This window comes from Sinohyriopsis cumingii, chromosome 5, assembly GCF_028554795.1.
Source record: "Sinohyriopsis cumingii isolate HCF-2022 chromosome 5, ASM2855479v2, whole genome shotgun sequence".
NCBI classification, from domain to species: Eukaryota; Metazoa; Mollusca; class Bivalvia; order Unionida; family Unionidae; genus Sinohyriopsis; species Sinohyriopsis cumingii.
In genome coordinates this window covers 97319524-97436013 of record NC_142965.1, presented here as the reverse complement: position 1 = coordinate 97436013, position 116490 = coordinate 97319524, and the positions used below count along the sequence as shown (strand labels likewise).

Sequence of the window (116490 nt, the reverse complement as noted above, 5' to 3'; positions counted from 1 at the left end):
ATGAGGATTCAGTTATTAAACAGCCCAGTTTCCTACCTCCACCCCCCCCCCCCCCCGGTGGTTTTCTCAATGTCTAAGAGGATTTTTTTCAATTTTTAGAGGTCCCTAGGTAACTCGCACCCTTGCTTAAAGTGCAGTCCATTTGTGGACCACAATGTGCATGAGTTATCGAGGAGTTTTATAAAACATACAGGGATAGATACATTTTTTGAGTACAGATAAGGAAATAATTCAAGAGTGAAGTGAGAAACATCATAGTGTCAGGAATGTTTACCACTCATGACAATATTAGTTGTTTCCACTTCACGAGTGAAATATAGAAATAGAAGTTCCAAAATTTACAATAATTTTAAGAAAGTGAATGATAGATATTTAACTTGTTCAAATAATGCCTCATATTCTCCATTTTGTCAAATTAATGACTTATTAACACATTTCTTGCACGGACTGACAGTGAACATTGTTGATGTGATGGTATTGTAGAAATGTTATATTTCAGTGTGTATCATCTTTAAATAGAAGATTATAATGCTCCCAGGATTTTATCTGAAGCAGGATTTTCCTTCTTGTCACAAAAGTAAGGTTGAGTAAAACAAAAATTAAGGAGAGGACAAAACGGCCATAGTTCAACATTTACTTAACACTCCAATATCCATCTCTCTTTGTTCCTGCTCCACTCTGTAAGACCCCATTTGAAATAAATATCTTCAAAAAGCTTGCCTCTGGTTGTACAAGCATTAATCTATTGTTTCTTGTCTTAAACTGTTCCTTATCTGTGTATTAATATTGTTTTGTACTGAGAACCCCCTCTAACTGTGCTGTCAGAAGGGCATATTCATAGCTATAAGGTTAGTCAGCTGGAACGAGTTTGAAAACTGTTCTTTATGCTTGTTATGTACAATTTTTCACAGCTCACAGATTGTCTTTTTGATACTTTGCTCCAAAATTGTTTACTAGCATAAGCACTGCCAAGTTTAACTTTCTTGAACTAGCACTCCACTGACTATAATGCCAGACTTACTATTCCATAATGCTGTGTTAGGATTTTAAGTCCATTAATGTCGTAGTCTACTTGTTCAAACAGGTATTTTCATCAAAAAAATATCTGTACTTTTTAATTTCATTTTTAGATTTTTATTTTATTAAATTTATCTTAATCCATATTCTAGGGTTACTTAGTTTTGCAGCACAAGATCACACGGGGATAAATTCTTTGAAAAAAGAAACGAAAATTGCACTTTACTCTTAAATAGTCTGTATTTTGATTTGGCTTGTTATTCTGCCTTTTCTACATTTAATTTCGAAATACTGGTGAAATGGTGCATTGACACACGTCGTCTTTTTTTGTTCACCCAGATGTAAATAAGGCACATATTTAACAGTTTTCAGGTTCAAAATCACTTGCTGGCATTTCAATTAACACTTTCCCAGCTCCAATAATTCAATACACCTCCTAACTTTAAAAATATATTGCCTTCATGACTAAGATCAGCCAATATTTGCTGAACGAAACCATCATCTAAAGATGAAGCATGCTGGGAATCAGCCATTTTGGGTCTTCCAGATAGCCCATAATATAAATACACATTTGTAAAACTTCCCAATGTGCAAATCAGATCTAGTTTAACAACCATTTATGTCAAGCCCAGGAAACCAAATGTGTAAAAAGTTATGAAAAAAGGCAAGTTGCGACACTATTTCTACCGGCGTGACTTATGTTGCGACTAGCTCTTTAAGGGTGAATGGATGATAACTGTATACTGTGCAAAGTAAATTTTCATATGCTTGATTTGAAACTAATTTGTGAGTTCTCATGCATCGCTGCTTTTCAAATTTGAAAATTCATGTAACTTTTGCATCAACCATACAACTGTTTGCCCTGGGGCATCTCTGTACTTGTAGGAATTTTGATTCTTTATTTTGTTCATTTCTGCATTCCAACATGAATTTTTGCAATGCTGAACTTGCAGTCTAAATCTGTAACAGACACTGCACTTAAATTCTTACTGTCTGTTAATTTTTGTTTGCAATCAACACTAATTAATGTACGATTGCTCCATTGTTTTCACACAGACTTCTCCATTGTTTTCACACTTAAGTAAGGCTGTTCAGTGTTGGAATTGCTACTAGAACAGTTTTATTGCTACACCACTCCCTCGATAACTCGCGCCCGGATAACTGGTGATCCCACTTATAATCCGGTGTCCGGCGTGGCTCCTGATTTTTTCCAAAGAAAATATATTTTTAATATCTGTAAAATATGCTGAATGTGAAAAAAATTACGATAAGAATTGGTAAATTAAACCTTGATACATCGCTCATTTTATCATCGAAAATGGTGATTAATGCCCGTAAAGATAGAATCCATATTGTGAAATTTGCAAGTTCTAAATAAGATATCATATATTATGTAAGTTTTTATTTAATGATAAATAGCTGTCAATACACTGTAAAGTCTGGTGAAACAGTGATCAATGAAAACTTCTGGTAAATGCTAATAGGTGACAACAGAGAATGAAATAAACACCAATTAAATGTCTTGCTATGTGAAAGTCATGTTCTAATCCTTTAATTCCATTTCAGTGTAAACATTATAATCGCAACATATTCTGTTCTATTAAAACATGAAAAGAGTCAATCAACCGTCACATGAAACCCGTGAGTACTTATGTGAGAACCTAATTACATGCCAGCTTTGTTTTGATCAACAACATGGGGAAGTGTTTTTTGCATTAAAAGATGAATTAAAAGAGACCTCTGTTATTTTATCACTCTAAATATTCTTTTGTATCAAATCAAGTATGGGAGGTACAAAGAAAAAATTCAGAGGCATGAAAATCTGAGCATAAGTTATTGTGGTCACTACCGTTATCAAAATTCATTTTATTTGACCAATCGAAAATGGTTTCACATTTTTATACAGTGGCTGGAGATACAAAAAGTTGACTATGTAAAGATCATACAGTTGAAAAATCTACAGAATTTTGCTCGGCGGCAGGTTTAACAAAAATATTAACTGATTTTTTTCAAAATGTGAAGTTACCACCATGTCAGCTAATTCTGCACATCTAGTAATTCTGCGCAATGATACGTCATTTCTGTAAACAATGAATCACGTTATTTCTGTTCAAAAATCCAGGAGTACAAAAATATCCGGCATTTCGACTCAAAATGAAAATGTGATTTCTAAATGTCGGCATGAAGACCCACTCCATGATCTTCTTGAACTGGCAACCCAGAAAATCCGATTTACAATGTATCTTTTAGAATCATACAAATAAATACATTATATACAAGAGGGAAATGTATACCTTAAAACAATACTGCATTTTAATCCAAGTTTCCGATTTTGTAAGAAGTTGTCCCACACGTACAAAATCGTCTGCTACCCAACGTATCAACTTGCCGCTAGAACATAAATTCTCAAGAAATGTATAGTCTGCCTGTAAATTCTTTGTAATTTTTTTCACCATCATTTAGATGTTGTAAACACACTACATAATATTCATTGTTGTTTCTCTTCCACACACAAGCTTATGTTTTTTTTATAAAACGTTTAACATTACTAACTTCTTTTACAAGACTGGTTTAGTTTGCTTAATATCTCATCATTTATTGGCATTTTTACCTTGAATTTTGTAAAACTAGCTATAAACCTGACCTAATTAGTCAACTGAACTGCTGACAAAAACAGTCAAAAGTAATGCATTTCATTTCTATAGCCCGATGGATAAACATTACATCTTTTCAAAGCTGTGCGCAGAATAGGACGACAGGAAAACTGGGGGGGGGGGGGGTATGACTCGGCCATGGATCGAACCCACGACCACCCACATCCGATGCAGACACTCTAACAACTAGGCCATTGGAGCGGTCTCTTATTGATTAAATAAATGTATTCTAGAGGGTTTACCGTCCAGACATTTTCAGATCTGTTCATCCTGACTGGGAGAGAGAGAGAGATAAGGAGCAGAAGCAAAATAATGAATTAGACCTAAATATGGAAATTCAGATTTGAATAACATACATAAAGGAGGACACATTTCCTAAATGGTGAAAAAAAGTAGTTCCAAAGTTGATATTGCCAAGGTGGTGAAAAAAGTCGTATTTCCACTGTGGTGATATAATTATGCTCTTACTTATATATTTCAATATCTCATTAGGAAATATATAATAAAGATATATTAAATACATTTTTGTATGTTGCTTGTTGGTAAATGTGTATTTATTTTCATTCCCTGAGACTTTTTATCACCTGTCCTGTGCATAGCACTTCTTGATAAAACTAAAAAATTAGTGTCCCACACTAAATTCTTTGAGACTTAATCTACAATTGCCAAGTCCAGTACATATGGCACTCTAAATCAAGTTCCCATTTGAAATATCCAACATAATTTTTAAAAATCTTGATAATAAGAGAAAGAACCATTTTAATTACAGAAAAATCAGTTTTTTAATGTACTTAATTGTAATAGTCCTCTGCAAAGTAGATGAATAAAATAAAATTACTTGAATTTGTCCATAGGATGTAGATGCTCCACTAGTAGCACACAATACCGAAAAACTGCTAAGGCCATAACTGAACAATTCACACATCTTTGCTTCATGATCATTTTATCATTCAAATTTGAGATGAATCCCTTTATAGCTATGTGTTTATAGTCGCTTTCTAAAGATTTCATGCTAAAAGGATGAATCAACAAATGAGCCTCAAACATGTTTTATTTAACCATGCCACATTCTTGGTATCAACAGAAAATTGAGAAATTGCAATCAAACAGCTGGAAAACAGAATACTAAACTGACTTCTGTCATCTTTTCAAAAATAACAAAAAGATAAAACAAGGATTTCACGTAACTGATAGTCTCATCTGCAAGTGAACTATTATGTATGACCAGTGTATTTAACCTGTAATATAAAATGACAAAACCTTAATGTTAACATAACGGTAATTGAGTTAATATTGACATAGCCTTGAGAAAGGGTATATATGTTTTGCCATTACTACAGTTGCTACAGGCTTGAAAAAAATTGAAACATAGTCTGTCCATGGCTCTAGTGCTGGGTTTTAAAAATAGCCAATTGAAAAATGAGGTTATCAGTTGGTATCCATATAATCAGTAAGCAAATCAATGGAAAGAGTTTGTTCATTATAGCACTAAGCAATAAGGAACAGGTGCTCCAAATAAGGCATGTAAATTAAAAGGCACAACAACTCAGAACATGATAAACCCAATAAAAGGGTTTCTCTGTGATAGAAGTAAAACTAAAATTAAAACAAGGCCTCACACGTTTTCTAGGACTTGTGCCTTTGAAAATAAAACACCAGGTTAAAAGTTAGGCTGTCAAGGGTCAAAGTCAACAGGTTAGCCCTGAAAATGGCCATTAATCACTGCATCTGGAGATACAGTGCTCACTTTCTTTCATAGAAATGTGTATTGGCTGAGCACAGTCTGATCGGTTAGGGAAGATATTAAAGATCAAATCTACCACCAGTAACAGTCCCTGCTGAACAATTTGACACACGATTTTACTACAGGAATCCTCAGCTGAGCATTGGATCTAGCAGGTTAAGGCAGATGTTCAAAATTTAATCTGGCCACCATCAGTCTCTGCTGAACAGGTCAACATGTTTTTACTACAGAAATCAGCTGAGCACTAGGTCTTCAAGCTCCTTCATTAAGGCTGCTTCCCCTTGTATCTTCTCCAACTGCAAGTACAGTACCCAATGAAAAGTAAGACTACTAGTCAGACATGATAGGCCTTAGATTGTTTTTCCTCCCATGCAGGCCTTTGATTTTTTTTGACAGTTTACTAACCCATGTGCAAGTGAATTTCATATTTTAACTTGCCCCATTTATTTTTAACTTACCCCATTTTTTCCCACTGCCCCTGCCCAAACATGTTACAGAACGTATCTGATTTAATTTTTCCTAAAGGGTTGTTTGTATCTGCATCTCTGCAAAAATCAACTTGCACCGGGGAATGGGCACTGTGAATTTCAAAGGCCTGCCTATAAAAGGCATCTGTCATTATTTAGACTGAATTTCAATGGTACCCTTTTTTAAAGGTATAGTAATTTGTCAGACACGAAAAAAAATGGGCAACAGAAAAATAGTCCAGTTTGAAGAGTTTTTTTTTGTTGTTGAGAGGGGTCATTTTTGTGGAAATAAATATTCTATACATTTATCATTGGTAGATTAATATTATTATGGCTGTCTGTTACTTTCAGGGATGTAATTATTAAAATACAAGACAAAGAAGGAAAAGTTTCTTCACAAGATATACAATGACATAAAGGAACTTACTATAAGTCTTCACAGCATATGAAACTTAGCAAATTTCTTGTTCATAAAAAATTTAATTTACTGAACTTCTTGCTAAAGAATATTAAATTTATGAAACATGTTGCATGTCAATCATTAGCTTGTTATGGATTATAGATAGAAATTATTCAACCTGCTTTTAAATTTTGGTATAAATGACTACTCTTTCATAGTGCTGCTATGAGGCTCTGTCAGAGTTAAATGAATTTTCTTACTTTATGTTGTTAGTGTACTAAAATATATTTCAGATGAACAAGTTGTTCTGGCAAGTGCTGACGAGGTTGTGAGTCAAAAACAAGTCCACATAATTTGCCAGACAAGAAGTTCAACTGAGACATCAAACAGTAAACGTTCAATAACCTGACTTTTTACAAAAATACCATAAAGGTCTTACCTTTAAGTCAGATCTATCTATGAACAAAGATACTAATCAAACTGTGAAGTATACATGTGCTGTAATAAGAAAAGAAACTGTAAAATATTTACTTGCTGCCCTATCCTTCATTTTAAGACCTCAAATTTGCAATGCAGCAAAATGAATCATGATACCAAGCTGCACCCAAAAATCTAAGAATAGTTGTCAAGTTAGAAGCAGAAAGTGACCCAAATTATTGATTTTGACCTTGACCTTGAAAATAGGTCCCCCAGATGTGTCATGTTCCTTTCCATCGTATCAAAATATATTTAAAATTCAGAGTAGAAGGGAAAGTGAAACAGAAAAATTCAACATATAACACCATAACATTGAGATTGACCTTAAAGATAAATTCAACATATAACACCATAACATTGAGATTGGCCTTAAAGTAAAATTCAACATATAACACCATAACACTGAGATTGGCCTTAAAGATAAATTCAACATATAACACCATAACACTGAGATTGGCCTTAAAGATAAATTCAACATATAACACCATAACATTGAGATTGACCTTAAAGATAAAACTCTCAATGTAGTACACAACACACATGCCAGTAACAAAAGTATACCAAGTTGCATCCCTTAATCTTGAATGGCATCCCTTAATCTTGAATGGCTTTAACATTATAGAGTAGAAGGGAAAGTGTGATGGAAAACAAAAAGTAGTGAGCCAAGACAAAGACCTCGAATGCAACATACTTTTAAAGAACTGGCAGGGGACAAGAAAAATATATATCAAGTATACCTCATCTTATTTTGCATATATGATTACCATTCTTGTCATTGCATGATTTTTTTTATCTCTACCCATGTACAAAGTTATTTTTAATATTCATCTGACTGTGTACTGCATTTGTCTGATTATTAATCTCTTCACATGCACATTTTTCATACCTACCTGTGTGCATTGTACTTTGAACCCACCTTATTAGGCATTTCATACACCTGACTGGCTTATAATCCACACCAAAGTGAGTTAGTATCTCTATATTGTACCTGTCTGAACTAAATTACCTGTGTTGCCATGCAGTAACATACCAAACATACCATCTTTTACCTGCTTGTTTATTGTGCATACATGCCTGTTTTGTATTCTCTTTGTGTAATGAATTTACCTGATTTTTCTCAAGCTGTTTTCCTGCCTGTTGCAGCTCTTTTATTTTCTCTATCTGCTGTAATTTCTGAAGAAGAAAAGATTGTGCAAACGAGACATGTTACATCTGGGCCCAATCAATAGTGTAACATGGCTTATAATCTGGGCAAAGATAACACTGGTTTGGGTAAAGGAAATCTTTTTTTTTTGACTGCATAGATCATACATGAACACCTGCTTCTTGGTCAGGCAACATATTTACAAGCTAATACAGCCAATTTTTTAAAACTGATTTCATTCATGTAGTTTAATGAGATGAGACAGGCTTAAAGGGTGACTTCATCTGAAACTCATTGTCCTGCTGGTGTGACAAGCATCAACTGAAGAGTCCGTGTCATTGATATATCTTGGTAAATAAAAGTCCTGGATTAAACCTAGCTGCCAATTTCTGGCTGCCATTACCAACATTTCATTTGGTTGACTCAGGGGGAAAACAATAGAACAACTTCTTCAAGCAAAAGCAGCATTCCAACCGAACTCATCCAGACACACTTGAAATTTTCTTGGATCAATCAACAAAAGAAACTGCACAGTTGTGGGGGGGGGGGGGGGTTAGTTTTCTCAAACTTGCAGATTAGTAGGCCTGAGACTGCTCACCAGGCTGTCACCTACTTCAAAGATGAATGCCAGTACAGTTGGCCAAGAAATTGGGGTTAGAATGATGCTTTCTGATATTGAAAGCTGTTACTGCAGCATAGCTGCCAACCTTCCAGGCTCGCAATTAGTAAAAACAGGGATACAAATTAGTGAATTTGGACATGAATTAGTGAAAAATACCATAACAATAACCATCAATACCACACTATATCAAGATCGCAAAATAAAATAAAAATAACTACATATATGCAGAAATATATCTGCATTTCTATTTATTATGGTATTCATAAACTTCACTTGTTCTTGTGGTTATTTACTAAGACATGATACTGTGGCAGACTTGAACTTCCTCAATTGCTTGATTGTAAATTTGCTTTCAAAACAGTTCAGGATTCTGGCCTGCTGGTTGATCTTGGTGACCAAGTTTTCTGTGGCGTTCTCCGATATTGTTTTAACTAATGCAGCACTTTTGGTTCTTCCACAGGAAAATTTGGAAGTGATCTTAGAGTCCAGGCACATTTGTTGGAAGAAATATTTAGCATGGTCTCCAGCTGATAAAGGTAGATTGTGTTCGACAAGAAAACTCACAAATAATGCTTCAGTGTTGGTAGCTTGCTGTCTTCAGTTGATGGCTTAAAATATTCCAGAGCTCAAATCTGCGAATTCTTAATTTTTCCAACCTCTATGTGTTTTTTTTGCGACCGATGTGTTTTGTCACATCATCTCTGCCACCATGTCCATTACTAAAATTTGTGGCACACTGTGTGCAAAAAGCATGATGTATATCAATGTTTGATGTCTGAATGCACTGCCAATTTTCGGTATATTCCAAATTAAACTTCACTTTTTGAGCAATATATTTCTTTTTCTTTGGTGGCAAAGCCATTTTTAAGATCTTACATGCAATTCAGAATGGTAATTCAAATCAGTGTTGGTGACACATGCGCGAAGCAAAATTCCGGTTTGGCCCCAGCTTCTCTCAGAAGCATTTGTAAAACTACTCTTATACATATAGATTAAAATAGGCTAAAATGCTTGCTACCAGGCCAACTGTACCAACTGGCTGTAGTTCTAGTAATATCGAGACCAGCAGTACCGTACCATTTTGGAAACTGCCATTATTACGACTAGCGCTTAAGGGTAAATTGGTTATTTTATTAAAGATTTAAAATAATTAAGAATAATCTGTGAATTGCTGAAAAAGTCTTGAAATTCATGCCAAAATCGTGAGGGTTGGCAGCTATGCTGCAGATCAGCAGCACTTGTGTAAATTTTAAAGCCCTTGTCTAAGTGATTTCTGCGAAATCTGGTCAGCTTTTGACTGGTCATCAAAAAGTAATTTATAGATTTATCTATTTAAATAACAATGGGCATACTGGATGGCAAACTGAAATCATTGGTTCAAATTTTAAGTATTCTTACCTGAATAGTCATATTACTTATTTCAAGGGTTTTCTATTAGCCATGTTGCCCAAATTAGCATCATTTTTATCAAATTTGGTAAAATTCTGTTTTCATCTTTTAGAAGTCATTATTAGGTTTTTGTATTTTTATAAATGGCAGATCAATCTGATTTTCACAAATTTTACAATCTTCTACGCCAAGAAGCTTTCCATTAAATTAGGTTAGCTTCTCTTGTGTTTTTGAAACGTTTAATTTTTTCTCTCTTTTTAGTAAAGGTGGCCATATTTAATGGGGGATGCATTATTTATAAAAATTTGGAAGTCCAACATGTCAAAATCTGCCAAATTTCATAAAATTTTGCTGTTTAGGAAAAGTTAATTGAGGGTTATTCTGTTTTTAGTAAGGCAGTCATATTTATAATAAAACAAGCCCTTAATTCTAAGATTGAATCTATCTAGAGCAGTTCTGTTGAGCAGATTTTAAAGAAGGTAAATCAAAGTGTTTCTTCGTTGGTTATGGTGGCCAAATAAGCATCATTTATGTTAAATTTAGTCAAATTTTTGTGAGTCGTTTTAAAAAAATTGTTATAAGGTCTTTTATTTTTAGATTGTGGATAAATGTAATTTGCACAAACTTTAAAGTCCTCTATGCCAGAATGCTTTGTGTCATATTCTGTTTAGCAGGTATTTTTTTTGTTCTTTTTCTTCTTTTTAGTAACAGTGGATATATATATATATATATATATATATATATATATATATATATATATATATATATATATATAATGTTATGGATAAGCATCATATGTAAAATTTTGAAAGCCCTTTATGCCTGGATCTTTTCTGTCAAATATCCTCAAATTATGTTTGATAAAAATAAAAATCTGTTCAGCAGTTCTGAAAATCAAGTCTAAGGTTCCTTTTTTTATTATAGTAATGGTGGTCACAACTGATGGATCAGAATCATTTATAAACATTAAAAGCCCTTCATGCCAGGATGCATTGTAATTTTGTGAAATTCAACTGAGCAGTTTGAAGAAGTATTCATTAAGTTATATATAATTTTAGTAGGACATTTTTGATGTTGGATATACATTATTTACAAATGCCAGGATGCTTTCTGTCAAATTTTGGTCATGTTCTGTCGAGCAGTTTTCGTGAAGAAGTGACTCCCAGATTTTTTTCCCTTATTTTTTAGCAATGGCAACCATTTCTGAATTTTTGAATGTGGATCAACGTTATTTGTACAAACCTGAAAAGCCTTTAAGCAGGATGCCATCTACAAAATTTGGTTGAAATTGGTTCTATGGCTTTTGTGAAGATGTTTAACAGAAATTATTAAAGAACACATCATGAATAATGCACAACAGGATGGGCCATACCAGAAGCTCACATGACCTTTATGGTCAAGTGAGCTAAAAACACCGAATTTGGATCTTCTATGTATTTTACACAACTTGCCTGACATGGCTACCAAATTGGTTGAAATACATTTAATAATTTGCAATGTATCATCTGGAAATGAAAATGGTTATGAATAGATACAAAGACTGAACAGGCAGACAGACATTTCAATAGCTATATTGGCACATATTACATATACATGCAGATATAACAACCAATTCTTACAAAGAGGTGTCTTGAGAAATAATGCACATGGTGGGCTTATAAAGATAAAATACCTACTTTACCAGTAATGTATGTGGACAGGACAGCTAATTCTTACATTCTCTAAGGTCATATTTCCAAGTTTAGAATACTTATGCAAGATCTTGTTTTCGTAATGCAGGCCACTTTTCTTTCTACTTCACATTCCATCAAAGTTGCATTCTAGCTGGTGCACAGCCTGCCTATTTTCGATGCTAAATTTAAACATTTACATTATATTTTTATCTTTTAACCACAATTCACAATTCAAAGATGCACCAATCAAATACTTTATGCTCTTTCTAAATATCCAAATATTTTCGATGGGTATACTCTCTTTGAATGTTTTATTTGTGCCACTAGGCACCATCTGGTTTACATCCCATGTTTGTCACCTTGTAAAGTGAGAACAATAATTAAGCATAAAAACTGGAGTGGGGTAAGGTAAAACCATTATCATGGAAATAATTTGTACACAGGAACTCTGCAACGCCTCATTCCAGTCCATGTTTAGTAATCCCATAACAATATTTATCACCAATTATATTGTTCTTATATCCCTGGGGAAAAGATATGTGGTATGATCTTAGCAACCTTTGTTTATGACAACAATCATATTTCATCTGTCCCAATTTCAGCATCACAAGTTTTAAAGTTTAAATGTAATACATTTTATAGATTAGTTTTAGCCAGTCAAACCAATGGAGTCTAGAGCCCAGTCTTAAGTTCTGTTAGTGAAAACCAGGCACTGTTCCAATTTCACCAACACAAATATCAAGACTTTAGATGTTTGATTGTTAAATTTTAAGTGAGACTTAACTTTCAACTAATCATTTTTCTGAATTCTAAACTTCAATTTAAGCTGACTTATCTTCTATTTCTGAAATTCACATTTTCTTGTTAGATTTTCTTATCCTATCCATATGCATGGAGAAGTTTATATTACCATGACTTTGTGACAGACCTTTCGAATATTCCTAATCTTCTTATCTGTCTCAGCATTTCCTATGGATGGGAAGTCCATTAACACTGATGCTGGCTGATCGCTGTTCTCTGTGGAAGCCTGTGATGGAGTAAGCAAAAAATTAATTACATACCATCAATGATATGATGATTCACAACCCCATTTCATATTTTCAATATTACACATTTATTATCATAGCATAATAACAAATAATGCAAGCATCCAAAGTATTGCAATCTTAATCTGCACCACTGACTGTGTTAAGAAACCAATGTTTGAAGAAACAGTTATTCAAAGGTCATTAATTCCTCTAAATGCTGCCATGAAATGTTATAACTCACTCAATCAATGTCTCATCGATAAGAAGATGTACAATACTGGCTGAAAGCCAACATTCCTGAAAAAAGATTCGATGCAGAAACCCCAATTTATAAGAAGGGGGCCCGAAGTGGCTGAGTGGTCTAAAGTGCTCTCCGTTACAGATCACTGCCATCTCACCTCTGTCTGCGTAGGTTCGAGTCTCGGATTCAGCCAATGTGGGTAAGTGAGAAAGCTTGCCAGTAGCTTCTCGTGGGTCGGTGGTTCTTTCCGGGGTTTTCCTGGGTTCTTCCTCCACCATTAATACTGGCTGCCATGTATAGCCTATCCTGTGCTGAAAAATGGCGTTAAACCCTACAACAACAACAACAACCAAGTTATGAGGATGGGGAGTCAGGGGGCATAACTTCTGTAAATGGCATTACTGACTGATGAAAGTCAAACTCATTTGAGGTCTCATCAGTATAAAGCCTCGTGTCAAATTTGTTCAAATAGAACAATCCTTGGTAAAGTAATGCTGCAGAAGTCAGAATGATGGACAATTAGGGGTCATAACCCTTGTAAATGACGTCATGGAAAGCTGGGATATAAACTCGATAAAAGGTTCCACAAAGGTGTTTTGCACTTTTGCACAGGGATAAATATTTCAAGGGTAAATATTTCAAGCAAATGTATTCCCAGTTATTACTTACTTGGTATCTCTTACATTCAAAAGGCCCAAGTGGGCCCAAGATAGCTTAATTGACTTACATCTGCCTAAAAGCCAATGCAAAAGGAGTTGGCCTAGCAAATAGGGTTAGAAGCACTGTTTTCTGACATATCAAAGGATTATATTGTTTTTAGTAATAGTAGCTACATTGGATAGCAGATCAGTAACATCTACAAGAAGTTGAAAAGCCTTATGCCAGGATACTTTCTATGAAATTTGGTTGTTGTGAAGGCATCCTTCAATGGTTTTCCCATTTTCAGTTACAATGGTTATATTGAACAGAAGATCTGCATCACTCATGCAAAAGAATTTCATGTCAGAATGCTTCATGTTAAATTTGGTCTTTTCTCTGAGCAGTTGAACAGAGGAAAACTTAATTTTTTAAAATTATTTGTAGTAACGTAGCCAAATCTGATGCCAGTTAGTCATCTTTTAAACAAACTTGCAAATGCTTTTAGCAAAAAACTTTTTCCAAAATTAGGTCAAATCTTTAGTAACATCCATATCTGACAGTAAATCAGTATCAATGATAATATTAAAAATGCTATCATGCCAGAAAACTTTCTATCAATTAGGTCAAACTCTAATAGTGGTTTGTATAAAGAAGCTGTCTGAAAAATTATCTGTTTTAATAATGCTCATCTATTTTAATCATCTTGGTAGCTTCTGATATGTCATATGATGGTTTTTCTAATTTTAGCAATGGCTGTCACATTTGATAGTGGATAATCTGTATTAATCTGAAAGGCCTTCATGCTCAAATGCTTTCTGTCGAATTTGGCCCAAATTCTTTTGAGCAGTTTTGGAGATGTTATATAAAGGTTTTTCTATTTTAGTACCAATGGCCAATATAATTGGCTGCTTGACATCAGTTGTACAAATTCAGAAGACCTTTATGTCAGCGTACTTATTGTAAAGTTTGGCCTAATTCTGTAAATTGTCTTTGAAAAGAAGTCATTTAAATGTCTTTTCTATGTTTAGTAGTAACAGGTCTCATATTAGGTGGCTCATTGGGATCTGTATAAATTTAAAAGGCTTTTATTTAAAAATGCTTTCAATTCAATTGGATCAAATTCTGTTCTGTAGTTTTTAAGAAAAAGTAACTGAAAAGTTTTTCTCCATTTAAGAATACTGGTTGGTTGATTGGCATCAATGGTGTAAAATTTAAAGAAATTAATGTCATGTTTTTTACAGTGAAATTTTCAAGAAAATAAGTTAACTGGGTTTTGAAGGACTGCACATTCAACTTGCTGCTCAACCCACACAGGTACTTCGAAACAATCAGCCCACGCTACTGCAGACAAGTTATCCTAACCTCTCTCCTTTCCTCCATCCCCTTTCCACAGATGTACCATCTGATTGGGAGAAGGATGCCTTTCTACAACTGGAGATATGATCACTCACTGAAGAACAGGCAGTGGAGATTGTGTAAATTCCACAATCTCTTGGGATTTACTGAAGGCACTTCTTATTTGGAAGGTAAACAGCAAGTTGAAGCCGACCATCAACCTGAATTGTCTCAACCAAGTCGTTTCACTGCTGAAATATACTGATATCAATCCATCTCTCCATTCGACGGGATGAGTATGCCCTCAGTCTCAATATGACCAACGCATATTTTCAAGTCCCTATCAACCTCACATCATGGAATTTCTTCATTTTGCTTATGGCGACATGGTTTATCAGATCAAAGTCTCCTATTGCCTCAACATCAGCCCTTGGGTTTTAACCAAGGTTATGGATTGCATTGTCATGTAGTTTCAGTTGACTTCATCTACAATGACAGCAGCATACCTGGATGACATCCTCTAGAAATGTATGGTAAGTTCTATTCTACTCTCAGGCAGAAACAATTGTTTCTCACTTTTAGATAATGTAGGCTTTCACGTGATCTGGGAAAAGTCCAGCCTCCATCCATCCCAACCTTTTGCTGATTTGAGTATGAAGTTGATCACCAACCTGAATCTGGTATGACCACCTCGTGTTCATGTAATCATGGTTGTCAAACTTATCAAGTCCATTTCCAACAGGGACTCCAGTGAGAGAGTTCTTGCAACTCCTTGGATTATTCAACGTGACAGTGGACTTGATCCTACTCGGCCATCTTTTTATGCACCCCTTTCAAATAGTATTGCTAGTACAAGGGTGCCCCTTTTCAAGTCCCCTCTATCAAACTGTCATGATCATGCCTGGATATGATCATTCCTGCATCAATGGTGCATCCATGGTTGGCTGACCATGGAGATCTCAATGGAGAAACAACCGAGTGCAAATTACAGTAGGTACTTATGTCAGTATGTACGGTTGGGCTACCACCTGTTGATGAACTTCACTACTGTCTGCGGCAAATGGGAATCAGGGGAGTTGCCTCTACAAATCAACCTTTTAAGAATAAAGGCTATCATCAATACCTTCACTTCTGGAAGGATCAACTCTCAGGCAAACAGTCCTCATTATGTCTGAAAACTCTGTGATGGTGTCCTACCTCCTCAAATGGGTGCACCAGATCAACTGATCTGTTTTCTGATTTGGCAGTTTCTACATTGGTACAAAAGTCTAATTATCAATGTACAGAAAAGGCACATTCCCAGCAGTCTCATTGTTTTGGCCGCCATTCTATCCAGGATAGGTCAAGTCCTTTACATAAAATGGTCTCTCCATCAATCAGTCTTTACTTGGATCTACACATTTTGGGGGTACTCTGTCTTACTGTGACAAGGTGGAATCACAAGTTGCCAACCTTTGTCTCTCCAGATTCAAACCCACAAGCTTGGGTCATGGATGCTCCTTCAGTCAGCATTTGCCTACCCCCCCGACCCTACAGTCCTGGTACCAGAAATGATCCAGAATTTAGGATGTCCATCTAGTAATAGATCTGTGCAGGAAGATTCCAGCTAAAAAAGATTGTGTCATATACTGCTATAAGACAAAAAAAGCCAATAGCTCTAACAAAAATTGTGAGCAAAATATTTTGCCAATATGCAATTACCAAAATACTGACCAATCTTCAGTGCAATCCATAAAAAACTGGCGGACTAGTTGTGCTAATAAGTGACAGATGAAAGGATAGATGGACAAACATGAGGATTACTGTAAACCCTTGACTCAGGTGATATAAAAGAATGTGTTTATCTTAGGAAGAGTGTAAAGAACATACAATTTTCTTTTTCTTGCTATTTCAGAAGCATTTTTCATTATGTGCATTTTCAGAAAGAGCATAATTTTAAGCAAACTGCAGTTCTCAAAGAATACTTACCTAATCACCTTACCTAAATTTCTCATAAAAATATGTTCACCAATCACGTTAACATTAGGGGATATAAGCCTGCTACCTTACGATTCCAGTTCTACAAAGTGTAAGATGTGTATGACATCTGTATCTGCAATGTGAGATGTGTATGATACTTGTCTCCACATTCTGAGATGTGTATGATACAGGTTTTTATTGTCAGATGTTTATAACACCTGTCTCTTCTTTGAGATGAGTATTATACTTGTCTCTACATTATGAGATGTTTTATGATACCTGACTCTACATTTGTGAGATGTGTATGATACCCATCTCTACACTGTGAGATGTGTATGATACTTGTTTCAACATTCAGATGTGTATGATATCTGTCTCTACAATGTGAGATGTGTATGATACTTGTCTCAATATTGAGATGTGTATGATATCTGTCTCTACAGTGTGAGATGTGTCTCACACCAGTCCCTACATTGTAAGATATTTATGGTACCTGTCTCTACATCGTGAAATGTGTATGCTACATGTTTCTACATTGTGTGATATGTATGATACCTGTCACTACATTGTGAGAGTTAGTTGTTTAGCAGGCTCAAGATCAAACTCTTTATAAGTCCCATCACAATAACAATGCATACAAAATCTGGTTAAAATCCAACAATTTCAGGTAAAGTTGTGGAAACCAAACTGCTGACAGATGGACAGAATGATGGAAACAACATTATTACCATGTCGCTTAATGACATCCTGATCTGTTGGTTATAAAAACAAGTTACAATTTTGTTCAGCATAAATCATCCAAGTTGTGCAATCAAACTGTTAATATTGTACTGATGAACATACAAATTGACTGACACAGTAAACTGAAATGCCCTCTGGTGACAGTGAGGGCAAAGGTAGAAGTGTAGCAATGACACTTCACTTTCTTTTCACTCCTGTCTGCTGCTGGATGGTGCAAATGCATGAGCTTTCCAGACTGATTCCCTGTTTCTCACGCATTTCTTACAAGCAAAACTTTCTTAAACTAGAACCATAAAAGCCATAATACACATCATCATTTGCAGTGTTAACAAGGCCCTGACAAGCAATTCTTGTGAATGCAAGGATAGAGGTGCTCTGACAACTGTAGGAAACAACAACAACAAAGCTTTTAATCTTGACCCACTGGAACCAACATTTTAATCCAAATTCCAGACACAAATACTTGAAATGTTGAGTTAATAATGATCCATTAAATGTACATATAGTTTAAAGTAGTAAATACTATGGCCAGCACGTGACAGATTGAGTTGCAGCAGGAATGAAAATCCCTAAGATAATGATGCTCTTTTAACTGCATTGTGTTGAAACCATCTCTGATATTTTCAGTGATAACAAGATTTTAAAACTAGCATGGTGTTAAGCTTACTAAATGTCAGACTGTCACCATTTTCATTTTGGCCTTAGTGCACTTCATCATAAGTCTTTTGGTGAAAACCCCCAAGTTAATATGTCCATCCATTTAAGGGGAGTGGTGATGAGATTTTCAAGATGGCCATCACAGCAGTCATATTCATTCATGACCAGCTAGGTATCATAACAAGTCTTTTGGTGAAAACCTCTTGTTATTATAGCCATCCATTTAGGTGGAGAAGAGATAATATTTTCAGGATAGCCATATTTGGGCAAGTTTGCATGATTTTCATTTTGGACCAACCAGACCGTAAGAACTCGTCTGGTGAAAACCCCATGCTGATATCACTTTATGTTTTGAAGGAGTAATATCAACATGATTTTTAAGACTGCTGCCATGCTGGCCATATTGGGTATCAGATTAGCCCCATTTCCATTTAGGACCAAACAGACATGTCAAGAGGTCTATTGGTAAAAGTTTCAATAGGGTCAGTCAGCTAGCAGAAGCAGTGGTAACAGGATTTTCATGATGGCTATTGTATTGGCCATATTCAAGGTCAGATCAGCGCAATTAGGACCAACTAGACATAAGTGTTTCAGTGAAAGCCTATGTTTATATGACCAATCATTCAAGAGAAGTAGTGATAACAAAATTTTCAAGATGGCCGTTGTGGTGGTCATATTAGATATGTGTGGCACCATTTTCACCTAGGACCAGCTAGCCATCATTTGAAATCTTTCAGTAAAAATCCCTTGTTAATATGACAATATTGGAGGAGTAGCAAATAACAAAATTTTCATAGTGGTCAAATTAGTTGTGCCAGCTGCACCATTTTCACAGTCAAATATAACTTAATTTCATCGGGAGTAGCAATAATAATTTCAGGATGGCTGCTGTGGCAGACATACTGGATGTCTGTGTGGCACCATTTTCTTTCAAGATCAACTAGATTTCATAAAAAGTCTTCAAGTGAAAACCCCTGTTTATATGACCATCCATTCAGGAGGAGTAGCACTAAGATTTTCAAGATGGCCATTGTGACAGCTACATTGGACATAATATTGGCAAAATATTCATTTAGGACCAACTGTAGCAGCCATACTGGATGTCTGAGTGGGCACCAATTTTATTTTGAACCAACTATACCATGGGATGAGCAATGTGTTAAGTTTCAAGGCAATCCTCCAAGCAGTTATGGAATAAAGACAACAAACCTATGCTAATGGCCAGATGGATGATGGACAACAGACCATCTCATAAGCTCTGAAGGAAATAACTTCCAAGATATAGTAGTACAGGTAGATGTACAAGGTGTGTTCAATTAGAGTCATTATTACCTCCTGTGAGGCCTTTGCCTTCCTGGCTTCCCTCTTCTTCTGATTCTTTGTCAAAGGTTTGTTTGCTGCTAGAATAAAAGTTAAAAAAAACATAAGCAATGATTTTTAAAATGTCACGAGTCACCTTCAAATGAAGTCAAAGAAAAGCAGTAAATAAAGCAATTAATGTAAAGTCAGTACAAAATATATTGTAATGTTTACAGTATTGTCAATGATACCAATGTGATTTCTATGTCCTTCATTATCAGCAGAGACAAAAATTAAAATCCCTTAAAACCATAAACTGAATGCAAAAATGGTTAATAGATCCCAATATTCTATATGTGCTTTAAACATTACAATTTACCATATCTCTGACTAGTTCTTTGCATTTTCAGTGGTTAAAATGAGTCATGTAAAGACTTGGTATCAGATTGTATCTACCAGCTCAGTAAGATATACCAGTCGGTGTGATGAGACAGAGATTCTTGCCCATGATTTCAAGTAAAAATGATAGGACACAATGTACAAAGATATCATTTGTCTTAATTGGAATATATTGTTGCATGGTATGTAAGTAATGTAGCATGGAAAGATCTCAGGTGAAAATCTTACATAGGCTCGGTGCATGTCACTCTGTATTCTCATGACTCAGTATCATTCCATACTGGATAGCTAACAAACCATGTAACTAATAATATTAGGTCTAACATCATTTTGTCATGAGGTTGCCAAATGTTTTTTCTGGATATGCCTCCAGATGAAAATTTCTTGCATGGTTCATTAATGACCTGATATGATCCCTTGTCAATAGAAAACTTACCACAGCTCAAGTGCCTTCACCAATGGCATACATGCCAACCCCTGATGAGGAAAAAGTGTAATCCAAATGGACAAAAAGAGGAATCCAAGCCGAAAAAGAGAAATCCACAAATAACATGCTAAAAATTCAATAAACAATGATTTATTTGCCCCTCTCGTCTTTTAACATCCTTTACTGCTTTAAGTTTTCATATGTAGCACTTTTAGCATTCGAAAGCAACAGATTTTCATGTTGCATTTTAAAACACTTTGTACCAGCTGAGACCATGAATGTTTTGCACACCAGCAGAGTACAAAGTACTGGGTATCTGAGCCTGGATCTGAATTCACTTTTATTTTTGTTAACAATACTGAACAATCTCTCACAGTCAACATTAGAATGGTAAAGAACCAATATTCCTTTCATAACCTGACAAAGAAGAGGAAATTTATATCTTCAGTGATTGTGTCTTTTAGCTGGGAAATAAGGTGCCACTGCACATCAACTCTATCTGCGTTAAGTATATAGTAGAATCCCAACTTTATACTGCAGGAATTCTCCCTCCAGATGACCCAAGGTAGGCAAGGATGGTAATAGAAAGGGATATCTCTTGACAAAGAATCTAACACTTTTGAAGCTTTTTGACTGTCTCTCATTTACATCAGTAAATGAAGCAATTAAAAGCACTTCATCTCCATAGGGGAATTTCTGAAGAATGTAATCACAGGCTGTAGCATAATAATCTCTAACATTATCATAAAACACCTTCACAGCTAGAGTAGAATTGTGTTCTATGAATTCTCTTGCTTCTGCACCAATAGCAAGATCTTCATTATCTTTCTATTAAGAACTTGGTAAATAACACCTCTGCATTTATAACATTCATGTCCGCAATTTAGTTCTGCTGTAGATAAGAAGTTACCTTAGTATTGGAGTTCGTAAGATGTGCTAATTCGATGTGTTTCTTTGTTTTCAAGTGTTTCTCCACATAAAATTTACCAACATGCGCAATATTAAGATCGTTTCCACACAGACTGCAATGAGCATGATGCTGCCCTAGAACACTTGTATCATTGCTTAAAACTGACATGTCATTTTAGCTGCCATGTTGAAATTATCCATGATATTCTGTCTGCAATAGGGGCATGTATGACAGGTCAATTTTAAGCAATGATACGAGCCCCTGTGCCCGAGAATGGAACGCTGTATTATGCCATTTATGTATTCATCTTTATAAGGATTCGTTTTTTGGTGGGTCTTTTTCTGATCCACCTGTGAAATTCTTTGAAAAAATATATGTGCTCTAACACAAACATCGACTAGAATACATCTGATGACTTTAAGCCCCAAATAGTAAAATTATTTCCACACGGCCTGTAATAGATGTCACATGATGCTGCCCTCGTGTCCTCATCTTTGGAGGATTCTGTTATTTTATGTTTCATTTATTTTTGGCCTTTTTCTAATCCATCTATGAAATTATTTGAAAGGAGATATTTTTGCTCTCATACATGTATCGACTAAAATAAATTATACCTTTTAGCGCCAAATACCTATAGACTGGTTCTGTAATATATATAAATTAGAAAAAAGAATCTGCTAGTAAAGATTAAAAATTAGAAAACCAGTCCATTCTCTCCTCACTAAGCCATACAGCTGCTATAGAATTACAAGGTCGAAAGTCTGAAAGTAGAACCAGCATGTTTCTGGGTAATAGGATAGTTGCTATAAATAGAACATAATACTGTTAGGAAAGTGCATGGACAAGCGTACTGTTATATTGTAGTTACGTAGAAGCCGTCTTTTCTAAAATACGGTCTGTGGGATTAATGGGATGTTAATAAAAATGAGAAAACAAACAACTGATTTTTTTTGGAAGGTGGATATAATGAAAAAGCGTAATCCATACATGTTTACGCATAAGGCGTAATGTAGTGAAAAAAGCGTAATGATTATGCCAAAAGTATAATGGTTGGCATGTATGCAATGGGTTTTTTACTGACTGAGTGCTTCTATACCAGGTCACATGCAAACCATGTAATTAATGATACAAGATGTTCTATTTCTATGCTACTAACTTATAAAATAGTCGATCTGTACGACTCAAAAGAAAATTAATTAAAGACTTTATTGATCGTGTTGCATGTAACATGGTCTGCTCACCGATTTTGCAGTAATAGCTAGAAATACAGATTCTAGACTGATTATGATAAATCTAAAGTAAAAAAATCAGAAATCAACTGAAAATTGTGAATGCAATTTTGAAGTTTTTATTTTGCAAATCTCCTAGACGATCGTATTTTTAGTTAGATTGCCTGACACAAATTTCATAATTTAAAATAATGAGCCAAAATCCATTTGAAAAGTATCATTATACAATGAAATCTGTTTTTAACAAAACATGGGACACCCTCATGAAAATATTCATTAGAACATAATTTCATTAGAGGGACAGATGCTCTATGGCTGAAAAGAAATTCCATTAATTCCAGATAAGGCAAGTTCATCATTTTAGCTGCCATGTTGAAATTATCCATGATATTCTGCCTGTAATAGGGGCCCCAAGTGGCCGAGTGGTCTAAAGCGCTCACCGTTCCGGATCACTGCCATCTCACCTCTGTCTGCATGGGTTTGAGTCCAAGGCTTGGCTAGCGTGGGTACGTGGGAAAGCGTGCCAGTAGCTTCTCGTGGGTCGGTGGTTTTTCCCTGGGTTTTCCAGGGTTCTTCCTCCACCAGTTATACTGGCCGCCATGTATAGCCTATCTTGTGCTGAAAAATGGCGTTAAACCCTAACAACTGTCTGTGATAAAAAGATTTTCAAATTACCTCATGTGGTGGGCATATTTTTGTCAGATTGGCATCAATTTCATTTAGGGCCAACAAAATATCATAAGTCTCCTGAAAGAAATAACATCTAATTTGGACTATTAAAGATAACATGATTTTCAAGCTATCATAAGAAGTCTGTTGGTAAAAACTCCTTGTTGATACGACCAGCCATTCAGAAGTAGTGATAAAATTTTCAAGATGGCCACTTTGGCAGTCATTTTAGAATCCGATAAGCATAATTTTCACTAAGGACCAACTAGACATTATAAAAAGTCTTTTAGCAAAAACCCATGTTGATATAACCATCTCATTCAGATGGAATAGCAATAACAAGATTTTCATGATGGCCACTGTTGTGGCTACACTGGACATCAGACAGCATAACTTCATTTTGGACCAACAGGACATCAAATGAAGTCTCTGGTGAAAGCCCCATGGCAGTATGAGACTCTGTTCAGGAGAGTAGTGATAGGAAGATTTTCAAGATAGCTGATCTGGCACTGGACATCAGTTGTTGCTGTTGTATGTCTTGCTATATATTTTGCAGACCTAAATGTTGTCAGCAAAACAATGAATTGGCACCATATGATACAAGGTGGCCAGTATATTTAGTGAAGGTAGAACCTAGGAAAACCTGGGAAGAACTGCCAACCCAATGGAATCTACACTGAGACTTGAAACCAAATGAACAGAGGTGAGATGTCCGTTATTGGTAAAGGTGAGCATCTTATTTTTTTAAATTTTTTATTGATGTTTTTCTAATTTCATGGTGTTTGTTTCTGTAAAAATATTATTATATGTTTTTTATCTTACAGGTGTTGTCTAATGTTGTAAAGCGCTTAGAGCTTCTAAAGATTAGGCGCTATACAAAGTCCTCATTATTATTATTATTTGACAACTCAGCCTAGTGGGGCCTCTGGACACCAGATCAGCACTATTTTCATTTAGGTCTAAGTAGACAAAGGGATGAATGCATGCATAAAGTTTTATTGCAATCCTCAAAGTGGTTTAGGATGTGAAGTGAAAACAAACTTATGCTAACAGATGGACAGATGAGAAACAACAGACACCCCCCCCCATAAGCTCTTCTGGTAAGGACCAGTATAGTTAAACATGTTTAAATCTGATTTTTAATGAATAGATTCAAATATATATTCCTGAAGTTTAAACCAATTACTAACCTTTGGCTGTTTCATTCACAATGGATGGAGCCTCGTAGTCATGCAACCTGACAGAAGCTGGCTGCCCTCCAGCCCCAGGTGGGCGATAGGCTGCAACTTTGGCTGTAAATGGAAAATAAGGCATGAGAATTCAATGAAAAATAAATAAATCCAAAATTTTATATACATAAAAATCAATGAATGTTCTAAATCCCATACTCTTGTGAATCTGTGGTATAAATTACTGCTGTTGTAAAAAAAAAATGTCTACTTATCCAAAAGAGATACGAGAAAAATGAAGTAAAAACTTGTTATGTATGATACAGAAATCTGACATCTTATTCAGAAATTCTGAATTACTCCAAAAACAATGCCTGAAGAAATATCTCAGTTTGTTTATTCTTTTACAGATCAATAGCTAGATATTCATCTATTTCCTCGCAGAATGTGATTAGAAGTAGTAAATAAGTGATTCTGATTTCTCAATTAAAAGGAAAATCATCTTCTTAATGACAGGAAGCACTAGCCTGGACTATAATTGGAATTTAATCATATATTTCACTTTTACACAAGACTGAAAGTTCTGATCATTTTAAATCACTCTAAACTTGATGACAGTGCATCTATAGATTAGTTGTTGTTGTTGTAGGGTTTAACGCCATTTTTCAGCAAAAGATAGGCTATACATGGCAGCCAGTATCAATGGTGGAGGAAAAACCCAGGAAAGAACCACCAACCCAAGAGAAGCTACTGGCAAGCTTTCTCACGTACCCACATTGGCCGAGCCCGAGACTCGAACCCATGCTGACAGAGACGGCAGTGATCCGTAACGGTGAGCGCTTTAGACCACTCTGCTACTCGGGGCCCCCTATAGATTAGTAATGAGGATTCACAGGTATATTTATGAAAGGTAGCTATGACATCCTTGTGTTAAGTGTTTATATTTTCTTATCCAGTAAATGAATGATAACAATATGAACTAAAATAATACAATAGGAAGCAAAGTAATATATCTTTATTTCCTTTTAAAACACATTATCTGACAAGACAAAATGCACAAATACCAGGAAGTAAAAAAATATACTGAACTTGCATAAACTTCTACTATTGCTGTATATTGGACTGGCATTGTTTTTTATCATGTAATTTTTTTTATTGTTCTAGCTATGAGGTGGTTTGCTAAGCTACAGTTGGGGAGAGCTATACAAGAAACAGTACAAGACTAAGATACAGGGCCAGAATTTTATGAATAATATCAAACATAGGGGTCATCTCACACATACGTTTTACAAAGCATGTATTATCATGCCTGTTATTACCCTTACCACAACACCAGACATGTTTGGCAAATGATTCTCTTTTTTACATATTCATGAGAGTCTAGTTTTGTTTCCAACTTGTGTCATAATGTATAAGGCAGATCATTATTTGAGTAAATGTGTTTATTTGTTATTGCATATTTTTATCCATTTCATTGTTACATTATTATTCATGGCAATAGTTCTGAGACTCATATACTTCATTTCATAAATTGTTTTCATTTACATACATTGTGTTCTGCGTTTTTTCTTTTGATCCAAAATCCATTTAGTTTCAATCCTGTTATGCTGAAGAAAGAAGTGTGAATAGCAAAAGGCATATCTATTTCAACAGTTTAATGTGTACAAAATTTCAGACTATCTTAAATGGCAATGGAGTTTTGCCCAGGAAATGAAAGTGTGAATAAACTGAAGGACAGAGTGACAGACTACAAATACATAACAAATATTGAAACAATTTTTTTGATCACCTGTCTACTATGTGCACATACTGAATTTTGCCCTGGAAATGAAAGTGTAGGGTTGTACAAGGCTTTTAGAATTTTTGTCCATGTGCTCTTTAACTCCAGAAAATGGATGAAAACCAAGAGAGATACAGGGACTCACTCTTCATCATGAACAAAGTATTGGAATTAAAATACTGTTCTGAGCAAGAGAAATCATCAGGCTGCCAGAGACAAGGCTTGTGCAGTATGTTTATCAGCCTAACTACCATGTATACTTACTTTTAACTTTAGTCACACTCCAACTGACTTTAATTTGTGGGAGGGAATAAGACACCCCACCCCCCCAACTAACCTTAATTTATTTTGAGACCTACTAAATGTGGAACAAGTTTTAAAGATATATTGTCCAACAGTTTCAGAGAATGACCATGCAAGCAAATATGGTTATGGACAAGCAGACAGACAGATGGATTTAAGGCTGACATAGTGATAGCTATTTTCCCTGTCCCACCATATTATCACATACTGGGGGTGGGGTGGGGATAAAAAAAATAAGTAGATTGACCCAAATATATACTGAATCCTATTATTGGTTCAGTGGATCTGTAGTCATATTTTACAACAAGCAAATAATCAAATGAATAAATGCTTATTTTCATACATGTGTTTAAATTTTATAAAAAAATAAATCTAATACCAGTGACTTGCACAAAGCAGTGTTAAGAATGAAAATTATCTTACGCTCTGGTTGGGGCAAACTTGGTACACCCTCTACTGGTTTGTTTTTTATTTGGAAATCCTTAATAGTGTCCTCAGGTTGATTTTGCCACTTTACTTCCCACAATTCTTTGTTTGCTTCCAGATTCACCTGTTCCAAAAGGGCACCAGTGTAGTGCCAAATCCTGTACCTGAGCAAAAAGTTTGAGAAATTTTTTAAAAAAGTTGCCTGTCTCTAATTTCAAGTTCAGACTTCACTTTGCATCAGTAAAATCTACAAACATATCTGTGATAATACCATTCTGTGAGATCTGACAAAACAATATGAGATTTTAGTCAACTCGGTGATATCTAATTTTCTCTGTGGCCATCGAAGTGAAATAATGTGAAATACAAACAAAAATTTCCTTTGAATCATACTGTTAAAATCTGTCAAATATTTCTAACTGTATGGAATTTGCACATACTAATGACTTGAAAGGTTCTTATCAGACCCCATTCATAGCTTTACTCAATCGAACTGCATCATGCAAACATTGTAAAGTCATTGTCCTTTGGATTTTAGCTTTATGAATCAAGCGTCAATCAATGTTTAAAAATAATCAAATGAAGAAAATTGTGCACAGGTGTATTACTATGTAAGAAACTACAAAATATGCATGCACCTATTTCTAGATTTGTTAATCAGCAGTTCCCTCCTCTCATGGTCTGCATAAATTGGCTGATGCAAGGACACAATTCTGAGTGATTCATTTTGACTAAGACTATCTCATTATGTGATTCAAAGCAATCACAAATCCCACTTTTTAAAAAATATCTCAGTGGTTATCAACATCAAACTTGTGGACTTCACATGCATCCTGTAACACTCATGTCATTCAGACACCTTAATGAAGAAAGACTCAGTGATAATAATGATACCTTGAACTAAATCCAGTATTTTGCAAGAAATTTTCCCCTGTAACTATGGTTAGATTATATTAGCAAACTGCAAACACTTATCCTTGCATGCATTGTGTCCAGCAATTGAACCTAGAACTGAAGAATAAAATGAGTCACTGCACTATCTAGGCCCATCTTTGCTAGCCAAGGTTCCGATATGATAACCCAATCAACATCTTGGCACATCAAGCAGAATTTTTGATCAGGCCTGTGAATTTCATTAGATGCTTCAGCAAGCCACCACAACCAAACAAAATTAAGCTGCTCAAATATGAACACTGTTCCTTCATGAATGTGGTCTAAAGCGCTCACCGTTACGGATCACTGCCATCTCACCTCTGTCTGCGTGGCTTCGAGTCTCGGATTCGGCCAATGTGGATATGTGAGAAAGCTTGCCAGTAGCTTCTCGAGGGTCGGTGGTTCTTTCCGGGGATTTCCCGGTTTCTTCCTCCACCATTAATACTGGCCGCCATGTATAGCCTATTGCGTGCTGAAAAATGGCGTTAAACCCTACAACAACAACAACAACAACCTTCATGAATGAGACAAGGGGAACACACAACTTGAATAGATTGACATAGAATCAATTTTCCACTGCCGGTCTGTGTTTGTACAAATACCTTTCATTCAAATACACCTGTAATGGCTTCCCTCTGGTACGCAGTCTAACTTTTGATGTTAAACATACAAAGCATCTTCTCAAGTAGATTGCCTCCACCATTTTCAGCTGATGTTAAATGCACCGCAGTTACATGCCATTGGTTAGTTCACATTACATACTAAAGGAGGCAACTCATTAAATCCAACAGATATCACTAGGACAAAGCACTACAATATCTGTTCGATCTGCCAAGGTGTAGATATGGTTATTATATCGGAACCTTGGCTAGTGAAGATGTATCTAGGTCCAGTCTTTAAAATGTACGAGTTTAGAGGCAAATTCAAACTTATGTATACCATTAAGATTTAAAAAATCCGCCTTATAATTCTTGAATGGACGAGAGAAGGATTGTTTACACAAAAATAAAAAATAGATTTATATATATAGAAATGGAAAAACAGTAATATATTCTTTAAAGTAGCTCATGTGTACAATGTTTATTCTGTATTCTACCTGTAGTGGTCACAAATAGGTAGTTATTAAATAGGGGTGTGCAGTTTTACCAGTATATCACTATATTGCAGTATGGATCCTGCTGCTAAGAGTACAATGGTATATGGCCAATTAACCAACATTTTTGTGATACAATGTATGTCTATAAACAGTACAAAGCAACTTTTCTTTTACTTCTGCCTCCACTGGTTTCATTTGAATATGTGTCTCTTTCAGTGTCTGTTCTTCTAAAAGCCAACACTTATTTCTAAAAGCTTTGTCAGCAAAGAAGATAGTTGAGCTGCACAATATATCCTGGCAATAGTAACAAGCCAAAATGGCAGAGATGGAACCTCCTGGGAACAGTGAGAAACCAAAATGGCAGAGATGGAACCTTCTGGCAACAGTGAGAAGCCAAAATGGCAGAGATGGAACCTCCTGGCAACAGTGAGAAACCAAAATGGCAGAGATGGAACCTTCTTGCAACAGTGAGAAGCCAAAATGGCAGAGATGGAACCTCCTGGCAACAGTGAGAAGCCAAGATGGAAGACGTGGAACCTTGCATGAACTGCAGACCAATAAAGGCAAAAATCATCTGTCTGGCAGAATTTTTGACTGAAATTCTCCAAGAAAGATAACAGATTCATTAACAACATTACAGTTACAGGAATTGTAAAATGGAGGTGAAGTTTGTGGGTGTGATGACAAACACATCTCTGACATACTAGCTGGCAATATGGCAAGAGTTCAGAAGATGCAGTATGAACAGCAACCCATCCCATGTTGCTCAGGCTCACTCACATGCAAGGATGTTTCTTAATCATTGTTCACCTGTACAGAGATTGAAAGGAACTTAAAGTTACATGAAACTTTCATTTCACGTACACTCCTTAATTATACTTTGCAGTTTCAATGGACTTTTCCAATATATTGCATTTCATATATATATATATATATATATATATATATATATATATATATACACACACACACACACACACACACACACACACATATACATACATACACATATATATATATGATAGTTAACTCAGCTGTTTGTATACTGACAGCTGTCTCAAAAGTAAGTCTTAGGTCAAATACAGAAAATGCCAACCCAATGACTGATAGATACCATTGTTAAAAGAACTGTGATGCCTTTTAGGATAAAACAATGATCTTACCATGTAATTAAAAACAAATGGACACTACTTTTCTTTCTCAATTCTGTCATTTGCAAAATCTGGCATAGCATTCCTTGAAAATTTGGAACCAGAAGAATATCTTACATGAATCAGTGATGTAGTGTTGGTCTCTTTTTGAATTAAAAATGTAATTTAATGTAACCTATTAATATTTTCATCTTAAACTTGAACAGATATTTATTATATTATTGTACTGTTCATTTTCCTTGGACCACAATGCATTTTGTAGAATTTTACACACTATTGTAATAATGTTATTGTTTTGTTTGATTTACTTTTTACTTACAAGAATTACACTCCACTTGACAGAAAAAAGTAATATTTGAAAAAAGATTTTGATCTTTTGCATTATAAACAATACACTCTCTTCATCCTCAAACATTATTTAGTGTATTCATTAATTATTCAGGTACAAGGGTTTCCACAAAAACAGGAGACTTTTTGTATATTTTTGTCTTCAAAAACATCTGTCAAGTTACTGACTATAGGCAGTTGCTAGCAGCAAAGTTGCTGGGGTAAATCTCCAGACCCCAGAACCTAATGACACCACTGTTATTAACTAGTGAATACTGCAATGAACTACTGAATTGGTCAAATATGGTTCCAGAGAGTTTTTCATAGATTTCCAAGTTTTTAAGCCCTTTCAAATATTTTATAGGAGTAATTTTCATATAGGATTAGAATATTCTCCACATGTTACTTTGTTTATCACTGAATAAATAAGTAAAAAGTAGAAGAAAACCACAAATAATAAGCCAACCAACAGAATCAATGGATGCTACTCCTACAACTGTCCAATTTTATTCCAATTTATGTATTTATCTAGTCACTGCTTAAAGGAGACTAGAAATCAAAATTTTCCTTTTACGTATGTAATTCTCTACAGATTTTAATTCGACTGCAATGTTTATAAATGAAATATCGTAAGCGGGTAGTGATTATATTGCGTGGAAGATACCACGATTCCGTAAATTGCCGAGTTTTTCCGAGTTTTAATGAGATGACAGATCATGTGGTACCGTGACGCTATACTAGCGAGTCCTTGAATACAAACATTGGCGAGCGAGGCAGACAGGAGACCACATTTGGGTTGCACATTCAAAAGTTGAATCTGCAGTCTGATATAATAGTTTATGTACTGTACTGATAAGTACTAAAAGAAATTTGTTAGGCACAGGCCCCGGGCTGGTGACTTAAATAAACTAAAGTCCTGAATGAAATTCCACAAGCCCGGACAGTTCATACCTGTCAACTCTCAAGCCGGGAGAAAAACCTCCCGATTTTGGGGGTATTTCCTCATCTACATCCCGATCTCGTAATATCTCTCAATTTTGCGCAGCGAAGTCCCGATTATTACATTATGTCTGTTAATTTTCATTTGTCAGAAGAAAAAACCCAACCCCAAACCATTTTTAAATATAACGTATGCAATCCAGTCTAAACTGCCACACTGCTGACATCGTAGCGATATGACTGAAAAATTGTTAAAGCTACGTTAAAAATTCAAATCACACGCACACACGTCTAAACCCGGCACTGGACGAAATAATGAATATCATACAACAGTTTTTTTCTTCTTTTTTTTCTTCTTCAGTAAATAGGATGTGAAGATTAAACATTATTCAAGTAAATTTCAGATTTTTTAAACAACTACAACAGTACTATAGTAAAAAAAATAATTAAAAGAATAAAATTGTCACCAATTAGCTTAAATGAATGATCACGTTGAAATTTTCTCTGCAAACAAAATCGCATCTCCATTTCCGCCAAAGAAACTCGGCCAGTTAACACCTGACATTCCTCTACCGTATATGAAAAGTTTAATTACCATGATTAAATTACAAGGAATAAAACAAAATATACCATGCAGTATATGTGGCCCTAAAGAACTAATTCTGAATAAATATTTTAATCAGCAAACAGTGTTACATGCATTAAGACTTAAACCTAAGAAAATAAGGTGGGGCATAAAACTTGAGAAAAACAGTTGCCAGATGTACGGTAACTTGTGACTGCAGATTTGAACTGTTAAAATGAAGTCCATGGCATCGTAAGTAACAACAAAATAGGCATCGTTTATTTGGTAATCAATTGCTGGTGCTTATACATACACACACTGTCGAACATGGTTTCTTGGAAGTATGTCCGAAGGGCAGTCCTTTTCACAAGATCAATGTAAGGATAAGGATTCTGTTCATTAGTCACACAGGCTTTATTGTTTGCGTACTTAAATCAAAACTTTAGCTATTTTGCAATTTAGCCAGAACTGACCAGAGTATGCAAAAGGGGCTTGTCATGGGGGAATAATAAGGCGTATCACAGCGAGAAAAGGCACGTCAAATGGGCGGTCGCACATTGGGGCAAGGGGGGGGGGGGGTCAATAGTCCCTCCCCCGTTCTATTGTCAGACAGTTAATGTGAAACTTTGACCTTTTTTTTAATCGCTCCTTTTTAAACTGCCCAAGGAATAGTTTTATATCAGTTCCAATTAATACAGATTACCGTTTATGCATACTACATGTATACAATGCATTTTTTTTTTAAATTTAATTTTTATAAGATTACTGAAAATTGTGTTTTCTTGAAACACGACAGGTTTAGAATCTTATTTTTAGCAAAGCTTCGATTTGATTAAAATCAAATCTAAATTTTCACCTACGACAGTGGTGATTTGATTTAGATTGCGCCGTGTTAACACATTAACCCCTGGCGACGAGTATACTCGTCGTACTTTACACCCCTGATCTCCCGCGAGCCTCGCTAAAGTGGCTGAGTTTGCATAGCTTGTCTCCCGAGCGCCGAGTTTAAGAGGCAGTATTTAGCAAGGCCTTTCTCCCGCACGACGAGTTAACTCGGCGCAAACCATTGGTTGATTTAAAGCCAATTCCCACTAATGCAGGCAGTTTAACCAATCAAATTTTAGCTTACATAGATAGAGCGCACATTGCTGAACAGCGGGAAATTTTTTTCACTTTGATATCAGTTGATTTAGTGAAAATATTTCGATTTTAAATTGATGCAAATTGATGAGAATCAGCCTCTAGGAGCAGACTTTTACTTGACGGATTCTGATGGAGAATTTTCTGGATTTTAATCAGACGAGATTGATAGTGACATCGAAAAAGCTGCTGAAAATAACAGCGGTAGTGACGAAAATGAGAATGTTGAAGAAGAAGAAGAAAATGAAAGTAGAGCTGATCGATGATCGTAAATGATGAAACACACATTGACAAGAGGCTATACCAAGGACCAGCAACGGATTTAGACCCTGATGCTAATGCATTTGATTTCGTGGAGCTTCTTTTTCCTTTGAATAATCGTTAAATAAATGTTTGGGAAATATATGTTGTTAACATGAGTGTTCATAGTTCAAGGTTTGTTAAGTGTTTTATTAGTTTTAAAAATTTCCAGTGAGAGTTCTTAGGAAGAAAGGTAAGTAAAGAGCAAGTAAAATATGCCCATTTGTGTACAGTATTCACAGGATGTTTAGTTTACAAGAGACGACAAGTGGAATTTTTGTGTACATAAAATATAATTATTTCATGTGTTGATGGTGTTAATAATTCTTTGTGAATTCATAATGGATTTTATGGATTATTTACTGCAAGAGAAGCAAATTGGCAAGTACATCATTTGTTTTCACCATCATGCATTAGTTATATTTCTGCATGTAGCATGAAATTTATACCATTATGTAAGTTTATTGAGAACTGCCGTGCCAAATTTCAGCTGAATTAAATGAATACAAATAAAATAATAAAAATTTTATTGCAAGTAGCCCCCTCTATAAAAATCTGCAATCCAATTGCTGTCAGCTAGTCTCAGGGATACAGGCACTGGAAAGGCTAACACTGCTCTAGGTGATCTCTGCAAGTATGCTTCAGGGGACTGCCTAGCTGTTTGGCTCTGGGGTTAATGTGTTAAGGCATGTATGTCAACATCTTGAAAATACATTTACTCATTTCACCAGCGCGATCAAAGTTTCCTCAGGCAAACACTTTTTGTTTCGACAAGCCTGACGGGCACCTCACTTTGAATACAGGATGGGCCGGAACTAAAACCAGAAGGGGCCCAGGGTGTCGGGCTATCAGATTTGTTTTTAGCACTGCTGTTTTAGATAAAAGATATGTGGATTGATTGTTGCATTTTGTGGTCACTTACTCGTCCTTCTGCCCATTTTCGTAACTCACACGTTTAACGCTTTTCCCAGGATTTAAAATGTTCAAAGGTATGTCTGGAACAGCGCCAACTTTTAGTCTAGGCCTAGCATTTGCGTATCTTTGAGCTGCTATTTTTTCATGATCCCTCTCGTAACATTCTTTTGAGAAATGTAACGTGCACATAGTGCTGTATGGTGTTGCTTTGAAATTGACTCGTTTGTAATAATGTACCCATTCTTTCATGATGCCTTTATCAGTCGGAAAAGAAAAAAAAAATATATTCACAGGCTTTTCTTAATGTTCTATTACACCCGTAAGCAACGCAAAACGGTATTGTCTTTTACTCTGGCAACTCCCACTTGGGTTGCTGGAGTCGCTACTATGACGTCACATCCCGAAAGTAACCGAATAGGCGCGGAAATTTTGCATACGAGGTCACGGAAATTCAGCTCCTAGAAGATAGGCCAATATTTAAATATTGGCATTACAGTTGCAGATGATACTTCAGAATAAGGTTTTCTGCTATAGTGCTTTTATTATTATTCTATATTTCCACTGGTTTCCGGTCTCCTTTAAGGCAATTATGTAAATAACTAGAATCTGAATTTAAAACCAGATACATTTTATTAATTTTCAATGTGTTCTGTATTCCATAAGATGAATTCAAAAAGTTTGAGAAAAAATAGATTTTCAAGAAATTCAAGGACTTTTCAAGGATACAAACAACCTTTCCACAATACCAGTAGTTTAGCAACCTCTAAAATTCTTAACTTGTCAAAGGTTATTTGGTGCTTTAACGCTCAGGAACCAAGAAATTTATTTAGTAACGAGGCAATTGGAGTAAAGTGCCTTGTCCAAGGACACACCATGGTAGCTGAACCAGGCTGATCTGATCGTAGGATTTTAACCTGCACCCTTCTGGCCACAAGTCCAGAACACTAACCACCGAGCCACTTCAGCTTCTTCAAAGGTTTACAAACCATGTGAAATATGATAAGGGCTGTTCCATTTAAACGTATATGGTACCCAGGGAAGGCATGTTTTTAAATCTATATGTCAGGGTACTTTAGATTCAAATAGTTCACACTAAAATGATAAGAAAATTCTAAATTGCATCCATAGGTAAGTACCCCACATTAAAAGTGTCTTCCCTGGGTCACAGATATGTTTAATTGGAACAGTCCTCAGCTATTAAAAGCAAATTCAGGGTAAAACAGTTTTCATTTTTTTTCTCTGGTAATAACATTTAGGTTGGTCATCAGCACATCCACCAACACCCTCAATTGGTCAGTTGATTGGTACAGTACTATTCAACCCATTACTGATTACATAATGGTGAGGAAATGAGAGATAAGAGCCTTTTTCAAAGACACACCAAAGACAACCCTAACTGACCTGGGCAGGTATTGAATAATTACAAGAGACCCCAGAGTGTAATTACATTGATCTCTTCTTCTTTCACTGGTCTCCAACAGCCATCATAAATGATATAATGCTGCAAATATATTCTGAGCAAAGAGACCATGGTTCCCTTTACAACAAAAGATGTTTTTTTTGCAATCTTTTGTCTTTACATTTGAACATTTGCTCATTTTACAATTTGAAGTTTAACTTTTAAGCAGCACTATATCATTCGTATTGTACTGACATACTGTCAAACTATCTACCTACGTAAATATGGTACCCAGCCCACCTGCCTACCTAACTAACTACAGTACAAAAATGCCCACCTACTGACCTATGGTACCCAAATGCCCACCAACCAACCTACCTAACTATGGCATGCAAATGCCCACCTACCTACCTAGTAGTAGAAACTATGGTACCCAAATGCCCACCAACCTACTGACCTAACTATGGTACCCAAATGCCCACCTATCTACCAAACTATGGTACCCAAATGCCCACCAACCTACTGACCTAACTATGGTACCCAAATGCCCACCTATCTACCAAACTATGGTACCCAAATGCCCACCTATCTACCAAACTATGGTACCCAAATGCCCACCTACCTACCTACTGTGAATGGGTGTACAAGACATAAAGGTAGTTTAAAAAATAACAGAAAGCAGGATCGTCTTGGGAATCTATGCTGCAAGGTGCAAGAGGTTACTGACTGAGGATTTTTTGTCATTTGAGGGGAACAATCAGGATTAGATAGCACTTACATCCCCTTTCTGCAAACTTGGAAACTAAATAAGTTCAAAGAAATGCACACTGAAATTCAATAACTCTTGGCAGCTATTTCGACAGGGTAGGCATGACTGTCCAAGGAAAAAACTCTACTGTTAGACAGAGGAGGTTGTGGAAACATTCTTTTTCCCACATGAGGTGAGTAATCAAGCTCAGTCAACACCTGTATTATCTCACTTTCTCCAAGAATCTGGGAATCAGTTGGGTAAGGAAAAAGGCAAGTTTAGAATGACCATTCCAATCTAGGAAAGGGATGTTGGATGCCCAGGCTTAAGGACCTGTGGCTGGCAAGATGATGGTCATGAGCCTGGAATTCCACTCAGTCACAAGCACATAATCAATGGATCAACCCAGTAGCTACAGACTTGCAGATTCTTCCTCATCAAGATACCCTCCTGTAACTAGGGGAGGTCCTCCTATGTCTTGTGAAAATGCAGTGGAGGGCAAGAGAGTTTGCAGCTGCAATGAGACACGAGCTGAGATTCAACTCTACAAGTGGAAGAGGTGGTGGATTTCAGTACACCACCAAGGATGGTACCAAGGGATATTCTAGCATGAGAAAAGCTCAGAATAAGAGACTTTTGAACCCCATGCCCAGATAAATGAAGAGATGGAACAGAATGAGATAGGATTTGTTCATGTTAGTAAACTTTCTCAACATCAAAGTCCTTAAGAAGCTGACTCATTCTTTTCATACAGTTGTAGTCCGATGTCAACTTTGATCAGCGATTGATGACAACACAGAACCAGAAGAAGTCAGCTTATCTCTTTAATGGATTGAAAGGATTTGATATATGATTCAAGATACAATACAAATTAAAGTGCTCCTCTTTCTGTTTCATAGATATTATTCCAAGCTGTCACTTTCTGCTTCATTCCATTTGCACTGAAGAATCTGTAACCACAGCACAGCGATCAATAAGTTCATTTTTAAAAAAAAAGTACCAACGATAAATCTATGCCAGTTCCCAGTACAAATGCTGCAGATGAAGACAAACATAATGTTCCAATCTCAAAGGATGACTCATCGAAGGATTTTCCATCTATGACACATATTTCCATGTCAAGAGTGGAGAAATCAAGAACTACTGCAAAGAAATTAAGAAACGAGGAGTTTCCATTTCAATGGGCAATTGCATATTTCAATTCCATGCATCAATGTCAACACGAAATCAGCTGCACTGGACTTGAAAAAAAACACATCACTGATATTCTCCTAGTTGTGAAATAAATATTTGAATATTGAGATATTTCTTTGATATGGAGTTTTTTTTATATATATTCCATGTTGCTTTTATTTACTCTTGTTCAAAACAAATTAATAATTTGTTTGTTTGCTGTGGGACAGGCTTGGTTTGGATTTTGCTGGTTTCTATTTATAGTTGACTTTAAGTCATATGATGTAGCCATGATAAACTTAAATACTTTCACTCACACCAAGCCACTAAAACTAAACATTTTATGCAGGACATGAAACACTTTTAACTATTTGCTTAATAAGTGAACTCTGAACCAAAGTTTTTAATTGTGTGTGGATTAAGTTGACTAACAGTGACAATACTGGAATGGGATTACATTATAGTTTGTTCCACACAGCATCACAAATTTTATTCCTATCTCTTAACTTTGTAAATTTTAAGGTTGGCATCATTAAATGTAGCTAAAAGAACCTAATTCATTTCAAATACTTTATGTGAACTAAATCTGGTACTTTTAGCTACATGATATGATGCTGACCTGACAATTTACTGAGTTACAGTTAGGATAAATTTTGTGACACTGTGTGCAATGAACTATATTCATGGCGTTTTCTTGTGATGCTGTCCATTACAAATGCAGCCCCTGTAAAGGTCTGAACTAATTCATTTCATTTTCTTACTCTAAAGTATTTTTTACAGCATAATTTTCTCCATTCTAAACAAGTGATACACCATGCATTTATGAGACTGGTTGATTAGCATTTGTACCTGTAAAAAGTGGTCATATACCAACTTTTTTCGTCCTTGCCAGTTCATGGTAATGGTAGAAGCGCAACCCAAGTGGAGATGATGCAGTTAACTTTTACGAACCTTTGATGTTAAAACAAACCAAAAGACATTATAGAAAATGTCGTTTTCACCTTGGAAGGGCTACACTCATAATGTATTATAATCAGGTAACGTTTTAAATTTTGTCTAAATGCTTGCTTGCTTACCCATTTCCCACCCGTAACCGTGGTGCTGTGGTGGCTGTTAGGATGTGCTGGCCATCTGGACACCACTCAAAGCTTGTAGAGTCTGGAGCATTTGTCTGAACAATGAGCTGCTTCTGTTTCACATCCCAGAATTCCATGTTCCCACGGAGATTTCCAAAACCAGCGAGACAAATGAGTGAGCTCGTTAAGGTCAAACTTTAAAATATATTTACACTGTGATGGTCTCAATAACCACTCTATTTTTACTTCTGTTGTAGGAAGAAAAAAAAACACAAAGTGCCAGAAGTTGAACCTGAGACCTCCCCAGCACTAGCTGGGTTCTCTTCTCAATTCCCACCCCTCCTTAAAAGCCTCTTAAGAATATCATTATTCTTTTGTTCTTTCTTCAATTCACTCCATACACACTGCAAGGTTTCCCCTTTACCTAGGGCCTGCAGGTGCCATACCTCACAGGGAAGCCAATTTTTTGTATAGCTACATATGGAGTTAAATCCTGGATTTCCAAAACGCAGGTAAAATGTTCACCCACTTTAGTTTCATAAGCTTATGTAACAGGTGGTCCCTGCAACACCTTTACTACATCAACTGGGCATTTTTGCTTAATTCTATATACGAGATTACAGTTACATGGCAGTAAGAAATAGTGGCAACACCAATGATGAGAGGCTCAAACAAATAACATACTGTAACAAGAGGCCCAATAGGGTTTGACATCACTCACATTGCATACACTGGTCTAAACAGCAAATACAATAATAAGGCAAGTGCCCTTGCTCGAAAGGCACCTATGCCATGACAAGTTTCAGCTATTTATTCAACGACTGATTTGTTCTGCTATTACTTCAAGACACAGCCCATGCTTAATACAGGGTTCATACAGATCAAGAAAACTGAAATTCAATGACTTTTCACTAACTTTGAAAGACCAGTTTTCAAAGGTTACTCTCAGCAGCAAGTGTTCTCCTTTCAGTTACTAATTTCAACACAAGAAACAAAAACAATAACAAAAATAAATAAATGTAAGGAAATATGAAATGCAAATGATAATGAAATTATAACTGGATCCAAATATTAAACACAATTCTTTAACTGTTTTATTTTTCTTCACCAGTTGCAAGTCTAATGCTTTCACTTCTTTTTATTTTCTTCTGAGCTCATCGGACTACTTTTTCCAGGTTTAACAGATTATCAGACACAATTTGTAATAAAAATGGTGGGGTATCCATTAAAATGCTTACCAGATAGTCTCCATTTTTCATAGGACATAATGTCTAATCATGATGCAAAAGTAGACAATGTTTGAAAAAGATATCTCCATGGGTTCAGGAGGCATTAAATAAATTAAGGTATGGTGGATGGACTGACAACTGGGATCCAGTATACTCACCATCTTCTTTGCTTGGGTAGAGAGAATTAAAAAGGATATTATTTCCTTGACGGTTGTAATAACAATAGTTTCTTGGTCCTGTACCAAAGTCAAAGATGGGTTCTGCTTTCATGTCATACAGTGTTGCTTTGGCTGGCATAACTTGTAAAGTGTTAAGGAAACAAAATTTGAACAAGTACACATAACGCTTGCATTTATAATTCTGATGCAACAATCATCACCACTAGCACTACCACTGTCAACATTACCATCACCACCACCACCATCTATCTTCATCAGAGTTACAAAGTTTAGAGGATACATCCATAGACTACACAAAATTCAGTTGACTTTGGACTCCACTCAAGATGGTAAATTGGGCCATTTTTACCTGAAAAAGTAAACAGAATAAAAGTGACAGAGATACTTGATGTGGTTTACTAACTTTACTTCAGGAATGTCCATAGCAAGCATTTTTGACTATTACATGGAATTGGTATCTTGTCAAAATGTCAACTACAAAAAATATTCTCACATTTATACACTAAGGTTATATTGTTTCTTCATGTTCTGTGAAGAATTGTGAATTTTAGAGAAGTTAGCAGCAGTCCTGTATGAGTGGGTGTGATTTGGATTTTTAACATAGCTTTAATACATTTTCAGTCATATCTCTACGATGTCTGCAGTATGGCAGTTTATAGTGATGTCTAGCACTGAGGCATCATGCCGCAGACATGTACCATCACGTCACACCCAGTCACATTATTCTGACACCAGGACAACCAGCCCTAACACTAATCTCTTAATGCTGAGTGCCTAGTGAGGCAGCTGTTAGTACCATTTGTCGAAGTCTTTGGTATGACTTGGCCGGGTTTGAACTAGTGACCTCCCACATCTGAGGCAGACTCACGAGGCCACTGATGCGATCTGTTCCATATGAAGCTAGTTTAGTTTCCACCATATTTCAAACAAAAATGTGTAACTGTCTAAAACTATGTCTCAAAAGTATTGCACAGAATTTAATACACACCAAGAACTATTTTCTGAATGACTCCCTCTGACAGTGATAAAGAGCATTGGTTTGTATATCGTGGGTAGCATTTTTGTCAAAGATTTTTAATTCTTTTTCCCCTTAGTAAATTTCCCAAAGAATTTGAGGATCACCATCTCACAGAAAATGAACTTCCTCTGTGTCATTGTTTCTTTGTTAGCTACCAGTGTTGTGTATCATCTGATGTATCAATCTGAACCATCTCAGTTATTTATTCAATATTTTTGGGCAGTATGTCAATAACCAATTTATCTTAATTTACAAAAGTGATATATTATATTCAGTTTCAATGTTTTGCATTCCTCAGATAATTCAAAGAGTTTTTCGGAAACATTCAAGGAGTTATTCAACAAATTTAAGGAATTTACAAGGAAAAAACAAAGTTTTTTTTAAATTAAATGTTTCATGCTAACTCATTGCTGCCAACCCTCCTGGCTCACAATTAGTGAAAATAGGGATAAAAAGTCAACGATATGGACATGAATTAGTTAACAATACAATGACAATAACTCCATCCACTCTGACCGTCAATACTACACTATATCAAGTTCGTAATATAAATCTAAAACACTACATATATGCATACATATTTATTTATCAAGACATGATACCGTGGCAGACTTGAAATTCCTCAACTGCTTGATTGTAAATTGGTCTTCTAAACAGTTCAGACTTCTTGCCAGCTGGTTGATCTTGGTGACTAAAATTGTTGACAAATTTTCTGCAGCTAAGGAGGCCCTAAAGTCTGTCTTATTTTTTCTTTACTAGAGAAAATACTCTTTTGCTTTCACTGTTGCTGTGAGGAATGCAAAGGAGCTGCAGCACTTTTGGTTCTTCCACCGGAAAATTTGGAAGCGATTTTCGAGTCCGGGAACATTTGTCAGAACAAATGTTCAGCAGGGTCTCCAGCTGATAAAGGTAGATTGTGTTCGACAAGAAAACTCACAAATAATGCTTCAGCATTGGTAGCCTGCAGGTCTTCCGCCGATGGCTTAAAATATTCCAAAGACGAAATCTGCAAATTCTTAATTTTCCCAACTTCTACACGTTTTTTGCAACCGACGTGCTTCCTCACATCGTCTCTGCGATGGTACACTGAGTGCAAAAACCATGGTGAATATCAATGTTTAATGGCAGAATGCACTGCCAATTTTTGATATATTCCAAATTAAACTTCACTTTTTGAGTAATACATTTCTTTTTCCTTGGTGGTGAATGCATTTTACATGTGATGCTGAACGTTAACTCAAATCATTGGTGACGCTTGCGTGGAGCAAAATTCCAGTTAGACCCCAGTTTTTCTCAAAAGCATTTGTAAAACTACTCTTAAACATATTGATTAAAATAGGCTAAAATGCTTGCTACCGGGCCAACTGAACTAATCGGCTGTAGATCTACTAATATCGTGACCAGCAGTATTGGACCGTTTCGGCAACTGCAAATATGACTAGCACTTAATGAAAAATCAGTTATTTTAGGAACGATTTAAAATAATTGAGGATTGAAGAATTCGTGAATTTTTGGCTTGCAGCGTGAATCCGTGAATCACTGCAAAAGTCATGAAATTCACACCAAATTCGTGAGGGTTGGCAGCTATGCTAACTCCATAAATTCAAAGAAATTTCAAGGTTGTACCAACAGTGAAAAGTTTCCTGCCAATTCAAGGCATTAAGTGTTAGAAACGGTCAAAATCTGCCTGTTATAATCATTCATCCATCTAAATCTGTTAAAATAGGTTTGCTGTTGTTTAAAGAAAACACCAACACAACTACATGCATTTTCATCAGGAAAATACTGATCTAAATGTAGTCAAAAAGAAGGAATTAAATAATCAATACCAACTTGCTTACCTAGAGTGACCTTCATGCTTTCTCCATTGGAGGCCATAAAGTAAAGGCCTTGGTCACCATAGTATGATTCATTGGATGTCTCAGTGGATGTCATGACTAAAACTCCAGTGCCAGCCTTGTTCCATGCCATCTCCACCTTGTCACATTTGAAGAAGCTCTTATTTGCAATGGGTGTTGAGAGGTTTGAATACTTGAACAGTCGAACAAAAGAGGGCTGTCCCTATAGAGGAATATCAGATTTAAGTAGAAATGTGCTTCAAAGTTACCTAGAAGCATTTCACCATTTTTGTCTTAGCTGACATGTGCTGTAACATGAAAAGGTTAGCATGCATTGAGACTACCAACATATATTTAATAAAGAGAAATTTTTTATGCACATTTTCACCCAATCACATTTCTGACAAGAACTTAACTTCTGCTATGTCCGTAATCCAGCTTTCTCAGAAAGATGGAAAAATGTTCTCTGTCTATATACTATACCGATTAAAACATAGTACAATTGCATCCCGTCTCTGCTAGGTGGCTACCTGAACAATGGATGTTATTGGTTTATGCCTGAGGGCTTATTAACAATGTGATTGGGTATAAACAACGTGACTGGTTAAGTATTCTCTGAGAACATAATATACAAGATAAATGTCCATTCTCTGCAGATTACATTATCCAACAACATTTACATTAAAAGAATAGGTAAAAAGAGAATACACGGGAGGATCTAAGTCCTACTTTAGAAACCGACTGAAAATGTCATCAAAGGAATAACAGTGTAATGGGTAACACCATTCTCCATCAATAGGCAGATGGCAGACATTAATAAAAGTTCACGTCTTGGTGACTGTTGGAATCCCCAGTCCATTTATTTTTCATAACCTACCAGAAAAAAGTGTTGCAGTTCATGTAATGGAGAGTTATTATTAGAAACATTATGTTCTGAATGATGCTTGTCATTTTTATCAGTGATAAAGCTGTTGGCTGGTTGGTTCTTAGGTGTATAACATTTTTTCAGCACATTCATAAATGTAGCTAAAATATGTCACTCAAAAGTATACTTAGGTCAAAAAGACCTACTTTTAAAATGTCAAAGTTACTCTCCCTATGGTACATCTGCATGCCAATTTTCACAGGCAGCTGAAATAGGTACATAACATTAAGAGTGTAACAAACAGAAAGCTGTTAATACTAAAGTCACTCAAGCATGATGATTATGTCAGAGTGTCACAGTTTTGGTATGGCAGAGTTACTCTTCTAGAGATATATTCAGCTTTTTATTTTCAGCAGTGTAGGTGTAAAAGAGTATAGAGGATTGAGGTTGTAATGAACAAAACTAAAAACATATCAATAAAGTCTTCAAATTATGTCACAGTGACCTAATTTATCAAATGCTGAGTTATCCTCCTTGATATGATTCCCTGTGCCAATTTTCACCAATGTAAGTGAAACAAAATTCAACATACTGAGGGTGTAATGAACAGATAGCTAAAAACTGAAGTCACTCAAGTGCAAAAAATTGTGTCACTGTGACTTCGTTTTGGATTGGCTAAAATAATTTCTTTTTTATGCATCCAAAGAGCAATGTTCACAAGTGTAGGTCAAATTGGATCCAAGACAATGAAAGAGTATTCACTAAATGACTAAACAAATGAACACAAAAATAAATGGGCCAAACAGTATATCCAATCCCAATTTCCTTAACAAGAGGATACAAAGTTTTTCAACTGTCTCCCTTACCTTTGACCCCGGCACATATCCAGCCACCATGTATGGAGGTCCAGCAGGTGAGAGTGCAAAGGTGGATATTTTCTGCAGGTGCAGCTTTTCTTTGATTACATCTGTATAAAGTAAACATTTTACAATTCAGCATTAAAATCTTCCAAGTGTCAAATTATGAAAAAATATGATGGGAACTAAACTAAAAATATGCTCAAACATACAGTGAACAAAACTAAAGTGGAACAAATAGGTTGGCATATCAGACTCATGTCCAGATGGCTGTGGGTTGGAATCCTGCCATTAGATCAACATGGGTCAGCTACCATAGTGTCCCTGTGCAAGGCACTACACTTCTACATCCCAACTGCCAAGGCACTAGGCAATTTTCATGTTGATGCCCAACTGTAAAATTCCGCACCAAACCAAACTACACCTAACCAAACCAATTAAAGAAATAATAAATACCATTTAAATAAATATTACTAACAGAAAGCTCTTCATGGTTATCTTGAACCCGATTCACAAGTAGAGAGAATCGCACTGTGTCACATACTGAAATAAAACATCTAATGGCACCTGTCTTATGCAGCTTACAAAAATCTGCTGATTTGATTTAAAACTGATACAAAAAGGCAAATAACTCAATCAAACTTGAACGTGACAATATAAAAATTTAACAGGCACAGAAATGTGAACAGACAGAAAGTATAAATAGACAAAACTGGATGGCCAAACAGATGGAAAAAGTCATATTACAACGTTTCTGCATCTTGATGCAACGCCTAAAGTGACAGAAAAAGCATCATATGACAAATGCATTACAAGTACTGTGTACTTGTCTAAACTCGAGATACTGTAACATCAGTATAATCTGTTAAAACTAATGAACTGTTTCAAATCTTTATGGAAAACTACCCATTATTTTCATGATCCAAAATTAGGAATAAAGACATACCAAAGTTGTGATCTTCAAAAAAGTGGAGTTCATTGTTAACATTCCTTGAACAAAGGTGTTCATCTGCTGTCCACTGTGGAGCCCTAAAAATATAAATAAGACAGGTTTAGAATAATAAATTTATGAATGAAAATCATGAGACCATAGCTTTTATTTTAATGACTGCAAGTTGTTGTTGTTGTTGTTGTTGTTGTAGGGTTTAACGCCATTTTTCAGCACAAGATAGGCTATACATGGCGGCCAGTATTAATGGTGGAGGAAGAACCCGGAAAAAAAATTGGAAAGAACCACCGACCCACGAGAAGCTATTGGCAAGCTTTCTCACATATCCAAATTAATGACTGCAAGTACATAAAACTATGGATGTTTGGTACAAACTTGTGTATTCTGATTTCTAACCTGTAAAAATTGTCTTGCAGGTTGGAAAAATAATGTTAAAAAATGTAATTTTTATTGCCAGTTGCATTTTGATGTATGGTTACTTAACGATCAGCAACTTGCCCTGTCATAATACTTTCAGTAAATTAAATATTAACATGTGTATTGTGAAGTAATGCTATACTGTGTTTAAACAAAGAAAACTAAAACACTTTTATATATGCAGCATTTGACAAATTTACAAATTTATAGACAAACCATGTGTCCGTCCATTTTCCCCATTATGTGAACAAATTTTGTGTTCTAAATGTACCAAAAACCAAAACAGTTGCACATGACATTCAGTTTGCACACAGCAGACTTGCTATCGTGTTGTCAAAAACCAACACGTACCCAAACAGGTTGTTTACAGTTGATCAGGATGCTTGCTAATGATATCCGTAAGGATGTTATGTGACTGTTACGTGAAATGGCAAGTTATGCAATGTATGACAAAATAAGAGAATTCTCTAAATGGGTAGCAGACCTAACATAAATTGTTTTATCTTTAACTACAAATACGTCATGACCATTAAAATGAAAGAATTCAGTGATGAAACACCAATATCTTGTCAGCAATCTCGAGATGGTTATTTATGGCTGACATCAAAACCAGCCTCAAGTAAGATTTACAGACAGAAGTGTTTGTTCACGCTATGTTGTTGTGCATAAACAGCTATAATGTTAATAAACATAACTTAAATTCTATACCAATTTATCTATTGATATACCTGAAAGTAGCCTTAATACTGACATTTGGTCCTTTTGTAGTACAAACAATTTTTTTATTTCTGACCAACCTGTGCACAAATCACGCGACATTGACGGAACAAAAATGGCAGTCATAGACTCGATTACTGTTCAGTGATTATTGTGTTATTTTACGAGGATAGCACTCACATGCACCTAATTAAACTTAAATAAATACTGCATTTCCAATTAAGGATTGTGTATAATTTGAATACGTCTAATTAACATATGTGTGTCTTGTGTAACATTTATGTAGTAGAAAAGGCCATGAAGTGCATAAAGAATCAGTATTATATATTGCAAATGAAAATAATGCAATATTTTTTTTTAAAAAGGACTATATCAATATTTGAAAGTACATACATGTACTAATGTATTACAGACCCACATAATAAATAATGAATACAATGTACATAAATATTTCTGAGTTTAGATTACAACAGAATTACCACTGGCAGCCAAATTTTTCAAGAAAGTTGCCAAATTAAGGGGTAATGAAGAAGGTGAAAACAAAATATTATCAACAAATGTGCAGTTACTTCCAGCATCAAACCTATCGATATCTGGCTCCAAATATTTTATGAAGTTTAAATAGAGAAAAAAAATTTGGTTTATCTGTTCTTCGTACATGAGTTACATTTTATGTATCTTTCGTTCTTTTGTGTAAGCACACACACACACACACACAACATATACTGTAAATCCTGATATAAGCAACCTCTGCTATGAGCAACAACCTGTCATTTTTTACCACAATCATAATGCACAGATCAATTTTATTATATAAATGATCTGTCATGAGCAACCACCTACTCAACACAAACAGCGACCACGATTTCTTGGCAAAAAATGCATTTTGCCACTACTATGAACAACCTCATTTCAAAATCAGTAATAAATCCACTGACCATTATTTAATCACTGTAACAATGACCGTTTATACCGTTCTAACCCCAAACCACACAAAAAAAATTGATTACCAATATCCGAAATATTTTGGGTATGATTTTACTTTTTATATTTGCTATTGTAAACCAGTCTTAAGTATTATTCCAACACTTAGCCAGGTTCCTGGCCTTTTGATTGATAACACATGTACATGTAAGACCCATTATCCCCATGAACGACTGCATCACGAGAATAGAGATAGACAAAACTGAATTTTATGTAATCATCTGTAACGACAACTGCTTGATGAATAGTTACAATTATTCCAATAAAAAAACCAACATACCCACCCCCGTAAAAAAAAAAACGGAGTCTGGCTACAGGTTTGTATATAGTGAGAGAAGGTACAGCCCATAAACCAGGCTAATGTATATGTCATGAATATCCATTGTAGTGCCGAAATTATGGTAGTGGCCGCTTATATTGTTTTGTCTTTAGAATTAATCCGTATTGCCTGGGGGTGAATAAGGTCTTTGTCTATTAAACCAGTGAGAATTGTTTGCAGGATTCGACTGATAGTGTTAAAGGCTTGTGATGTTTGTTCTTTCTTCCCCTCCGATGTTACAGTGATTACATCCCAATCACCATGCTGTCGTCTATTCAAGTTCATGCAACTGGGTTACACTTCTTGTTTATAGAGTTAATTCCTGAATGTCTTCTTTGAATTAAGCCATTGACTTTTGTCTCTGAGTAAATGTTTCTGTTTCTGGATGAGATAGCTGTTTCTTTTTATTTCATTAATTGTTAGATATGCAGTGTACATGTTTAGATTTTTCATATTTCCTCAAATCTTGGTCAAATCCATATTTACAGTCGATATTACAACTGAGCACAAATAATGTTAACACGTAGTACCTAAATAACAATGAAAGTACTCCCATCTAAAAGGAACCAAATTTTAACCTTTGATAAATTAATTATTGGAACTGAAAGAAATGAAAAAGAGCAAATCACTCACAAAATAGTGGTTTAAACATTGGCAACACAAATTTAGGGTGTTTTAAGGGAAAAGGTGTAAACTAGAAAAGATTTCATATGCAAATACATGTACATGTGATCTTCAAATGTAAGAATATTTTTGTTGCTATATAATTTTGTTTACAGACGAATACATGCAATATTTTAGCAAGAACCATTAATAAAGGATAGAATATATGTGCAGTGATTGTGGTCATTTTTTTTAAAAAACTGTTCTGAAACTGGACCTTGGAAACTGGTCTTTTTGTACATAACTGTTATGAGAGACCACCTGTCTTAGAGATTGTTTTTTGTTATTGACAGAAATAAAACAGGCCATAAGTACCGGAAACTGCATTTAAAATGTACATCTATTTTGCTACTAACCTGGATCTGAAGCTAGCAAAAAATCCTTGTAATGGGCAAACTCCATGTTAATTTGTACCAGAACACAAGCACATAATATAGTGATAAATTATTTCTATACAATATTCACTTTCACCAGTCTTCATTTATAACTTTTGCTGAATGATCATAAAGTCCTCAATTGTGCTTAATCAAAATACTGCATATTCTTCTTTTTACATTTTTAAAGTGCTATTGATTTTTTTATCCTTTTTCTGATCCATGTTTTATAGTTTAAAAAATCACCCCTCTAACATTTTTAGTCAAAAAAACATCCACAAGTCACATCAATAAAGCCTGTTTCACTCAACATTTGTTACCATTTTTTAAAAAGCAGAGACAGGTCTGCCATCCAAATATACTATCAAATTATAATGACTGTGAGACAAGTTTTCAAATCAGAGAAACCTGTCTGTTTACTTAGAAATGTGTCATACAACAGCTCCTATAAATAAAAAATGAGGAAAGCACATGAGTGATGGCTAATGTCCTTATTTATTTGATCAGAAGAAATTTACTCCTGCATTCTCCTGTCAAATATGTATGTCATTACCCAGCACTCCCTCCCATTCAGTTCTCCCTTACTTTAAAGAGGTGAAATTGAGGAGGTGAGAAAGGAAGTGGTACGAGAATTTCCCCTTAAACTATTAGTGCAAGCCCCTATCTCTGCATAATCCCATCATATGCACTGGTTGGATAAATGTCTGTCAGTTTGGAGACCAGTTAATGTCCATGTTTATTTACTTCTGTTAAGTTAACATTTAAACCACACTTGTATATAGGGTGGATTACATGCTTCAGGTTACTGCCCCCCCCCCTCCAACCCCAACTTACACATTCGCTATGAACTGAGCAATACCCTTAGTTGTACTTGTTGTTGTTGTTCTTGTCTTGAGGTTTTAGCCATTTTTCATATTATTATATGTTATACATGACATAAAAAGGCCCTGTGGTGATAAATTGTCCAAATTCAGACAGAGGAGACCATTTTTCTCCCAATTCCTTTCACAGATTGAATAAAAAAATGGCAGTCAAAATGTTCACTGACAACAAAACATTCCAGAAGGCAGGGTTAGAAAAGTTTTCACATGATCACAGCAAATCAGTAAAGAGAATACTGCACAATAATTTCATGGGCTTATTTGGACGAATCAGAATCACATAAAGGGATATGTTCTCATGTTATAATATCAAACTATAAAACTGGACACAATATAGGCAAAGTGTACTGACTACGTGATAAAAATTATTCCACAATTGAGAAGGAATGTCTGAGGAAAAAATATTATAGGCTTTGCAACACTCTGAAGTGTATATTAGTCAACTCCTCCTCCAATTATAATATTCACAGATCACAAACCCCGTACTTTCATTAACAAAATGAAAACCAAAAATTAGATACTACTGTGATGGGGTTTGATGTTGCAGGAATATAACACTGACATTATGCACATCACAGGAAAAGACTCTGATTGCATATGCACTTTCACATATAAGTACTATATTGCTTTATGTATATTTTATATCATTCAAAAGGTATCTTCTCATGTAATTTTAATTATTATAATATCATATTTATGTTTGACTATTATTTAGAAAAAAAAGAAGCCTTTTTGTTTAAATGTTTCTTTCTCTTTAGGAGGGGATATTACACAGTTAATTTTTGTCCATTAGTGCAGATTATACTTTAAGATAATGTGATAATGGTGACATAGCCTTTTGGACATAAAATGCTTCTCGTCTTGTTTGTCTGAGTTCAAGGTCGGACCTAAGAATGTTCTATAAGAGAACCTGTCTACAAATTTTGATAGGAAAATAACCCATATCCTGGTCATATTGTTGTTTCTTAGTTTTTTATATATATATAAAGTTTGTGATCAACACAATTATTTATTTCTATTTTAACATCTGTCTAGTGGAATCAGTCTTTTAGTTGTATTCAGTTATAACTTGAGAGGATTTATTTATTTAAATTATTCATTGAAACTACAAAGTGCATGTTGACTTTGGACAAAAACATTATTTTAGGATTTTTGTGAATTCATTCAAGGTCATTTTGGAATTTATCACCATCATACATCAAGACTATTGGCACATTAGCACATTCAATACTCTAATTCATTTGGAGCACTATATACTTGAAGACATGTGATAACACTTTTTAAGATTATTTGGAATTTGATTCATGATACTGTAAGTTCCTTTTAGATTTTTACTTTTTATTCCAGGGAAAGAAATTTTGTTTAATTTTAATAAGCTTCTTGGTTTTTTTCTTCTTCCATTATTTAGTTTAAGACCACAGAGTCATAAAAGTTTAGTGATGTAAATTCCAAATTAATGTGTATTAATCACCATTTTCAATGATAAAACCAGCTTCGATTCTGATCATGTTTAAATGTGAAGTAAACAGACATTTATTTTCATGCCTTTTATATAAAAAAATACATCAGGATCCATACCATACAGGTACACAAGTCATCAAGGCTTGCTACAATGAGGGAGTGGAGTATTCAACTGAGGAACAAAGCAAAACATACATGTATGTGAAGATGAAAGACAAACATTTTAAACTGTGTTAGTCTGTAGAATTGCTATGTCCATTTGTTTTCCAAACTGTAACTTGTAACACTTTACCAGGAGGTTTGCTTCTTTTGTATTAGGGTTTTTACACACTGCCCTGTCTTTACATCCCAGAAGCCCAAGTTTGGAATGCCCTGCTTAGCATCTGTGTCAACTGAAACATATGTGAGTATTGAAAAATATTATTTTTAAAATATCTAAGCAGAATAGCATCATGGTTCCTACATATATTTTTCTTTGGTGGTGGTAGTGATTATGCTGGTGGATTTCTTGCCTCCACTTGCACAATAGCACAGCTAGTATACTACATTATAACCGGGAGAGCCACCATATAATTTTGGGGTGCATCTTTGGTTCAGGTTTACTTATTTCTACAAATCTTGAATAGGACTATGATGAAAGTACTTGGCGAATTGCAAGGAATCAGCATGTATTAATCTTGTTGTCAAAGGCTGACTGGTCTCCACAAACCATCTCGCGCAGTGACAATTTTGGTTTAAAATAATTATGGTACAAATACCTGGCTGTGACTAGCATTCCATTTTCTCACTGCTGATGTTTATTTGAATCTTTATGATGTCAAATTTCTCACTGTTGTTTATTTGAATCTTTCTGATGTCAAATTTCTCACTGCTGATGTTTATTTGAATCTTTATGACGTCAAATTTCTCACTGCTGAAGTTTATTTGAATCTTTAAGACATCAAATTTCTCACTGCTGATGTTTATTTGAATCTTTATGATGTCAAATTTCTCAGTAGTCATCAAAGGATGTTCCCTTTTTTGTTTACTTACATAGCTTTCACTTTTCCTTTTTAAACTAAGAATGTCTGATAACATTTTGTATTTTATACAACACTTTATTCCTTCACTAGCAACTATAAGTCAAACTAATTACTAGGTCTTACATGAAAATGCTTTTAGTCTGGCACCCTTTCAAATACATATCAAAATCTAATAGACACTACAATGGCTAAGATACCATTTTTACATTATCATGACCAGATGTCATGCACAGTTGAGATGAACAATCCAGTATTTTCAGCTGTTAGCTGTAACTGTCTTGATAATTATTAGTATTAATTATAACAAGTGACTATCAAAGTGAAATCATGAGACAGCTATTGAACACACAATAGTAAGAATAACTGGATGCATTACTGTACTTCTTGGTATGAATTAAAGTTAGATACCTGATTGCCATGTTGAAACAGATTTCGATGTGTTTAATTTAGAAACCAACAAATATTCGGAAGCTTTCCATCTCTAAGTGTCTGCTTGTCATTGGTAAATGCCGGGGATGAGATTAACATGATTTCAGAGATTTTAAATAAAATATACCCTGATAAGGCTCCCATGTCATCAGAAAATTTCCCAGGGGAGAGAACTCCATACATGCTGTTCTGGGCAGATTTAACTGATGAGCCAGTTTGAACGTCTGGGTATGAACAATGTTGACACTGAAACAAAACAAAGAACAAAATAAAATCAATTAAAAATTAATGTTTTCAAAAAATTAATGTAAAAAGTTTTCTTTAAATCATATCAGTGTCAAGTGTTTATGACCAGTAGAGCTAAAAATGAGATCATTGATGAAATGCAACAATGAATGAAATGTTGAATAGAACATAAATGGAAAGCAGAGTTTGGTAAAAAAAATACCACTTTCAATCTGCCATAATATTATAGATCAGAAAAGAACATGCACGTGTAACAAGTACTCAAATGAAAAGGTGCACTTAATACAAGTCACAGAGCACAATGTTGTTATAACAGCATTCATGCAGAATGAAAATATTATGTAATAAAATTCTTATTTACGACATTATGAACAACTTTAGCATTTTCCCCGTGGTTTTTGTGGGCCTCCAATACAAATTATCCCAAGTCAATTCATTTTGGATGAAAGTTAAACTGTGATCCAGAAATTGCCTTTGAATTCTTTCTGTGTGAATCTCTACATCAAGCCCATAATTGGACAAATCGTTCTGTCAAATTAAATTTTTCCAAACCATATAAACACTAAGAATACTGTCTCTTACACACAGCAGTTTCCTGAAGAACTGAAACAGACATCCACAAGACTGATACCTGAAGAACATTTATTTTTCACTTCCAGGCTAAAGGTTAAGTTGGAAAAATGTAAAAATTGCTAAATAATCTGGGATGATTAACCCATCCAAATAAATAAAAACATTATTTACAAAAAAGATAACTATAAAACATTTTTTTTTCTTCAAATGCATACAACATTCCAGCTAAAGGTAGTATATGTAAAATCATTAGAACATCTATTAATAAATCAATGCTATATATTATATTAATTAAAGGATATAAAACCAGTGCCTGGGGATAAAAGAGTTCGTTACTCTATAATGATATAAACAAATATGCATATGATATGGTTGTAACTCTCTCAATTATAATGGATTTTTATTCACACATCAATGGGACGTGCACCTGCTCATCACTTGTATAACCTATATACTCCCTTATAAATCCAGTCCAACTGCAAAGTTTACAGATCTAGATCTATAAATGCATAATGGGCCAGCAGATCTGGGTCTATGCAATTTGTCAGGATCAATCGGGAGTTGCAGTTGGTGTCAATTTAACAAGTGATTAAGAGGTGATGAACATACGGATTGTCAATTTTTGTTTATTCTTTACAAGTAAACATTTTACACTCAACCATGTGAAAATTGTTACTACTAGTGACTTTACACAAATGAGTTCAGACACTGAACTAAACTCTACATGTCCACTGGGCACCTTAAATGAAGTTCTAATGCTGTCAAAACAAAAATTTCACATGCATGTAAGTGAATCCTGGTGACCCTTCCTGTACTGCAGTTACATTATGATATAATAGTGCAGTAAAATCATATCATAGATCGTGACTCAATTGCCGACTTCCTAAAAAATGTAAGGAAATAAATGCAAATGAAGTGCAATTAATTTCCATTTCTGTGTATTGTTGATTAATAAAATCCACAATTGGACACTAATGCCACTATTAATGGCAGAAATGTGATACCTATTCCCCACCATCTCAAATGCAGGCCTGACCCCATAAAGAGACACGAAAGATCTAGTCGTGGACACTTACAATTCTCCATTGCACCATGCAAATAATGATCCATCTTTACTATATGCAAAAACTTTACATCTGTTGCTGGTGTCCCTGAAAGGAAACAAGATTAAAGTTAAGTGAAGGCATATTTCTTGTAGAGAATTTCTTTGAAATTCAAATCTGACTTGTCAAACACGTGTGTTTTCTGATGAACACCTGTAACATTGGTCATTGTTCTGGAATTTTTTGTCCAAGAACATGTGTAACTTTGTTCACTGCTCTGGCATTTTGGTGATGTCCACACGATACTGACTGGATCAATGAAAGTGTAACTGAGATTTATACTCAGTTCCAAAGAAGCAAGATGGTGGACATTGCGGGATGGCATAATTAGCTGTTGTTCAACTAAATGTACCAGGTTTACATTTAATTCTTGATCTTAAAAAGGAACCACTGGAAAGAGTTGCAAAACTCATTCCACAGTACAGCAAAACAAAGACAGAGAAGAAATCTGGGACTGAGCTGCTGCCTACTGTGAACAAGAGACCCAAGCTCAGCCAATCTGATGAATGATGAACTCATGGATCTCGCTCTTAATCATCCTGGTCAACAATCCTGATGATGTGAGTCTATTTATCAAGTTTGATCAAAATCCTATGTAATCTAGTCTCCTGCATGGTAAAAAAAATTGGACGATAAGATGCAAGATCACCCATTAAGAAGCATAGGTCTTGCATTAAAGTAAAATTATTTTGACCTTCTCTGCATGCCAGTTCATGACCAAAACAACTGTTGAGATGAAGTGATGGAGTGGTAAAAATATGTTGCTTCCTTGAAAAAATAAATATCTCAGCCAGTAAGGCAACAGAAAGATTTTTAAATAAAGCCAAGAGGGCTATAGGAACACTGACAATAATCTTGGTAATGAAAACAGTCTCAGGGTTTGATGGTCATCTGTCGGTTTTTGAGTATGGGTAGAACATATTTTAGTTTTTGTTCCAACATGAAATTCATTTCCATCAGATCTGCAATACCTACATTGTGTCTGGAAGTTATATATGGTATTGAAAATCATTACAAAACTCTGAAATATTTGGTATCCAGAATTGCAGTGTCCAGATGTTCTGATGAATGACCTAAGCAATCTTTAGTGGCAGTCTCTGCTTCTACGACCTCCAGGTTTGGATCCTGGACCCTATTTTGACATTTGAACTGTAGTTTTGGAGGGATGTGACCCTTGCCTTTCACGTTTCAAGTCCTACAGAAAGCTATTTCTGCACACTTGATTTACAGCAGGGCTTGCATAAAAAGTCCCAACTTTGAGTAAAAACACAGCTCACATTTTGTAAAATCAGTCAATGTAATCTATGTTTTTGAATTGGGCAGATATTTCTTTGTCAAAATACTAATAGATTGTCTTCAAATATGATTTGATTGAAACTTTAAACTTGAAGTCTCAAGTACATAGTCAAACTGAGAAGTTACAAACAAGTGGGGTCTGCAGGTTTAATAAAGGACTTCAAAACTTCAATACAAATTATTTCTATTCACTACATTCACTGAATTTCAAAAAGGTTACTCACTGAAGCCATCCATGAAAATGTTCATCTTTTAACCATGCATTTTTTAATGAGGTTTTATAGTCTGGCATTTTAAATCCTACGATTAAAAAAACTGGAATGAAAGAATACAGAAACTTCCAGTGCAGAAGAAGAAAATCGAGGACTGTGCATGCATACAAATGATAAGGCACATGTGCAAAAATCTCTTACTTACCCGACTAGACCATGGCTACTGATGTAACATGACAATCGTGGGCTGGCATAATTATGACATAAACAAAAAATTTGTTCACTGCAAAGTTGCACTGGAAAAATAACACATTTAGTCCAACAAAATTTGTAGTTGATTTTTAATATCAAATTCCAGGATATTTCATGACAAAAGGCAATTTTCAAGGAGGTTTCCAGCACAGAGTTTCATTGAATTCAAATAAAGACATGATGTACAAATTTTATTTGAATCAAATAGTGAAATTTGTTGATACATTTTCTACAACTATATTTCTACACTTATTGCAGTTCAGACTACATTTTATTTACCATGAACTCAATTCAGTTTGTCGGATTTTATGTATTTTCTATTTTATTAAAGCAAACCTTTAATTAGAGAAGACAGGAAAGCAATAGTTTTTTCCCCATCGAATACAAATGAGAGCAGAAATTCCAACTTTGGTAAATCCATTCCATATAAATGACCTGAGAACTGAAATACAAATGTGAATGAAATGAAAACGTAACACAAACGAATGCATATGAAGTGCAGATTTTCTTCATTTCTGGGTCTTTGTAGCCTAAACACGAACAATGTGGCAGATGACAAACGTAACTGCAAACTGTTTACCTTTATCTTTATGGGATAAAAGCAACATTTCCATAAACAAGAATACAAAAATGAAAGTCCATTTAAAAATGTTAAAAAATCTCCAGCCTATTAAAACTGGTAGTTCATTGATCTTGATGAACCAATCATCCCTGAATTCCAATCAATACCCAAAACTTGGTACATGTGATATCTCTTGCACAACAACAATACACATCTCATGTAACATAGGTATCGTCCTCCATGTAACACCATCATCAGTTGAGTTTAGCAGAAGTGCAACTGGTACAATAACAAAATGCCACTTAACTAGTCAGGACCCTCTTGCACCAGTATACTTAGTTTCTTATATACTCATTTTTTTCTCCGTTAACTTTACATTATCAGAATTGTTTAATATTTTACGATATAGCACACCTTCATACTGCACCCTCGTGCAGGACACGTATACCCAATAGTGTATTAGGAACTACTTTGTAAACAAATCATGTACATTCGCATAGTAGATGCAATACGTTTTGGTTGATTAAATTTGTTTCTGAATGAACTAAAGCAGATGTTTCGTGGACTGCAACATACCAACTGTTTTGCTACATTCCACGTTAACTTTCTGATACACTGTTTCAGATTTTGCGATAGACACCCGATTTCATAAACTTGCTTGGTACCTACAAATAACATGCAAGCTATAAAGGCATAAACCGTCTCCTTTAGCTGGTAATAAGAATGGCAAAAAAAATACTTCCAGTTTTACATCCAGAATTTCCTCAAAATGTACTTTCTTAGTTCTGCAAATCCGAATTACATGAGCCATGTCATGAGTTCTCAAACCTGACTACACATTTCAAAATTGTATTGTAATTTCGACTATATTCCAAGTGCAATTACATCTTCCTTACTGTACTCAAAATGAAATAAACATTAAATTCAATAGCATCTTTTCATAATTGCAATCGAAACACTTCATATTTTTCCCACATAATGAATTCAAATAGTCAGTGACAGAACAAACACACTTGCAGATTTAAACACGCTTCTCCCGCGCCGCTTCAATCCAATGTATTTCATGTATAATTTGCACAGATGAATCCAGTCCAAAATCACAAACTTTCGTCGAATTGAAACAAAATACCAAAACATATTCATTCCAGATCAAATGGAAAAGTTGTTGCAATGCGCATTCATTCACAATATGACTGCAAATTTCAATTTTAACTAGACACGCCATTTTCTTTCTAAAGTTATGTCGAGCTGCAACTAAGTTCAAATTTATCTGGGCTGAGTTATGTGCGCATTATTAATGATACTGTTGTGTAATGATAAATCTGCGCTTGTGTATTTAGTTTGGAATACGGCATTCATTCATTTACACTGTTTCTTGTAGTGTATTTTGTTTATATAATTAAGCCATAGGTAGAATAAGAAAATGAGCATATAATAAAAAGGTTACTTCATTTGTATGGGAAAATATGAACTCGTTTTGTTGGATGGATATAATGCACTCCCAAGGTCATGCAGTATTCCAGCCAAAAAACTCGTTCATATTTTCCCATACAAATGCAGTAACCTATAATTATTTTAAGTGTAAAGAGAGATAAATGTGCCATTTACCGTTTGAAGTCTGGTTGTGTGCCCAGAGCTGGGGGTCCATTGGTCATCCACAGTCCATCTGTTCCTCGCACTGCAAATAGAAATCATCATACTATATAGATAGGTAAAGAATCATTACTTTGAAGGAGCAACAGCCCACTATTGCATATATTGTACTGCTGGAGGTATTTCCTTGTGTATTGCATGGCAGGTATTTCCTGGTGTATGGCATGGCAGGTATTTCCGTGTATGGCATGGCAGGTTTTTCCTAGTGTATGGCATGGCACTATCCAAAAAATTCACCAGTGGTTTCAGCAGAACTAATTTTTTACCCGCTAGAAATTTCTTGCTGTATAGAAAAATTCTGTTTAGTAGATTGTTCACATTTTGGGGGGTATAATAAAATTTGCAAAGAGCAATGTTTTTCACAATTTTTTTTTCTCAATCTACAGACCAACCTCTGCATTCTGATACCCTCCGAGTACCAATACATATCGGTAGTCTATTTATCAGATGTTTTTGACTTTCGAGTTGCAGTGCACATTTTTTTTTAATCCTATACAATTTCTAATAGTTTATCTTTGCTCTAGAAACAGGCAGGACACCTGGACATAAAATTCTGAATTTAAAATTGATACATTTTATAAGTTTTAATTTTTTTTGTAATGTCATTGATAAGTTTGTAAAATAAAAATCGATGTTTTTAAAACAATAAAACCATTTTTTTTAAAATACAAGAAATTTCAAGGCAACTCCTCTATTTTCAATTTTCATACAAACCATGACGGTCACCTACATGATATACAGGTTGTAGAGGAAGATAATTGTTGCAATGCTGGAGACATGGCTTTTTATATTTTTAGAAATACATAATATACACTGACTTGGAAAATCTAATACTGCACCAGACAAAAGAGGGGAAACAACCATACAATACTAATACAGATATAACACATATGGACAAAGATACAGACTGGGACAGGGACCAGTGTAATACTGGCAGTAAATGGTGTAGAGACTGCAGGGCGACATTACTTAGCATCATGCGAGGTATCAGGCCTGCAGAAGAGGCAAAGAAAACTGGTTACGTAGAATATGGACAAACAACACAAACATACAAGGGAATATATATATACACATACATACAAATAATACAGAGGCTAACAAAAGTTTCCCCTTAAATAAACAATGTGTTCTGATGTGATGTGATTTGGATTTTTAACATAGCTTTAACAATTTTTTAGTCATATCGCTACGATGTCTGCAATGTGGCAGTTTATAGTAATGTCTAGCACTGGGGCATCATGCCGCAGACATGTAGCATGATATCCCACCCAGTCACATTATTCTGACACCAGGACAACCAGTCGTAACACTAACCTCTTAATGCTGAATGCTAAGTGAGGCAGCTGTTAGTACCATTTTTCTAAGTCTATGGTGGTTTGATTCAGTCGGGATTGAAGGTATATAGCAGAACATAAAAATATAGCATCCATACATATAGCACACACTGGACAAAAGTAAGATCTCTGAAAAGTGGGAAGTGCTTTATGTCTGAGGAAGGAAGTATTAACTATTTATTATCTATCACTTCCACCAAGGGGAGGAAAATCAAGGAACCTGAAGAGAGGACCGAAGATGAGCACAACCTATCCAAAAGATATCAGGAAGAGGATAACTCTATTCTAAAATATATTTAACTAAATTTTCGAACAAAATTCTTTTTGATTTTTCACAGATACCCACAACAAAAGACCTGGTGGCAACATATAATAACCCCTTTACAACCTTTCAGACAGCGGGGGGGGAGGACCACAGCGGGGAAAACTAAATAATGCTACAAACCTACAAGGAGTCCACACATAAAGTGGAACTAACTGTGTAATGCCCCAAAGCACTGATTTCATTACTGAAGGTGCACCGGGTTACCATTATACCAGTTTACTGCAGTACTTTTTCCAGTAGTATGGATCATGGTACTTTTTCAGCCAACCAATACTCTGGTACCTTCCATCAGCAATGAATGTAAAAAAATGTAATGATGAACAGGTTAATAAAAAAAATGCTAATCTGAAGCCCTACTATTATGGACACAATGTAGCCGAGTACACATAATCTATTTACACTTTTCACTATCCTATATTCTTACACATGTATATGTATGTACCAATGTTTGTCTGCCAAAGCAATAAATACTAAATATGTTATCACTGTTTTAAGTATTTCTCTTTGAATATGCAACACTCTAGTTTGTAACAATATCTGTGAAGCACGTTGTTTCATGCCCCCTCCCCCACTCCATGTCCTATACAGCTAAGTGGATACACATGCTTACTTTCATTCGTTAACTCACTGATCTAGATATTGCACGATTCATTACATAACACAATGATATCTAGTGGAACCAGAGTTTCACTGTATTAATATATAAGAACTCCCAAAATTTGAATGGCTTTTGCCAGATATTGTTTCCTCAAAATTAATGTGACAGAAATGTTTTTATGATAATTAATACTAAAACAAAAATCAATGATCTTTTTTATTTGGTCCCCAGACAAGTCATGGAGTGTGGCACTCATCTTGGAAGATGGTAATAAAAATAACTTATTGTTGCTTTTACATTTTTTACAAATCTAATAAGGTCTTGGTTACACATATTTTGTTCTACAGGTCAGCTGTTCCAATAAACCCTGACAAAACATAGTTAAATAACGCAATGTATGAGGGAATGACATAATGACCTTTGGGCACTTGTTCAATAATGTGGTTTTTGGGAAGTCCAGGAGATAAGCTTTCATGCCTCTTTTATCTTGTACTTTGCTGCCTAAGTGTTTAAACAACTGGAAATGCAGAATGACCAAAGAAATGTATGGGATAATCAGTGAATGTCTCACATGTCATTTTATCAAATGCTTATTTGAGAGTTTTGAGATCATTCATTGTTTACATCTCCTGAAACAAGATTTATTTAATACAGTGACCTATGATCACCAAGAACCAAGGCAAGAGTTTATTACATAATTTTTAGTAGATGATGCATTAAACATAAAATGTTTTATAAATTTTATATAAGTTAGGATTAGCTGACTCAAAAATTGAACTCTCCCTTGGGAGATCTGAGCTTGCCCCAAAACATGAGAACAAAACATATCACAAAGTAAAATAAGATAGGATCGTTTAAGTAAATCACATTATATTTGTTGTTACAAATAAAGAAATTTTGTTTACATTTTGTCTTGGTTTAGAGCTTAAAACAATAGTTGAATAATTAATGTTATCAAAAATATATGTAAATAGAACATGTAAATAGCTATGTGCATAAGAAAAGAAAGGAGTGTTAGAATGCAATAAACTAGATTACAATAATGTAATTAAAATAGGTACAATGTTTTAATCACCTGCAATAAGTATTTTTATTTTTTGCAAAAACTTCACCAGAAAATGGCAGTCAAAAACAATTTTCACACAACCTCTATAAACGTACATCAGGACACATACACAGGTGTCTTCATACCTGTGTTTATCAATTCAAACCATAGTGATCACTAATGCAGAGGCGTAGCTGGGGGGGGGGCAGGGGGGTATATATGTCCCCGGGCGCCAAGGTACAGGGGCGCCAAAATGAGGGTTACAACGTTACATTATAATAAGTAAACAAGGGTAATATTCAAAAATGTGATTAAACGGGGAGGGGGCTGGAGCGCCAATTTTATAGTTCATCCTCGGGCGCAAAATATCATAGCTACGCCTCTGCACTAATGTTATGGATTACTAACTTTACAGCTTCCACTTCAGGGGTAAATCAAAAAGAAAATCTACATTCTAGAATTTGTCAATTGATGTTTTGAAAACTTTAATAAAATTAAATTGCTTCTAGTGGCAGTTCATTATTTATACCATATATACACTCGCTTATAAGATGAATCCTAGAGCAAACTGCACAGACCCAGATCTGATGTTGCATAACGGACCAGCAGATCTGGGTCTGTGCAGTTTGTTAGAAGTAATCAGTAGAACAAGAAGCACAGACCCTGATCTGCAGTTGCATTTTGTGATGGCAGATCAGCATCTTTCTTGTTTGCAGTTCAATTAGACTTATAAGCAAGTATAAACTGTACCTATTTCTAACTATAACCTGGGTACACCTACCAGACAGAATTGATTACTATGTATAGTTTCTGCCATGCTTTCTAAGTCATATGACCAAAACACAGTGAAATGACCACGAAGAATAGATGAACCTCAATTGTCATGATACCGATGACATTTATATATTCAATGAGCATGAATTCAGTCATATTTGCATTTTCTGTTTTTCTTAACCGATTCGGCCCCGATCCCGTCTGTAGGCGTGATGAGGCTGTACGCTACTTCAAAGCCCTGCAGCATCGAGGCCATTTAAGATAGACCAACGTGGGTGGTATTAAAAAAAAGCAGACAGATATAGCTCTAAAATGGTATCAAATAATCTGGAAGTTCTAGTTGCACTACAAAATACAGAGAGAAAAAGCTCATTTTTTGGACCCGGTTTTTTTTCACCCAAAATTCGCTCGAGATCGGAATGCGATTTTGTGTCCGGATTTTAGACCTTTTGGCCTCAGATCTAAGGCATACCGGTCTTAACTGAACACAGACAGGTGAACCTTTGCAAAAACTAGGATAAGGTGGCATTTGGAATAAATTGCGGTCTCCATACGAAAATGATGGGTCTATTAAGCAAAAAAAAAAAAAAAAAAAACTCCGACTTTTACCCTTCTGCTCATGCGCAAGCAAAATAACCAATGGAAATTGATGTTTCTAATACAACTAGGCATTAGTCTCATGGATAATCTGTTGAAAACAGCTGTATTACGATGTATTCAGAAATAGCACCCCAAATCTCGTTCCTACGCACATTTCAGACAAAAATGACAAAAACCTCTGGGGCCGAATGAGTTAAAGATAAGGTTGTGATACAGCCCAGAATTAGATGCTTAAACATCAACATATAAGCTTTAATGCACCACAGTATTTGGACGGGAAAAGAAAATCATTTTACATCATTTGTTTTGTCTTTCTCCTGTATACATATATATGAATAAAGCAATCAAAGCAAATTTGGATTTTGTTAACATTCTGACTGGAAATATTTTCATCCTGGAAAAATGGATAAACTCTGGTTTTGAATAAGGAGGACAATTTCTGCACCCATCGCCAAGCCCCATATTAATATGCATTTGGAGCCAGATAAACCATCTTCCTTTAAGATGGTGCCAAAAGCTTTCTTAAAAGGGGGAGGTCCCACACACATACCTCCACTGGGGTGGGGTGGGTGGGAAGCATCGAAGACAGGGGAGGTAAACTATGCAGAATGGTAACTGATGTTAATTAATATAAGGTGTAGAAAAATTTAAAACAAGCATTTATTGATTTGTATCATTTATCTGAATGCCAAATTGTTGTTCAGCTGGTAAATGTTCTTCTTTGTTTCTTATCACTCCCCTTGAAAGAAATCCTTTGCAAACTGAAAATAATTTATTCGACTAAATATATACACACATCTGTATAGTAATCAGTTTATTTACTACTTTAAATGTTAGCCCACTGGCCTTTGAAACTCCTGTCAAAATGTCTTAGAAGTAAAACAGAAAATAAATCTTTTGCATATATATATATATATATATATATATATATATATATATACATATATACACACACACCCACATTTTCCTTTTTTCTCTCTCATTTATTCTGATATTTTCTTACTTCTGTGAAAGTTTCAAAGGTCTGTGGTTAGCCTATTCCTTGGAGTAGTTTAAATTTTGCTTTGTGAACTGAATCCCCTTTCACAGGCAGCTTTTTATGACAGCAGTACCATTGCATTTATGGCCCGTTTGAATAGATACAGGAACTAGTTTTCAGTACGTATATCCAAAACAATTTTCCACAATTTATGAATGTTGTTCCTTGGTTATTTCTGTCATTTCTGCATTACCAAATCTGTAGTTTTTCTTGCCAATTATTTCTATTTCATTACTTTCTGTGCTATGTTCAGTTACTAGCATACCATCAAATTTTCATTTCTCTCTAGTTTCACCTGTAACAGATCATCTTTCTGTCCTGCTGACTTTCCTAGAGAAATGAGTTATATTTTACTTCAACATTGCTGTTGTGCTTTAGACACTTCCCTAATGGCTGATCGATGGATCAATTTTCATTACCCCTCCAGGAAATAATTCAGTCTGAATACCTCTACAGTTTTCCAATACTCCAACAGATCCCCATCACAATATTCAAACAATATTCTCCATAGTTATAGGATTAATTTTTACTATGCAGAAATGGAAAAAGGATGATGTGATCAACCTAATTAAAAAAAATAGAGAAATTGCAGGAAGCAAATAATATAACTTGTACGATCTTTCCCCCATTAGGTTTTAAAAGCTGAGTGATTCTAGATCATTTTTGCAATAAATCTATGGTCTCATGACCTGAGAGCATCTCTGCATCTTAGTCTACTACACTTGTCCCTTTTGTTTCATTTATCATAAATGAATTCTTTGCGAAATTAAGTTAAGTACCTTTTTTCTAACTGGATTGTGTTACTTTTGGCAGGTACATTTTTTCTAGTGCTAAACATGTCAATCCATTTGAGTCACTGTCAAAGTTGACACTGTATTCCATTTTGGTATTACTCAGCTGGACAATTAATGCTCTCATCAAATAATGAACTCAGTCTAACCAAATCGACCCATCACTTTTGGAGCCAGTTTAATACTATGTACTAAGCCTATCAGTCTACAATTTCTATAACAGTAATATTGATATATCCTTGTCAACTGTCACCTAATTTAACAGTTTTAAACAAGCTTTGTATGTTTCTTTATGTTCAGTGTGTGTGTGTGTTTTTCTTGGATTTTTAAGGTAGCTTTAACAATTTTTCAGTCATATCACTACGATGTCTGCAGTGTGGCAGTTTATAGTGATGTTTAGCATTGGGGCATCATGCTGCAGACATGTAGCATGATGTCCCACCCAGTCATATTATCCTGACACCAGGCTGACCAGTCCTAACACTAACCTCTTATTGCTGAGCGCCAAGTGAGGCAGCTTTAGTACATTTTTGTAAGTCTTTGGTATGACTCGGCTGGGAATCTCCCGCATCTGAGGCGGATGCTCTAACCATTAGGCCAACGAAACGGTTTTATGTTCAGTGTATCTGTGCCTGATTTTTGTATCCAGTTAAAGTGCAAGTTATACAGGTCATGTAGACATTTAGTACCAACTATTTCAGTTATGAGTGTAATTTTCTAGAAATTGATTACACATACCTATAAATTGTGATTATAAGAAAACTTTAGAAAAACAGAATATCATTTTATTTAATCTATGCTAATGTACTTTTTTATTTTAGATCAATCTTTTGCTGAATCTTTCAAAAAGCAACACACGTGTTCTACAACCTGACACTGCTTACTATTTAATGCTCAATAAAAGAAGTGTTACAAAGCCACAGAAGATGAAAGGTAGGGATCACAAAATAACTATGAAATTTTGCCCAAACTGACATTGTTTGATGGTATGGCAAAGGAAAGGATCACCTAAAATAAAACTAGAACCCAAACCAGATACATGATGGTATGAGCTGACCTGGTTCTACAATGTATCACGTTAGTTATGTTTTGGTGTAGTCTTACTGCCCATAATAATAGCCTTGTTCCAGTGTTGACTGACATTGGAACAAGCGTCAAAATTTTCAAGAATATCTCACACACTAGGCAACATATATAGAAACTTTTCCACAAATTAAAAGTCACGTTGATTTTGGTGGTCTTTAACTCTGATATCTTTTTTCTAATAAATTCAAGTTCTCACACAAGCAAATGAACGTGTCTTCAAGCTCCATTGTCCAACATATCAGATGGTTGGAATACAAAGGAAGACAGGAATGCCAAAAGACGTTGAAAAGATGATCAATATCTTGAACAAAACTAAACTATCTAAACAATTTCTTCAACATTAGTATATTTTTTATTCGTTTCATTAAGGGGCCCAGAGTGGCTGAGTGGTCTAAAGCACTCTCCGTTACAGATCACTGCCATCTCACCTCTGTCTGCATGGGTTCGAGTCTTGGATTCGGCCAACGTAGGTAGGTGAGAAAGCTTGCCAGTAGCTTCTCGTGGGTCAGTGGTTCTTTCCAGGGTTTTCCCAGGTTCTTCCTCCACCAGTAATACTGGCCACCATGTATAGCCTATCGTGTGCTGAAAAATGGCATTAAGCCCTACAACAACAACAACAACAACAAAAATCGTTTCATTAAAGAAACATTCTTCAACGAAATCTGATACTGACATTCCCGACTTCCATTGGATTACTACCAGCTGCATAGAACATGAAAATGCATCTATTTGCTACTGTCACATTTTGACTGCATCAGGACAAAGACAGTAAGTATAATCAGATTTAAATTTGTGGAAGAATGTTGATATGTGCGAGATATGCTGAAAATGTTACCTGTCGGTCTCCAGTCAGTCGACTTGGGAGCATTCTATACAAGGCCGTTATTTAGGCAGTAAGACGTAGCACCAAAACAAAAATATGTGCTACGTATTACATCGTAGGACTATCAACCGTAATAGTCAATTTAAATTATATTTGTATGGACCGAATCTGTAATGTGCCGAGCTCGACAGTCATTATTTCCAAATGAAATCTGTATGGACTGAATCTGTAATTGGCCGTCTTTGTTATGGGCAGAGGTATCCAGTCACCAACATATTCATATGTACTCAAATTTTTTCGGGAATGATTGTGCATGCGGAGGTTGTGGAGGGGGCAACTGTCAAAGTATATTTTTGGGCTACGCTTTTGTGGCCATACGTCAATTTTTATATTTATAAATATTGATCAATGTGGATATTAATATATTTTATATTGCAAGCGTTCTGATATATCATAAACAAAATGTATAGATAAATTGTCAAGAAAAACAGTCTCCACGCACATGTAAAGGGAATCGCCATCTTTTATCTCGCGACACTGAACATGTTCTCGTACACGTAAACAAAATAAAGTCTATATTCATACGCTATCTTTGCTTATCCAAAAGTTATTAAATGTGCATTCTGACATGGTTTGTATTTCAAAATTATAAAATGATCTTTAATAGAACTATAATTAAATATCATTCTGGCGAATAAATGTCAATAAATACCATAGTTATGATAGGTTTTCTTGTAGAACTACATTTTTAAGTGGAATGATTAGATACTTTTTCTACGCACTTCCTCTACGTGGCTTCGAGGACTGGTTCAAGCATTTGGTCGAGAATATCTGACGGAAATTTTCAATTTGTTCTTCATAAAACCGACACAAATCAAACTTTAAAATGCCAGCGAAACAGAGGATAAGGCTCCAGAACGAAAAGCACAGCAAAAATATCAGTTCAAGAGGAAATGTACCGAAAACATTGGTTTGTATTCTTTATATGTTGATTTGACATATGGTATATCCTATTACTGTACTATTAGTTTTCGACACATTTCTGTAATATGGTAAACTTTAGGAATATCAATGTTTTGATTTAGTATGAAATTTTAGATAACGTATATTGAAAACGTGTTGGCAATTCCAATAAATCAAGAGTTAAGTCGGTACGGGGGTCTTGTAACAACTGATTAGCATTACAGCCGCTAGCTGCGATGTCGTAGCCTCAACTTGATTTGTCGTGTCTACGAGGTACGAGTAAGGGTACTAATATTAGTACTATACAGCCGCTAATGGCTAGTTCTACAGTGTAAGACAGCTGCTATTTATGTATCACCCCACATACAAATATCGGGGGAGGTATCTTACATTGTAGTACCAGATGAGTCAATCAGATACATCCAGACGGTACCCAAACGAAGTTGTGGATGGAAACTCGAGGATCGAAACCGGCCCAAATGGAACAAATTAATTATATCAGAGACAGTAATGGAAAGAAATATCAGTAAATAAAGACCCAGATAGTCAAATCAAAGTTAAGATATATCAAAATATTTATTTTATATTGTATTTATTATAACAATAAGTGGTGAAAGTGAGTAAAAGAAGTTCAGAACCATAGATGGGTCTAGTCGCTGGATAAAAAATCCCACCATGAAATCAAATTAAGGATTGGGCTTAATAAAGTAAAGAGTAGTAATAGCAACTATTATATAAAGTTCTCATAATTTGTTGCAATAGTCTAGTGCTGGTACTTTTTTTTAAAACGGGATAATTATATATTAGCAATTTTGCTAGTGATAAGCACAACATAACAAAAAATTGTATGAGGTTTTAACAGAGAAACAAGTTGGAAAATCTAGCATATTAGGAATACACTATGTTTATGAGAGATAATTTAAGATGGATTACATCCACACTGGACTAAAAGGTGTGTTTTGTGTTGGTGTTTTTTCAAGGAATGACCCTACCATGAAAAGTTACTCTGAAATGTCTGCCATATTATGTAGGATATTCTGGAAAATCTTTTGCAGATTGAACTAATTACAGTTATTCTTTGGCACAGTTTTTTTCTGATGGTGCCAAGAGTGTGAATAGAAAAAGACCCACGAAAATAAAAATCTTAGATTGTTGCAATCACTGCCCAAAGCATCGGTATTTATCTATCATCAGATTATGCTTAAGCCTCTGTATTATGGAGAAAGATGAACCCTGATATTTCATATTATTGATGACATTTGTCTGAAAATAGCGTTCATTTTGATAGTAGCCTTTTAAACTACTTACTGTTTTAACTTATTCGGTTCTGTTTATTTTTTAGAAACCCCAGGAGGAAAAATACCCTGTAGGACCCTGGCTGTTGGCCCTGTTTATCTTTGTTGTATGTGGATCAGGTTTGTATAAAAGTTTTATTTTTATTATACCCATATTTATGGTACATTTAGTCAAAGTCTCCCACCCCACCTCTCTCTGTTAAAGTATCAGCTTGGAAAATTGTGAAATCATTAACTTGGAAACAAATTAGTTTTATTTTGTTGGTTTTAATGGCACCTTTAATATATTATTGACTAAAATCATGAAGAGAAAATAGGAGCCAATTGCTTTTTTCCAAGGACACAGAGGCACTTAGAAATTGAAACTACTGTTCAGTTCAGCTGAAATACCATGCCATATCATTGGAATGTAACTTTAGGTCCTTACATGGTGTGAATGAATAAATGAAGGTCAGGCTTTGAGATTTTTAATCAGCCCAGCTTATGTAGCTGGATGTTTTATACCATTTTAAATGGCCGTTGAAAATTCACATTCACTTATTAGCTGTACTTGTCATCGACCAAAAGAGCTTATGGGATGGCCTGTTGTCCATTGTTCAGGGTCCCTCCATGAACTAGCAAAAGTTTGTTATTGCCACTCTTAAACAATTTGGAGGATCAATATCTAATATGGCTGTCATGCTTGAAAATTTTATTATTGCTACTCCTGAATGGATTGTTCTTTCAAATGGGGTTTTCACTAAAAGGCTTCATATGATGTCAAGTTGGCCATAGATGAAAATTGTGCTGTTATGATGTCCAGTACGGCCACTGTGGTAGTCATTTTGAAAATCCTGTTATTCTTACTCCTGAATGGAAAGTCATATCAGTATGGGGTTTTCACCAGGATTGTTCTGATGTCTGGTTGGTCCTAAATTAAAATCATTTTGCATGGGGATCTAACGAGTCCACCCAGCTTATCAACATGGGCCTTTCACTAAGTCTTTATGATGTCTAGTTTGACCTAAAAAAAATGGTACCAGTCTGACATCCAGTATCACCACCATTGCAGTCGTCTTCAAATTCATATCACGTATCCTCCCGTTTGTAAAGTCATATCTGCTTGGGGATTTCACCAGAAGACTCCATATGATGTGCAAGTTGGTCCTAAACGAAATTGGTTCTGTTAAAAAAAATCCATTATTATTGCAACATATTCTGAATAGATAGTCATATCAATGTTGGTTTTTTTAATTGACAAAAAATCTTATTTTGTCTAGTTTATTCTAAATGCAACTGATGCCAATTTGACTATCAAAAATGGCTGTGATAACAGCCATTGTTAATTTTGTGTTATACATTTTCCTCTTGAATGGAAAGTTATATCAGCATGGTGATTTCACCAGAACATGTCTTATGATCTCATGCTCTTAAAACAAAAGGTGTATGGTCGTCTGAGTGATAGTTGCTCACCTTTATAGATTATTGATATTTCACCTTTGTGTGTGGTAGAGTCTCATCTTAGCCATCATTGGTATGTGAGAAAGCTAGGTAGTATCTTCCCGTGAGTTGGTGGTTCTTCACGAGGTTTTCCTGGCTTATTATGTGCTCAAAAATGACATTAAACACAAAAACACCATAAAACATGCATAAAATGTGCCAATCAGATAACCAATACGGCCTCCACAGTAGCCTGTTTGAAAATCCAGTTGCTACTCGTCTAGATGGAGAGTAATATCAAAATTGTGTTGTCACCAGAATTTTCATGTTGGTAGTTAATGAAAAAGGTGCCAATCTGACAATTCGATATGGCTCCCATTGCTACCATCTTGAAAATCTTGTTATTGCTACTACTCCATAATGGAAAATTAAATTGATATAGGATTTTCCCCAGAAGACTAATCTAGTTTATCCTGCCACAAGGAATGCATTGAAAATCTTTTCAATAATTCTCCTGGATGGATGGTCATAGCAGGGAATTTTCACAAAGTCATCTGTTGATGTCTAGTTTGTCTTAATTGACAGCAACTACAGTCTTGGCTGCCATAATGACAAATTTGTAAATCTGATTGCTCAAGAATATCAGAGATGGTTTAAGCACTTGGCAGTTAAAAATTATAGTCTTGTACTGCATTTTGAATTCCTGGAAATTCTGTTCAGACAGTTGAGCATCAAACCCTTCGAAGAACTCTCGGATTTTATGTACAGTTATTGACAGTAAAGTGCTTCACAATACAAATATGTCAAGTTATGACACTTTGCTTATTAACCATTTTAATATGATATTATCAGAAGAATAATTATAATAGAATGGAAAGAAAGCAAGAATGAAAAGTTATAACAGAACAAAATAATGTTAATAGATAAATATTCTTTTAAGTTGGTACAGAATAAAATGAAAGTTCAAAATCATAAGATAAGCACATTTTTATATTGGATTTGAATTTTCATTTAGTTTTACTTTTGCTGTAAAAGTGCTGGAAGGCATTCCATGCTATGCTTATTTTTATGAAGTGCTTATTATTGAGGTTTTACACACTTCTCTTTGGTAAATTCTCTTTCTTTAGATGTGAAAGGAAAAACATGTATTTCAGGTTATTTTCTTTTGACTATGACATTTTTATGGGTGGATACTGAATTTTATTGTATTTTATTTTGAGAATTGAGGGGTTTGCCCAGATATATTAGATTTCACTGTAAAATTTACTTTTTAAAAGTGGAATAGTTGGATTTGACTAAGTTATTCCCATAAACCGTTAAGTTGGCTCGCTTACAAAGAAATACTTGTACTGTTAATTTTAGTATATTTCCATGAAATTTAGGGAAGACTGCATTCTCACAACTTTGAGTTTTTCTCATGTTTTCTACTTATCACTACACGTATTGTATAAATATATTACCATGAACATTAGTTTGTATTCACCATTCTTTTCAATTTTTATTTCAGCAATATTTCAGATTATTCAGAGCATTCGGATGTACTAGGGTACTTTCATTGACAGGGGACTTAACTCATGACGTCGATATTGGACTTTCACAGGGATCAAGCTTTATGGACCACGAATTGGGCTGAACTTATGTACAGACATTTTAACATTTCCAAGTTTGAATCATTCGTATCTGGAACCATTATGATTGTAATTGTGTGTAATAAGAAGAGCAAATGAAATAAAAGTTTATTTATTTACATGGACATGCTATCAGAAACTTAGCAAACCAAAATAACCCTAGCTGCAATATGGCACTAATATTAGACATTTTCACAGTAGATCTTGAAACATTGTCAAGTCTTGTTTTCTATTATGTGCTGGTTATTTCAGCAACATAAAGGTATGTGTAACTGTCAGATTTTATTTTCGATGTACATTAAAATGTTATCAGATAGCTGCTTTGTTGTCATAGCACCAATTCATGATATGGGAGTCCTATCACTTTTTCTACCTGCCTGTTTTGACTTCTATTAACCATGATAGTTCTGCATTCCTTTCACATAATTAAATGCCACTCTTTGGTTGAATTCCGTGCAGATTTTACTTTAATGGTTTAATATTGAATGAGTTATCTCTTTCTATCAGTATTCCGTCTCTACTCCTTTAATTAAGCATAGAGAAATATTCTGATGCAGCTTGTGTATACATCGTCCAATCATTCTAGACGTGCCTTTTCTGAACTTTGTCTTCTTGGTACCATTTTGGATACAGTTGTGGTGCATGATAAGTAAACTTAATATATTTACATGGTATGTTACTTGTATTATGACTCGGTGGTCTTAAAACAAGTAATAAAAAAAGAGTGACAGGCAACAAGCTTTGTAAAATTCAACAAATTTACTTCTCTAGAATACAAAGTGAAAATGTACCAAAAAAAGAGGAACTCGTGGTATTGCGAATTAAATACCAAAGAATCCTAGAATTAAAGCCACAAGACCTAACAATTCAAATTTTGAATAAACTTGAGTTGAAATCCAAATTAAATCCACTGCTGTAAGTGTTGATATGCCTGTGGTGGCCCATGTAGTGGTGATGTGAAAATAGTCCTTTGTGGGATCACAGTAATTCAATCCAAGAATATATCCTTATTTGAAATTTCACTAAATACAAATCTGTTTCCAAGCATGTTAATTTTGAAGGGCACTTTGTATTTCAGGTGAATAATTCGAATAAATAAATGAACTAATCGGCACAACAATAATACAATTGATTCCTCTAAGATCTTAAAGCACAGTTAATTAATTTCTAGATAAAGAAGATTATATAGCTCTCTACTTGACCTCAGGTCACAACTGTCATTGTCTAATAAAAATTATTTCCTAATGGAAAGTTTACTTCTGGAAGGCACAAAATGTTTACAAGATAAAATCTTAGTTTTAATTAGAAGTCTTTTTCTAAAATTATAAAATGTAGTAAACAACAGGTCGACCAGGCATTTCATGGGGAATTTCCAAAGTTCTACACTCAAATTGACATTAACATGTTTACTACAAAATCAAAATCAAATGATCTTTTAGAAAATGAACTTGATTTTGGACAAGGTCAAGCCCAAAATACAATTATCCATAGCTTATAATGAAAAGAAAACAAAAACAAACAAACAATGCTGATTGAATATACATAACACTTGTAACCAGCATAGCTCTACAACCTTGTGAGGGGCCCTGAGTGGTCTAAAGCGCATTTTGTTACAGATCACTGCGATCTCGCCTCTCTCTGCATAGGTTTGAGTCTTGGGCTCAGCCAGTGTGGGTACGTGAAAAAGCTTCCAGTAGCTTTTCGTGTGTCAGTGGTTCTTTACGGGATTTTCCCAGGTTCTTTATCCACCATTTATACTGGCTGCCATGTATAGCCTATCATGTGCTGAAAAATGGCGTTAAACCCTATAACAAGAAGAACAAGAACCTTATGCATAATTGTATGCCATTTATACACGAATTATTGCATGTTGTGTCCTAAAATGCGTTTAGTCTATATCCAATTGTGACAGAATTATTGCCCTTCCATCAATATTCAGGGTTCTCATCACCTTTGAAGTAGCAGGCCCAAAATTAAAATTACAAAGCAAAATCAATGCAACAATACAACAAAAGATTTTTGGAATGCTGTAAAAGTAGAAGGAAAAACAGTTGCTATTTGATAAGAAGACTGCTAAATATTAAATATTGACAGCCATTCTTTGTAGCTCAGGAATGAATGTGAAGTTCAGTACTAAAGTACTAAACTGGGCCAAGAACTTGGATGCAAAATTAAAGTTGTTAATATACATATTATTATGTCTCTATGGTCTTAACAAGGTAACAGAAAAGAGTGTGAACCAACAAGTTTTGTAAAATTTAACAAATTATTTCTCCAGAAAAAGATCGCTTCTGTAGTCTAAGTGGTTAGAGTATCCACCTTGGATGTGAGAGGTTGCGGTTTCAAAGCCCGGCCAAGTCATCCCAAAGACTTTTAAAATTTTTACTTGCAGCAGCCTCACTGGGCGCTCAGCATTAAGAGGTTAGTGTTAGGACTAGTCGGCATGGTGTCAGGACTGGGTGGGACATCATGCTACATGTCTGCAGCATGATGCCCCACTGCTAGACATCACTATGAACTGACATAGTGCAGACATCATAGTGATATGACTTGGGAATTGTTAAGCTATGTTATAAATCTAAATCACATGCACACACATTTTTCCCTAGAATACAAAGTGAAAAATGTAAAAAGTCCTTACTTGACCTTGGGTGGTGGCATTTTTTAAAGGAAAAAAACTGTTCCCTAATGGAAAATTGAATTTTGTAAGGTTCCAAATGTTTACAAGATAAAAGCTTAGTTTGAAGGCCTAGTACTAAAATTATATTATAAAATGTACACAACAGGTAGACCCAGTATTTCATGGGAAATTTCCAATGTTTGGACTCGGATTGAGATAAACATGCTGTTTACAAAACCAAAATCAATGATTCAGGTCAGGTAAAAAATGGACTTGATTTTAGACAAGGTCAAGTCCAAATTATAGTTATCCGTAGCATAAAACGAATAATAAAAACCCTTTCAAACAATGCAAATTAAATATATATAATAACACTTGACTATGCTAATAGGATGGTGGAGGGACAATATGAATTCATCATGGATGTGTTGTTATTTTCATGGTAGTCCACTGAGGTTCTTCTGGTCAATACTGTACATCCATATCATTGTCTCTCCCAATAAGTATCATTGAGTTCTGTATTGAGAAGCATTTGGAAAGGTTATTTTTACACATTGTAATAGAAGATGAGTGAATAGATATGCACTGAACATTTCATTACAAGATTTTATTATAGACATGTATATATGCATTTCACATTTAAATATACTTCTATTAAGTTACTAGACCAATTAGACTTGAATATTTCAGAAATTAAAAAATTACTGGACCATTTGCACTCGAGTATTCATATTAAAAACTGTCGGCTAGAATTTTACAGGTATATAAATATTTAATAGTGTGCAGGGATTTGTAAGCAAGGTTGCATGATGTAGACATAACACTGGAATACAGATAGTGCCAACACAAGTGAGACAAACATTACAACCTCGTGAGATATGCAATGCTTTGGCCTGTCAAAACTTGTGCAGCTTTCAAGACATGCTATTTGCCTATATAGGTATAGCTTTCACTTTGCAAACGATTTTGGTCATGATTGTATTAAATAAGAAGTTCATTACGAACTAGGTAATTGAAATAGAATAATATCTGAACAACTTAAACATCCATGCTTGAGTGTGGACCAATAGTAAATCCCAAAAGAGAGGGTGGGGTTCAAAATCTTGCTGTACAGTAAGACCAGTTTAACGTTGCTTGGCAAATTATGTTGATAATCTTTTTGTTGAAATCAACATTTGTCTGCTGGTAAAAAGAATGGTATTTTTTAAGTCAAAAATTAAAATTGTTTCAGCAATATAATTTTTATACATCCTTGGTTTGACCTTTTAGTGTACAATGTGAACCATTTTCTCAGGTAAAAGTCAATGGTAGTCAATAGGGAACCAAGTGAAAATTTGGTAATTGTTTATGTGCTCCTATATAGGTTTCATAGTGGAGCTATTGACATCTTAAACTACTTCTAAAATGTGTGCTATATGCAGCTGGTACTGAATGGTTGACAAACTTAATATTGTTTCACTTGATAATTGTCTGTAGGTAAAGGTTTTGCAGTTGGTTAATGCACTTCAGAATTGTTTTGGCTTTGCTGTTGAATGTGGCTAAGATATTTTAATGTTGAACATCGTATAATCTTTGCTGTTTTTCTTTAGAAACATTGATTTTCAGGGTCACTAACATTGTTTTGTCATTTCATAAGCTTTAAAAACATTTCTAAAAGAACAGCATCTTAACCCAGTGAACAAGATACGACAGCTACACCACCACCTATCAGATGTTATATTTTGTTTGAATGGTGATCACTAGACAAAGTTATGCTTCAGAAAAGTTGTATATTTTCTTTCACTTACATCTTATCTTTTTGATCTTTCTTGCGCATTTAATGTCCAAGTTGTGTTTGTTTTAGGTCTCTTGGTTTTTATGAAGCTATATTGTTTTTGCTTTCATCTTTATTCGCCTTCCATTTATGAAGCAACACAATTTGAGAAATTAAATCAATATAAAGCTGACTTGGATGAAAGGTTAGTTACAAGTGAAAGCCAGTGTGTGCAAAGCTCATTCTTTTGACATTTAAGCAGTGAGAACTAAATTTAAATATAACAAATTAATATAATTAGGAGTATATGAAACAGCGGTAACAAAAAATTATAATAGATGAAGAATAAAAGAATTGTTAAAATATATACAATAGTAGTATTTAACATGCTGTACTACAAGTTTCATCAATCGGTGGTTAAAGCTTAATATGAAGTAGTCATAGACCATTCGATTCCTCATGATTTGTCTGATCCTGAGCAACAAAGCGATGTTCACCTGCCATAGTCTAAGTACATGGTAGCTGGTGAAAACAGATCATAACGTACTAAGATGCCCTCTGTAAATACACCTACAACAAATTTTAAACAGTTGAGTGACATGAAATATTACATTTAAAAACTGAGGAGATTTGGACCAGTATTCTTTACTTTGCATTTCATTTTAAGCATTGACGCATGAAAGATATGTCTAAAAATAGTTTGGTTTTTTTCTTCAGAGATTTAAATGCATCTTCTATAAAGCAGCCAGTACATACTTATTAAACATTTTTCTCTCTCTGTATTTTGCTGTGCACAGGTCTCACCATTATGCTTTGCAGAGGCAATGATCAGCATGTTTGCCCAACACTTCTTGTTCATGTACCTTCCATAAAGCTCTAACACTTTTTATTTCCTCTTCATTTTGTGCTGTCATGCTTTTAATTGGATGTTTGAAAATTAGCACACTTTCTCTCAATGCAGCTAAAGCAATAGGTACTTTAATAAAAAAATTACTTATTTAAATACCCAATTATATTTCATGTAATCATCTGTTGGTTGTTGTTGTTGTTTTGGCACCATCTCTAAGGAAGATGGTTGATCTGGCTCCAAATGCATATTAATATGGGGTTCTTATGGGGCTTGGCGATGGGTGCAGAAATTGTCCTCCTTATTCAAAACCAGAGTTTATCCATTTTTCCAGGATGAAAATATTTCCAGTCAGAATGTTAACAAAATCCAAATTTGCTTTGATTGCTTTATTCATATATATGTATACAGGAGAAGGACAAAACAAATGATGTAAAACGATTTTCTTTTCCCGTCCGAGTACTGTTTTAAAGCTTATATGTTGATGTTTAAGCATCTAATTCTGGGCTGTATCACAACCTTATCTTTAAGAAAAACAGAAAATGCAAATATGACTGAATTCATGCTCATTGAATATATAAATGTCATCGGTATCATGACAGTTGAGGTTCATCTATTCTTCGTGGTCATTTCACTGTGTTTTGGTCATATGACTTAGAAAGCATGGCAGAAACTATACATAGTAATCAATTCTGTCTGGTAGGTGTACCCAGGTTATAGTTAGAAATAGGTACAGTTTATACTTGCTTATAAGTCTAATTGAACTGCAAACAAGAAAGATCCTGATCTGCCATCACAAAATGCAACTGCAGATCAGGGTCTGTGCTTCTTGTTCTACTGATTACTTCTAACAAACTGCACAGACCCAGATCTGCTGGTCCGTTATGCAACATCAGATCTGGGTCTGTGCAGTTTGCTCTAGGATTCATCTTACAAGCGAGTGTATATATGGTATAAATAATGAACTGCCACTAGAAGCAATTTAATTTTATTAACGTTTTCAAAACATCAATTGACAAATTCTAAAATGGACAGATTTTCTTTTGGATTTACCCCTGAAGTGGTAGCTGTAAAGTTTGTTAGTAATCCATAACATTAGTGATCACTATGGTTTGAATTGATAAACACAGGTATGAAGACACCTGTGTATGTGTCCTGATGTACATTTATAGGGGTTGTGTGAAAATTGTTTTGAACTGTTTTTGACTGCCGTTTTCTGGTGAAGTTGTAGCAAAAAATAAAAATACTTGTGGGGTTTAACGCCATTTTTCAGCACACGATAGGCTATACATGGCGGCCAGTATTAATGGTGGAGGAAGAACCCGGTAAAACCCCGGAAAGAACCACCGACCCACGAGAAGCTACTGGCAAGCTTTCTCACATACCCATTGGTTGAATCTTAGACTCGAACCGCCGCAGACAGAGGTGAGATGGCAGTGATCCGTAACGAAGAGCGCTTTAGACCACTCTGCCACTCGGGGCCCCTTCCTCTTTTGGTTTATTTTGAAAACTATCTAGATAATTATTTGGAAGAATTCTGCTAATCAGTTATGTCACTGTGTAGATTATAACATCTGACAATAATTTGGAAAGGTTAGAAGCTCAAGCACATGCAAAAATTTAATGTCCTGATTTATTTTTTAAATCCATTTTTCAAAATCTTCTATTTTGAGGCATTGGGTGACAAAGTGGTCCCAGGTGCTCACTTTTACAGCTCACCGAGATCTGACCTCTGTTGGCGCGGATTCGAGTATGGGCTCGGCCAGTGTTTGTATTTGAGAAATCTTGCCAGCAGCTTCCCATGGGTTATTGGTTCTTTGTTTACCAAATTTAATGGCCACCATGTATAGCCTACATGTGATGAAAAATGGTGTTAAACCCACAAACCACAAACATAATCCAACTCATCTCAGTTAAATTTTATTTCTTTGTGGGTTCCATTTTGGTAAAATTGTAAACTCCTGTCTGTACTTTTCCATTTTTTAGAGTAGACTTATATGATTACTGTAGGCAAGATGCAATTTTAGGAGCCACCATAGCTGAGGTTCATTGGAACCTACAAAATTCCGAATTCCTTTTCAAGTTGTGCTTTTGTCCATTTATTAACAATGCAAACTGAAAAATGGCTTTGTCTAGTGATGATTTTGATTATTCAATTGAAAATCATAGATACGAACATGGTGATTATATTGTAGATAGTGAACCTGCAATCGATGATAATGTAAATTGTTACTGACTTTGAAGGTGTCACACCAGTTGGAGATTCAAAGAGTTTTACAAAAAGCCACTGACATATACAAAGAGAAAATATGTTTCCCCAATAAATACTTTCTATAGCAAGCTTTGTTAGAGTGGAGGAGGTATAAGGGACGGTAGAGCTCTATCTAGTGGCAACGATTATTAATTAATTGAGAGAATTTGTTAAACAAATATCTTCATAATTTGTTATTAGATAGCTAATTTTTTGTACTCGGGTATACACTTCTATTTTAAGGTAAAATGAGTGTAGATTGCATAATATCTATAAATAGATGTCAGGTTTCTAATAATAAAACCTGTTGACAACTTTGGGGTAATTTCTCATTGGCTGGAGAGTTTAAGTCATGTGGGTTCTTTGAAGAATTAAGTTATTTCCCACTGGATGAGTTAGGTCACATGAATAGGTATTTTGAAATATTAGACTGAATAGTATGATCAGTGACGTGGGGTATATTGCGACGTTTATTCGTACTAGACTCTTGAAGGTGTATAAAAGGAGAGAACTGAACAATTCGATTCATTCCTATTTTGGATTCATTCATATTTCGGATTCTCATTTTATATGTTGAAATCAGTCTGCAGATGTGTTTAGATAATTTGAGAGGTCACACTGGTTTGGATTATTCATTGGAACTACAAAGTGACCATTGAACTAGAATGTTACTTTGGGACTATTGTGAATTATTCAACGAAATTCTTGACAATGCCATTGTGATACGTACATTCGAGGATCTGAAATTTATTGGGAACGTTCACTTCCTTTGGAGTTGAATAGAACTTGTTATGATTATTTTAGATTCGCTTTATAATACTGTAAGTTCCTCTTACATTTTCATTTTATAACTTTTAAAATTAAATTGTTTGATAAGTTTGACAAAACTTGTTGATTTTGCTTGTTTCTGTTACTTAGTTTATGACAATAGAGCCTTTGGACTTGAATATAACTTTTTAGGGTTATTTTGGATTCACTTCAATAATATTCTTAGTTCCTCTTACATGTTCATTTTAAAACTTTGATAAGAAAAATTATTTGTTAAGTTTTACAAAACTTGTTGATTTGCTTGTTTTATGTTACGTAGTTTATGACCACAGAGCCGTAACATAAATATTAACCATTACTGTGTTTTAGTTCGCCAAAACAATTAACGTCATCACCGTTTATATTCATTGACAGTGCATCAAGATCGCTTCTGTTAACAGCTGAACTTGTTTCTTTCTTAGCTGAACATATTATTTTACTTAGTTTTGGTAGTAGTGGGTTTGTGATTTACGTATCGAAGGTGTAAACAAAACGATGAACGGACTTAGAGTGTTGTAACTGTCGTACAATTTAAATATAGTAGCGCATGCAGCCTTAAGTATAGATAAACACCGCTGTATATGGGTTCATTTTACACTTCTTTACTGGATTTCTTCTACACTATTCCATTGCGGTTTGTCAATTGAAAAGTCCGAGTATCGGAGAGCATTAGCAGACACAAAAGTGGGACATTCATCCTAATGTTACTCACTTTGCTTTCCTTTTCGTTTCCTCGTCACAATTACTATAGTTCTCATCTATCTAAATTTGCCATTCTTGTGCTTGGCTTGAACTGTTGGTAAGGAAGGAATGTACATATCATTGTCTTTTATTTTGACGTAACATGAATAAATGGGTTATAATAGGTGTTTACGATCCACTACAGATAAGTACGACTTTCGTGCAAGACTTTTCAAAGAGATAATATAAAAATCATAGAATTTGAGGGAGCACAAAGTCTTATCTACTTTGGCGAGGAAACTATATTCATTATTGTTGTTGCTGATGGCGTTAAAATGATATAAAAATTATAAGCATAAGAATTTAGCGAAAATGTGTATTGCATGTGACTCTATTTATCAAAATTGTACGACTTAAGAGTATTTATCAGAAATAACAACCACTTAGTTTAATTTATCTGCCAATCTTCTGATTATTAAATCTGGAGATAGAAATACTGTATTACTCTCTCTCTCTCTCTCTCAAAACTAAACTGAATTTTGTTTGTGACTAATGAACTGTTCAGGATGCATACTGAATTAAGCAAGTCTAGTCACACAACTGATCACTGTCTAACCTCTAGACACTACAAGAATGATAAAGTCATGACACCTTGTGTCATTACTGAAAATAGCCTTTCGTTAACTCCTATCACAATTTTCGTGGCTACGTGACTTGTATTAGCCTAGAACAAGAGAAACACCTGGACGTATTCTCAAGCCTCCTTTAAATACAAGGATTTCTGCAACACTGCAACGAATCCTTACATGAACATTTCCATATATACTTAAGAAGTGCATTTATTTATGCGCATGGCTTCAGTGCATTTAAGCATGTTAATTTTGACGTAAAAAACAACGTTTTGTTAAGAGATTCTGTTTGTCTGTCTATATGTTTTGTTGCGCACATACCTGTTACAGTTCTAATGAAATATGTTGGCCACACTGACGGTTTGTTGACAGTTCAGTGCTGCATTGGTGGTAAAGATAAATGAAATTGGATACGAGGCTGGTTTTTTTTGGTATGAATACAAATATATCATCAGGTTTCCAATAATGATGTGAAGTTTCTTTAAATAAAGACCTTTCACAACATACTTTCATCAAACCAACGAACACATACTTTACTGTAAAATTGTGTGTATTATTAAGTGAATGCGTCATCAGACATGCAATATGAAACTGTAATTTGTCATAGGTTCATGAAAACTATATAGAGTTTCTATGGAAACATAATATTAGATTAGTGATTTTTTGTTACTAATGTGAAAAATGTATTTCCCAAATATAATTTACAAGAGATTCCTCCGTGTCGAGCTCTCATTTATTTATCTCAGGTGTGTCCAACCCGCGGCCCTGTCCTTCACATTGTGCGGTCCGCGACCATGTAAACAGTCCTTTCGAAACTATACTGTTTATCTCATATGCATAATTGGCGATAAGGAAATGTTCTTGCTCAAGCGACCTGTGTCCTTTAGTATTTAAAGTGCTTTGGGCCCCAGCCAAAAATGTTTGAATGCTCCTGGTTTAGCTAGAAAGGTTCAACATATTTTTACAAAAATTGACCTATTCTTGCATAAGGACGGACGTAAGAGCATATAAACTAAGGCCCAAGTGATCGCTGTCAAGCTTCAATAGAAACTATGAGACTTCCAAATTTTCAGACGTTTTATTCTGTCGCACATTTTACGAAGAGGAACGATCTATGCAAATGACCATGCCGATAAAAAATGAACCTTTTCGAAAATTTGGTTGAACAAAATGAACCATATTCAATAATTACTGACCTTGTTTGTAAATATAGGAGTTCGTTTAGAACTCTATCTTATATCTCGAAATCGAATTGCTAAACACAACTTGAATTCACTTTTAATATAGTATTCATTTTTCAATGTGCTTGAGTGTTTGCACGCATACGTCTGCATATAAGTATGAGGAGAGAAATCATCGGCATAAAACTGGTCAATGCCTTTCTTTGTTTCTTCGAAGTATACTCAAAATCTATGGATTCTAACGTCCAATTTTAGAAGTGATTCGATTTTTCAAATTTGTAATATTCCAAGGAGTTTTTAACATTATTTTCATTTCGTTTAGCCGATTGCAAAATATATTCATATTCAATTAACAAATTACCTTTTCATTCACCCGTGCTTTAACCATATTATAAATGTTTATTTCACGTTTTCAGATCTATAACGATTTAGATTGTGGTGTCCGTACAATACTAAACCATTAAAATGTAGTCCTTCACACACATAATTGAGTTTATCTTTCTCTTTTTATTTCCACATTTACATTTATTCGAGAATATACATTAGTATTGGAAACTTCTATGACTTTTGTCGATAACACATATTGCGCAGTTTTCTTTAAAAAGATAGATATGTTGTTCAAGTCAGCTTATATTACGAATGACAATATCAGCATGCATTTCATTCCACTCATGACCCAAATTAACTAATGAGGCACAAATCAATGTCGCTGACCCAAATTAACTAATGAGGCACAAATCAATGTCGCTGACCCAAATTAACTAATGAGGCACAAATCAATGTCGCTGACCCAAATTAACTAATGAGGCACAAATCAATGTCGCTGACACGTTTACTCATTATAAACGTTTCTTTCCTTAATGCATACCTTTTTGCTACATCAATATACATCTATCATTCCAAAAAAGTCAATGTAAGCAATAAATAAAGCTTGGATCTGAAAATATCGCAACCTAAATGGTGTATATCAATATGAAATCAAAATCAAAGGATTGAATAAACCCTTCGAAAATGTAATCATGTTTCATGTATGTCTGAAAATAAAATCTTGATAAATCTATCAAGTAATATTTTGACAAATTTTAGCATAAATAGTGCTTAATAGTACGTAAGTTACCAACGCATACGTGACAAAGATATAATAAACAGCGAGATACGTGATGATAGCCAGCCAACTTTGCATGCTGAAAGGTGTCATGCCGCTATCTTTCAATTCTCAGTAAAAACAAAAACCATCAAGTACAAAGAGGACAAGCCAGTAAAATTGTGTTATACTCTATGTACTAAAGCCCACCTATAGGTAAGCGATTCTAATTAAAACCTTTAATTAACACTTACGTTTTCATTGGACAGGAATCAGTGAAAAAGAAAGAGTAGATATCGTACATTAAAAGGTAGTGACCTCTTTGTTTATAAGCGATGTAATCACTGTGAATAAAGTACTGATACATACATTACAGAACGTAACGTATGTATTAAGACTTAATCCAGAACAAAAATGATTATCAGTGTAAAACATGAGTACAATTTTGATCTTCATTTTAGCTCTGCTATACAATTATTCTTAATAACATCATGGATACATTTTTTAAAAGTTTTAAAAGTGACTATGAATGACATGAATTTATTCGGTAACTAATGGTTGAAGGACTAGCATAAAGAAGAACAAATCTTTAGTGTGAAGGTAAATTATAAACAAACTAGGAAAAAATTAAATGCAAAGATAAATTAGAAACAAACCATGAGTGTAAATATTTATACAAAATAATTAATTTCAGTTATACTCAATGCTTCACATTAAAATTTCGTAACGTATTATCGATACTTACGTTTTTAGTCCCGTACCGGTGAAACCGGGTGGACTCTAAGTTTGCACTAGAAAAAAGTGAAGACAAGAAGCTTTGTAAAATTTAACAAACAATTTATTTCCTTGGAAAAAACAAGGTAAAAATGAAAAAAAAAATAGAACTTAGGGCTTTAAGAATCAAATCCAAAAATAATCCAAGAATAACCTAAGAATTAAAAACTAGAAGTCCTAATAATATAATGTTCTAAAGTAATTTGAGTTCGAATCCCGACGAAAATCCAAAATGGAAGGCGACGACGTATACTATAGCTAGCATAATGCTGTTGAATCTACAGTTCTTAGTTATTCCACAGACAATACTATCCCGGTGTTTGAATTCCGAATAAAGTTTAAAGAAATATCTTTTTCCAAGAATTCTGTATGAGCACTAAACTATTTCCAGAAAAACGAATTAATCTTAAAGGGGGCCCAGAGTAGCCGAGTGGTCTAAAGCGCTCTCCGTTACCGATCACTGCCATCTCACCTCTGTCTGCATGGGTTCGAGTCTCGGATTCGGCCAATGTGGGTATGTGAGAAAGCTTGCCAGTAGCTTCTCGAGGGTCGGTGGTTCTTTCCGGGCATTTCCCGGGTTCTTCCTCCACTATTAATACTGGCCGCCATGTATAGCCTATCGTGCGCTGAAAAATGGCGTTAAACCCTACAACAACAACAACAATCAATCAATCAATCTTAAAGAATCCAAATAATTTGAATAAAAATTAAAATGCAACTCCAAATTGGTCACAAAAAATAGAACACTTTGACATCAAGTGTTTTCAAGCCCAAACTGACTAAATTCTCTAAAAACATCGATATTAAAAATGACTACTGCGCAATTCAGATAAAACCAGAATTTCGAAATAGAGGCTGTTTACAGCTAAAGTCACGCATTCTAAGTATGACCTTGACAAAAACCAACCATTTTACTATAAGAATAAAATAAAAATAGAAAGTTGTTTGCTTGACTCACTGGTGTTTGAATCAAGGTCGGGACCTAGGTCAGCTTAAGGTTGTTACGACAAGACATTTAGGTCTAACTAATTTCTGGAAAATGCCAAATTCCAATAAACAAAATTGCATTACTTTAACATGCAATAAAAAAATTAAAACTTACGGACCATTCAGTTAAATCAAATGTAAATTAAATCAAATATACATAACACTTGTTTACTTTAGAATGGCCAAAACAAGAAGGGAAGTAAAAAAAACCTACAGGGAACGCCAGAAGGCTTAAGGTCCGGAGTTCCTCCAAAAAGAGAGAGCTAGGCAAAGGCAGTATTATGTGCCATCGTCACAAGTTAAGTAAGAAGAAAAGGGAGGGAACAAGCATGAAAAATAAATTAATTAACATAAGTGAACAGACCAGTGGATATGACAGTGATAGTACCAAGAAATGAAGAGCAGAATGATCACCTGATAGTAAGGATACCATTTATTACTAAAAGTAACAAAGGAAAAGGTTTGCAGATGATCAGGCGTAGGGCTCTTGAGCGTTCCCCCAAAAATAGGTATTCTGAAATCTGACATTTCCAACCTGAGACGTAAGATAAAGAAGAAAAACAAGAAAAAAATATAAATACTAATAATTTAAAAAATTGAGCGACTAAGTAAAAACTCAGAATGTTGATAAGGAATTAACACCAAGTAAACTAGCTGCTGCAGATGTTAAAAATTTATATCTGACCCCAAGAAGACGGAATCTTGTAAGAAGAAAACTCCTTGTATGCAATGCAGTTTTGTCTGAAATAAAGGCGTCAAAACAGTTATTTGAAGTTTAAAATATTTCCGTGTTTTACACTACAACACATAATAATAATAATAATAATGAGGACTTTGTAAAGCACCTAATCTTTAGAATCTCTAAGCGCTTTACAAAATTAGACAACACCTATAAGATAAAAAACATATAATAATATTATTACAAAAACAAACTCCATGAAATTAGAAAAACATTAAAAAATAAATAAAAAAAAGATGCTGAGAATATTTCAGGTAGGAAACATTATTAGGTCTTTAAATTTGTTCTTGCAGTCGAAATAAGTGAGTTTTGAGAGCCCTCTTGAATGCGATCACTGTGTCTTTGTGTCTAAGTTCAGTGAGCAATTCATTCCACGTTGGTGGGCCCTGGTAAGCAAAAGAACGCTGTCCATATGACTTTGTTTTCATAGTGGGAATAATGAGTATACGATTGTCAGAAGAGGAGCGTAGGCATCTTGCTGGTGTGAACACATGGGTGAGATCGGATAGGTATGTTGGACTAAAGTCCGACAGTGAAACATAGCACATAGAACAAATTTTGTGTTTGATTCTGGATCGAATGGATAGCCAGTTTAGGGTACTGAGCAGCGGAGAGGCGTGCTCTGATCGTGGTATTCTAAGTATGATCCGAGCAGCTGTGTTTTGAACTTTTTGAAGTTTCTGGAGTAGATATTGAGATGAACCAGACATAACTGAGTTACAATAGTAATAGTCCAGTCTTGTACGTACTAATGAACACACAAGTATTTTAGAGGCATCAGCTGAAAGTGATTTGCGAATTGAGCTGATGCGTCTTAGCTCAAGATATGCAGCCTTGCATATGTTCATGATATACGTTACCATTATAGGTTACAAAAACATTTTATAAAATACATTAGTTATTTTGTTTTATTTTAAAAATGTCGTAAATTCACTTAATTAAGCATACAAATTTTAATCATTTTATCTTCCTATTAAAAAGAAAATAAGTCATAATGATTATATCAGATCAATGATCATGTGAATAATGATGATGTTCAACTGTCACATACAGGAGAAAAATACTAAAATGACGAATGTGCGTGTTTAATACAGTGTATCAAACATATTTGTAATAATTTCATGCCATATTTTCATGACCAAAAGGTAACCAAGGAAACTGAGTGAAAGCAATTATAGATTTAATGAACAGTTTCTTGTCGTGCGTATCTTACACATACGTTATATGTTTGGAGTGACTGTAAAGGCATACACATTTTAAACTTTCGTGCTTATATTTTGAATCGGAAACTGTTATGATTAGAATGGTATTAATTTGACAACTTAAAATGTTTTGATGTCTTGAATATCCATTATTATCAATTTAAATGAAATTTAAAATACGAGAAATTTTGGTAAATATGCCTTTTACTTTACCCACATTTATGTCTTTTTCATAACTCATAATAGCAAAACGCAATAATGTTTTGAGATAAATTTATGTGAAATTATCGCAAAATACATAATTATACAATTTTCAGCCATTTTCCCGGTATAATTGTATTTGTAAATCATACAAAATATTTTCAAATACGAGAAGATCTCTTGTAACGTATGTATTTTGCTTGAGAATTAAGGTTTTGACACCATATTTGTGAGCAAACATAAACAAAATATGTTTCAACTGGTGTTGTTGAAATTTTTAAAGTTTGAATTTCAGATATTTCTCTTTAAAATATACAAATAAAGTTGTCGTTTCTAGATCATTTTTTTTCTCCATTTTTATACGGATAATTGCGCCTCATTGATGAATTTGGGTCGCAAATCTATAAGACAGATTTTCTTAGTTTGGGTTGCTTCTGTACATTGTTTGAATTTTGCATATAAATTCCTTCTTTGCTAATAATTAACAGGATATTTGCCCATGCAAGTACTGTGTGTACATCTTAGAAAGATCGTATCCCAGTCGCAATTAAAATGTAATATTTTTTATATCAGTCTTTTTTTGCTCAAAGATAGACGTAGCATGCAATGTGCATTGGTACTTTTGCTTCCTTGTCTCCCATAAGTTAATTTAATTCTGTGCGTCCATTGTCTATATTAATGATCGTTGGGACTGAACGCAAAGGTCATATTTCAGCAGAAATAATCTATTATCCTGTAGACCTAGAGGAAATAAACTGGACTCCTTGCACTCTTCGTAAGGATATTGTTTCTCTCATAGCTAACAAGGAGATAGCAAATCTGTTTGTGCAAGGGAGATCAATATACTTAAATTGGTGTCATAAAAGGCATACCATCTGCAAGAGAAACCGAACCATCTTTAACTAAACATACAATCTTCATGAAGGGAAAACTGAGTTATCAAATACTTTGTTTACCTATTTTTACTTATTACTAATCCTATTTGTTAGCCTTTATCACATTTGTTTTTCGCATACTTTTTTTTAAAGAACGCGGTCATCCTCTGCATGTTATCTTTCACTTTGTAAAGAAGCGAATTAGTTTTATCGTCACGATAATTTTAGCAATTTTTCCAATCATCGTATTACTACAACATTTGTATGGACTTTTATCTTAAAGGACTACATAGTTAGATTCATTTGGAAGGGTTTAACTTTATGACATTTTACGTTTATTTGGTTCATAAAACCATACCTACATACCTACTTACCTTTATATTCGATCGATCGATCGATCGAGAGAGTGGTTGCAGATGAGTTTTATAATTCATAATACAGTACGTAGATCCTAAGCCACTCCTGGAGTGGAGGACACTATCGTTTTTCATGATCGTGAATATGTTCACTGGAAAAATACATATTACTTGGAGAAGGTGCTTGTTGCAAACCAAAAGTATGCCCTGTGCAGCCTATGCAGATGGTAGCACCAAACAGTGCGACTTGGACCTTGAAGAAGAGCACTGTCACTTCGCTTAACACGAAGATCAGAACTTGCTTGGGAAGCCAACATGGCCAAAATACAGACAAACTGTACGATCTCTTGTTTCGATTATGCGAGCCTAAGGCCAAATCAGAACGTACTTTTCAATCACTTGATCTTAGCATTAAAAGGTTCCAACAAATCATGCAAGGCTGCTGGTCGAATTGCATGATCCATCATATATCGCATCTTGATATGAACTGTGTGTCTCTTTCAATAGAAAGCCACACTTTTCAGCAGTGTGAACATTGCAACAGGTTCAATGTTTGATTTTCGAACATTTGATGCCACTAACAGGAGTGAGTCTGAAGCCACCGACAGCAATGAGTCTTTGTTGAATTGTACTGGTTAGAGAACTTTGACTCTATGTAATTTCAGAAAAAAGAATGTTCTGTCATGATTGACAGGGTACTGACAAGAGACGTGGAACGCTTGGTACGCAAAAAATACTTTTGTCACAGAAGAGACAAAGCTAAACTTATGTACGTTAGTTAGGTTGGTCGAAGAAAATAATTTCGTAAAATGAGACAGTATTAAACGGTGTAAGACAACATGATGTATGAAGTCACTTACCTCAACAGATGGTGGGATAACATGTTGTTTGAGGGGTTGAAGATGAATACGTCAATGGTAAGTCATTTTGGCCGTGAAATGGCTAGATCGGGCAAACTCACCAACCAATACGAATATGCTAAGAGTCACGTGATCTTCACGTGAAACTGGTTTGTCTAATCGAGTGAATCAGCTTGTATAATTTCATGAACCATGATATTTCGCATTTTGAATGAACTTCGTTTCTCCGTGTTTTAAACGGAAGACACAAGTCTTATCAATGTGAAGATAGCAGTTGGTTCGATATTCAATATTCGAATAGCAACACCAACAGACAACCAGCGGTGATTTTGATATTCGTTAGATTCATTATGCCCCTTTTTGATTGTACTGATGAAATAACTTTGAGCCTGCACAATTTTAAAAACATCTAAATTTGTTAACATAAGAAAAATCATATTGTCAAGAGAGGTGCACTGTTTTTATATTTTCATTTGCACATTCCTGTAAAACTCAAAACTACTTTCAGTGCAAAACTAGATAATTTATTAACGCACGTAATATACACATGATTATTGTTGTTAGCCTGTTATGAGTAAAGGACTTTTCATAAAATGGATGAAGTGTTAGAAAATATAACATGTGAATCAGTCAAAGAGTTTTTCTGGGGTTGGAGAAGGAGTTGGAGTAAAATACATTTGCTTGTTTTAATGTGCAATTTCACCGTATATAATTTTCTCTAATGAAATACTAGATGCTATACATTCCGCCAAATTATCCTGTCATCTTATACTCTCCCCCAATTTTAATAACGAAAATTGTCAATCGTATTAAACAAGCACAAACTTACTAACTTCGCTTATTGGTTTATAATTTCTAACTCGATTGTCGCCAAGAAATCACCAACATCGTCCCTTTGTTCTCGTTGTAGACGAAACGGAACTTCAACACTAACACGGCGAGTTTGTCTTTGTCACACAACAGAAGTTACGTAGATTCATAACGTTCCGTAAAGTTTGGACAATTCCATAAATTTCCGTAATGCTGAGATGGCTAATTTTGGACTACTCGAATTAGACTTTGCACGCAGCGTATGCAGACGACTCAGTGTTTAGCTTCTATATATGTTTATCACATAGTCGGTACACTTTGCCTATACTGTGTGCAGTTTAATATTCTGGATATTATAATATGTGATACGGATTGGTCCTATTAAGGCCATGCAATTATTGTGCATTATTCTCTTTACTGATTGGCTGCGATCGTGGGAAACCGTTTTATTTTTACCCGCCTTCTGGAATGTTTTATTTTCAATGAACATTTTGGCAACCATTTTTCAACTCGACTTGCGAAAGGAAATTGAGGAAGAATTATCTCGGCTATCCGAATATAAACAATTTACCAAACAGGAATTATGTATTGTAAAACAATAACATCATAAGAAAAATGGCGTAAAACTCCAAAACAAGAACAACAAGAAGTAAAACTAAGGGTGCTGCTCATTTGATAGTGGGGTGGGGGAGGCATATCTGTAACATAGCATCCACCTTATATACAAGCATGGATTAAATGTTAATTTACAGAAGTATATAAACTTACCTGTGTTCACAGAAGAATGTGGACATAAACCGGTCTCCCAACTGACAGAGCTGTATCCTACCACATCATATTTACGCACTTCAACACATTTAATATTGGAACTTATATGAAATTCCACTGGAAATAAATTGGAACTTCATACATTTGTACTAATGATAGAACATTTAAGACTATTTGACATTTAATTCACAATACTGAAAGTTCTCTTTAAATTTTCGCTTTTTACTCTAGGGAAATAAATTGTTTGTTGAATTTTACAAACCTTGTTTGTTTTCGTTCTTTTCTGTTACTTAGTTTAAGACGATAGAGTAGTTACATTACAAGATACTTTATGAGTAAAGATAATTGTTAGTTAACGTTTATGAGTAAAGATAAATGTTAGTTAACGTTTATGAGTAAAGATAAATGTTAGTTAACGTTTACGAGTAAAGATAATTGTTAGTTAACGTTTATGAGTAAAGATAAATGTTAGTTAACGTTTATGAGTAAAGATAATTGTTAGTTAACGTTTATAAGTAAAGATAATCGTCAGTTAACGTTTATGAGTAAAGATAATTGTCAGTTAACATTTACGAGCAAAGATAATTGTCAGTTAACATTTACAAGTAAAGATAATTGTTAGTTAACGTTTATGAGTAAAGATAATTGTCAGTTAACGTTTATGAGTAAAGATAATTGTCAGTTAACGTTTATGAGTAAAGATAATTGTCAGTTAACGTTTATGAGTAAAGATAATTGTCAGTTAACGTTTATGAGTAAAGATAATTACCATTTAACGTTTATGAGTAAAGATAATTGTCAGTTAACATTTACGAGCAAAGATAATTGTTCGTTAACGTTTATGAGTAAAGATAATTGTCAGTTAACGTTTCAAGTCATGTTATCGATTTCCGAGGACAACGAACGTTATGTAATTCTTATGGAAGGAAACAAGATAGGCTTCAAAAGGTTCTGTCAACACTAATCCTACGCCAAACGAACAATTTGGTTAATTCCATTTTCTCGAAGGAATTTGGCAATGTAAAAGATAAACTGGAATGGGGGTCTTCTGGAAAGTAAAACGTATATCGGAATAAAATGCAAAAAGTTTAATAAATTCTTCACAATTATCTACATCATTATCAGTATGCTCTATGAAAGTTTCTCAGGTTGTATAGGTAGTTGACAACATGCTGTGTTCATAATTTGTACATTATAGCTTTAACAGATCTTCATCGACGATGTAGATCAATTGTAATATAAATTTCTTATCTAAATAGAGCCATTAAAGGGTCAATATTCGAGTAACTGGACACATTTTGCAATACCAAAGACGTATAATGGTCAATAATATCATATAAAAAATTATTTAATTCTTCTGCCTTTCTCTCTTTTTTCTTTTCTCCATGATCATTGTTATCTTTATTCGTTTTTGTCATATCCTTCCAATATACACACATGCAAATAAAGTAAAATTATAATTGTTTTAAAACATGCTTCAGTTTGCATGCACTTTAATGACCTTACAGTGAAAGGTTGCAAAAATGGAATATATACCAGCTATACAAATCAAAATAAATTCATTGCAACATCACACAATCAAAACTGTGAAAAAAAGATTTCTTACATCTGTATAAAGAAAAAGGAAATACAAAAGCAACAAAAGAATTTTCTAGCCTATCCACATGTTATATATTAAAGAAAACTTGAATATTTTTGTTAATGACACAACAGTGTCAGTTGGTTCTCAACTAATAAACGAATCATCATAACCTTTCCATTCTAAGTTTGCTCATAGTTTTAAAATTTTTGATTCTATATTTTTGCATGCAATAATTCCTCCTGGAAAAGTAGATCAACAGTGTTCTACCCTTTCTGTCCTCCTATATGCATGGAATAGGATATACTAATATTGAATCTCTGATGTTAAAAGTGTTCTGTGTGAAATTAGGTACATACTCTTTTGAAAGATATTCATATTATAATATAATTTTGAAATCACGACTGTTTGGCCTATTTTAAATTTAGACGTAAAAGATGTTTGCGTGGTTAGTAATATATAAATTATCATGCCTTTGAATCGTTTTTCTTGTTTACTTGCTTGTACCAAAGTTATGCAAAATATCTGTCCAAATATCTGTGTAAGGTGTTACTATATCCCTCAGCCAGGTTTGTTAATTTGAAAATTCTATTACACCTTTCAACTTCGGAGGCCTTTAATCAAAGTACATAGAATATAATTATTAATTGTAAATTTACTGTAAAATAAATGATATTCTGTTACGACTCAATGGTCCTAAACTAAGTAACATAAAGATGCTAAACCAACAAGTAGCATTAACATATACATTTTTTAAAATTTCTATTAGATACAAAGTGACAATTCAAGAGGAACTTACATTATTATTAAATAAATCTCAATTCATCCTAAACGTTCTTTCACATGTTCAAATGTTTATGTTCCGAATTAAATCATTACTGAATGTATTGATGTACCAAACGTCTTGAATATGCCCATGTACCAACAATGATATAATCCAAAATGTCTTTAAATTAAATAACAGTAAATCCAAGTGACTATTTAGTCCCAAGGTTTAAAAGCACCTTGCAATTCCAATAAATAATTGAAACAAATAAATCATCTCTAATTATAACTAAAAACAATTATTGCTGATTCTGCTAAGACTGATGTTTAAGATAGGAATAATCAATTTTGGTACTCACTATCTTATACTAAATACTAATACACAATTTGAGAACCAGGATGAGGACCCTAAGTTCATTTCCAGATCATACCAATTTGGCAATATGACCAGGTCCTTTAACAGTTAACCAAACAGAAATTAGGTCGTCTAGAATTTTCGGGTATGTCGTTGTTTTCATCAATGACATGAACTCTAATCCAATCAAATACATCAAAAAGATTTCTTCTAGACACTCTTATCCACAACAATGTCTTCAGGTAGCCCATGCGAAAATGGTTGAGCTTCTTGGCATGACGTCTGTACACCCTCCAGGGTTCGCAAGAATATAGTAGGGTCAGCAACACATTGGCTTTGTAAACCGTAAATTTTATTTGTAGACTGATCCCTCTGCGTTTCCATACATTTGCATATAGTCTAGTAAAGTACACGCTTGCTGTAGCATTTCAGGGGCTGGCGTGCTGCTGGTATATTGTTCACTGCCGGATTCGACTCTTTGCTGTGAAGGTAGTCTGAACATAAGGCTTTCCTGGTGCAGATTATTACCTAACATCTATCGTCTTGGTACAAATTGTGATACCGAAATTGTCACAACCTAAAGAAAAATAATCTGTACTGTGTTTCATATCAGACTTAGATTTGACATTGATGGAACAGTCGTCAGCAAATAGGAGATCACGAATATTCACTTCCTGTAATCTTTCTTTGCCTGTAGTCTTCTCAGATTGAACAGCTTGCTGTAAGTCCGGTATCTGATGTCGATCCTAGTGTCATAATCACAAAAGGCATCAATAAGTATGGCAGAGAACATTATACTGAAGAGGCTTATGGCCAAAACAGAGCCTTTCTTGACTCCAGTGGTGACTGGGATTGGTTCAGATGACTCACTGTCAGCTACAACACGACCGAGCATGCTATCATGGAATTGTCGAACTATCACAACGAATTTCACTGGACAACCGAATTTTGACATGATCTTCCAAGGGCATCCACGACTGACTGAGTAAAAGGCTTTTGTCAGGTCAGTTAATGACATATACAGGTTGGCTTTCTGTTCCTGGCATTTCTCCTGGAATTCACGAGCCAAACTAACGTCTGCTGGTACAGCATCTGCTTCAGGTGCCTTGACATTGACATCAGGTAATTGCTTTTAGTTTCAGTCAGCTCTGGAGGATCAGCAAGTGATATGTTGATTTCCACTTGGGTCAGTCAATCAATTGCCGTTAGTGGCAATATTTTTTTTTTAAAAAAAGGAAGCTAAAAATATTTCTGCAAGTAGCCAACTGCTTTGCTTCAAGTAATTATAAGTTACGGTTCCTGTACATATAGATAAATATGCAACATAATCGTTTGTATCAGGTAAATTTAAAATATATGCATACATCGGTAGTCTGTAATGTTGTAAACTTGATATGTTGTATGTTATTTAAGTAATTAGTCTCATTCAAGCGAAAGAAAGAATGGTTAAAAAACCAAAACGAAGGACACCATTTTTGGGTCAGTTGTTTTATGCGGTATTATATGACAAAGGTAATTAAGACAACCACACATTCTATGTGAGAAATGTTCATTGTTTTTATTCATTCATCAATTTTAATAAAAATATAGTGTGATACTTATTGTCGACTGACTGATTAACATTTTGCTGTAAATCCAAAAATGCAAGAGATGTTTCGCAGCACACGCTACCAACAATGTTGCAAAGTTTTCACAAATCTAAGGGCGTGGTTGTATTGTAAACGGTGTATCTTAATGATGACAGATGAAAAGGTGTTAAGCATAAAGGTCGGTTTATATATTACTTAAAACTTCTCAACGTGATGGCATAAAAGTTATAGTTTATGATAAATGTTTACTTGTTTTAAGAATTCTAGAATACTACTTACGTTTATTGTATCAAAAAGCTCCTTCATGTCAGGCACATTATAGCACTGATCACGCGTAGGTTGCAGGTCGAAACACTCTGTCCTTTTGTGCTTAACAGTGAATGGTTCATTGCAAGTAATGCACTCTGGTGGGTCTTCATCTTTTAGTATGTGGGAGTGGGTTATATAAGTATGTCAAATTTGAATTCTTGCAATGACTACCTCCTCTCTACGGATGATTCTGTAGGAATGAGTCCATTCTCATAGAGTTGGCTTGATTGCATGAAGTTTGTTATTCACTGCATCATTCCATGATGCCTGACATTTCTGACGTAACGACTTTCTGATACTAGGTTTAAAATCAGTATACAGTATTTTAAAATCAGATGGTTCTTGAGTAAGGGCCATTTTAGTAGCGTGATCCGCTTTTTCGTTAACTTTAATACCAATATGGCTAGGTAACCAACATTATATTATATTGCGGGAGACACTCAGCTCGGTATTTTTGACGAGTATGTTTGTCAATAATGGATTTTCCAGTTTTCTATTGTGTAATAACTGAAGTACTGATAGTGAGTCGGAGAAGATGATGCTGTTTAAAATACGTTTGATTTCGATATATTGTAGAGCAAGGTCTATTGCTCTGACTTCGGCTGAAAAATAGATGTGCCATTTGGTAAGCGAACTTGCGTTATGTGATTTCCACTAATGAAGGCTGCAGCAGCCTTTTCCTCATTATCTGATCCGTCGGTATAAATTCTTGTGTAGTTTTTAAATTTGATGAGGAGTTCATGACAAGAGTTGTGGAAGACGGAAGGGTTTGTCTCCATCGTGTAGCGTAAAAAGTACTTTTGGTTGTGTAAGTAGCCACGGTGGTGTTATCAAGGCTGGATGCTATTCTAATGCCAAAGGAAGTTATGGCGTTTGGTTTATTTTCGTACCAGGTTTTGTATTTGGGTTGAAAAACAGCCGAAGCAGGGTTCAGAGGGTCTGATTTTAATTTGAGAGCATACTGTGTGGAAAGCATTTCTCTACGATGTGATAAAGGTGGTTCGTTCGCTTCAGCTAGAAGGCTTTCACACGGGGATGTTTTAAATGCTCACAGAGCGAGTCTTATTTCCTGATGATGAATTGGATCAAGCATTTTCAAATCTGACGTTCTGGCTGAATCATACACAGCACAACCATAGTCCAGTTTGGAGATTATCAACGTTCTAAATAAACTGAGTATGACTTTTCTATCAGCACCCCAGTCACTGTGCGCTACTACTTTAAGTATATCTAGAGAGTTTAAGCATTTAACTTTCAAGTTCTTTAAGCGTGAAATAAAAGTCAGTTTTTTCCTATAGATAGTTTAGAATCACAGCCTACACGAAGACGATGAAGTTTAAACATTTCAAGTGCGACGTACCGCTGAAAAATGCAGAAGAGTTCATAACTGAGGCGTGGGATTCTTTGTTAACCACACTGAAACGACAATGTCAAGCCAAAGTAGATGATTTTTTGACCCTTTCCATTGATAACAACAGCCTGGATCCAGTTTAACAGACTATCAGAATTTACACCTTCCAAAGTCCTCTACAATATTCAACACGTACAGCAGTCCAACGACAAATTGCACATGGCTCTCTGTCTCTTCCCCAAGCGACCGGACGCACAAAGGTGTTATAGGTGGAAGACCTTCGCAGCATCAAAACATAGTCTCGTGTAAATTAACAACCCTCAAGACAAGATGTGTTTAGCCCGGCCATCAGCGTAGGACGAAAGTATGCCGTCAAATACGACAAGGTAGAATCGACAAGAGCCGGGGAGACGATTCGAAAATCGAACCGAGTTCAACAACAAAGAGAAGCAGAACTCCTGTTACAGAAAGAGGGCTTATCCAAAGACACACCCTGTGGTATTCCTGAAATGTAAAAATTGCAAGATGTCATAGCTTCACGCTACACCTTGAAAGTGCAAACTCTAGAATTGCGTGGAACTCTGTTGTTTCGAGGCAAAGATTTCAAAGAAAAAACACACTCACGTCTATCAGCACGATTCCTGGGATACATATATTATTGTGAGAAATGTAACTAAAGCTATAAAAATCAAGAGCAACACAAGCATTGTGATCGAAATGCTCATGATGTTTGGCCTCTAAACCCTGTCTGGACGAAGGACAAGCACGAATGCATCCCCCAACTTGTCAGCGCACTTTTGTTAGCCCTGCCTGCTACCAACAACATCTGAAGACACAAGGTTCACAACAAAAAAGTGCTTGCCAACTCTTGAGATTGTGTCCTACTTGTGGACAAGGCATACGTAACAATAACACCAATGCTCACGTAACTCCAGGAAAGAAGCTACGTCACATTTGTCGCCAAATCGTGAACTTTGGACACGAATGCTACATTCAAAAATACATTTCCAAACAAGAGGATGAAGATGACCAGAAGAAAGGTAATTTCATCTTTCTTGATTTCGAATGCTTGTAAGAGACCGGCATTCACATTCCCAATTTCTGCGTGGTTTATCGAGCTGCACGCAAGAAGTTCATCCAAGAGCATATCTTTCGTCATTGCCCTTTATGCAGCAAAGATTCCTGGAGGACGTGAAAAAATCTTTCAGGGACCGAACACGCTGGCCAATTTCGCTTAATGGATTTTAGACCCATCGAGGAGACGTGTAGCCAATATGACATCAAACGTTACGGAGATTGTTAATGCCATGCCACGGTATGACTCACAATTTCTCGGTTACTATGGACAGTTTCTTCTCATATACTTTACGGAACAAGGCACCGACCGTTCAAGAGTCACTTTGAACGGATCCAAAATCATTATCATGCAAGTGGGACAATTGAAGTTTAAAGATTCGATAAGTTACTTGGCCATGCCATTGAGCCGAATGCCTAAACCGTTTGGAATGACAAAAATGACCAAAGTATACTCTACGCACTTTATTAATACAGAAATCAGTCAACACGCCGTTCCGCCCCATTCGCCTGAGGCTCACGACTAGGATCCCGACAACATGCGCATCGAACAACGAGAAGCTTTCTACGCTTGGTACCACATTCACGCCTCGTACTCCTTCGACTTTCAGAAAGAAATGTTAAAGTATTGTCGTTCCGAAATGGACATTTGATGCCGTTACTGTGGAAACTTTCGAGAACTGTTCATGGAACAGGGACGAATAGAGTCTTTGAAATATCCTGCACCGTTGCCAAGGCGTGTTCCTTAGTGTACCACCAACGATTAATGCCCGAAAACACCCTAACTGTCATAAGCTCTCAAAGGACCAATTTTGTCAAACGTCAATACTCAGTAAAATCTCTACGCTGGCTGGATTACTTGTGCGACAAGGAAGACAAATGGATCCAACACGTCCTCAACTGAGGAGGTGAAACGATCATCAGAACGTATTCAGTGGATGGCTGAGACTTAGAAAAGATCGTGCACGAATTTAACGGGTGCTTATTTCACGGATATCCCCTCTGCTACCCTCAACGTGGCACTAAAAACATTTTATTTAAACGTACAATGGAAGACTTGTACGAGGCCTTTTGTCAGTGGTGCTTGAAGTTAGAACAGTACGATCACCGTTTAAAAACCGATCCCAATTTAAACGCATCTTGGAAAGTTACAAGCTGATGGACCCACTGAACCCGCGAGACAGTTTGTACGGAAGGCGAACCGATGCCACCCGTTTGCTGTACCACGCCGACGAGGAGAAAGGAGAATAAATCAAATACTTTCACGTGTTTGGTGAATCCTTAAGTGTGCAAATATTGTCACTGTATCATAGGGCACACGCAATTGCCAAAGGAACATATCGACGTGGTAAATATTATACAATGCGAAGGATTGACTAAATGCAAAGTCTTGCCTCCCACCGACTTGCACCATCCTGTTTTACTTCACCATTGCCAAGGAAAACTGATGTTTCCTTTGTGCCGAAACGTGTAACCAAGGGCAACCTTGTCAGCACACCCAGAAAGAACGAGCCTTGACAGGAACTTAGGTTAGCGTAGAATTGTTAAAATCTCTGGACCTGGGATACCAACTGTTAGAAGTTTACGAAATTTACCACTTTCCCAGGACAGAACAATGCCACAAGGGCGACGAGACTCAGAAAGGCATTTTCGCCAATGGCTATCCTTCCTGGTGCCAGACTCCTGAACACGAAAAGAAATTCAAAGAGAAATACTGGGAGCAGGAAGGCATCACTTTAGACCACGTGGAGGAAAACTAGAAAAGACGATTGTTTACAAAAGTGATGGTAAATTGCTTTTGGGGTAAAACGGCAAAACGATCGTGTTTACTCAAGACGGAGTATTTATCCGTACCTTCATTCTACTTCCAGATGATTCACGGCAAAACCAAACACACGAAACACGTCGATGACCTTTGTGAGGACTTGATCCTGGTCAATTACGAAGAAGAACTGGAGTTTGTAGTAGCTGCCGAATTCGGAAATGTCAAATATTGCAGCATACGTTACAGCCCATGCTCGCTTAAAATTCTATGAAGCGTTACGCAAATTAGATGATCGTGTGCTGCAATTTGACAAGGAAAGTTGCATCTACATCGATCGCCTGGTCACTGTCACAATAAAAGTGAAGGAGACCGTTTAGGAGCCTGGACGAACGAGCACCCCGACTCTAAGATTTGCTAGTGGCGGTCCTAATAATTAGGGCTACCAATACCGGGACCCACAAGGAAAAGTGCACAACGAGTGTTAAATGACAGTATTGACTCTCAATTATCGCACCAGTCAAGTGGTGAACTTTGGGGTCTTGAAAGAAGCCTTGCCATTTGGAGAGGATCGAGATTTTAAAGTGACCACTTACCAACCTCACAAGAGTGTACGTTTAGCCACACACCAAATCCTCAGTCGGCCTTTAGAAAAATTGTATCAAATCGTGTACAAGAAGCTTTCCAACCATTTCACTTTACCGTACGGACACACCGATATTGGGCGGCATATAAGGGACAACGTCCAAGACCGATAGTTCATTGTGACTACCATTGCCAAGCCAGAAAGATGAATCCTTTTAACAGGCAACACCATTCAAGTTCGGTGATTATTTAGTGGAGTGCGATGCTGTACCCTGCGATTGAAAGGATGCCGTACGTTGTGACCTCAGCGATGCAGTACCACATCATGGGAACTTTACTATGACTACAGCTAACACTCCTACCATGGAAAGTGATGCTGAGCGTGTCAAACCTGGCGGATGTGAAAGCGATGACACTTGTTATAAAACACCTTTTCACTTTACGGGTTTTCATAGTTTATGCCATCCTCAATGTGTAACCATTGTCTAACCACTCTACGGATGTCATCTGTGCCTGAGCAAACTGCTGCGGATTTTACCCTCATCGAAATGAACCCGCGAAAGATTAATATTCGTTCTATTTGCGTTTTCCTGAATAATGTGATTTTGAAAATCGATTCCAAACCTTCCAAGGAAAGTGGCCTAAATATCTGGCAGGATCTACACCCGAAGAACTAGTCAGAGCCGAATTTATCTACTCGGTTGCGGTGTGTCACTGCACCACTGGGAGCAATAAGATTCCACTTACCTAGAACACGCTTTATGGTCTCCGGACGGTCACTAACCAATATTTAGTGGGACGATCTCAGTAGTCTCTGTATGGATAATTTACAAGAGAACATTCGTGGTTTGCATGTGGAGTTGAAAGAACGCATTTACCGAGAGTTGGTCAACTCAAAGAACAACTGCACCGGCTACGTGACCAATGTTGGAACCACTGGTGCCTGAATGATAAAATAGGACAGATTCATTTGAAAGCGTTCCATTGGTCAGACGTTGTTCAACTGGAGGAAGACCGGAATACTGTGGTGGCTACTCATCCTACTTGTTACAATGTAGCCATACTACAACGAATTACAAAGGAAGAGTTACATGATTACCAATATCTTTTAAGCTATCAAATTTTGTCTGTAGAGGAAAGAAAATTATGTGCAGTTTGGGGTGTGTGGAGTACTGACAAAAATGTGGATTCGTAACTGGAGTACAATCAGTTCTGTGGAAAAAGTACACTTATTGCCTCAAACAAAAAGAGTGTAAAAACTGGCTACCACGCCACGGCCTTTATTAGTTTATACAACAGAGGGATACCTCTGCTGTCTTTGTTCCCTCTTCCTCCACTTTCAAAGTCATCGACAAAAACTTAGATTTGCCAGTTGGGGCGTCTAGAATCTTCTCCATTTCTTTCATATCTTAATCCCTGGACTCAGCAGTTCAGGCAAAACTGAATTTCTCAAACATTTGATCGAAAACAAACATCAATTGATCGGTCGTCCAGCTCAACGTATCCTGTGGTGTTACAAAGAGTGGCAATCGGCTTTTAGCCCCCTGAGAAGACGTCAAGGCAATTCCATCGCGTTTGTGGAAGGCATTCCTGACGAAGACGACGGAATCGTGTGTGACACCAGTCAAACCCATCTGGTCATTTTCGATGACATGTTAGGAGAAGACGAAGAAAAAATTAAACTTATTTAAGCGCAAAGGGCATCACCGCAATGCCAGTGTCATTTACATTACTCGGAATTGGTTTCAACAAAGTAAAGTCCATCGAAACATCAGTCTCAATATCAATACCTTGTCTTCTTTAAAATTCCTAGAGATAAATCGCAAGTGCAAGTGTTAGTCAAACAGTTAGAAATGCCTTGGCTGACTCATGCGTACGAGGATGCCACTGAAACCCTTCACGCATATATACTCGTGGATTTAAAACTCAACACCCCTGATTTTTTGCAATTACGTACCCACCTGTTTCACCACTCGTGACGAGACGAGGGCCTATCGCATACACGTCCACGTCGACTTAAGAAAAAAAAAATCTATGAAAACCTCGGTTTCTTTGAATATGTCTCACAGGTCGTCAACATGACGTCCCTTCAGTCTCATCTTCCCGTCAAATTGATTCGTGCCTTGCATGGCATCAGTCGCAAAAAAATCCACAAATACGAACTCGTGTCTTAGAAGCCAGTCTCAGAGAAGTCTTACGATAGTTTATGGTGACAGCACGTCAATTACTGCAAGGCATCATTCATTTTCCACATCTCCGCGTCAACATTCAAAACAAAAAGCAAATCATATTGAGACCTGGAGATAGCGGTTCTATAGGATATGCCATGATTCGCTCCCTCTTAAAATGGGATCCCAATGCTTCCAAAGTCATCCGTAGAAAAAAATACTTCCAAAAGAGGTAATTGTACCCAGAAGAAAAAGAGCAATAGTGTCAATACCAGGTCACAACCCCCGAAAAAGAAAAGTCCCCAGAAAAGGAAAATCCCCCCCGAAAAGACAATAGAAAGCATATTCTATAGGTAAGAGAGGAACTGCGACCAGGAGGCAACTTTACATACCCAAACCACGACCTGGAGCGACGGTGACCGCGTTTCCGGTATCCTCAGATTCTTCCACTTCTCCGTTGCTTGTGATGCCTGCCAAACCTGATTTGGCATGCATCTTTCCTAAGATGATGAAAAAAATGGAAACAATTGTCTCCAGGAACTACTCCTTTAGTGACGACAACCTTCGTTTCTTTAGAAGATTCAGCAGCTGCTCACAAAGTACCTGCCCCCTAAATCAAAGTCCAAGAGAGACTGAGCACGTTGTAGAGTTTATCCTAGCAAGAACTGTCCCGATTTAGTCCTTTGCGAACCCCTGCATGTCAAGTGATGCTGCCATGAAAATGGTACCACGGACTGACAACCAGACCTGGGACAATCAATGGGTATCAGTGTTTGTTTGCCCCTGAACACAGAGATGTCACCCGACAAAAGTGCACACCACATCCATCGCCATTCTCCTGTGGAAAATGGAAAAGGAAAAAGAAAAGAACAGTGTCGTCGTCTGACCCCACATCCAAAGAACCGCTTAGATAATCTTCGATGTCTATCCCAGAAAAGACCCCATCGTCCAACGAGAAAGAAGAGCAACCAAAAGCCAGGATTTATTAAAATGCATCTTATGTTACCACAGATTCTCAGAAATTTTCATGGTGGATTACCACCACTCCAAATATAAAATAAAAGGACGCATGTCATGCGATGGACTACATTGTAGTCTTTTGCTCCTGAACGAGAAAAGATGTCCCCTGAAAGACGTACACACGATCACCAGTGTCTTGACAAAAAGGAAAAGAAAAGGAAAGGACTTTCTCCTCGTTTGGCCAAACAGTGGGACATGTTGTCCGTCCTATCCAAAGCCCCTTCGTCCATGAGAAGTATCTTGTGCGACTGTTGTTTGAATGTTTTGAAAAGAATTATACCTTTGTTTAAACACCAGAAAGAACGCCTCGCCAAACACCGACACGTTCTTCGTGGCTGCATATATTTGTTTTGTGTCATCGACGTCTTTTCCATATTTGCGTGAGTCGTACCATTGACTTCCAAATCGAGCGCTGAGTTAGTGCGAGCCCTCACACTAGTGTTGAAACAAAGTGGTCGTCACCCTCTTTGATGGCAAAGCGACAAAAGCACCGAATTTCTGAAATTTCTGAACCAAGCTTTCCATAAAGAATTGAAGAAACGAAACATTCAAATCCAGCATCGTATAACGATTTCAACGCACCTTGAAAGAACACACGTGGAAATATTTTACGCATCGACGTCTTGCAACACCGGGTCAAAGCGTACAACCAATCTTACCAGCTGAGCATAGGATATGCTCCCCTGGAAGTCGTCTTTTTCTGCCCAATCCTTGTGGTGTATTGTGTCATCTGTGCTGCCATTGCCAATTTGAGTTTGAAACAAGGAGACAAACAATTGTGGACCGTGTTACTGAGCAGTTTCATCGGTTACATTTTCCACCAATCCTTCCCTAAAATACTCGAACGGTCATAACGGCAGCCTTGTGGCCAACACCAGTCACCCTTCCAAAAGTCACCACCCCAACAATAACCATCATAATCCTCTTTTGGGTACTCCTCTGAGCTCCAGTGACCTCTCGGTCAGCAGGACTCTAGAATTATGAAGAGAAAATTTTAGTTAACGTTATCCAGCGTTACCAAAGACTTTGTGACAAGTCAAGTGACCAGCCTGAAAGTAGCCAGGGACCTAGTACAAGATATGATAGAGGAGGAAGTAGAAAAGTTAAGAGGTTTCATTGAACCTCCGTATGTGAAAGTGGGCACCTTGAAGGAGACCCTTGATAATGTGATGAAATTCAGGAGCAGCAAGGGGGGGGGGGCGAATCGGACATTTTGTCCAATCGTCATTTGGCTTAATTAATACTTTCTGCACTCAGCGGATCCGGTGTCGTCAGCGCCCGGTAAAAAAAAACGACGTCGTCGTCGGGGGGTCGTCCAATCGTCATTTGGTTTAATTAATACTTTCTGCGCGCCGATCCCAGCGTCGTCAGCGTCCGGTAAAAAAGCGCGACGACCGCGTCAATGTCATTGCCCCCCCCCCCCCGCTGCTAAGAAGTTATTTACAATGATCTTACAAACAGAGTGATCACTAACTCCTCCTCTTGTAGATCAATTAGGTTATTTGACTGATCGGTAAGTCTGAAATTAATTCTTGTTAAAAACCGATTATGGCATCGCATATAGACCGGATTAATCGGGCTCTCAACGATTAAGAATCCGGGAGGGGCTGTTGGTGAAAATGAATAAAGGATATACCCCTGTTGAGCTTGATTTGATTGCTTGGTATCTACCTGGTAACTCCCTTCGATAACATCGCACACTAGATTGATTGCTATCACCGATGCGATATTTACGTTGTATGGAGCAATATGCCTACCACCATCTCCGTTATCGTGTTTGAGGATAGTGGATGGACCGAAAAAATCATTAAGAAACTTTCTTAGTTCTGGCGCGTTGTATCCTGGAAACTTGAAATCAGGTAAATCGGCTTCTGTGATATTATACTCGGTTAGGAATTTTTGTTTATTATCATCGCTGCTATCGGATATTATTTTAACGATTCGTTCATTGACATATTCCATGTCTGATATAAGTTGATTTAACACCTCAACGTGTTTTTGTGCTTTTGTTTTCCGTAGTTGTTCTAGTTGCAATCGGTAATTACGATTAATCTCGATAAAAAAACTATCGATATTATTTAAATTAACTGTTAATATGGTGAACGATTCAGGAGTTTTATTATACTGAAAATACCATTGCATGGTATTCCTGTCTTGAAATATAAACCTGCTGGGTAATAACGTGTTTTTCATAATAGACAAATCATCTCGATAACTGGGATTAATCTCATGATACGATTTCGCATTCGTGTGAAATTCCCGCGGACTTTCATGAGGTGGATTCTTGGGCCAACTTAGTATGGTTCTTATTGAACTGTTATAAATATCAACCATATACCCCGGTGTGCTTATTTCAATCGTCGACGATAACGTCGGTTCATGAACCGTAATAGCGATTTTTGATTCTTTTCCTGTGATCGATTTTATCCTGCGTTGAAATTCTTTATTGATTTGTTCTACTTGGTATGACCCAGTTGGTATTGTAACCTCCTTCCAGTCTGGGGTCCCATTGGGTTTATTTGTCCATGCAAAAACCAGCGAGTTATTAGGTTGTTGTCCGTTAAATGCTTCCGCTCGGATATTAGGCCAACTGTGATATACTCGCAATTTTGCCAGCGCTATTTCCTTCACTGGAATCGGAGAAGGGAAGTTTACACTGAATTCTGACTTCGTTGATGTTATCGATATCATACTTGTTTGTACCGGAGTGGTGTTCTCCGCGATCCGTTGAAGTAATTGAAACCCTTCGGGGTTCAGCGACATTATTATTATTCGCTGTTTCTAGTGTTTAATTTCAACACCGAATATTAACAACCTGCTTGTTTTCAGGAGAATGTTTTGACCCCATTGAAGTGGTTTCAGCGACGTGGTTTCCAGCTTCCAGTTGAAAATCCTCGATTTTTGACATCGCGGAGTCATACAACTGGACCATCGTGGAGAATTCAACATCGGATATAAACGAATTATCTATCGCCAACGAGATCAACCCGGATAATTTCGAGTACGCGTCGGATACTATTTGATGTTTTACTGTATACTCGTTGAGTTTTTTCTGAGAACACGATGATATCTTTCTAGTGATTGCGTTGGCGACTCCAGCAGTTGTTGTCGCCGCGGAGATAGCGATTGGAACAGCGATCGGGGCCATCATGGTCACCGTGGATAAAATAACACCGGTACCGGCTACTATACCTGACACCGAGTACACGACCGCGTCGATGGCGGTTATTTTTCGACGGTATTTTTTTACTTTTACACGGTATTGTTCGGAAAGCGTTTTCAAATTCGCGGAGAATTCTTTTACGGTATTGAATCGATATTGATGTGACGTCGGTGATACCTCTGATTCAATTACCTTGGTGGTCATTTTTATTTTAAAAGAGCTAGTGTTTTTAATTACTTAGATCCGCTACAAATTCCACATACCATGTAATGTTTGCCCTGGTTAAATTTCTATCAACGGCTCTAATTGTAAACGGTTCAGTTGCGTCCTTGTCTATAATTGTTGATATTGTATTGTTAAACCCGAATGAACTCGACGATAATATATTAAACTGCATCATTGAAACCAGTGTCAATCGATAAATGCCCTTAACAGTTGCGGTAATATTTACTATATTCTGTGTAGGAGTCCAAGTGAATGATCCATGCCGAATCGTGTATACTGTGTTGATGGTGTTCTCATGAGGGATTTTTATTTTTGTCATTTCCGGTAGTCTGTCTTTGATATCTGTAACATCAGCTCTGATTGTTCCTATTTCCTGTGTATGCGCGTCTATATTCCCCTTAATCGCTGCAACATTAGTTTTGATTGTTTCTATTTCCTGTGTATTCTCGGTCATACTTTTTTTGTTCGCTGCAACATCAAGTTTGATTGTTCCTATTTCATATGTATGCACGTCTATACCTTTTTTGTTCGCTGCAACATCAGTTTTGATTATTCCTATTCCCCGCCAATACGCGTCTACATTTTTTTTGTTCGCTTCAATATCAGTTTTGATTGTTCCTATTTCCTGTGTATGCGCGTCTACACTCCTTTTGTTCGCTTCAATATCAGTTTTGATTATTTCTATGTCCTGTGTATGCGCGTCTACATTATTTATGATCGTTGCAACATCAGTTTTGATTGTTTCTATTCTTCGTCCATGCGCGTCTACATTATTTATGATCGTTGCAACATTAGCGCCGATTATTTCTATTTCCCGTTCATGCACGTCTACACTCCTTTTGTTCGTTGCAACATCAGTTTTGATTGTTTCTATTTCCTGTCCATACGCAGTGATATCATTTATAGTTATTGTAATTTCATCCGGTTTGACATTTTTTCTACCAAAGAATTTATCAACGGCGTCATCAACCCTGTTAACATTTTTTCGTAACGAGGTAAATTGGCCCGACAGCGTTGTAAACTCCAAAATACTATTTTTTATCCCTACAAGATTCGGTTCGGTCACCGTCGGGGTCCCAAAAAAACTAGCAGTAGTGAGTTGTATACCGGTGACAGACTTTTGTATCCCCTCGAACTGATTTGCTTGCGCGTTAAATTTATCATAGAAATTTTTTAACGAATTCGACATGGATATATAATTGTCGCCCAGTGTATTTATTTTTCCATTTATCGTCAAGATGGATTCACCTGATTTAAGTCGTCCGTCGCCGGTATATAGCGCGATAGTGTTCTCGGCGGCATTACGCTGTCGTGTTAAAACGTCATCCAGCGACATATTACTGGATTTTAATTTACCCTGACGATCTTGAAATACAACTATTTCGCCCGGGTCAACACTGGTTAGATTTAACGTATCAGCGATTTCATCCTCGATTAGTTTTTTTATGTCATCGGTGGCAAGCGTTTCCGTGGATTCTTTCAGCGCCGAAACCGGTCGTCCCCAGATATCAATCATTATTATTGTAAAAAAACCCAGTGTTTTTAATTAACCCGCCGGGCCTCTACGACCCCACTAGTGTATTCGTTTACAACCACATGAGGTGGTTTCCGCGATGATGAAATCGCCGCGAGTACGTTCAATACCTCACGGCCGCATATCGGTGGGTCACTTAATTGTTGTGTTGGCAGCGTGGAATAAAAAACCGGGGCTGAACACGCCCGGATATACCGCATGAACTCGTTTGGCGGGGCTAACCCGTATGAATCAAAATGGACGATCGCACGCGGATCAATTGCGTATGCAACCCAATGAGTTCCCGCTCCGGAGGATTTATCGAGATTAATTATACCGGTTTCGTCGGTAATTGATCCCTCATAAAAACACCTCTGAAGTTTTTTATCGCTAACGCGTTTGCGGCATCTATTAAATCAAAATTAGACATAGGAGTCATTGACTCTTGCGTTAATAAACGGTTCCCGGTAGTCTTAGACCCTTCCCCGAGTACCATGAATACGGGGTTCCCGGTAGTCTTAGACCCTTTCCGGCTACGGGTCGTCCTCGTTTCTTTTTTTTATAGCCTTTCCCGGTTGCCTTCTTCAATGCCATTCCCGCCGCGGTACCAACGGCTCCTAACGCCGCCGCCTTCGCCACTGCTGGGGCCGCCGCGGCAATCAACGCTGGAATCGCAGCTAACAACGGAAATATCCCACCGGTCTTTTCCATGTTTTTATTCGCTGCGGCCGAAAAATCTATTTGAACACCCTTTTTATTCCTCATCGCATCATTGAAATGTTTTATTTGACGCGCCGTTAACGATATCTTATGATTACCACCTGCCATCTGTGACGGCTTCAGCGTTATTGTGGTTCCACATTGTTTAGCCGACTTTGATCGTAATTTCTTGACTTGACCATCGGTCAACTCTACACCGACAACACTATACGACATTTTTATTGTAAACGCGTTTATGTTTTCAATTACATGTTTTCCACTGGTGCATCAACGATTCTCATTCGTCCACCAACACCTTCCAACAGCATTGATTTATCGCTGAGAATGACAGCAACCGCTCTATAATCAACACCACCCGGGGCTATACGAGCTCGGAAGTGTATATCAACGACGGACTGTCTCGTTAAATCAAGATGTTCCAGCGAAAAGTAATAAATCGGATACAGGTTTATAAAATCAAGTTGTGATATTTGCAAACCGGTGTCGACGTTTTGATCACGACCCATATATGACAGCAATCGATGGTACACACGTGCGACATGGTTGTTGTCGTAATTAAGCTGTATATCCTCGGATGGTTCCTGTTGTCCGTTTATTCTCAGCGAAACCTCCCTGACTCCTAATCGATCAAATATCATATGGCTGCGTTCTTGATTACCCAATCGATCCCTATTCTGTAGCGCTATAAATATATGACGCGGGGCTGAAACGCCTTGTTTTGATGCCAGGTGCCATGTAAATGTATCAGCGACATTATCCTCTTTAGCATCAGTTGTTACCGCTAGCCAACTCAACAACGATTTTCCCCCCTGTTCCATAAATGATAACAATCGTGCTTCCGTGGTAACTGATGGAGTCAACACCGGCATCCACAATGCTATTTTAGTTAAAACGACTTTACCGTTAGTGACGCCAGCAGCACGCCATATTGCATTGTTATCATCGCCCCTTCGCGTTAGAGCGATTGTATGCTTAGCCCCATAGATAACTTTTCTGACATTTCTACAAAATCCGAATATGTGATGGAGTGGAATCGCGCATGAAAACTGTCGGCGTTGTCCTTGTAATGTTGCTACTCGTGTTGCAAACCCTAGATTAAAATTATCGTTAGTACTTTTTATAACAGTAAAATCAGCGCCTGGTTTTGCTCTGCGGTCTGGATTGGCTGCTTCAGCCTGTGGGTCAACTGCGGTATTTTCTTTCATCAGCACGTTAATGTACTGAATATGATCAGCGTTATTAGTGGTATCCTTTGCGAACATCATAGATGGGTCCGCCGATCTTGTATAATCATCTGAGTATCTTGCTAGCCCAATTATCGTCGTTGCAACATCAACCTCGCGTTCTATTGATTCAATTTCTCGCCCGTCAATAAGATATCTGGCACTCTCAAATAACGCCATGATACCGTTGTTGACGAAGCCAACTCGAACACGAGGGTCATCTGCGTATGGTGTATTAGCGGCAACATTTGTCACGAGTTCTCCCTCAATTTCGATAAACGCTTCACACGGCAAAAAGTATTTACTGGTATCTTGGACTTGAAGTTCAATTCGCGATCGTAGGTCGGCTTGTGGTGGTTGATAGGAATAAAATTGATAATCACGGACAGAATCATCCCTGCGCACTGGGGCGTCCATATCAAACGCGGGATCAGCGGTTCGCGCAAACATTTTATTATTTATCATGTTGATGTTTTCAATTGCGAAACTCTTTGAGTGGAAAATCTACGATTTTCATCAACGTCGTTTTCGTCGTAAATTCTTTAAATTTTGTTTAAGGCCACTTCCCGCTATCGCGTTCATGAGCGCGTTGGTTGTTGCATCGGTGGATGGCTTTGCCATCAATGACTGAGCCGCCAACGACTCTAGTTTTTCTTCCACGGCGTTATTTATTACTTTACTGACATTTGCAGGCATCACTGTCGTTGATGGCATCACCGGTGGTTTCTGTTTTCTTTTTCTCACCAACGATGCTAGTTTATCTCGTGCGGCAGAAAACGCCCTTCCGGCAACATCTCCAATAGCACTAATACTCCTATCACGAATAACATCAATAGCCTTCATTCCTAATTGTTTGGCTAACGGCGCCACTTTTGGAGCCATTCTTGTAAATAACCCCGCAATGGTGCTACCGAGACCGTCTCCGTACCAGGCGCGGTATACAGGCAATCGTGAGTTTACCACGTAGACGCTGACTGGTTTATCATGGTTGTAGTGTATAATCATCTTTATTATAAAAACACCAGTGTTTTCCAATTAGTGATTGGTCAATCGCTGTAATGACCGTGGTCATCAAAACCGTCCACGAGTTCGTCTATGAGCGTTCGATATACATTAATGTCCATGATACCACCGGCAAATAACCGCCTGCAAATATCAGCGGCCTCATTGATTATTTCCGGAGAGTTATTTCCGGCTCGTTTTCCTCCGATTAGTACTTCCAGCCGTGATATATCACTGAGAACATTACCAGGACAAGTAACGTCTTTACCAACAGAGTATCCTTTTCCTTTTTTTGGTTTCCTACTTTTAACATTCTCGAGGAATGCGTCGTAAATGGGATCACCACGACGTGATAATTCGTCTTTATATCTACTTGCTAAATACACTATTCTTGTCCATTTTTCCACCGAATTTACATTTTTCTCGTAGCCGCTATTGATATGCTCATCTCGTGTGCCCTTAGCAAAATTTGTAACAGTAAAATTAACTAATTCTTCATCGTCAAGATTTCTGATTGTGTCTATTGTGCTCTTTTTAAGTACATTACGGGGTATATTCCCCTCTTTCTCTATTTCTTCCGGTATTTCTTCCGGTATTTCTTCTTCTGGTTCTCTTGCGGTGGCGCCTAGTTCTTCTTCATCGGCCATTGTAACATAAGGTTCTTGTGGGTCCGTTATAGCGAGTGGTGGCGGCCTCTCCCTCCGTTGGTGTGTTGTAGCAACCGCTATTTTCGCAGGAAGTGTTTCCAGAGACTCTTTTGTTTGCTCGGTCTGAGCCGCTATCTTTTCAAGCGCACCGAGGACGGGCACAGTTGCACTCGTTATCGGAGCAAAGAGTTGTTCACTTCCAACAGCAAAATCAGTTTGTAGTTGTTGTCGCGTTTGAAGTTGTTTTCGGACCCTGTCTCGTAACGGTATGAACTTTTTAAGCGCTGCTAGCCGCTCTCTGGCTAGCCGAGTAGTAAGTGATTCGCCTACCATTATTGCAAATTGCTCCGTAATTTCTAATTTCCCTGTGGCAGCGTCAGACGCACGTTACCACGACCTATCGGGGGGAAAAAAAATGTATACAACGTAAAAATTCACTTCCGTACGCTACGTGAACAGGTGTGCCATTAAACTGGGGGCTCCACGGAGTTTTCGTCTATAATCCTTCTAATGTTTTTGATCTTACTAGAAATCTCCCGCCGTCGTTCATAAACACGTCCGAGTTTTTTTCGTATTATTTCAACGGTAGTAAACAATCCAATAAATGCATTTACGTCATTGCCATACAGGTTTTCATTGATCGTATATTGTAATCGCTTTATAAAAGAATACTCACGTGGCAAGGTATATCGACCTTTCTTTGATTGCTCGTTAATAATTTCATAATCGGACAATATTTTTTGGTTATCAAGCTTATCAGATAATACAATTCCTTGATTTTTTAATTTTGAAATTTCAGTTAAAATGTTATTGATGTCTTCGATATTCATATTCTTATAAACATCTTTATTTCTAATATAAAAAAATGAACGGCACACCCGTTTGGCAACCCCGCTGGCGCCCTATGACGTCAGAGAGGCCCATCGGTTACATTCACATCTTGGAACCCCTTGGGTGCCTTCGCATCCATCTGAGCCCAAGGGAACCCCGAAACATACATACATCGGGAGGGAGGCCTAGGGTGACAAACGTCATCGTAGACCGCCCAGAAGATATGCTTGGGGGGGTGACGTACGGATATATATGATGGGACAGCACAAACATAAAACGGCGGGGGCGGAACTCTACGGCCGATTCGACCAATCAAAAGCAACCCAATTAAATTAACCCGGTTGCATGATTGTGAATAAAAGACAACCACACGCCCGGGTGAAGTGCGTGGGTTAGTTTTGATTGATCGAATCGGCTTTCGAAAGCCCCAGGCTTATAACGAGTCGTCTTATATATAAGGTGACTAATACAACCGCGTCAGTCACAAGGTGTGTGTTAATTTGAATCGTTAAATCCTTGAATACTTATTAATGGTGTTTCACAGCATTTAAATGAAACCAAATATTTGAATAAAACATAAAAAAAAAGAATACAGCTGTTAGATAACAGCGTGTATTTCATCGTAAAATGATTAATTAATCGTAACATTAATTGGACTTCAAGGGACGTAACTCTTGTCATGCGACGCTATCACAAAACGAGTTATCTCCCTTTGATGTTATATATGAAAATCGAATTCTGTGACCCGTCTTTTTTGAGATCGCTGTTTGATATACTCGTTCTGCTACTTTTCGTACTGAGGCTCTACAAATATCGAAATATTTTCCTGCCTCATTCATCGACTGAAATATTTTTTCCTCGTGCGTTGATGTATCAAACGATTTGACCCCCCTTGCTTGCTTTGAAAACTTACCAGTTTGGCCTTTTTTATTATTTTCACTCTGAGAGATGGCTTGCAGATTACACAGTCTGTTATTTTGAGGACATCCATCAATGTGATCAATAACAAGACCGTCGTTGATCAATCCGTTAAACGCTTCATAGATTATTCTATGAACGTAATAGCTTTTTTTCCCGGCACCAAACATCAAATACCCCTGATTATTTACGGTACCAACCGGCTTCTTCAGTCTGCGGTTTCGAACAACGCCGTCGCGAGATGCCTCGTAATTAACGAGCACAGGATGCGGCTGAAATTCTTGGTTCATTTGTATAATAATACTACTTGTCTAATTCATTATTTGGTTTAATTATAAACCTTGCAATGTAGTCTTGAGGAGTTTTGATGATTTTGTCCTTGACGGAGTCAAGGACGGAGTCAAGGACGGAGTCAATGACGGCGTTTTTTATTCGCTTGTCATAATAGCGTTTTAGTTCCCTGTATCGTTTGCCGCCACAATTGATACATAATTGTGATTTACCACGCACCCCAATGTGGCAAACCAAGCACGGGAGGGGGCCAAGAGAACCATTACGAACGCTTTGTAAATGATACCCGCAGAATTCACCTCTACATGATTTATTGCACGGGGTTGTCGACCCAATCATCAACCATTTGCAGTGATTCATTATACTATATTCTTTTATTTAAATACTTGTTTTAATTATATGGAGGAGTTCGAGAGATTATCAGCCATTAAGCCCTGGAAAAATATTAAGTTCAATCTCGATAGAGTCCTCAAGGACGCACCAAAAGCGTTAATAAACGATAGAACCCTGTTGAATAAAATACGCGATTGTATCAATGAATTCAAGCGTGATGGTGCATCTCATAGTTGGTCAACATTTCGAATTGATGGCGTTGTTGATGCTACCATGAACGACAAACGCGCGGCAACGATAATATCACACCTTGACGGTAAAAAGTATTTTTTCAGAGTAAAATTCATTGTCCGGGTGGAATCAGGTAATTGGATCATACGTGATAAATTTGAACCGGTTCTCAGCGACAAGAAATCAGTCATCGTTAGCCGCGACTCCAAGCCTGGGCTGTTAACCGGAATTGACAGACCGTACTATGAACGAGCGTATCCTGAAACAGCAGTTATCTATGGAATATACCCGTTAAATAAGAAACCTGATATCGGAAAACTAGCGCCGATGAAACAGTCAACGGGGATAAATTGTGTAGCAGAACGAGGAATAGAGCATTTTACAAATGCGTGTCGAGGAAATAAACTGACTGATTTACGACGTAGCAAAATCAACCAGTGGGAGGAGCCAGTGCGCGAGCGAGGAGCAACCATCAGCGACATAGCGAAATTAGAAACGTCGTTGAGATTTCCAATAACCGTTACAACGATAACCGGTGAAGTATTATACGAATCAAAGTATAAATCAAAGGGAGCCCCAATCAAAATTATTGATCATAACGAACACGCGTGGACGCCCGCGGTCACAATATTTCCACGGGATAGAACAGTAAAGTATATCCCGGGGGAATTCCTGGGAGAGGATGGTTTTCTCGCGGAGAGGAAACTATTTGATGCTATTGCCTGCTTGTGTAAAAACGACCCTGTATCAGTGTGGTTACTTCGCAGCGCTGAAAACGATGTGGATACCTTTGATCAGTTTGTAAGACCAAACGGTGAATTATATCGCACTGAAGCGTTTCACAACAAGATGAAAAAAACCGCCATGGAATTTGAAGAGCATGATGAACAACTGCTAACAAATTGTTTTACGATTCCATCGGTTGCGGCTCATGTTGCAGCAAGGAAAAATGCGTGGAGACCAACGCGCAAGGAATTTCTACCGGATGTACAATCCAGTTGTTTGGAATACTATCACGGTGGACTATGGAAC

General features: G+C 36.1%; 2 protein-coding genes across 3 annotated transcripts; one reads left to right on the top strand and one right to left on the bottom strand.

The window, feature by feature from the left end:
- Positions 1-4704: 4704 nt before the first annotated feature.
- Positions 4705-67645, bottom strand: LOC149799836 (eukaryotic translation initiation factor 2A-like). Of its 2 annotated transcripts, none has more exons than XM_089959243.1 (17): positions 67577-67645; positions 58615-58684; positions 54658-54732; positions 52890-53008; positions 51604-51703; positions 45493-45575; positions 44556-44656; positions 42828-43047; positions 40249-40317; positions 39987-40088; positions 38561-38735; positions 26796-26962; positions 24311-24412; positions 19520-19587; positions 12516-12614; positions 7867-7932; positions 4705-5711 (listed from the first exon to the last, which is right to left on the bottom strand). In XM_089959243.1, exons 1-17 carry the CDS (start codon positions 67593-67595, stop codon positions 5649-5651), a joined length of 1698 nt encoding a protein of 565 aa, XP_089815369.1. In that variant the 5' UTR covers positions 67596-67645; the 3' UTR covers positions 4705-5648. The 2 variants fall into 2 exon arrangements, with proteins under 2 accessions (XP_089815369.1, XP_089815370.1); XM_089959244.1 differs by having other exon boundaries at positions 19520-19584.
- A 197-nt stretch (positions 67646-67842) lies between these two features.
- LOC149799835 (stress-associated endoplasmic reticulum protein 2) lies at positions 67843-72695 on the top strand. Its single transcript, XM_089959245.1, has 3 exons — positions 67843-68044; positions 69380-69452; positions 72259-72695. Exons 1-3 carry the CDS (start codon positions 67961-67963, stop codon positions 72294-72296), a joined length of 195 nt encoding a protein of 64 aa, XP_089815371.1. The 5' UTR covers positions 67843-67960; the 3' UTR covers positions 72297-72695.
- Positions 72696-116490: the final 43795 nt, after the last annotated feature.

What these genes read in the sequence shown, in the direction of transcription:
- LOC149799836 (XM_089959243.1), bottom strand. An exon ending in TTTTGAAGATCACAACTTTG is followed by an intron (nt 44,657 to 45,492) that starts GTATGTCTTTAT and finishes TACTTTATACAG; the next exon opens with ATGTAATCAAAGAAAAGCTG. An exon ending in CGGTTACGGGTGGGAAATGG is followed by an intron (nt 26,963 to 38,560) that starts GTAAGCAAGCAA and finishes CTTTTTGCTCAG; the next exon opens with GTACAGGATTTGGCACTACA.
- LOC149799835 (XM_089959245.1), top strand. Translation starts at nt 67,961, where the DNA reads ATGCCAGCGAAACAGAGGATAAGGCTCCAGAACGAAAAGCACAGCAAA. An exon ending in GAAATGTACCGAAAACATTG is followed by an intron (nt 68,045 to 69,379) that starts GTTTGTATTCTT and finishes TTTATTTTTTAG; the next exon opens with AAACCCCAGGAGGAAAAATA. An exon ending in CTTTGTTGTATGTGGATCAG is followed by an intron (nt 69,453 to 72,258) that starts GTTTGTATAAAA and finishes TTTTTATTTCAG; the next exon opens with CAATATTTCAGATTATTCAG.